This window comes from Trachypithecus francoisi, unplaced genomic scaffold, assembly GCF_009764315.1.
Source record: "Trachypithecus francoisi isolate TF-2019V2 unplaced genomic scaffold, Tfra_2.0 Lachesis_group18, whole genome shotgun sequence".
NCBI lineage: Eukaryota > Metazoa > Chordata > Mammalia > Primates > Cercopithecidae > Trachypithecus > Trachypithecus francoisi.
This window is the reverse complement of record NW_022681463.1, coordinates 34,138,281-34,282,459: the sequence shown is the minus strand read 5'-3', so window position 1 is coordinate 34,282,459 and position 144,179 is coordinate 34,138,281.

Below are 144,179 nucleotides of genomic sequence, written 5' to 3'. Positions count from 1 at the left end.
TATATGGGAGTTACTCTTTCTTGCCTTGTAGAATCTTGTGGACATAGAGTAATATTGAGATGATGATTCCTAAGTAGGGAAACCACTAATTTCAGAATTCTATCCTAAACAGTTAACTTGTTTGAGTTTGTTAAACGTTAAATATATATTCCTTTGCTTTTGAAATTCTTTTCTCATATAAATAAATATTTGTTCTTCAATAAGGTGGGCAGAGAGATGCCATAGATAGAAAAAAGAGAAAAAAATCATATGTATTAAAGTTACAAAAATAAGGATCATAAATCCTATAAATAAGTAGGGAAGGAAGGAAGGAAAGAAGGAAGGAAGGAAAGGAGGGAGGAAAGGAGGGAGGGAGGGAGGTAAGGAAAAGGAGTTTAATTCCAGGTATGTTTTAAGAGTGGTTTTAACAGCAAAATGCTAAATTTCCTAGGTATTTTGGGAAATTCAAGAAAATCAGATTATGAAGTGTAGGAGGCTGATAAAGTGTAGGCCCTGCAGATCTGTTCTCTCAGGATAAGCCATCACAAAACCGAACAAACTTTCACAAAAACGAATTCAGATATATATAGAAGGCAGTAAATAAAACAGAGGCAGCTGCTTGTTTATATCCTGATGTACTTTCACACTCTGGTGCCACTGACACACAGAGGTGCTGACAAAGATCAGAAGGACAGTGAACAAATACAACACCAAAACAAACTCTGCTGTGCCCTTTCTTGACAGCGGGGCCCAGAGCAGAGTCCCTCCAGTTTCCTCAAGTGCCTCTGGTTCCTGAGAAATGTAGCTATGAGAACTCTCTTCTCATAACTTAGACATAAACATCTAAGGTGAAAAAAATATCAAAGCTGTGTTCTTCCTTAGAAAGTAGGCATGTTCAAATCACATCATGTCATTATTTCTCAACTTACAGACTGATTTTTTTTAAAGTCCAGACCAAACAGTTAATAAGTGGTTAAATAGGACAGAGAAATTTATACCCTCTGAAGGTGTTATATTAAGTAATAAAACTCAAGGATGTCATGCAAACAATTGGGCTTTCAAATATTATTCTTGATTACCAAGAAAAATAAGGACAGATCTCCAAATAACAACAAAACATCACTGTCAACCATATTCCAAATAAACAAATCACACAATCACAGGAAAAAACAAATAAAACTCTAGCAATAAACGTGAGCATGGATAGGCATTCTTCAGATGTGAGGACTACACATAAGAGACTTGGTTAAATGCTGAGCTGGATCTTGTATTCACAAACTTCCTGAAATGTTATATTATGATGTTACATTTAGTAAGCCTTATACAATATCATTTTGATAAATGATTTTAAAGAGGTTTAGGATATAACACTCCGATACATACCATCCTGGCATTTTGATTATTTTGAATAAAAACAAATTGCAAATCAACAAACATAGAAATAGTTCTTCATCTTCCACTCAACTGCCTAAAATAAACAATAAAGTTCCCTTTTGTAAAGAAGATTTATATCCATACAGGATTTTAAAATTTTTATTATTTTTTTTTTAGTAAAGATATCTGTAACAGGAAGCGAGCTGCGCCCAGACAACTTTTATTACCTAAGAGAGTTTTGTCTGCATAACCAGGCAACCTTTGTTCACCATACATTTTTTCTCCTTACTCTCCCATAATTTGACTCTATCACCTCTCAGGAGCCTCAAGCCCCTATTTCTTTCTATAGCTCAGGATGTTATATAGACTTCCTTCATCTAGCCCTTCTTTGACTCTACTATTTTTGTGAGACTCCTGTGCACAGAACCATACACACTTACAAAAAGGAATTCAGGGCTATATAGCAGGCAGTAAAGAAAATAGAGGCAGCTGCTTCTTTTTATCTTGGAGTACTTTCACAGTTTGGAGCCACTGACACACAAAGGTGCTGGCAAAAATCAGCATGGTGAACAAAACAACAAACACTGAAGCAAACCCTGCCATTTTCCTTTTTTAGTGGCTAATCTTGCCTGGTTATTTGATGAGATGTCTGGGTTGGTGGGGCGGCTGGGTGTGTGTGTGTGGGTGCATCTTAAGGCAATTGTATTTCTTCTTAATAAGTTTCCTTAGTCCAATAAGGACATTCCAGATGTTGCAGAATTTTGCTCCTTAGTTCTACTAAAACTGGGTGCTTGTCACATGACCAGGAAACATTAGGCACGCATACACTTTGAATGGAATTTATTGGGTAGGAAAAAAAAGAAAAAAAAAGAACTCTCAACAAAGCAAGGAGGTTCCTGCTAACAGGTCCCCATCTCTCAGATCGATTCCTGGCCACATACATGAGCTGAACAGAGCAGGCTCCTCCCCTGCATAAGACGCGAGTTCTCCGTGGCTCCACCCACTTCCACCAGTGCGTGTGTCTGGCTCCAGGCCGCTGGGGGAATGCCCCGACCAGCCCTAGGCAGTTTCTCTAATCTGCACAAAAGCATCTGTTGTAAACACTTGTGGGGCAGGTTGGAGATTCTCTGGGGACCCCTTTTTATCTGCCTAGGCATGTGGTTGTTTCACAGAGACAGTCCCTCCCTATACTAGGAGGGCAGGAGAAAGAAGAGAAAAGTAGAAAGTTAGGCTGCTCTTTAGACCTTGCAATTTCTTTTAATTCAAAGTACTAAGTATGCCAAACTCCATACTTCGGAGTATCGTTCTCTGCACCCAACAGTTGCATAGCAATCTGGAAGGAAAACCTCAAGATTTGGCTTCATTCTCTGCGCTAGTAGTGAGAGACAAATAAATTTCTCTCTTTTGAGTCATTGCAATTTTGAGTATCTTTGTTTCAGGAACATAGACTATACCGTAACTAATACTAGTGGTATCATTCTTATGTATTCGTCCATTGCTTGCCTTTTAATTCTATATTACATTGTGAGATTCATCCATGTGTAAGCATCTACCTATAATTTATTCATTTTTCTTGCTTCATACCAGTATTATGTTGTACATTAAAAACACAAATGTAAAAAAAAGAAAATCTTGACTTCCAAGTAACTCATGAGTTAAAGATGGAGTCATGGTGAAATGTATGAAATATTTGTGTTAGAGTAGGCAGACAGCTAGGCATGAGGAGGAAGGGGAGCCCTGAGAAAAGGGAGGTCTGGAAAATCCCGCACTCCAGGGACCACCTGAAACCTGCATGTTAGATATGAGCAAGGAGCAGTGGAAATTTCTAAGCAGAAAGAACGCGCATTAAGATACCCAGTAATCATTCACTCTGCAGTTAACTTGTCAGAATGTAGCTAGACGCATGTTTTAAGGCGAAGAGGGCAAAGAAGAAATGCCTAAGAGATACACAGGCACAAGCACAAATTTAATCGTTGTACAACCTTCCTTAGGGGAAGGGGGCGGTAATGAGCAATGCAACCATTGAGTAAAATTTATATCCAACACCAGGCCCGTGCATGTGCACTAACTAATCGGAAACGAGGGTCCCACAAGCCTGGGATGGGAACTAAAGTGGGAAAGGAGAGGACTTAAAATAGGAGCGGGAAAACCAGACAAAGAAAAATGGTGGAGACTTAAGACTTCGATTGGTAGGAACTTCCAAGAAAAACTTCAGCTTCATAAAAACCCGACGCAGAGCTTTCAGACTGCTGCTGGCTCACTCCCTTACAGCAACCTGCTCTGCCTCATCTTTCAGAGTGTACTGTCTCTCTAAATAAACTCTCCGCTCTCTATTGTCCTTCAATAAATTCTCCCTCTATTAAGCTAAACTAGTTCGTTAGCAGCATTCTTTCTCCAAGTAAGACTAAGAACCTAGGATTACTGCACTGCCTAGTAACATTTATAACTGAAATCAACACAAATGTTAAAACTTTTGAGATGCAAAGCAAGTGCTATTTAGGAAATACCTATAACCTTAAAGTGCACATTTAAAAAATACCGAAAATGGCCGGGCGCGGTGGCTCATACCTGTAATCCCAGAACTTTGGGAGGCCGAGGCAGGCAGATCACGAGGTCAGGAGCTCGAGACCATCCTGGCTAACACGGTGAAACCCTGTCTCTACTAAAAATACAAAAAAAGTAGCCTGGTGTAGTGGCGGGCACCTTGTAGTTCCAGCTACTCGGGAGGCTGAGGCCTGTAATCCCAGCACTTTGGGAGGTCAAGGCGGTGGGATCACGAGGTCAGGAGCTCGAGACCAGCCCAACCGATATGGTAAAACACCGTCTTCACTAAAAATACACCCCAGAGAGTGGCGTGAACCCGGGAGGCGGAGCTTGCAGTGAGTTGAGACCGCACCACTGCACTCTAGCCTGGGTGACAGAGTCAGACTTCGTCTCAAAAAAAAAAAAAAAAAAAAAGGGCCGGGCGCGGTGGCTCACGCCTATAATCCCAGCACTTTGGAAGGCCGAGTTGGGCAGATCACGAGGTCAGGAGATAGAGACAATCCTGGCTAACACGGTGAAAACTCATCTCTCCTAAAAATACAAAAAATTAGCCGCGTAGCCAGGCGTTGTGGCTGGTGTCTGTAGTCCCAGCTACTCAGGAGGCTGAGACAGGAAAATGGCGTGAACCCGGGAGGCGGAGCTTTCAGTGAGCCGAGATCGCGCCACTGCACTCCAGCCTGGGAGACAGAGCGAGACTCCGCCTCAAAAAAAAAAAAAAAAAAGAAAAGAAAAGAAAAAAAAAATACTGAAAATGAATGAAGCCTTCGTTTCAAGAAGCAAAGAAAAGCTAAATACATTTTAAAAATAAAACATTAAAGGTAATGAAAGAAGAAAAAAATCACCAATTACCCACAAAACCCTTAAAAGTATAAATTAATATTGTAGGAGCCTGGCGTGGTGGTTCAGGCCTGTAATCCCAACACTTTGGGAGGCCAAGGCGGTCAGATCACAAGGTCAGGAGTTGGAGACCAGCCCAACCAACATGGTAAAACCCCATCTTTACTAAAAATACAAAATTAGCTGGGCGTGGTAGCATATGCCTGTAATCCCAGTTACTCGAGAGACTGAGGCAGGAGAATCGCTCGAACCCGGGAGACAGAGGTTGCAGTGAGCCGAGATCGTGCCATTGCACTCCAGCCTGGTCAACTAGAGCAAAACTCTGTCTCAATAATAATAATAATAATAATATTGTGAGATGTGTAGTTGGGGAAACAAAGTATGCTTATGTGTGTGTGTAAGGAGAGAATGAGAATTTGATGTTTTATATAAAAACCCTCAAGAATACTAAAAGTATTGAAAAATAATTATACTGTTCTTCAAATTAATGTATACAACTAGACTAAGATAAAGTTTATTCAATGCCTATATTTTAAATTCATTAATTAACAATGTATAAGTAGTAATATTAGGATAAAAACATTTCCCTATGTTTTAATTAGTGTGATTTTTATATACTTATATAGACAGCCTACCATAAAGCAAGCGCTCAGTAAATTCACCTAGAATAAATAATTGAATGCAAGATGGTATAATAAATCTTCAAAGATTTTGAGTTAAATCTTGCACAAAAGTAACTGGGATTTTTTTATCATTGTTATTGGTATATTTTAATTCAGATAATATTATATTAAATGCATCCATATATTTTTAATGTTGTTCATCTCATTTTTTCTGTTCTATTTCTCACTCAGTGCCTCACTGTTCTATTTTAGCTGCTCTAATAATGAATAAAACACAGTGAAAGTTAGCCCTTGGGGGGTTGGCAACCTTAAAATATTAAATAAGCAATAAATATTAGGAAGCTGTAATTTTGAAATTTGCCCAGTAACATTTTTGTTTACAGAGGTAACAGACAAACCCATAGGCAGCTGAATTATTTTTTTCATCACTTTTCACTCATATGTATGTGAAGGAGCATTTTATTCTAAAAGTTGCCAATTTTTCAAAACACTCTTAACTCATGCATGTTTTTATTTCTAAACCTTGTTTTTCTTGTTTTTTTTTTTTTTTTGGTAATGTATATATATTTGACTACTTCATATTTATATCTTCTTCTTAAAAAAAGGTAAGGCTTATAAAACGAGCTATGGTGGGGGGAATGAGACCAGCTAATGCAAAGGTGAGGGAAGAAAAAAAGCCAAAGGAGATAACACTTAGGTGATCTAATAGAGCATACAGAATTTATTCAATTACAAGGCAATTCCTCTTAAATCTGGAGGAATTGGAGGAGAACATAGTTCAATTGTCTTCAAATCACCACAAAGTACATTTCAATATTAAAGGTTGATTCTTTTTGCTTTGCACCTTAATGTGTGCAAATCAGTCTAATTTCTATATTAATTTGCTCTAAAGGTAAAACTAAATTGCATGTCAGTAGGAGGATGTTTGTATTTCCTAATGGAGAGAATGAAGAGTCACAATAAATGGGAATTAAAATGTAAGTTCAAAGTAAGTTACAGAATCTGCTTTCAAAGGGTCACATTTCTGGCAAGTCAGTGGAAGAATTAGTTGTTTGCTATGACTGATAAAAATATGTATGTCTATTCTATAACTACTATCCAGCAGTTATTCATCATTACTGGAGTTTTTTTTCTGCATAAGTGTAGACATTCTAAAAGACAGAAGATAATACATCTACTTCAGAGCTAGTTTTGATGGTAATTTTTAAAAATATTTTTTCAATTTAAAAATGATAATGAAAAAAAAAAAGTAGCTGGAGCTTCAGGATCCATGCATGATTCTCAAGAATTCTGTGAAATCTTTGAAATTGCATGCACCTTTTTATGTGTATACATTTGATGCTGGAGCAATGCAGGCTTGAACTGCGCTGGTTTACTTATATGGCAAATCTTTTCAGTAAATACAATCCATACTTGTGGGTCCTGTATCCACCACCAATGGATGGCTGGAAAATACAGTATTCATGGGATGCTTATACTTTATGTGGAGCAAGAGTTGGGAAGAGGTGGGCAGACAAACTTGGAACGAATTCCCCATATACTGAGGGACAACTATACATGTCCTTGTGTATTTTGGGACAGATAATCTGATGCTACTTTTATATTTTCTGTAATCCAAAGTAGTTGACCAATCATAGAACCACTGTATTCCCTAAAAATGTAAATAGACAATAAAATATTTAGATTAAGCAAAATGAAGAGTCACAATGAATTTTCTTTAATGTAGTATGGTCACATATACCTTTTGCCACAGAAAATTATTGCTGGTGTGTTTCATGCATTCAAAAATATTCTATTGATCTATGATTTGTTTTATTATGTTGATGAAAACATAAAAGTGTAGGCATATTGTATGCATTGGCTGGTCATTTAGTAGCTAGATTTCAAATAAACAAAAGGAGTTCATTTCAAACAGATCAAATAACATGTATTCCTTCCTAGTATGCTAATAGAGAAGAGTCAATAAGAGAAACATCTTCAGTTACCACAGAATTGTCAATCTTAGTTTATTGGGTTTTTTTTCCTTTCAACAAGCCAACAATTGAACAATTGGAGATTTCTTTTGACCTTTAAAATATCAATCCATTTCACCGCAGGAGGCAAGAAGAAAGATACTAAGCAGCCTAAGAAGGTACACATATACACACACATGCTTTGTGTATACACATTACAGACATACACATGCTCCCCACACATGATTGTTCTAATCTAAAAGCAGTTTTTTTTTTCTATTAAAGTGCAATGTTCTTTTTCTTTCTTTTTTCTAGGACTGATTACAAGAAAAGAAATTAGCATTTAACAATGGGACAAGTGAAAAGGGAAAATAAATTTAGTTTTTTGCTCTTAGGCATAAATGCCTTTTCCCCAACTTATTTTGTATTGCTGACTCTTTCTTGCTTGCTTTAAGCTACAGAGACAGGCTATTTATTTTTAAATTGACCCATGATAAAATTTGGTAACTACTGTCAAACAAACTTGGTAAGGAAACACACTTAGTGGCTATTTTCATCATTCTGTCTCTCTGCTTCCATTTGCCCTGGAAAGGGAAAACAAGAAAGATGTTATCCATGCAAATAGCAAGAGCATATTAAGAAATCATTGATAAAAAGTTATAATCAGAATATTTAATTCTCAATCTTCAGAAAAATGTTTCTGCCCTGGCCTGAATTTCAAGAAGAAAAATAATGTGATTATTTATAGTTAATACTTTTGTATCAATAGTATTCTATTCTAATATTAAATACCTAATTTAAAAAAATTGTATTATCTACATGTATAATACTCTTTACTTTTGACTTACCTAATGAGTCAAATTAACTTTTTGAGAAAGATACATTCTTTCTTTTTTAAAAACTTAGGATAATTTTTTTCTAGAAGATAGAATGTGGATTATGAATGAGGTTCTTGTATGTCACATATGTTTTATTGAACGTTAATGAATTTAAAAACCAGCTTTTTCCAATATTACATGTATAAGAAAAAATGTATTAATCAGTTTACCAACAGTTGTAGTGATTCAAAATGACTGCTGACAATATTGGACTTTTTATCCCTGCAATAATTATGGTACATTAAAATAAGCCAACTGGTGTGATGCTGCTATTAAGCAGAATCTATATTCATAAAATTTGAAGTAGACATATAAATACAATTATATGTCCAGAGGCACTGAATGGTAATTCAAATTATACTTTTAAGTTTCAGACATAAACATTTAACACAAAGATAATTAATCTTGCCAAGTGTAGCAAAATTACTTTATTTTTCACTTGGAAAAGCACTCATTTATACCTCAAAACCATTTGTTCAAAATTTTTGCAGTAGGCTTTTAAGCAATTTCTTTTTTTATTTAAGCGTTCTATACAATGGTAAATATGTATCCAATACATTTTGGAAAAGCATAAAACAAAAGTTACCAGGTTTCCCTTTACTTTAAAAGGATTAATGTAACCATTTTCAAACAAGCATATTCATAATCTTAGCAATGAACAAGACAGCAAATCCAAAAGAGCTCTTTCGCTTAGCAATAGATGTACTGAAACTGGAATCAAATCTGTTCAATGTGTTAGAATAGAACTCCTAAGCACTTGTGGTAGATTATTGCTTGCTAGATGAAATTTAAGGACTCCATCTGTGGAGGTTTATTTGCAAATTTTATAACTCAAATTTTGGATGCAATAATGTGAAATATAATAGATGTAGCTGCAAATCATATTATTGCAAATGAAGACAGACTATGTGACATGTTTAAAATGTAAGATATTTTTATTTCGTAACAATATACTCTAAATAGTATGTTACTGCTTTTTGAAAGATACCATGCCTCATTCATTTTATACACTATAACAGAGCGGAGCACACATAGACACAAATAAATACTTCTGATGATGTAAAAAATATGTATAGAAATTAAGAAAATAGTTTTTCATTTGTTCAACACCATCACTATTTCCAGAAAAACTAGTAGAATAACACAGGTAATTGATTATAATGATGGTTTGGCAACTGTGTATCTATACATAAGAAAAGCAGAGATATATAGAAAGATTAATGTTTTCATCTGAATCATCTAGCTCCTTGTGTCCACAGCTCTTAGACAAGTAAGGTAATACATTTTACTGGTAGTTCAGAAGATGCCAAAACTCATAACAGTGATTAAAATAAGCATACTCAAAGCTCACACATTACAGTGATATATAATGGAACACATTGCAATATTATGCCACTTCTTTAGGGAGGACTTTTTGGTCTGATTACTTTTTTAGTACCCTCTCATAGACCCTTACAGATCCTTTTGCATGTCCTGCTTAATTCTTTAAACTACTTCATCAATATCAGCGTTTCCCACCTTTCCTTGGTTCTCACGATAATTAGGACAATATACTGCTCATCAGTTAATACTCTGATAATTACAATCATATCCTATACTTACACTAGAGCATCATGTAAATATAGACCAAGTGTAGTGGAGGCATATAATTAACACAGGAAACATGCTAAGATTTGAAGGATTAAAGTCAGTTGTGTACAGACTATTATGGACTAGTTTAAATAAATATTCAAAAAAGAGTAAAGACTGCATTTGCAGTTTTATTTTCTTGTCTTATGATATACTTTTTAATTTTTGCTGACTGATTGATAGACATGTTGCATCTTGTAATAGAATTTGAGGTATATAGGCTTAGAGTGTGAGAATTTATGGTAAGTTGAATAGGAGTTGGACTGTTTTGATGTTTGTTGTAGGTAGAGGTGCCAGAGCTTCCAATTTCTCTGCTTACTTTTGTCCCTCCTCCTGTCTTTGAATTTCCTATAAGCTGCTCCTCAGAAAGATTCTATGTCTTGACTTTAACATATAATCCAATGTTATTATACTGGTGGTAAGGTGTGGAAGAAGAACATTCTTTAACTTTCCAAGTAAATTTCAATCAGTTACTGTGGTTTTCCCAATCTATTTATTTGAACCTCAGTCCTCTGTTGAATGTGTTTTTAGCCCTTTGTGTGTGACAGGTATGCGGAAGAGAGTTCAGTGGGAAGGAATCCCCTTTCCTTTGTTGGTACAAGTTTTCTGAAAAGGTTCTTTAGCCTGGAAGGTAGGAATTTTCTATGGAGAAATTACTCTGCACCAGCCAGACCCATGAGGAGATTTTTCTTGAATTCTAACAGTGCAAAGTTTCTAGAGAGAAAGCCCTTAAACGTGTTGAGGGAGAAGACACTAAGTCTGTGCCACCTCACTAGTTTCTCATTCTCACACTTGTCCACACTTAGCTTCCAGCAATTCTAATGTTCCTAATAGTTTATAATTTCTAACGTTGTTGCTCCAGGTAATCAGATCTCAGCTGTGAATCTGAGTTTATCTGCTGTTCAGATTTGGGGCTGAAGGTTTGCCCTACAACCTCAGCTCTCTAATGGGCCAAGAAAAGGTCACAGAACTTTAGTTTGTCCACCTATTTCTTGTCGTAAGGACAGGAGTGATAATAAATTTCTGTGTCAGAGCTGCAACTAGTACTCTCTGTCAGTATATTTTAAATTACTTCTTCATTTTTTCCTTAGAGAAAAACATATTTTTATAAAGTTAGTGGATGTTCACTATAAGGTACAATCTTAATTGTCAAGGGAGGGATGAAATTCTACATTCTATTTTACCTCTACACCTGATACATACTTAAGTTAGAGAACAGGAACGCCTTTGTGGACAGCTATTCTCATTGCTCAAAAAGGATCCTGTTATGTATTGTGACTTTGACATATTAGAACAAATGTAATACCAAGATTGTAAAGAAAGGAAAAAGTGATAAAAATATATCTTTCTACATACCCCAATTATCTGTTATCCTGCTGAGACTAATTGCATTTTGCATTTCACATGACCATTATTTGGCCCAGAAGAGCTAGTTTTATGCTGTGAAACTTGTCTGGGTTATAGTGTTCTTAGGAAAAAATGGAAAGAGAGGAATTTTTTAATTCCATTCCCTCCAAGCAATTAAAATCAACATATATCTTTTTGGATAACTTGAGCCACTGCCTGTGTACTAGTACTGGAAGTGATAGGAAGGAGAGAGTTCTGTTTGAAAGGTTATTTAAATTAAGGTGTAGTCATACATTATATGATGTTTTCAATGATTTATATGTTGTTATTGCTCCTAGGAATAAAATATATTTTTTCTGTAGAAAAGTAAAACTTCTGATGAAAGTATAAAGCAAGCTTTCTTTAAATATTAAAGACCTTGAATTAAATTAAAAAGAGATTGTGTGGAAAAATCAGTCTGTATTCTATATCCAACACACATTGTGAATTTGTTAGTACATTTGGAATGATACGTGGTAAACATGGTTTTGAAATGGAATCTAGAAAGACCCCCCCACAAAAAATACTTACAGTATTTGTATACACATCCTCATATATAGTGTGTGTGTATACATGTGTGACTGTATGTGTGTTGTATCAGTAAAGCGAGATCCCAATATTTAAGTGTGGAAATCACAGATCATCACAAATAGAGGTAGCCTTTGTGATTATTGAAAGCTGCTGCTTGAAGTGATGTAGCATTGAATGGCCAGTAAATGTGGACAACGAGCAGCCCAGGGGCAAAATGTGCCATATGAACAATTAGTTTTTCAATGCTGTTAATTAGTTTTCCAAACATAAATATCAAAATATTTTAGATAAATAATTCAATGTCCATAATCTCCTGTGAAGTAGAAGTTCTGACAAAAGTACATGCAAATGATTAACTGGATCTGCTTTGTAACTAGCTTTAAAATGGGGAATGTATTCTCCAGGGCATTACCATTATTCCTGTTTTACACATCCATTGGCTTTTGCAGTGCCCTCTAAATCACCAAGTTGGTGTACTTTCATTTGGAGTGTACTCACACACGTTGAAACATCAAGAAGTTTGAACAGATTAAAAGAGCTACCATATTTTTGCTTCATAGGCACATAACTTATGTCACTATGTAATGACATAAATAGTTGAACATAGAAAATGATATACAATACATACAATTTTGAAGTGTTCTTTTACTACCTAGCATTTATAGTTGTAATGTCATTACATTATAGTATATTATATAATAGTATATTTTTGCTATTATGAGCCACATTATTCTTCCTTATTTTACTGTACTACAGCATTCATGACTTATATGCCACACCATATCAAAGTTGCCCTATATTTCTGACAAAATGAATGACTTGCTGCTCCTTCTCTGAATATACTATTCTTACCAACTGGACTACTGAAGCATTTGTCTTCTCCATAGCTATAAAAACACTACCCATCAATCAAGTGTCAACCCAAATGTTATATTTTTTGGAAGGTTCCACAGAAACACCTATTACACTAATTATATCATCTCAAGCTTATATTAATTGTATTTTATTTTGATTACTTGGATAATTAACAAAACAAATGATTGCTTTACATATTTAAAATGTATAAGTGATACAAAAGAAAGATCAGAGAAAGAGGAATTAAAACAGTGGGCCTGGTAGGGAAGGCTGTAATATCGAACAGTATTGTCAAGATTGAGAGAGTGAAATTTGAACAAGGACTTAAAAGTGTGCAGCAATTAGCTATGCAGATCTCTGGGAAAAGAGTATTCGGGGCAAAAAGAAGAGATAGAGCAAATGCACTAAAGTGGGCTTGTGCCTAGTGTATTCCAAATACACTAAATAATTGAGCTGAGTAATTGAGAAGAAAAGAAGATGAGGAAGCGGACTTTTCCTTGTGATTTGTCATGATATGCAGAACTTAACATTCTAAGCTCTCACTAAAATATTTACTTGATTAATGCTTTATGCAACAGTGGACAAGACTGGTGATATTGTGAACTGTAAAGATTTAATTTCAGACTTCCTGGATGAAAGCACAACAGTGTGGTTAGAGGTTCTACCATACCAGCACTCCTTAACTTGCTTTTGCAAATAAACTTTCAATTTTAATATTGCAAAGCAAATCCTAACATCAAAAAGTCATTATCAAATATTTCTACTAGTCTTAGCAAAGGAAATAGTCTCAAATAGAAAACATATGATAAAAAATTGAATTGTGGTTTGTGATACAGATACATTTACTGGTTGAAAAAAGTTAAATAGCAACATTGTTTAATTTGAGGGAAATAAACATTTCACTTTATGCAAGCATGCTTATTTCAAGCATCTATAGATTCACTTTTAAGAATATATCATATGCCAGTTATTAAACATCTTTTTATATTAAATCAGTATATTTAACTCTTAAAAGTGTAGATATTTCATTTATAGACATATTGGCTTATAAAAACCTAAATTTCAAAAAGATTTTCACCATTCGTATTAGTTATCTATTGCTGTGAAAAAGTTATTCCCAAACTCAGTAGCTTAAAATAACAAGCATTTATTAACTCACACTTCCTGTGGGTTTGCTATCTGGGCATGGCTTTGCTGGGCTTTCTGGCTCGTGTTCTCCCACAAGGTGTCAGTTGGGTAGCAGTCTCATTCTGAGGTTCAACTGGGATGGGATCCACTTCCAAGGTCACTCAACAGGTTGTTGGCATGATTCAGTTCCTCATGCGTTGTTGGCCTGGAGCCTCATTTCCTCACCTGCTCTTGGTTGAAAACCTCCCTCAATCTTTTGACACAAGCTTCACCAGAATGCAGTTCACAACATTGTATCTGCCTTCCCACAGAGTGAAAGTGAGACAGAGAGAAGATGAGTGTTCAAGACAAAAGTCACAGTCTTTTTGTAAGCATATATTGACAGTGACATGTCATCATTTGAGTTGTAAGTAACCAGGTTCAACCCACACCGAAGGGGAGGAGACTGAACCAAGGCATGAATAAATAGCAAGAGAGGTTTACTGGGGACCTTTCAGAGGCTGATTCTCACACTATACAAAGGAATCTTATGTTCATTCGATTTGAACTTACTTGCAAGTGTTCAAGCTTTACAATTGCAACACATTAACATGGTAAACTATATAAAAATATTGCATACAACACATGTGTACATCACATTTTCTGATGATCCATAAGCCCCTTGCAGTCTGATTTTTGGTCTTATCAATTAATTGATTGAAATCACTTCATTGCATATTACCAAAGCTACAGTAATGCCAAACATAATACTGTTTCCTTAGTAATCAATGCTTATTTACTGATTTATTTTCCTTTGTCATACCTTCTTTAAAAGTGTTTTACCTTTTATTCTAGATGTTTTATTCTCTTGTTTTCTCTGGAACCTCTGTAATATCATGGTCTTTGTAATATCACACACTGAACAATAAATAGAAAACATAAATCATTATAATTTCACAGAAATCAGCACCATGTGTATAATGTTTTCAATTTTGGTTAATTTTCCTTCCAATCATTCAGGCTTGAAACTCAATCATTCATAATTCTCTTTCTTACCCCTGTATATGATCTGGGCATAAATGTAATAATTTGTGTTCAATCATTTCCTACATATTTACATGATATACTACAATATTTACAAGATGTATTCTTTTTTTCCTCCTATACATTTCTCATACCAGTGACTTTTGTAAATTAAACTTCCAAAAAAACCCACCTCTGACTATGAAAAAACTACTAAAAATTTTTCTCATTGGTTCATAATTTCTACAGAATGAAGCCTACAATTCCAAGATGGCATTAACTATCTATGAGATCTAGCTCTGAGATACAGTTTTTTAAATTTTTCCCAACTCTACTGTATTATGTGTCCACATACCCATTTAATCAAGAGTTCTCAATGATTTTTAAACTAACAATCTTTATGTTTTAGACCAGTTTGGGTTCACAGCAAAATTTAGGGGAGATACAACGAGTTCCCATGTTTCCCTTGTCCTCACAGGCACGAAACTTCCCCTAATTCCACACCACAGCGGTACTTTTGTTACAATCCATGCACCTACTTTGACACATCATTATTACTTACAGTCTGCAATTATGTTAAGGTTCATTCTTGGTGTTGTACATTCTAGGGTTTTGGCAAATGTGTTATGACATGTGTTTGCCATTGTAGAATCATACAGAATAGTTCCACTCCATTAAAAATCCTCTGCTCTACCTATTCATTCTTCCCTTCCACACCAAGCCCTTGCTACCACTCATCTTAGTACTGTCTCCATTGTTTTTCTTGTCTAGAATACAATATAGTTATTTAGGTTGGTGCAACAGTAATAGCTGGTTTGCCATTACATTTGCACCAACCTAATATAATCATCCATTATGAAGTCTTTCCACGAGGATTCTTTCACTTAATCACATTCATTTACATTTCCTCTGTGCCTTTTCATGGCTCGATAGCTCATTTCTTTTAAGTGCTGAATAATTTTCCTTTGTCTGGATATACCAGAGTTTATTTATTCATTTATTTACTGAAGGACATCAAAGTTGCTTCCAGTTTTGGAAGTTATGAAAAGCAGCTATAAACATTCTTGTGCAGGTTTTTATGTGGCCATAAGTTTTCAGTTTATTTGGGTAAGTACTAAGGAGCATGATTGCTGCATTGCATCATAAAAACATTTCCTTTTCTAAGAAACTACAGAATTGCCCTCCAGAATGGCTATACCATTTTGCATTTCCACCAGCAATAAATGACAGTACTTGTTGCTAAACATTCTTGAAATCATTCGGTGGTGTCAGTATTTTGGATTTGGGCCATTCTAATGGGTGTAGGTGATATTTCATTGTTGTTTTAATTTGCAATTCCTTACTGACATACGATGTTGAAAAACTTTTCAAAGGCCTACCATTGTACCTTCTTTAGTGAAGTTTGTGTTTAGTTAATTTACCCATTTTTAAATTGGATTATTCATCTTATGCTTGAGTTTCAAGAGTTCATTGTATATTTTGAATAACAATGTATATTGTTATTCAGATGTGTCTTTAGCAAATATTTTATCAGATGTGTTTTTTCTGTGGTTTGTCTTCTCATTCCTTTGATATTATCTTTATCAAAACAATTTTTAAAAAATTTAATGAAGTTCAGCTTAATAATTGTTTATTTTATGGATTGTGCCTTTTGATATTCTAAAAAGTCATCTCCAAACCCAAGGTCCTCTAGGATTTCTCTTATGATATCTTCTAGGAGTTTTATACCTTTGCATCGTACATTTAGATCTATCACCCACTTTGAGTCAGAATTTGTGAAGAATGTAGGGTTTATGTCTATGTTCATTTTTTGAACACTAATATCTAGTTGTGCCAGCACTGCTTGTGGGAATAACTTTTTCTCCATTGTATTGCCTTTTCTTTTGTCAAAATTCAGTTGTCTACATTTATGCAGGTCTAATTCTATTTTGTTCCATTGATTTGTCTATTATTATTATTTTTTACCCAAACCACACTGTCTTGATTACCTTAGCTTTATATTGTCTTCAAGTTGGTCAGTGCCAGTCTTCCAACTTTCTTCTCCTACAATATGAAATTGGTTATTCTGGGTCTTTTGCCTCTTTTTGTAAACTTTAAGAACAGTTGATCAACATCCACAAATTAACTTGCTAGGATTTTGAATTGGATTGAATTGGAACTACAGATCAAGTTGAGAAGAACTGATATATTGACAATATTGAATTATTCTATCCATAAATATGGAATATTTTTCAGTTTACTTAGTTCTTCAATATCTTTCATTGGTTTCAAGTTGTTTTCTATAGGTCTTGTATATATTTTGTCAGATTTTTACCTAAGGTTTCATTTGTTGGGTGCTAATATAAATAGTAATGTGTTTATAATTTTGACTTTCATTGTTGGGACAAAAGAAAGTGATTAGATTTTGTATATTAACTTTGTTTACTGAAATTTTGCTATAATTGCTTATTAGTTCCAGCAGATTTTTAATATATTTTTAGATTTTCTCCATAGATAATTATATCCTCTGTGAACAAAACAGTTGCATTTCTTCCTTCCCAATATGCATACCTTTCATTTTTATTTCTTATCTATTGCATTTACTAGGACTTCCACCACAGTCTTGAAATGCAGTAGTGAGAGGGCATCCTTGTCTTCTTACTGATCTCAGCAAGAAAGCTTCAAATTTCTCACCATTAAGTAGAATGTTAGCTGTAGGATTTTTGGTAGATGTTCCTCATCAAGCTTAGGCAGTTCATCTCTATTCCAACTTTGCTGAGAATTTCTATCATAAATGGGTGTATTTTGTTAAGTGTTTTTACTGTGTCTGCTGATATGATTTTTTTTCTCTTCAGGTGCGTAATGTGATGTTTTATATTAATTCCTTTTCAAATGTTGAACCAGACTTTCATATTTGGGATAAATCACACTTGATTGTGGCTATAATTATTTTATACAGTGTTGGATCAAACTTGCCAATATTTTGTTGAGAATTGTTACATGTATATACATGAGATATATTTTGCTGGGTTTTTTCTTTCTGTAATCTGTTTGTCTGCTTTTGGTATTAGGGTGATGCTGGCTTCATAGAGTGAATTAGGAAGTACTTCCTCTGCTTCTATCTTGTGAAATAAATTGTAGAGAATTGGTATGATTTCTTTTGTAAAATATTTGGTAGAATTTACCAGTGAACTCTTCTGGGGCTGGTGCTTTGTGTTTTGGAAGGTTATTTTTTGTCAACTTCTTTAATAGATATAGGCCTATGAGGTGGTTTATTTCTTTTTGTATGAGTTTTGCAGATTGTGTCTTCCAAGGAATTGTTTTATCTAGGTTATTAAATTTGTGAGCATAGTTGTTCATAGTACTCTTTAATTATCTTTTAGTGTCCTTGGACTTTGTGATAATGTTTATTCTTTTGTTAATGATGTTAATAATTTGCACTTCTCTCTTTTCTGATCCTGACTAAAAGCTTATTGATTTCATTGATCTTTTCAAAGAACTAGCTTTTGGTTTTCCTTATTTTCTTCATTAATTTCCAGTTTCTGATTTCATTGATTTCTCCTCTAATTTTTATTGTTTTATCATAAATGAGTGCATTTTGTCAAATGCTTTTACTTTATCTATTGATATGATTTTTCTTCCTTCCTATTTCTCCTCCCCCTCCTCCTCCTCCTTCTCCTTTTCCTTCTCCTTCTCCTTCTTCTTTCTCCTTCTCCTCTTCCTTCTCCTGTTCCTTCTCCTCCTCCTCCTCTTCCTCCTCTTCCTCCTCCTCCTCCTCCTCCTCTTCCTCCTTATGTTTGGTTGGATTTGATTTGCTCTTCTTTTGCTATTTCCCTAAAGTGAAAGTTAGAATTAATTTTAGACTTTTCTGGCAGGGCACGGTGGCTCACACCTATAATTCCAGTGCTTTGGGAGGCTGAGGTTGGTGGATCACCTGAGGTCAGGAGTTCGAGACCAGCCTGACCAATATGGTGAAACCATGTTTCTACTAAAAATACAAAAATCAGCCAGGCATGGTGGTGGGCACCGGTAGTCTCAGGTACTCAGGAGGCTGAGGCAGGAGAATTGCTTGAATCGGGAAAGCGGAGGTTGCAGTGAGTGGAGATTATGACACTGTACTCCAGTCTGGGCAATAGACTGAGACTCTGTCTCAATAAATACATTAAAAAAAAAATCTAGATCTTTCTTTTTTCTAATATACTCATTAAATGCTATAAATTACCTTCTAAGCATTGCTTTTGCTGTATTCCATAAATTTTAGTAAGTTGTATTTTCATTTAAAATATTTTAAAATTTCTTCTTTGACCTGTGTGTTACTTAGAAAGCACTGTTTATTCTCCAGGTATTTGGGAATTTCCCAGCTGTCTCTTGGTTATTGATTTCTATTTTAATTTCATTGTGGTTTGAGAGCAGACACATATGTTTTCCATTAAATTAAATTTGTTAAGGTATGTTTCATGGCCCCGAATGTGGTTTATCTTGCTGAATATTCCATGTGAGCTTGAGAAAAATATGAAACGTGCTTTTTTTTTTTTTTTTTTTTTTTGAGACGGAGTCTCGCCGTTGTCGCCCAGGCTGGAGTGCAGTGGCGCGATCTCGGCTCACTGCAAGCTCCGCCTCCCGGGTTCCCGCCATTCTCCCGCCTCAGCCTCCGAGTAGCTGGGACTACAGGCGCCCGCCACCGCGCCCGGCTAATTTTTTGTATTTTTAGTAGAGACGGGGTTTCACCGTGTTAGCCAGGAGGGTCTCGATCAACTGACCTCGTGATCCGCCCGCCTCGGCCTCCCAAAGTGCTGGGATTACAGGCTTGAGCCACCGCGCCCGGCCGAAACGTGCTGTTTTTAATGAAGTATTCTGAATATACATTACAGTCAATCATGTCCTTAGTGATATTTTTGACTGCTTGAATCTGTCTACTTCTGATATAATAATCATCAAGTGTATGTTTGGCTTTATAGGTACAATGGGTATGTTGTAAACAACATGTAATTTTATCTTACTTTTTTTTATCTACTCGGACATTCTCTTTTAATTGATGAATTCAGACCATTAACATTTGAAGTGATTATTGATATACCTGGGGTAATATCTATAATATTTGCTAAGGTTTTCTATTTGTCGACATTGTTTTTTTGTCCTTATTTTAATCTCTAGACTTTTTTTTTTTTGCAATTTGTGGTTTTAATTATCATTTTATACAATTCAACTGTTTTCCTTTCTTAGGATACCATCAACATTTTTCTTTACTTTGTTCAGTAGTTGCCCTTTGAGTTTGCAATGTAGATTTACTAATTCAAGTCCACTTTCAAATAACAAATAATATACTACTTCACAGGTAGTGCAAGTATTTTATGATAAAATATTCCTTTGGAGGGGGGATGATGTCAACAAGATGGTAGAACAGAAAACCCCACATTCTACTTATCCCATTGAAACACCAATTCCACAGCAATACACTGACCGTACCTTTGTGAGTAATCCAAAAACCAGTTTAGAGGCTCTCACATCCCAGGCATGCACAAATCCAGCCATGTCAAAGGCTGCAGGAAATTCTGTGGTCCTCACTCACCAGATTCCTTCCCCCTGGTATACCACAGCAAAATGGATGGAAACTCCCAAACCTTAGCTTTTCTCTAGGAGGAAAAGGAGAGGTTACAACATACGACTAATCTTCAGACTTTTCAGGGGCTACTAAGAAACTTGTTTCTGTTTTGTCTGAATCTAAGTGCTGACTGGAAGAGCATCAGGTTGGGGGCTGCTGAGAGCAAAGGCAATAGTTGGAACTAGCACACAGCCAGTCACAGGAGAACGAATACTGTGATTCCACTAATAAAAGTTATATAAATTAGTCATTTCATAGGAGCAGAAAGTAGAATGTTGATTGCCATGGAATAAAAGATAAAGGAGATAATGAGGAAGTTCAGTGCATTGAATATTGAAATTCAGTCCTAGAAGATGGAAAAGTTCTAGAGATCTGCTGTATGAATAGCACTTTAAGTCACTTTTAATAACAATTTTCAGAATTATTTTTCAATAATTGTACCTTGATTATGTTTATGAGATAATCAAGTATGTCAAGCCAAATATCAAGTACAATTTTTGTCCCCCATAGTCTCAACAATTTGCCTTCTGTTCAATGTTTATGCAATTAAAAATAAGTTTATTCACAAATGAATAAAGGAAAAACAATGAGTGAGCTATATTGTAACATTATTTGAAATTATATTTTACAATCTATAGAATAAAGCACTGTAGCTAAATTTATACTTGTGGAAAACGTATTATCAGCTTTAAAAATTATTTAGAAACAGTTTTTGCCATTCATTATTTCATATGTGTGATATGAATCAGATAATTGTTTAAAATTCTGTTTTTTGATAAATCTATGTTTAAACATAATCTGTTACATACAAACCAATAACTAAATGTGACACTATTGGTGTAAACAATTTTTATGGTCAATGAGAGTAAAATAGGCCAAAACTTGTAAAGCTTATTGAACAGGACAATAGTTACACTGAATGATATTAATGAGAAATACTCTTTTAGATACTAAAGAGAAATACTATTTTCATTTTGCTTCAATGAATAGTATACATTGATATTTTCATTTGTAGAATATTGTTGCTCATTACATTTTCTGCTTTTTTTTAGATGGAGTCTCACTCTATTGCCCAGGCTGGAGTGCGGTGGCGCCATCTCGGCTCACTGCAAGTTCTGCCTTCCGAGTTTACGCCATTCTCCTGCCTCAGCCTCCCAAGTAGCAGGGACTACAGGCACCCACCACCACGTCTGGCTAATTTTTTTGTATTTTTAGTAGAGATGGGGTTTCACTGTGTCAGTCAGGATGGTCTCGATCTCCTGACCTCGTGATCTGCCCGCCTCGGCCTCCCAAGTGCTGAGATTACAGGCTTGAGCCACCGCACCCGGCCTGCTCATTACATTTTCATATATAAATCAGCTTATGAGTAATTAGTCCTAAACTTCACATTTTAGTATTCTTGTAGATTGGATGTAGCAAGCGTATCAGAGTTCATTTAGTCAAATTACAACATGGTAGAATGTTATTACATCTCAGGAGAATTGATGGAAATTAGATGAACTTAACGTTCCAAGGGAAACACAAATTGTGATGGTATTTGCCAAGGTCTTAGGAAGAGGGAGAAACAAAAAAATCGCTGTTCAATGGGTATAGAGTTTCAGTAGTGCAAGATAGAAAAGTTGTAGATATTGGCTGTATAACATTGTGTTTATAGTTAATAAAACCATGCTATATGCTTAAAAAATTTTAACAGGGTAGATCTCATGTTTTCTTTTCCGCAATTAAAAAAAATAATAATATGGAACTGATTTCTAAGAAATATAAAAGTGCCACAGATTTGGGTTGTGGCTTTCCATTTTTTTTTTTTTTTGTAGTTAATGAATAGACGATGTCTAGGAAAATAACAGAAGCCTTTAATCGCTTTCTGTAAGAAAATATAAATATTTATTTGTAGTTATAAGACTAAAGAATAACTTTCATTTTGTCCCATAGACAGATAATTTACTAATAGTTAATACTTACTGAAGATTGCTATATGATAGAACCTGATCTAAATACTTTACATATATTAATTTATACACATCATTAGTAATATTATTTACAATTTAACAAAGTAAAAACCCATGCTCAGAGAGGTGAAAAATCTCACTGAAGCTCACACTAGTTACAAGTGGTTGAAGTCTACTTCTGGAAAATACACTTTTAGACATTTCACTATCCTGCCTTTTGTAGTTCTCAAAATCTCTTATTTGTAAACAATTTATACTAGATGGATGAAAAAATCATATTAATCTGATCAAAACATACCATGGGAACGCACTGTTGTACTACTTCACCAGAGTTGACAGAAATTAAATGATATATTAGAGTGCTAAAGATGGCACTCTGAAAATACTACTACACTCCTAGCATTCTGTAATACAATGAAAGGAGAATTAAGGAATTTTAGGAAATTATGCTACGCGATATTTGCAAATAAATATATGTATAGTCTCTCTCTAGGGTTGTCTTTCTTATTTAAAAATGACTTTATTGATATAACTCACATATAGCATAATTAATTTATTTAAAGTGTAAAATTTAATCTGCTGTGTGCAGTGGGTCACACCTATAATTCCAGCTACTCAGGAGGCTGACGTGGGAGGACTGTGTGAGGCCAGGAGTTTGAGACCAGCCTGGGCAACAAAGCAAGACTCTTCTCTAAAATACAAAATAAAATAATGTGTCCAACTTAACGGTTTTTAGCATATTTGCAGATATATGCAACCATCCCAATTTTGGAACATTTTCATTACCTCTTAAAGCAACTCTATATAATTAAGGTATCAGCCTCCTCTTTTCCCAGCCTGTCACCATTAATCTACTTTTTGTGTCTATAGATTTTTCTATTCTTGACTTTTATATAAAATACTCTTCAGTTTTCATATTATATAAACTTTTATGAGTGACTTTTCACTTAGCATAACATTTCTGCGGCTCATCATAATCATGGCATGTATCAGTGCTCTGTTTCTTTTCAAGGTTGAATAATATGACATTGTATGAATATGCCAGATTTTGTTTATCTATTCATCCTTTGATGGATATTTGGATTGTCTCTATATTTTGGCAATTATGAATAATAGTACAAACATTCTTCTGTAAGTTTTTTTCTGTGACATTTATTTTTATTTATCTTGAGTATACAATTAATAGTCAAATTGCTAGATCATATAGTTACTCTATGTTTTATTGTTTGAGGACAAGCCTAACTGTTTTCCAAAGTGGTTGCACCATTTCACATTCCCAACAGCAGTGCATGACAATTTCAACGTTTTCACGCCCTCATCAAACCTTGTTATTATCTGCCTTTTCAATTCTAGCCATCCTAGTGGGTATGGAATGGCATCTCATTGTGTTATTTTTATTTACTTGATAATTAATGATGTTGAGCATCTTTGCATGTGCTTATTGGCCATTTGTTTATCTTCTTTGGTGAAACATTTATTCAGATTCTTTGTCTTTAAAAAAATGGATTGTCTTTTCATTGTTATACATATTCTTTATGCGTTCTAAATATAAAACGTCATCAGATACGTGATTTGAAAATATTTTCTCCCATCTGTGATTTTGCCTTTCACTTTCTGTACATTGTCCTTAGAACACAAAGTTCAATTATTTTGTGAAGTATTAATGTACCTATTTTTGATTTTCTTTTGTTGCTCATGTTTTTGGCATAATAACTAAGAATCTTTTGCCAATTCAAGGCCATAGATATTTCCTTATATTTTCTTTTAGGAATTTTGTAGTTTCATTTCTAACTTTCAGTTCTTTTATTTCAAGTTAAATTTTGTATATGATTAGGTACCAGTTCACCTTCATTCTTTTGTACGTGGCTATCCAGATGTCCTAGCAACACTTACTGTAAAGACTATTCTCTCCCCAGTTGAACAGTCTTCACACTCTTGTAGAAAATCAGTTAATATTAAAAAAAATCAGTTGATAATATATGTGGTGGCTTTTTCTGTACTCTCAATTTCATTGATCTATACTTATATACTGTTCCAGTATCACACTTTCATATTTCCTCTTTTAACATAATATCACAAGATAGAGAAGAGAAAGCTTTCTGATAGAACATAAATTTTGACCTATGTGCCACTAATTTAAATGTAACTTTTATCACATATATTAGCTGAAAATTATTGAAATTAACTGGATTGATAAAAGCAAAAAAAGTGCAAAATTAATTGATTTTCCATAATTGTATTTTACAATGGTCTTTGTTTCTTCAATTTAATGTCTTACATGTCAAATAACATGTAAATTTATATTTTAATCATGAAAATAACTACTTAATATTTAATGATTCCATACTAGCTCTAGACGAGTTACTATTCAGATTAAGTTCTAAAATCCTTAATTTTACAGGACATTATCTTCTTCAATATTTACCATTGACATTTTTCTAGCATTTTAAATACCTTGTGTTTTTCTTTCTTCTACAGAAAAAAAAGATTTCTTAAAGATTTATTCTTTCAAATGCCCTTTATATTTTTAATGTATTATTTCAGTTATCCTTGATTTTAACAATTTTTATATTTTGCTCCAATCATCCTACAAAATATAAAATCACAAATAGAAAATAAATATGTAGCTAAAACCTACCTTTATACATACTTTTATAATCCTAACACTTCAATCTAATCTAAGAGCATATTACTTGTTGTCTGCATTGTTTAGGGAGAATAAGGAACTAGAGGTACATGATTTGTACTGGCCCTTTTACATGAGATTATTTGCTTCACATCTTGTAGCAAGAGGGTCCAGAGTTTGTTTTGATACATAATTTTTTCCCCTCTATTGCATCAGACTTTGTATCAAAGACATGTACCCCAGGAAAATACCCAAACAACTTAGTCTTTGCCAGTTTATTTAGATAATTCAAAATGCATTTTAAGATTTATGGAAGAAGAACTTCCTTTTTTCAGCCCCAATGAAATTCTGTTCGCATTATAGAGACTAAATAATTTTCCTGTTCTGTAAAAAGGTATGTATCTTAAATAGGAGCAAACAATTATTGAGAGCCTCAGTGTTTAGTAATCGATGTAAATAGCCAATATGTAGAACTGAGGAAGGTACTACTCTTAATTTTACAGATGAGGAAATTGAAGCATGGAGCATTTGAAGAAATTCTTCAATAGCACCCACCTCAGAAATGGAGGAAGGAAGATTACTGTCCAAGCTGTGTGGCTGTTTCAGCTTTATATATGTTTTTTTTTGCTGTATTCTCAAATTATTATAAGGAGATATGCTAGAGCATAATAGTTCTTATTTCACAACTCTGTGTGAACATAACTGCAAATCAAAAGGCAGATAAACAGATAAAAAAATTAAAGAGTGGTATGAGGAAGAAATTATAATAGATTTTTGTCAATTATTTATTTAAACCTTAAAATAATTATAATAACATAATAATACCAGGACCTTATTCATGAAATCCTGACTGTAGCAGACACTCTGAAAGTAATTCTGTATATACAAAAAACGTATTCAATCTCTGCGTTAATCTACATAAGCAATAATTCATAAATGAAGATCACTTGGACTACATGAATGCCCCAGGGATTCTTTCTTTATAGGAAATACAGTTTCTAAATAATTAGAGTTGACAATAACTCATTAATAAATAAGGGGAAAGAGTACACTAAACTGTAGAAAACCATACTGTTGAGGATTATGGTTGGTCTGCATATCCTTTTTTATGGAATTTCATATGTAATTTGTTATATTAACATTTCAAAAACCTCAGCATAAAATAGCAAACAACAACTATAGCAACACATTTATCTCAACTGGTAAACACATTAAATTCCAATCAATTTAAGTTTTAATTGCACATTTCTTATTTCAACTTACAAATCTTAATGTACATGTGAGTTTGAAAGTTTTAGAAGCTCAAATAAACTGAGTAATGATTATATAACTGATAATCTTTATTTCTTGCAATTATTTATCCTATCAAAAATAAATTACGTAAGAAATGTTATAATACCCCAGAGTTATAATACCAATTTGTTGCACTGAAGTTTTTAATTGACAAGACTTTTCAATGCACAGTGATAATTAAGAAAGTTTATGTTTATAGCACAAAATATATAACATGACATAAAATACATCTAAAACACATTATTATATACATAGAATTATTTATACTGACATTGATGATACACCACACATGATTATTATAATTCATAGTTTTATACATATACTTAGCCACTTTGAGCACATTTTTCCATACAAAATAAACATATCCATATAAAATTTCTTACAATTAAAGAATTGCCATTATCTTACTTGTTGGATTAGGAACATACTTTTAGATTTGAAGAAGAGGGTCTCTTCAATTAACTGAATGGTATGTTTCCCCAAAATTTTTATAGGAATTGCATTGAATCTGTACATGGCTTTGCACAGTATGGTTATTTTCATGATGCTGATTCTTCCAATCTATGGGGATGAGATGTATTTCCATTTTTTGTGTGTCATCCATACATTCTTTCAGCAGCAGTGTTTTGTACTTCTTGTAGAGATCTTGTATATTCCTAGGCATATTATTTTATTTATTTATTGTAGCTGTTGTAAACGGAATTAAGGTTCTTGATTTGATTCTCAGCTTGGTGGTGGTGGTTGTATTGCAGTGTTAATGGATTTGTGTACAGTCATTTTGTAACCTGTAACTTTACTAAATTCATCTGTCAGATCTAGGAGTCTTTTGGAGGTGTCTTTAGGGTTTTCTAAATATACAGTTATATTATTGGCAAACAGAAATAGTTTGATTTTCTCTTTACTCATTTGTATATTTTTTATTTCTTTGTCTTGTCTGATTGCTCTAGCTAAGACTTCCAGTACTATGTTGGATAGAAGTGGTGAAAGTGGGCATTCTTGTCTTATCCCAGCTCTCAGAGGGAATGCTTTTAACTTTCCCCTTTCAGTACTGAAAGAGTTTTCCCCTTTCAGTGGGGTGTGGGTTTGTCATACATGGTTTTTATTATTTTGAGGTATGTTTTGTCTATGCCTAGTTTGTTGAGGATTTTTTATCATAAAAGGATGCTGAGTTTTATCAAATGCCTTTTCTGCATCTATTGAGACGATCATACGGTTTTTAATTCCATTTATGTGATGAATCACATTTATTGATGTGCATATGTTGAAATTTCCTTGCATCTCTGGAATGAAACTGGCACGATCATGGTGAATTATTTTTTTGATGGGTTGTTGAATTTCGTTTCCTAGTATTTTGTTTAGGATTTCTGCATCTAACATTCATCAGTAATATTGGTCTGTAGTTTTGGAGTGATACTGGCTTTGTAGTATGAGCTAGGGAGCACTCTCAATCTGTTGGAATAGTTTCAATAGAATTTGTATCAGTTCTCTGAATGTCTGATAGAATTTGGCTGTTTGTTGGGAGATTTTTTTTTTATTACTAATTCAATATTTCTGCTTGTTTTGGTCTGTTCAGGATTTCTATTTATTCCTGATTCAAGCTAGGGTGATTGTATATTTCCAGAAATGTATTCATTTCCTCTAGATTTTCTAGTTGATGTGCATAGATGTATTTATATTAGTCTCAAATGATCTTTTATATTTCTGTGGTGTCAGTTGTGCTGTCCCCATTTTCATTCCTAATAAGCTTATATGAATCCTCTCTCTTCTTCATTAATCTATCTAGTGCTCGATCAATTCCACTTATCTTTTCAAATAATCAACTTTTTGTTTCATTGATCTCTTCTTTTTTTCTGTTTCAATTTCATTCAGTTTTGCTCTGATCTTTGTTGTTTCTTTTCTTCTGCTAGTTTGTTTGTTCTTGTTTCTCAAGTACCTTGAGGTGTGACATTAGATTACTAATTTGTAATCTTTCAGACTTTTTGATATAGGTGTTTAGTGCTGTAAGCTTTCCACCTATCACTACTTTTGCTGTATCTCAGAGGTTTTGATAACTTGTGCTGTAGTTATCATTCATTTCAAAATTATTTTTAGTTTCCATCTTGATTTCACTGTTAACCCAAAAATATCAGTCAGGTGAGGATTGCTTAATTTCCATGTATTTGTGTAGTTTTGAGGGTTGCTTTTGAAATTGATTTTTAGTTTTATAACACTGAAGTGTGCAAAGATACTTGATATAATTTCAATTTTTAAAAAATTATTGAGATTTGTTTTGTGGCCTATTATGGTCTACCTTGGTGAATTTTTCATGCTGATGAGAAGGATGCATATTCTCCCATTCTTAGCTAGAATGTCTTATAAATATTAGGTCCATTTGTTCTAGACCTCAGTTATAGTTCAGTGTTTCTTTGTAAACTTTCTCTCTCAATTATCTGTTTAGTGTTGTCAGTGGAGTGCCAAAGTCCCTTAAGGTTATTGTTGTGTTATCTCTCTCTCTTTTCTTAGGTTTAGTGGTAATTGTTTTATGAATCTGGGAGCTCCAGAGTTAGGTACGTATATATATTTAGAGTTTTTATATCTTCTCGGTGAATTGATTCTTTTATCATTATATATGACTTTCTTTGTCTTTTTTAACCATTGTTGCTATAAAGTATGTTTTCTCTGATATAAGAATAGATATTCCTGCTCAATTTTGGTTTCCACTTGCATGAAATATCTTCTTCCACCCCTTTACCTTGAGTCTATAAGAATGCTTATGTATTAGGTGTGTCTTCTGAAGACAACAAATATTTGGTATCTAATTTTTTAAAAATCCATTTTGTCAATATGTGTCTTTTAAGTGCAGCATTCAGCCATTTCCATTCAATGTTAATACTGAGATATGAGGTACTGTTCCAGTCATCATGTTGATTGTTACCTAGTGATTTTGTTTTCTTCACTGTGTTATTGTTTTATAAGCACTGTTAATTCTATGCTTATAAGAGTTTCTATTCTGGTACATATCCACCTTTTGTTCCAAGATTTGTAACTTCTTTTAACATTTCTTGTAGAGCTTATCTAGTATTGATAAATTCTCTCAGCATTTGCTCATCTGTGAAAGACTTTAATTTTCCTTCATTTATGAAGCTCAGTTTTGCTGGATACAGAATTTTTGGCTGACAGTTTTCTGATTAATAAGACTAAAGATAGGATCCCAATACCTCTGCCTTCTAAGGTTTCTGCTGAGAAGTCTGCTGTTAGTCTGATAGGTTTTATCTTATATGTTACCTGATGCTTTTGTCACACCGCTCTTACAATTCTTCCTACACATTGACTTTAGATAGCCTTTTGACTCTCTCGTGATATCCTTCTTGCAATAAATTTTCCAGGGGTTCTTTGTGCTCTGGTATTTTGATGTCTAAATCTATAGCAAGGCCAGGGAAGTTTTCCTCAATTATTCCCTCAAGTATGTTTTCCACACTTTTTACTTTTTCTTCTTATTCAGGAACACCTCTGATTCTTAGCTTTGGAAGTTTTACATAATCCCATATTTCTTGAAGACTTTGTTTATTTCTTTTAGTTTTTTTTTTTCATTATTTTTGTCTTATTGGGTTAATCTGAAAGCCTCATCTTAGAATGCTAAAATTCTTTCTTCTACTTTGTTTAGTCTATTGTTTAAATTTCCCACTGCATTTTTAGTTCCCTAAATGTGACTTTCATCTCCAGAAGTTATTATTGGTTTTTCTTTAAAATATATTTCTCTTTATAAAATTTTTCATTCATATTCCAAGTTGTTTTAAACTTTCTTTGTGTTGGTTTTCACCTGTCTCATGTATCTCTTTGATTAAATTAATCAACCTTTTGAATTCTTTATCTGATATTTTAAAGATTTCTTCTTGGTTTGGATCCACTACTGGAGAGTTACTGTAATATTTTGGGGGTTTTATAGAATCCTGTTTTTTTCATACTGCCTGAATTATTTTTCTGGTTTCTTCTTATTTGGGTAGACTATATTTTTCTATTTGTTTTTGAATTTATTTTTTATTTGACTTGGGTTTTTTTTTTTTGTTTATTTGCTTGTTTGATTTTTTCTTTTTTTCTCCTGAGGGTGTGACTTTCATGTTTGTAGTTTATTGTTACCTAGCTCTGGCTCTTGGTCCTTTCAGCTGCAAAGACTCTGTATGAGTTTTCTAGTTATAGAGAATATTTGCATGATGGCTTTCTCAGACCCTGGTTGTAATAGCAATGTGCTGGATGTGTGAGTAAGTTCACAGTCTCTTGTGGGGAGTTTTCCTCATGCTTCACAGTTTAGGCTACTGCTTCTTTTAAAGGGTCTGTGATTTATTTCAGTTTTTCTGTTTAGTTGCCATGTTGCTTCTTGGAAAAAGGTTTACAGCATGAAGCTCTACATACTATTTTATCTTTACAAGTAAAAGAGGCATACTATAATGCATCCAACCCACCATCTTGGAAAAAAATATTTAGTATTTAAAAATACATATCAAAATCTCATTACTTTCTACTTATTTTACTATATTTTAATATTACACAAACTCTTGAGGTTGTTCACAGCTGTTGTGCCTGTGTGCGGAAAACAGGCTGGTATTCCTCAACATCTCCCTTCACAAGTCAGCAATCAGTGATGTCCAATTAGCAGCTTAAAATCAAATATGATGAAAGTATGTACATCAGAGAAATCAGAAAACTCTGATAATCAGGGCTTACTGTTTTTTATTGTCTGGGCTTAATACAGTGGTAGATAAAATAATGAAAATTTAAGATGTGTGGAGTCTATGAATACTACTTTTTAATAGCTAAAAAGCAGAAAAGTTTTCTAGTATTCAAAAAGTATTATAAAATGTAGCAAATACATCACTTGTGTCATTGGAGAATAATTAACATTATGAAATATTCTTCATTGTTTTACTTTTGTCTTTCTTATTATTGTAAATAAAAATAGCAATTAACTTCATGTTTGAACTACACTATTTCATCTATTCATTCATCTATTGGCTACAGATGAAAGAGTTAGGCAAAATGAATACAGGCAGTTTATGAGGATTGCTGAGCTATATGGCATTTATAATAAACAACATTGTATATTTATTATTTAAAAATGGTATATTCCATATACCATACCATATATCCTGTATGTCAGTAGAGTTTATAATAAATTTACATGCTTATATACAACTAGCTTATTTTATTCCGGAGGACTAGTCTTTAAACATTATCAGTATATTAGTAGATATAGCTCTGTACATATTCTGGCCGATGATTGATTCCTCCCAAAACTCCTAGGAATCCGATTTATCTGTACTAAGACCCACAGACTAAGAAAACCAGTTAAGAAATGCCAGGTCTCCGTGAATGTTATCATCTGGTTCACTGGAAATATGCATGGATAGTTTACATCAACAAATGTCGAGAGTGCAAATATATTTTGTGGTTGTATGTCAGCACATTTACCTTTACTGTTATCATTAAAGCAGTTAAGCTGCATGTCTCTTATGCTTTAAGTTATATAAGGTAGGAATCAGAAACTAGCCATTTCTGTCCCTGATGGAAAATGAGTCACATATTATATATCCCAAGTATCCTCCAGAAAGTCTCTCTCACTAAATTGAGACCAATATAAAACATCATATTATCTATATTTCAAATAATTCAACCCAAACCGAAATGAGGTATAAAGTATTTTTCCCTAGCAGAATAAACTTCCAGTGTGATTACTGGCAATAGATTGTTTTGTCACTAAGAAAAAGTTATGCTACATGAAACAGGTGCTATAGATAAAGATGGGAATAGCATAGTATTAAGTTCCTAGAAGTATTTGGTGCATTAAAAAGTTGTTTGTAGATGACATATCATTGAACTTTGATTTTTAATGAAACTACAATCTCCAGTTACTAAAATGTCCTGGACATTTACTATCTCCCACATGTTATACATATTATCACACTGCACATACTACATGCATGCTACACTAAGCAATGTATTAACTCTATATGAAAAAAATCACTTCTATATAGATACATAAGAATACATATGTTAACAAATATATACATACATATATAAAATACACACAGTTTCAAGATCACATACTTAGTAAGAATGCGAATTAGGATTTGAACCAAATTTTTGTAAACAATAAGGTTAATTTTTGAAAGAGTATTTCATGAAAGTAACTAATAATTTCTTCAATGAATTTCACATCCAGGGGAGGAGATATGTAGATACACCCAGACATACAATAAATTGAAAAAGATTTTGAAGAGTTAAAAACAGATTTTGAAGAGCTAAGAATAACTTTGGAGCTTATTAAATTACATCCTTCATTTTACAGATTGATAAGTAAAGAACAAAAAGTCAGAATTTGGCATAGTTCTAAGTAGCAGAAACAGAACTCTGGTTTTCAGTGTATTTTCACAAGCTTAACTTGAAATATGATATTAATGTCATATTTTTACATCAACTCAATATAATTTAGTTACATATGAGCAGAAAAATTATATGATTTTTCTTTATAACTTCTCTTATTGAAGTATGTTTGTATTTAATTTTAATATATATAGAATTTGATCTTATTCAAAAGGATAATAAATACTGACTCTTTTCAAAAATTGCATTGTTCATAATCTCAGTAAAACTATTATGAATATGAACTGTGGTATTTTATTTAAAATTATTGTCCTCAAAGAGTGTTAGAGGACAAATTTACAGATTACACCAACTCCTTTGTATCCAAATTCAAGCTAATGACTAGACTTTAGATAAAAAAATGTGGAATTATACATTTGAGTTGGAAATGGCCTCTTAGGCTTTTTAGCCTGTCTCCCTAAAAGTAGGAGAACCAATTTAATCAAACAGTGTGAAGAGAGCGACAGATGAAAACCACATCAATCCCAGCAGGTCTGGCATGACTTGAAAGACAAAATCTATCACAATGAATTAAAAGCATAATGTAAAAGAAAAACAGACAGAAAGACTTGATTTATATGCCTGCTCTATCAGAGCAAGGATAAAGATTGCAGAAGCCATCTACTGGAAGCACACCCTAGCTGCAGAAGAAGAGTGGCAGACCAGCACAGCCCCCAACTGACACGGCAACAGAAACTCTACATCTAACTTAGCCATTAGTTGAATCATTTAGACTTCAGAACAACTTACAAAACATTTAACATAATGAAAAGTTTAGGCACTGCACTTCAAAGTTGTTGAGATTTTTGCATGTTCTGGGTAACTTAAAATTCCATTAGAAAACACTTGGAAAACAAATCAATGGAGTGTACAAATTTGAGAAAGGACATACTAAATATTGACATGTCTGAGAATTAACTCACTGGCTTTACTTTGAATCTTTGTAATATTGGTAAGGGACATTTATCACCAGAAATTACATCTAAGTTTTAAGTAATCATCTACACAAAACATTGAGGAAATAATGCAGATCAATTATTTACATTTTCCCATAAAGTCTTTATCAACTCCATCTCCCTTTGTGGAGTGTGTCTATTCCTGTTCTGCTCTTTCAGTTTTGACTCTGTGTTTTTCTGTTTTTTGTTTTGTTTTCTTTTTTTTTTTTTTGCCTATTCCTCCCTGACTCCACATTTCTACTTCCTCCTTCTAAATTACATAGCCTTAGAGTTAGTTATTTTAATGCAGGGTTGATTACGGATCTTTATATCCTCTGCTCAAAGGACAGAAATGAAGAAAAAGAAAATATTCCAACTGATATTCAGACTAGAACATCTGAAATAAAAAACAATTTTCTATTAATACTGCAGTTGATAAATCTGTGATTAAATTTTCTAGTTACCATTTTAAAACACTTATCTATTTTTTAGTAATTCTTAAGGTTTTTCTCAATTATTCTAATTTGGTAGGGTAAATAACTTCAATGGAGGTGTTTGACCTTGAAATGTTGATGGGATGGGTGGGAAATAGAGCTTTCTGTTCTACTAGCAATGTGATAACTCATTGTGGAAGATCTCACATATTCATTTTTTGTATTTCTTGAATAATTATAAATTTAAATACATTCACATTCATCTTTTGATAATTGGGTGAGGAAAGAAGTGAGAGTGTCTTTTGTAAAATCTACATATGGTTATGGTTGTTTGACTATCTTTGCATTTTATTGTTATAATAAATAAAATACATTAAATAATAGATATTTGCAAACTAATTTTATATTATTTAACTTATTGCTATGACTTGAATGTGTCTCTTAAAGTTCATGTATTGAAAAGTTAATCCCCAGTGCCGCATGTTGAAAGGTAGAAACTTTAAGACATTGATTAGGTCATGAGGCCTGTCCTCTTGTGACTGGATTAATACTGTTATCACAGGAGTGGACTAGTTATTGTGAGTGGGTCCTTCATTTAAAAAAATGAGTTTGGTTCCCTCTTCCCCTCCATTCTCTTCACCTGCTTTATGTCTGCTCCCTTGACCTTCTGCCTTTTACTGCAGGATAACAGCAAAAACATCCTCACCAGATGCAGACTCCTTGACCTTGGACTTCCTAGCCTTCAGAACTGTAAGATATAAATTTCTCTTCCTTATAAATTAGCCAGACTCATGTATTCTGTTATAGAGGCACAAAAACAGACTAATATGCAGATAAAGAATAATAAACAGGGCCAGGCATGGTGGTTCATACCCGTAATTCTAGCACTTTGGGAGGCCAAGGATTGCTTGAGGCCAGGAGTTTGAGACCAACCTGGTCAACATAGTAATAGCCTGTATCTACAAATAATTTTAAAAAGCTAGGTGTGGTGGTGCACACCTGTAGTCCCAGCTATTCGAGTGGCTGAAGTGGAAGGATAGCTTGAGCCTGGGAAGTTAAGGCTGCAGTGAGCCATGATTGTGTCACTCCACTCCAGCCTAAGGGACAGAGTAAGATCCCATCTCAAAAATTAAAAAAAAAAAAGAATAATAAACAATAAAAGTTTTTAGATGTTCGTTTGACTTTCAACATTGTTATTTATTCCCTACAAAGCAAATGATGCAGGGTTGAGTTTCCCTAAAAATAGGATGAGGAGTCAACATGTAATACTTAACTATTGAAAAAGGATTAAGGTTAGATTAGTTTTCTTTAAAAACAAAACCTTACATTTGAAAAGCAGATCATGAAACTATAAAATATTGACTAGACTCTCTGACTTCATGGGAAGAGGATATTAGAGAAAATCGTTAGAAAAGAATACTTCAAAACAAGTGTTGGGAAAAATGTTCTCAATGCCTAACATATGCAGACATAGCTGAAAAGTGAAATATTAAAAGAAAGATGTTCAGCATGTTTTCCGCTTTATAACTTTTGAATCTTTGCAATATTTATACTTGAAACTTAACTTCAATAAAACAGCATTATTCTTCCACCTTATATGTTTGGGAGAATTGTCATAGTTTATATTTCTTTTAGTCTCTACAGATATTGTACGAGAAGAATTTGTGATAAAGAAAGGGATCCAATAACACAGAAAATGTTTAAAAGAATAAAATATTTTGTATTTAATGAAAGTATATTGAGTACTTTTGCCATATCATGTATTAAAAACTAACATATGAATTTTTAAGAGCAAATTTACTGTTTTTTCTTTTTTTGATAATTGATATAGTTTGTGATATGACCAACCAACATTGGATCTAAAAATAATGTAATCAATTCGTTCAATTACTTTGCTGCCTATTAAATGGTGTGATATCTGTTCTTTATAAGTCAGTGTAAATCTTTAAGGAAAATCAGATTCAGTATCTACCATTTTCTCTCATATTCAAATGGTATTTACCATGGTCAACACTGTGTGATTATATAAATAGACAACCTTTCAAAAGTAAGTTGACATCCAAGGGGTTTTATAAGTAAAGTTTTTTTGGATCTTGGAAAACTGTGCTAGAAAAATTTTAAGTATAAATTGAAATTTTTGGATTATATAAACATAGAATGAGAACTATTATTTTACGTAAATATAAAAATACAAGCATATTTTCTGAGCAGAACTCAAGATTTCAGTACCAAAAGTAGTTAGTACTCTGTCTAGTTTGGTCTTTAAACTTTGTATGAGACACTGTCTTTGTAAAACTGAAACTAAGTTCTTATGGCTAGATATAAACAATTTTATTCATTACTTAAATGCTGGCTAAAGAATTTCTGTAAGTTGATCTTCAAAAAAACTGCATAGAAGTTTCCCAGGATCACGTACTTAAGATGAACCCCAAATATGTGAAAAGAGTCACTGCCAATTTTAAATTAAAAAAAAAAATCTAGGTAGTGAACATAACTAAGTAGAAGCAAAGTCACGAAGATATCAAATTGTTTAGAATTTAATTTATTTAATTTTCATTATTTGTTGTGCCTTATTGTGGTATTTAATAATTGCAACACTTCTCCATAAAAGCATTTTTTTCCTGCATTCAGCTTCTACCCATTTCTACTCTGTTTTCAAAAGCCTTGTTAAAAACTTACATCCTATATTCAACTCATTTCCACATACACATATTACTCCATGGATTACTTGCTAGATACAGACATTATATAGACTTTTAAAGTCAGAATTTACAGCGTTTACCTAGTTTATTTTATATAGAATTTATATTACACTTTTATCTGAATAGACACTCAAAGATTGTAGGCCACAGAGAGGCAAGAAGTAAAAAAGAAAACCACTTAGCTCTGTTGAGCTACCAAGAGACTAAGAACTTAAAAGCATCATCTTCAGGATAGGATGCCAGTGGAAATTATTTATAAAAATTTATTCATAGGCACAGGTGTTACCATTCCTCAGTTTCCAGACAGAAAATGTCAGGAAAGAGAGCATCTGATTGGATATTAGAGACTTATATTCCGAAACATTTTTTCCCCCAGGAGAGACAAGGAAATCTGGAATACAACAGGAGACTGTATGGGGTAAGAAGTGAAGCAAAAAAATAAGAGAATGGGTTGGAAATCTGCATGTGAGACAACTAGAGCACTGATCTTGTTTCCCTATCCAATGTGCAGACTGAGAACAGGGATTTTAATATCTATAGATAAAATCAGTGGGGGTCTGTTAGTCTCATCCATAAAAAAATGAAAGTCCTCAGAAAAAAATAGCATTATTATTACAGGTTGCTTTCACATTCAAATCTACTTGCTTAATGAAATATGTTTGGATAACTGTGACAAGTAGATCTTAATGGCACAGGGATTTCCCTGGGAAGCTGAATCTTACATGGAGATTGAGGTGAATGGAGTGTATTGAGGAGTGCTCTCAGGATCAATACCTGGGGATGAGAAAGAAGCAGAGGTGAGCAGAGAAAATGTTGAACTGAAGTTCAGGTTCAACGAAGACCTGAGCTAATTCTCTGGTGATTCTCGATCTTAATCTTTTACAGTTGGACTTTATGCCAACCTATTAAGTAGTGTTCAGGAGGGAGATGTCCTAGGAAGAGATGGGTGACTTTCTTGAGGTCACTGTTTAGCTGAGGTCATGGAGAGGAATTAACTGAGAGCTGTTAGCTAGCAGTATTCTCTATTAGGTGGAAAACTGACGACTTGGGTTCTGCAGGCCAACTACAGGCAACTTATGACATAGTCCACTATAGTGCACCTTTATTCCATACAAGTTTTCATGCATGCAAATCTCTGAGTCTATTTCTGTGAAAACCAACTTATAATATTCACCCTCAGTGACCCAATGAATACATACTTTCAGAAACTTGCAATTTTTGTGCTCTAGGCTTATAAATTTTAGTTCCTAGAAGGAAAATTATTCTACCAAGTGGCTTTGCAAGAGTTTCACTAATCCTCAGGTTAAGACTGCTCCCTGCCCATTCGTTTTAAGCTACTTGTCCCAAAAGACCAGCATTCAGTAGAGAAGTCACTATCCAGTCAGGAAGAATTCTGATTATTAGGATACGGTAGGCTTTTTGTGACCCAATGGGATAAAGGAGTATGTATAGCATCCGAAAGATCCATATAGTGTGTCTTGTGCTCTTCATTTTAATTTTGTTGGTAAATTGACAAGTGCGGTAGCAAGGCTTGACATGGGAATGGTGTGGGGAGGATAACACCATTCAGCTATGAGGATCTGAGTGACTCCATCAAGTAAATCACCTATGCCAGCAGAGGAACCAGCTGAGGCTGAGCGGACTCAGGATGGTAGACGAAGAATATGGTAAATATAAGTTGTGGTCTTCAGACCAGATGGATTAGAAAGGCGATAATGTGTTTCTGTAATCGTTATCTTTGAAATTTCCTCTAGAAAAGGGGATTACAAAAGTAGTTTTAAGGAGCTCTAGTTAATGAATTAGGACTTGAGACATACTGCAACCAATAAAAACAAGGGCAATAAGAGATCAATACAGAAAAGATCAATAAGAGAAAAACAATACATTTTTGGAGTTAAAAATAACAATAAAATAATTAAAAAACATTATTTAAGGTAAAATTGAGAAATACTTTATGAAAATAAACAAAATAGTAAGAAGTGACATAAATGAAATACAGGCATACTTTGTTTTACTGTGGTTTGCTTTACTGTGCTTTGCAGATACTGTGTATTTTACAGATTGAAGGATTGCGACAACCCTGGGTTGAGCAAGTTTAGCCTAGTGTCATTTTTTCTCAATAGCATGTGCTGACTTTGTGTCTGTCACATATTGGTAATTCTTGCAATATTTCAAACTTTTTTTATTATTATTGTATCTGTTATAGTGATCTGTGATCAACAATCTTTGATATTACACTGTAATTGTTTTAGGGCGCCACAAACTGTGCCAATATAAGACAGCGAACCTAATGAATAAATATGTTTGCTCGGACTACTCCATTGATTGGCTCTGCTCCCATTTCTCTTCCTTTCCTCAGGCCTCACTATTCTCTAAGACACACAGTATTAAGATTAGGCCAATTAATAACCTTATAACGGCTTCTAAGTGTTCAAGTAGAGTCACAAGTCTCCCATATTGAATCAAAAATTAAAAATGATTAAGCTCAGCAAGGAAGGCATGTTGAAAGCCAAGAAAGGGTGAAAACTAGGCCTCTTGTGCCATACAATAAGCCAAGTTGTGAATGCAAAGAAAAAGTTCCTGAAGAAAATTAAAAGTGCTACTCCAGGGAACATGAGAATAAGAAAACAAAATAACATTATTGCTGATATGGAGAACATTAGGATAGTCTGGATGGAAGATCAAATCAGTTGCAACATTCCTCTAAGTCAAAGGCTAACCCGGAGCAAAGCCCTTACTCTCTTTTATTTCATGAAGGCTGATAGAGGTGAGGAAGCTGCAGAAGGAAAGTTTGAAGATAGTAGAGGCTGTTTCTGGAGGACTAAGAAAAGAAGCCATCTCTACAACATAAAAATGTGAAGTGCTGATGCAGAAGCTGCAGCAATTTATCTGGATGATAGACCTAAGATAATTGATGAAGGTGGTTACAGTTAACAATGGATTTTTGATGTAGACAAAACAGCCTTCTCTTAGAAGAAGACGCCATGTAAGATTTCATAGCTATAGAGGAAAAATCAATGCCTGGCTCCAAAACTTCAAAGGACAGGTTAACTCTTCTGTTGGGGCTAATGCAGCTGGTGACTTTAAGTTGAAGCCAGTGTTCATTTACATTCTGAAAGTACTAGGGCCTTTAAGAATTATGCTAAATGTGTTCTGTCTGTGCTCTATAAATGGATCGGCAAAGCTTGGAAAACAGAACATCTCTTTACAACATAGCTTACTAAATATTTTAAGCCTACAGTTGAGACCTACTGCTGAAAAAAAATAATTTATTTCAAACTATTACTGCTAATTGACAATACGCCTGGTCATTTAAGAGCTCTGATGGAGCTGTATCAAAAGATTATTGTTGTTTTTTTTATGCTTGCTAACACAACATCCGTTTGGCAACCCATTGATTAGGAGTGATTCTGACTTTCAAGTCTTATTAGTTAAGAAATATATTTAATAAGAAGATATATATGTGTGTGTGTATGTATATATGTATATGTATATAAAGAAATACATTTTGTAAGGCTATAGCTGCCACAGATTGTAATTTCTCTGAATAATCTGGGCAATGTAAATTAAAATCCTCTGGATAGAATTCACCATTCTAGATACCATTAAATACATTTGTGATTAATGGGAGAAGGTCAAAATATCCACCTATTTAACAGGAATTTGGAAGAAGCTGATCCCAACACTCATGGATGATTTTGAGACATTCAAGACTTTAATGGAGAAAAATTGCATATATGGTGGGAATAGCAAGAAAACTAGAATTTGAGGTACAGCCTAATGATGCAATGGAATTACTACAATGTCAACATACAATTTTAACAGATGAGGAGTTTCTTTTTATGGATGATCAAAGATACTGGGTTCCTGAGATGGAAAATATTCCTGGTGAAGATGTCATGAAAATTGTTGAAATGACAAAAAAAGATTGAGAATATTACGTAAACTTAGCTGATAAAGCAAGAGCAGGGTTTTGAGAGGATTGGTTCCAATTTTGAAAGAAGTTCTACTGTGGGTTAAATGCTATCAAACAGCATCACATACTACAGAGTAATCATGCGTGAAAGGAAGAACCAATCAATGAAGCAAACTTCATTGTTGTCTTACTTTAAGAAATTGCCACAGCCACCTCCACTTTCAGCAACTACTACCCTGATCAGTCAGCAGCCATCAACACAAAAGTACGACACTTCAACAGCAGAAAGATTACAACTCCTTGAAGACTTTGATAATCAGCAGGGTTTTTTTTTTTTAGCAATAAAGTATTTTAAATTGAAGTATGTACATTTTTAGACATAATGCTATTGCATACTTAATGACTACAATGTAGTATAAACATAACTTTCATACACACCATATAAGCAAAACATCTGTGTGACTAGATTTATTGCGATATGTTCTTAATTGTGGTGGTCTGGAACTGAATCTGCAATATATCCTAAGTATTCCTATAAATTTAAAATGAAAGATGTAGAGTATCTATTTATGAGAGAGTTAGTCCACTTTCACACTGCTATAAAGAACTACCTGAACCTGGGCAATTTATGAAGGAAAAGGGTTTAACTGACTCAGTTCCTCATGGCTAGGGAAGCCTCAGGAAACTTACAATCATGGTGAAAGGTGAAAGGGAAGCAAGGTACATCTTTACATGGTGGCAGGAGAGAGAGAGAAAGAGAGAGAGGTGGGGGGAATGCCACACCTTTACACCATCAGATCTTGTGAGAACTCACTATTATGAGAAGAGTATGGGGGAAACTGCCCCCATGACCCAATCACCTCCCAGCAGTTTCTTCCCTAACATGTGGGGATTACAATTCAAGATGATACTTGGTGAAGGACACAGAGCCCCACCATATCAATGAGGTAAAATATCTTTTGAAAATGTTTAGAGAAAATGAAAGAAAAAAATGCAAGAAAAATTCCAGTAACTGAAGGCCTCAAGTTTTCAAATTGAAAATTTTTTTGTAATGAAAATTGTAATAAATATTTTTAATGAATCTGTTTTCATCATCAGAAAACAGAACAGTGAAGACGAAAGGAGAATCTTAAAATTACTAGTAGAAAAATTTGAAAAAAACCAAAAAAATACATTTTGGTCACAAACAAATTAGTGAAGATAAAAACAGCATTTCTCAGAAGCATCAGTAGATTTTTAGAAAAAAATTATGACTTTGAAATTTTCTGAGAAAAAAACATTATTTATTAAGTTTGAGAACATGATAAATATATTTTTGGATTTGTAATGATTTAGAAAACACATCTCTCATCCCCAAATTCTCAGGATGTTTTGGAAAGATATGCTCCAGAATATAGTACAATATACCTTAAAATAAAAACTGTTAGGATCTTGAAAATATATCTGACTCAATTAAACAGCAAATAAATAAATACGATTTTGCAATGAGACTGATGTCTTGACAAGCTACAAATTATTAAACATTACTAATTCCCTTTCAAGATCTTAATTGATACGACAGAACATCAAGAAGTAAGTAAATCAGACTTGCAAATACAGAAATCCCAAGGAGAAGACCTTGATCATAAGACTGTTGGAAAAATACCAGCCTACATGAGAAGGAAAGTGGTTACAATACATGGGATTTAAAATAGAGAAGATATGATTAAATGTGCTTCTTTCTTGGAAAATGGAGCTCTAAGTCAGTGCTTTAAAGCAGAAGAAAAAAATGGTAAGAAGTTTGGCTGAATTACATCAGATGGCTCCAGCATCCTACAGGAAAAGCTAATGTTTTCATTACATAATAAGGAATATTGATGAACTAATTTCTTCTTTCCCTTAACATCCCCCCTTTATACAGAGGACTAGATTTTTAGAGATGAAATAGATAGTTCTTCAACACCTTGTTTTACATCAAATGTAAGACTATAATGTCAAATTATCTTTCTCATGGCCCTCTCTTCATACCATCTGGACACATTAAATTTCATGCATGGTAGTGTAATATCTCTCCTTAAGATAAATCTCAAGATAAGATGGTTAGTAACTCCAGGAGAATATTGTACCCATGGGGAAATTCAGTGAGTGCAATATTCCCCTGGCTAAATTATGGCTGCATGAGAAACTCAACCATAATTACAAACAACAACAGACTTCTTGTTTCTAGTACAACATGTCAAGAGCTTGGAAGTTGTCACTTCAGTCCTTATAACAAGAAAAAAAGCAGTACAAACTGAAAATCAGCAATTCTCCCTAGATCTGTCAGAGAATGAGCCCAAACTGCTGCACCAAAAACTAGAAATATAGGCAAAAACAGAGAATCACAGCTACCTGGAAACAGAGGATATTGCCCAAAAGTCAGAAACTGATAGGAATAATTAAAGGATAATTGGTCAATTGCTGAGGACTAAGCATGGGCTACATTGAGATGTAAAAAATTGTTCAACCCCGCCTTAAAGGGTGCACCTAAACCTTTATTATTTTTACCCACAGGAGCCCCACCAGGTTTTCAGAGTGATATTGGAAAAAATCTTCTCCTGCTTATCATAGGGGAAGGGTAAATTAACCATTTAAAAATATTGTTCCAGCCTGCTCTTCCCTTAGCAAAAGTATACACCCAAGAAAAACTATCTTATTAGTGCCTAACAAATTTAAGTTTTACCAGAGCCTGAAAACCTGGGGGAAGGGAAATATCTAATTCCAGTTTTTTTCATATTAAGAAGTGTCACTGATAGTGAAGCTGAGAAGCACTCATAAAGGTCACAGCCCGTGGTCACTGACTCACTAAAGACTGAAACCTAATTATGAGGTTATAGAACACTTGGCTCCCCCTGCACCATCCTGCCATTTAAATCAGGATTAGATTTAATAACATAAATTACAGCTGAAAGAGCTGAATGTTTCAGACACTGTTTAAGAAGGAGTTTCTAGGGAAACACAAGACAAAGAAAGAAAAAAAAAGAAGACAAAAATAGAACTGAATACAAAATTGCAGGCTCTGACATATACAGCTACAGCAAACAGCAAACAGCCTAACTTCCAGCCCAGCTCATTCTACGAACCAAACATTATTACAACACCGAAGCCAGAAAAACATAAGAAAGAAAAATTACAGACCAAAACACATAGACACAAAAATTCTCATAAAAATTTAGAATAATTATACACCATGTCCATGCCACATTTATTCCAGGTATACAAGGTTGTTTCAAATTTTTGTTATTGCAATTTTCATTTCCTGGCATTTAAAAAATTCATTCTTTTTAAAAGACATTTCCTACCTTACATTACTTATCTGTTCTTGCATATTGTCTGCTTATTACGTTAGATTTGTTAGAAAAATCAATTTTAGTGGTTGTAAATTCATACTCTGATGTTTTTCAAATCTTTTCCATATCCAAGTGTGGTTCTGAAGCTTGAGCTCTCTCTTCAAACTGCTTTTTGTTTGTTTGTTTGTTTTGCTTTTAGTATGCCTTGTAATTTTGTGTGGAAAAGTGGACACAGGAAACAGTAACTAAGATAAATCGGCTTTTTTTGGAAGATTTTATCTTATCTGGCTAAAAGTTAGGCTGCGTTTACTGTTCAGTGTAATTATAGGTGACAGAGGCTAAATTTTTCTCTAAGGTTCTTGATTTGTTTGACTGTCCTGTTGGCTTCAGTTTTCCCTAGAGACTTCTTAAAGTGTGAGACATGTTGTTCTTTCAATTTTATTCTCCTGTTATTACACAGGAGCCCTACAAATGTGGCAGCAAGGTCTGGAAGAAGAGAGGACATGTTACATAGTCTTTTAGTTAGGTCTCAACTCCTTCACTAAGCCTGTGTTTTGGGCTGTGTGTGACCATTACAAATGTTTCCCTGTATTTTTGTTTGTTTGGTTGGTTGGTATTTACTCCTTTAAGTACACTGGAAGGCTTAAGGGGTCTGAGGCTGGGTATTTTCTCTTTTCACACATGGAAAGTCTAGAGGGACTAATTTTAGCTATATCTCTTCCCTTGGGTCTCCTATACTGTATTGCAGTCACAGTCTGTTGAGGTCTGGTAAAATAGCTTCCCTTGAGAACAGGGCCTCTAAGCAAGAACAGAATGCTTTCTTGGTGTATTTGAAATGGTTGCTTTTTTTTTCTCTGCCTGCCGGAAGAAGTAAATTTCTCTTCAGTCTTTACCATTGAACTACTTTACCAGTAGTTCTCTTAGAGGTAAAACACTTGAAAGTGTGGGGAGCTCTCTAAGACTCAACTCACCACTGGAATTTTTAACTTTCAGGATTATCCAAATACAGAACATCTAGCAATTTGTCCATTATAGTTTTAAGTTTTCCTGCCTGTCTCTTCAGTTGTCTAGGCAGCAGGTTTTCCTTTGACATCAATTATTTAATGGATCTAAAAATATTTATTGATGTTCAGTTTGTTCTGCTATTTGTTGTTGTTGTTGTTGTTGTGTGGACAGGACTGAGGACTTCACATCCTGACATGTCAGACCAAAAACTATAAGCCTGATCACATCTTTTTCTATTGGAGGCTCAGAGGAAAAAAATGTAAATATAGTTATATTTAGATTAATAATAGAGAATGTTCTTTTTTAGTATATGAAATACTTTATTTTGGAACATTCCATGGAGTGACAGACAAAACAACTTCGTACAACCACGCAATCTCCCTAGACAAAATCCTTTATCCAAATTAAATGCAGTTTAACAACATTGACAAAGATCAGCTCAATAAAAATGCACAAACTTTCAAAGAAACACAAATTATATCAATGTCACTGTTTTTTTCAGGAGCAATTCTAAATGCAGGAATATAGTGAAGACATAATGGAAAAGTGTTGAGGACAATAACTTAGAACATCTAATTTTAATGCCAGGGAAAATATCATTTAAATGCCAGGAAAAATAAATGTACTCTTGGGCAACCACAGGTAGTATATCACAGGAGAAGTCTGGAAACACTTTCAGAGAAGTACTATATCAATATGAGAAAGAATTCATGAAAACTTAATACAATATGAGAATTGCATTTAAGTAACAGTAAAGCTGTCTGCTGTCCAAATAAACACGTTTCAAAAACAAGACACAATGTGAAACTATATCTTTCGTAGAGCTGTTTTGAATTATCAGCCCTGCATAAAAGGGTTTACATAGTCACAATGATGTATATTCAATTAAATATAATAATATAAAAGTATTAGAGAAAGGTTAGATCATGAATAGAGTGTATTGAGATGTATATTTGCATTATTATAAGAATGCACTATACATTATCTAAATTAGATAACCAAATAGATAAAAATATAAATATATTATGTGAAACTATGAAGTTAATTATCAAACTGGAAAACAGCTTAAAGAAGTTAAAGCTTATAGGGTGACTACAGTAAAAAATAATTTCATTGTATACTTTAAAATAACTAAAAGAGTAAAGTACTTGAGGGGATGGATACCTATTTACCATGATGTGATTATTACGAATTACATGCATGTAACAAAATATCTTATGTAACCCATAAACATATACACCTACTGTGTATCTATAAACATAAAAAAATAATAATTTGTAAGATTAACAAACTTTAGGTTCTACTGTGATCAAGAATATTTGGAGTTGGGAAAAAAATTAAAGTTTATGGTGGAGAATACTGTCTAGTCAACAAATCCACTATCCTCTCTTCTCATAGTAATGGTACATCACTTCCCAGTGAGTATCCATCTCTCAGCTTTCCTTGAAGTAACAGGAAGATAAACACCTGTCAGTAGAAAGTGAGTAGAAATGAAGTGTGTCACTTCTTTGTCTGGGTTTTAAGTCACTAAGTGTCCTTCCTCCAAATATTTTTTTCCTTACCTTCCTTGGCCAGAGGTTTCTGGCACATTATTCCCTGCAGAGTGATTGAGTAATGTTTTCGGCTTCATGGATTTTAGAGCTGGTTTTCTATCTCCCTTAGAGATGCTTTGACCTACCTTTAATAGTGTTACAAGTTTGCTTAAACTGGCTGTTGCAGATTTTGCTGTTTTCAACTAAGAAAACTTATCAATTAAGTATATTTTTTATGCTTTTTATTAAACTATGCATAGAAATTATTTTTCTAGACATAAAACTGAAAATATAGATGTTAATTTCTGAAGCTACAACTCTGAACAAAGAAGATGGAAACATAAAGAGCCACTCCCTAGCAACGAAACATTCCTTTACTACAAGATGGTTTGGGTTCTCACTTGTCCTCTATCAACTTCCCTGGAAATGTATAAAAGGCAGAGTGGCAGGAAATTGAGAGTGTTGCCATTGGAGTACTGCCACATGTCTGAGTCTTATGCACAGCACTGTGAGATGATGAGAATATAAGGAACTACATGCGTTCCTCCGATCCCCTGCCTGTAGGATTCCTGAGTAAATTTGTCTCATGCCTATACCACGTGTCATTAACATTTTCATCCATGTCTTTGGACTAGATCAACACAGTTAGCTTATATATTTCATACAAACATGAAAATGTTTCAGAAACAGCAGCATAATTCCTAATTATCTTTAATTATTGTTTCAAATAATAGGAATTAGTACTGATTTCCCTTTTTTTTTCAGTAAATACCTAGGAGCGGGAGTGCTGGATCATACAGTAGCTCTATTTTTAATTTTTTGAGGAACCTCGAAACTGTTCTGCATAGTAGTTGCCCTAATTTACACTCCCACCAACCACATACAAGATATCTGTGCTCCCATGTTTATTGCAGCACCATTCACTATAGCCAACATTTGGAAGCAACCTTTCATCCACAGATGAAAAGAAAAAGAAAATATGGTACATATACACAATGGAGTATTATTCAGCCATAAAAAGAATGAGATCCAGTCATTTGCAACAACATGGATGGAACTGGAGATCCTTACATTGAGTGAAATAAGCCAGGCACATTAGTACCATATGTTCTCACTTATCTGTGGGAGCTAAAAATTAAAACAATTTGCCTCATGGAGATAGAGCGTAGAAGGATGGTTACCAGAGACTGGCAAGGGTAGTGGGGAGGAGTGGGGAAATTGGGGATGGTTAATGGGTTCAAAAAATATTTAGAAAGAATGAATAAGACCTAGCAGTTTCTAGCACAACAAGGTAACAATAGTTAAAAAAATAGTTTAATTGTACAGTTTATAATAACTAAAATAATATAATTGGATTGTCTATAATAAAAGGATAAATGCTTGAGGTAATGAATACCCCCCAAAAATAGGAATTAATAAAAACAATTAAAATCAAATGATCAAAGAAAATGAAAATTCCAGATGCTATTTGTGTATTTGTGACTTAAAATACTATAAAATAGTCATTAAAATTTAAATGTTATCCTTTAGTCACAGATGCACAATATTTGATCAAAAGTGAAAAGAACTATACATTATAGCCTAGAGATCCTGGGGTGACCATTTTGTTATCAATAAAATGAAAGTGTCTAAAAATATCCTAACTGAAAATAATTTTTCAATAAGTGATTAATTTTTAGACTGGATTAATAGACATAAGTGCTAAATAAATATTGTTTTCACTTGTTTTTTTCCCAGGTGGGAACAATAAAAGGAAATGTGCTAAATAAATACTATTTTCACTTGTTTTTTTCCGAGGTGGGAACAACAAAAGGAAATGTCAGTCAAAATGTTATTTTAGTTTTATAAAATGTTAATATAATGCTCGAGAGTCTCAAATATGTCATAAATTTTAAAATTACAAAATAAGATTTGACAAAACATCAAGAATCCAAAAAATATATTTTACTGCAAAGGGAAAAATAGTTTGATAATTGTACCTGCAAATTTCTATGTCAGTAGAGAGGCAGTAAAACAGTGGGATTACAATAAAGTATTCTAGAGCAAAGTATACTTATATTTTAATCCAGTTTATACTTCTTTACTAACCATTTAAGTTTGGCCATTTTCCTTCAAATATGAGTCTTCTTCAAGAACCATGTAATAAAGGTAACAAAAATATGTGAGTGTATACTACATCTCAAAATGGCCATTTCAAGCAGGTACAATTATATTCATCCCCATTTCACACTTAAGAAATTTGAGAAACCAAATAATTAAAATTTTGTTCATGATTAGCTAGGTTTTAAATAGTAAAGCTAGGTCTCAGCCTTAGTCTGATTCCAAAGTCCATGCTTTATACCACAACTATACTGCCTTTAATAAGGTGCTGTATGATTAGTGGAATAATTATATAAGATAGTGCATTTAAATTGTGTACAGTTATTGCTCAATAAATATTTGCTTCTATTTTTGTTCTTAAACATTACAACTCTGAATTATTTTAACTAATATTCATATTATGTTGTTTTAATGGTGTGTACATTGAAATGCTATGTCTCCAGCCCTGCATATCTTAGATAAAATACTTGACATTTACATTGTAAAAACTGCTTAACAAACTTGTTCCTATTGATAGGACTTGATTCTGCCCTTTGTATATTACTGTGGATTCTTTTAGAGAAAGGTGTCAAATAGGATTTTGCCAAGGTTGAACTCAGAAAGGGAAGAGAGTAGAGATTGAGAGAGAAGGGTAAAGTTGGGAGTGAAGAGGTGGATGAATAGGGCCAGAGATGGATTGACTATGGTTATAAACAAGGGAGGACAGAGGAGTTAGAGATTTGCAGGACCTCCAGGATGAATATCAGGTTTCTGGCTTGAGCAACTGAGTTACTGGGTTACTGGCATACACAACTAAGAATAATAATAATAAATAAATAAGGAGTTAAATTTCAGACATGTTGAATGTGTTATTCCTATTGAATGTATAAAAGGAAATAATTTGGCAGCTGCAAGCCTTAAATTTTGAAAACTCTAGAAGAAAAAGTAATTTTAAGGATAGCCAACAGGATGTTTTAATTGGACCAAGACTTACCACTCTATATCTCCAAGCCAGACAAAGATTCTCTTTATCACATAATATGTAAGGAAAAGTGATGATCCTGATTTATGTCCTCAGGAGCTAGAGAAGAGATGGAAGTGCAATTTTTACCTTGTCCAACATACATCTATACAGTAGGATTCTGGCAGGGTGACAGAATCAAGTTAAGAAGAGAGACAAACCAATCAATGTAAGTGAGAAAGAATAATAAGTGGCATAGACCTAGATGAATGGCTAGGAGGTAAGTAGAAGATACCAATTTTTAAAAGACCACATAGAGTAAACTATAGAATAGGAAAAGGGACTTATAAGGCATCTTTTAAGATTCTGCAAGTTTTATTATTTTATTCATGCATTTTTTTAATGGGCTGTCAATATCCTTTCCTAATTAGCAGTGAAACTCTTAAAAATAATTGCAGGGAGACTTACTGCCTCATTAGAAGGGTAAAGGAGCCAAGTTTAAGAAATTGTTCTCCAAAGATGATTTTGAAGTGAGATAATCTTAAAGGATAAAGCAAATATAAAATATTTATATCTTAAAAGGTAGTTTCTCTGTTTTTGTTCCCTTAGACCTTAGAATGAAATAAGGATCACAATGTATAAAATGAACATATATGCTCTTCTTTCCACTATCTGCCTTTACACCTATTGTTCTTTGCTGTGGGATTATTTTTATTCCTCGAATATAGAACTGATTAGGTGTGAATTCCAGGCTGATCGCTGTGTATTCACCTTTCATAAAGGTCTCTATGTGGCAATAGAAAGTATTTGTTTTGACCTAAGGGCTTTCTAAGTATTATGAAGGCTTAAGGAAACAGGTTTCCACAAGTCTGAGATTTTTTTTTATTGGTTTCTTCTGTCAATTTGTGTCTGAACAGGCTTTTAAAATACCACCAGAGTTGTTTTGTAAGGTTTCCCTGACCCCATTGATGCAAGAGAAAGAACAGAAGAGAGCGAAGGACAAAGAGAAAAAGAAAAAAAGAAAGCTTTAGACAATATCAACATTTTATTTCTATTTCGAAATACATATACATAGACTACACTTTAAAATGGAGGTATATGTTTATGTGCAGCTAGGAACTGATGCTTTAGGGTTTTTTATTACTGTGCAATAAATTTAAAAAATAAAATCTACATCAAAAGACAACACACATTTACTATTCCACATTGTCTGTGGGTCAGATCCAGGCACTGTCTACCTCGATCCTTTGCTGAAGGTCTCAGAAGACTATAATTAAGGTATCGGCTGGACTGCATTCTCATCTGGAGGCGGGATGAACCCTCTTTCAAGCTTTTTCAGTGGTTGGCAGACTTCATTTCTTGTAGGTGTATGACAAGGGCCCCAGCATTTGTTAGATGTTAGCAAGGAACTGCCGGCAGGTCCTAGAGGCTGTTGGCAGTTCCCAGAGGCTTCCCACAGTTCCTGGCCTCTTGGGCTTTTCCAATATAACTGCTTATATCATCAACTCAGCAAGATTTTTCTGAGCTCAGCTGGAGCCCAGGCCCTCTTTTAAGCACTTGCACCTGATGAAGTCAGTCCCAGGCAGAACCATCTCTGTTTTGATTAACTCAAGCCTTACTGATTTGGGACCTTCATTACATGTGAAATGTCCCTTGACCTTTCCTTTATTCTTCTACCTATCTGATTCTGAATATTTAAAGCTGCCTACCACCACATAACTTGAATCATCCATCCATGTTGAATTTGAACTGTATTTATTAATGTAAACGTGCTTTAACATCATATATGCACATATGTATGTGTGCCTATACATAATATTTGAAAGGTGATAGGTTAGAAATAAGTTAAACAAACCAGCTCTTGTACACTTTCAACTGGGATTCCCCTAGAAATCTTGAAATCAGCATGTCAGTGATATTTTACCTTATTTTGACAGTGAATCCTCTATTTGATATATTTTATATTGGTAAATTACACTAATATTCAATAGGAAACTGAAAGGTGTTCTATATTAAACAGACCAGTGTGCAGTTCTTTAACTTCCTTCTAATTAATTAATTAGAAAATTAGAAGAAGGTTAAGAAAAAAGTAGTGAGTTTTAACAAGTGAGGGTTTGTTAAACAGAGATTGTTGGGCCTCACCTCAAGAGTTTCTGATCTCATAGGTCTGGAGTAGGACTTAAGATTTCCATTTCCACCAAAGCCTCAAGAGATGCTGAAGCTGATGGTCCCAGCACCAATACTGGGGATCCCTCTCGATTGCCCTGCTCCAAGAAAAACCTTCAAATTAAGTTGTGCCAGTGATGGAGAACACCTGGCCAAAATGAGGTACGTTCATGAATTCTCAATTGTCAGGTGCCAGATGTTTTAAAGCAAGATATAGGGGTTAAGGGAACCAATGAGATTCTCTGTTGGATAATTTAAATGTTAGCAGTAACAAGTGGTCCCCAGTTGTGTTGAGAGCATGGGCTGGCAGACAGGAAAACAGCGGGCTAAGGAATCTATGGGCTTCAGAATTATCAATAGGAGAATCTCTGAAAAATCAGAAGTCAAGTTTGCACAGATATAGAAAATCTCGTGAGCAGTAGCAGTAGTAAGAAAATCAGAGAGGAATGACCTAGCAGAATGTGGATTAGTGTTTAAGGGAATATTTTCTCAATACGAGTTAGAGTGATGGAGAAGGGTGAGTAAAATGAGCTCCTAGAGCTGTGAAATCTTTTGAGTTACTTCTGGCCTTCATGAGACCCAGCTTTTGTGTGTTCCCTATATTTTCCATAAAAGCTTACCTTAAGCCTTTTTTCCAGGTTCCCCAGAAATCTACTTTATCAAGATTCCTGTGTTGTTACAGTAATGATATCCATTTTAGATCACAAGCTCAAATCACAACAAACATGTCAAGATCTCAATAATGTACTCTCCTATTGTACTTCCTAATTGTCATATTAACATAAACGCCTGGATGAATTTTTGCTCATTGTAATACAAGGAATCTAACATATGCTCTCATCCTCCCTCACCTGGCCCCAATCAAATATCCAAACCATCCTGAGCTCACTCAGGCACATTCGTATTCTGTAGCAGCCTGCATGCACAGGCTGCTAGTAAATAGATGAGAGCCCAGCAGGACAGCAGGTGGGAGGAGGAGTGGTGTAATGCACCCTTCTTTAATACATATTCTCAATGCCTTACTAGTAATTAGAACAATATTAGTGATAGATAATTAAATAGCACAAAGGGGGTGAAATATGCTACAATCTAAAGCCAAGATCAAAGTTCTGGTGTAGGAATTTCTCAGGTAAAGAGAGCATCGCAGACAAATGTCCCGAGGCAAGAATATTTCACAGACTAGTGTAGCTGAAGAGTGAACAGCTGAGAATGGCAAGAAAGGGCACCAAAGAGAAATGTGTAAAATGGAAAAGAGGTAGTGTAGGACTCTGTGGGCCATCGTAAGAACTTTGGTTTTTACTCTGAATACTACAGGGAGTGACAATGGTGTTTTTAGCAGAGGAGTTGCATGGTTTGTCTTCTTTAAAAGATTGTTCAGAATGTAAAGAGAGAAAGGTTTTCTGTTTTTTTTTTTTTTTAATGTAAAGAGAACTGAGAATGCCTCTTTAATGAATGAGCTCATTATCTTTCTTTACAAGTAAAGGGAATGTTTAATAAGACGGTTGTTAGTTAGCATGTAGTCTAGACATTTAAAGTTACTATGATGATTCTGTTAGCCAGGATCATTAACTAATTATAACCTGATGCTTTCTTCTCTGTTACTGGAACTTAGCTGCCTGATAGATTAGAGTTGAGTTTATGAGTTGGAGCATAAACTCTGGAACTGCAGCACACTGCCAAAATTGCAGATGTTTAAGTGGTGTTCCTCCCTCCAATTATGCCCTTTTAAAATCAATGCTATACATTATCTGCATATTAAGATCTTGAACTTTAGGTCCCGTCTTATTCTTCAAGTTCTCACAGTTACTGACTTGCATTTTCATATCTCTGTTGCTTGTTTTTTAGTTAGTACTATGCTTAACCCCACCAATCTCCTAACACAGATTAAAATACTACTTCCTTTTTGAAGGTTTTAAAAAACTGCCCTAGTCTGGTTTAGAGGCTCCCTTCTTTGCCCATGGTATATACTTTACAAACCCCCAGTATAACTTTTATCACATTTACTCTCATTTGTTTGAAATAGCAATGAATTCCATGAGAGCTGGAATAATGTCTTATTCAAATGTAATAAATCTCCCAAGGCATGGAACATCACTTTCTGGCATATGCATAACATTGGAAGTTAATAAATATTTGTTCAACAGCTGAGGAATGAAGTATCCATTTGTTCTTTCCTGTTGGTTTGTTCAATGGCTTGTTATTCAGTACCTGGTACTTGTTCAATCTTGTGCCTTCCTCAAGTGAGATCTTATGTGTCACTGTAAATTACTAAAATCAGAGGGAGTTCTTATAAATTTTCATGTGTCTCTTCCCAATAATGTTCTTTGTACTCTAAATGTGGCTTGATTTACTTAGGTCAAAAGACTAATGATCTTTTTAAAATTTCAACTCATCTTTAGGAATATTTTTAGTGTTCCAGAAAACACTTCACAAAATGTAAAAAGCATTATACATTTGTAATTATTCTTGATTTTATTATTCAAAACAATTGCTTATAAAAACAATCAGAGAAAGAAGAGAGGACATTAATAGTAACCAACACATCACAACAAGAAGAGGAACAAAAATATACATACTACATGATTTTTCAACTGACAATATAGTATTTTGAGACCATCTGAGGCCAGCAAAAATCAGTGCTCATGTAATTTCTACCAATGATTAAGGCTCATCATGAAAATGTTAAATTGTATCAAAATATTCTGATTAATAAAAGAAGAAATAATGTTTAATCAGAAAGACTGCCAGCAAAATATAATTTCATTATAGAAATAATAAGGCTAGAGAAATGACATGCTTTAAAAAGGTACACAAGGTCGGGTGCGGTGGCTCATGCCTGTAATCCCATCACTTTGGGAGGTCCAGGCAGGTGGATCACCTGAGGTCAGGAGTTTAAGACCAGCCTGACCAACACGGTGAAACCCCTTCCCTACCAAAAATACAAAAACTAGCAGAGTTTGTGGCCAACACCTGTAATCTCAACTACTCAGGAGGCTGAAGCAAGAGAATCGCTTGAAAACCCAGGAGGTTGAAGTTGAAGTGAGCAGAGATCCACCATTGCACTTCAGCTGGGGCAACAGAGCAGGACTCCATCTCAAAAAAAAAAAAAAAAAAAAAAAGCAAAAACGAAAACAAAAAACCGGTACACATGTAGATCTGTCATGAAAGTTGTATTCTGGTTTTCATACTGTGTCCCAGAGAACCTAAACAAACTTTTCATAAGAACTGAAAGTAACTGTTGGTTTGTCATATCATAATGAATTAAGTAAAAATAATTATAATAACAGAAATAAAGCATAGAAACATTATTAATTACCATACATAAAAAGCTCAGAAAATCACTCCTTCAGACAAAATAAATACCTAGCACCTATTGCTGATATGACTGGCTCTTAATAGATGTTGTTTATGCCTTTTGTGTGGCACATATGCAGTATTTTTAAAAATGTGTGCTCTTTAAAGATGTGAAAATGCATTCATTTCTTTTTTGTCCTTTCTTCTTTTTTTAAGAAAATATTTCTTAACTCCACAAATGACTTCAAATTTGTGTATGTGTGTGTGTGTGTCTAGAGAAGAGAATGAGACTATTATTTTTAATAAATACTTCACCATTTCACTATTACATACACAGTAAGGAGCTCAGAAAAAAAGTGAAAATATATAAGCTATAATGAATATTTGTAAATATATCTGTTTTCTCTTATGGTAACTAGACAAAGTGGCAGATTAAGGATACTACACTGGCTTTGTTCTGCAACAGTTGAGACAAAAACATATTTTACCAAAACATAAAGGCTAAGACATGGGATTTCTTGCAAAACTGCTTCACAAAGCTACATATTTTATGTTTTGATTAAAATAGTTTTTGCCTTTGGCGTGTTTTTCTTTGTTACTCTATTTTTCTTTTTTCATAAAATTGTTCATGCAGCTGTTTTACTTTCAAAACACAGGCTACTCAATGCATTTTCCCATTGTTTGATAACTTGTTTCATATAACAAATTCAATCTAGGACTCATACTACCATTTTCTATTTTCCTCTTTATTTGGCATGTCATAACAATATTGATTCAAGAAAATACCTAAATTCAATTTGAATATAAAATATCAAAACTTAGAAGAAGAATGAGTCATATAGTGAAATTATTTAGACTACAGCAGATTAAATTAGCTTTTAAAGGAAAACTTTATATGATGCATTAATAATATAGTTGTTGACTGTCTCTGTAGACCTTAGCTTTGCTATTGCTATAAGTAAATAAGCACATACTAAATAGAGTCTTGAAGTCTGAAAATATTTTGAAATTTTTAATGCCCAATGTATATTTGAGAAAGTTATATTTTATATCATAAAACAGCATTAAAGGAAACAATTTTACACTAAGACAAATTTAAATAAATGTAAAAATACGCAACAACTAGAATATATGTCAATATACTATTATCTAAAATATGATGACTATAATTTCCTTTACCTATTGCTGCATAACTGTCTGTTCCAAAGCATAGTGCTTTAAAACAACAGTCTTATTATTTTCACAAATTTGTGGGTCAGAAATTTAGGCAGAGTTGTACTGAGCAGTTTCATTCCATACAGCTTTAGTAAGGGAATTATCTCAGTTTATTCGATGGTAGCTAAGCTGGTATGCAGTATCCAAGAAGGCTTCTGTTGTCTACCTGGTTTGTTCAAAGGAGCATTTACAAAGCTGGGCTCAGCTGAATCTTCCTGTCTCTTCAAGACATCTCAGGTCTTCTGTAAACACTCTTTCCATCAAGGTAGTCAGATTCACATAAAACTCAGAACTCCAAGAGGAAAAGAGCAAACAAGGCCATTTCTCTTAAAGGCTAGGCCAATAATGAGCATAGTGTCATTTTAACTGTACTCTATTAGTGACAGTCACAGGCCAGCCAAAATTCAAGAGGAATGGACATCACCTCCACTGCTCAATGGGACAAGAAGCAACAGATTTGCAGCCAGTTTTAAACTGCTCATGTCACATGTTAAGTTATTTCTCCCTGTCTTCTCTATGTACTGTTTTATTTGAAATGGAAAGACAACCCCAAATTAAATGTGCATTTGCATAGTGTATGATCTTTACATACTTTACAATTTTTATTAATTTTGTGAGATTCTCAATAATTATGATGAAAACCAGTACACCCTGAAACATATTTCAAAACAAAAATTAATTAGGATCTTAATTTTTCATAACATTTTCACATGTATGTCCCAGTCAAGAATACCAGAAGTAAAATAATGAAACAAGCATACCAAAAACAAAAAACAAAAAAATCTCTACCAGTAGAAGGGTAAATAAAGCTTCAAGAAAGGAACTGTGATGAAAATTCAGATGTAAAAAGGTGATATGTGCCGACATGCATGTGTGTGTTTGCATCCTGCTTTATATTTGAATGGAACATAAATAGATGAAGGGAAAGACAAAAATAAAAGACACAGAGAGTAAAAAGGTGCAATGAAGAAGAAACATAATTAAAAGCTCAATTATATATACTTATTATGATGGTTAATATTGAGCGTCAACTTGATTGGATTGAAGGATGTAAAGCATTGTTCCTGGGTATGTCTGTGAGGGTGTTGCTAAAGGAGATTAACATTTGAGTCAGTGGACCTGGAGAGGCAGACCCACCCTCAATCTGGGGGGGCACCATCTAATCAGCTGCCAGCATGGCTAGGATAAAAGCAGACAGAGGAATGTGGAAGGATTAGACTGGCTTCATCTTCCACCCTACATCTTTCTCCTGTGTTGGATGTTCCCTGCCCTTGAACATCAGACTCCAAGTTCTTCTGCTTTGTTACTCTTGGACCTTTGGCCACATATTGAAGGCTGCACTGTTGGCTTCCATATTTTTGAGGTTTTGGGGACTCAGACTGGCTCTCTAGCTCATCAGCTTGCAGACGGCCTATTGGGGGACCTCACCTTGTGATCACGTATATCAATACTCTTTAATAAACTCTCCTTTATATATACATCTATCCTATTAGTTCTGTCCCACTAGAGAACCCTAATATACTGATGTTTACAATTTTCTCTTTTTACTCCATGTTGACAACATGCAAAGAATATCTCACAGTCATAGTTAGTCCTCTGGGAGTTTGAGTTAGGAGGCCTGAACTTTTGGGCTTGGTGAGGTAGAAGAGATAACACTACTGAGCAAGTGGAGAGAGAGAGGCTGTGGGTAAATTGTTTCATGAGAGAATAGTTTACATAAAAGGAAAAAGAGGGGAATCAGACCTTACCCTTAACATGGCAGAAAAATAATGGTCAGTGAATTATTTTTTATTTTCAAGAACTAAATGAGCAGAACTTAAGAGTTGGCAGATGTCTGATCCTGTATTTTTGAGGAAGAAATAGCCAGCATTATTAATTGATAACAATACTTTTAAGTATCACAAAGCAGCATATATTAATTGCTAAATGAGTGGTATCTGAAAACCTTCCCCTGAGTTCGGAGGAAAGTGAAATTAATAATGACTACTGCATCATGCATGGACTCCCTGAGATATCATTATTTTAAAGTAGATTAAAGAGGACGCTTTGGTCATATAGAGCAATCTAGAAGGACATCCCAGCTGGAGAGAATAGCATTTACAGATTTTTTCTGCCTCTACTTTGACTGACTGTATAGATATTTTTCCATTATCTGTTTAGAAATTTTAAAAAATCAATGCTGGTTTGCACACCATTAAGTCAATTAGAAATTACTAGTTGCTATTCAATTATGTTATAAATATTGAAAATTGCCTATTGTATATTAACCATCATGATTAGATATGGATTGGTTTAAAAAATGAATAAGAAAAAGTCCCTCCCATTGAGAGGCTTATGGTATAATGGATATCATGAAAAATCAAACAAAAGATTGCATTATATTAAAAATGGTTATAATGAAGGGGTGTAATAAATAGTATTGCAGCAGAGAAACTGTTTACCAACAGATTTGGAGAAAGGCTAAAACAAGAGCTGAAGCCATCTCTGTAGTTTACTGCTAAAATGCAGGACCCTGCACAGTACTGGGCACCTAGTAGGAGCTCAGACCTAATTAACACACTGAATGAATAAATACATGAATAATTACTAAACAGAGGAGTTGAAGCTGAAAAAAAAAAAAAAAAAAAAAAAAACTTGATGTATTTGTCCCAGTACATAAGAGGCATAGGGTGAGAGTTTGTGAAAGAAGCTTTCTGTTAAGTGAATAAGGCATTCATATAAAAAAAAATGGAGAAACTTGATGTATACAGAGAATAGCATATTGGCAAAATGCTGCAGTGAGAGTACACATTTTTTAATTGAAAAGTGGAGGAAATTTAGCTAAGACATTATTAAATGCAGAGACAAGATCATCATGGGTCCTGTTAACTATGACTCACATTTGGATTTTTGCTTTTCTTGAAGGCTGAGAAGAACCAGTGAAAGAGTTTTAAGTGCTAAAGTGACATGATCATATTTTGAATTCTGAATGGTTCCTTTGACAGTAATGGGAGAGTCAATGGGAAGTTTTCAAACCTGGAAGTAAGGAGCTTGGAACAGTAAAAATGTCATAGACTAATAATGAAAGTTGAATAAATAATGATAAAGACCATATAAAAGAGGGAAGATGGGTTGAGTTCATTTTGTCATGAGGGTTGAGAAAGAGCTGTGATAATTATGGATTTGTGACTGGGGCCTGGGCAGAGGGTTTGTCTTTACTCAGAGGACAAAAACCGGGATTAAAATATTGGGGTGGAAGGTAGTTTTATTTTGAAGATAATTATTTACAGGTGGGACCTCACCTTGTGGTGCTTGTGGATATCCAAGTGACTGTGCAGTGCAATGTCAAAGTTATGTATTTGGAAGTCTACAGACAGACCATGGTGGAATTATATATGTACACTATCAGTGTATAGTGAAAGTATTGAGCAGGGATAGAATCTTCTGGGTTACTGTGTAACTGAGAAGAGTTACAAAAAACAGAATGCAGCAGAATGTAGTTTAAAAATATCAGCTTTTTAGGGTGAAGACAAATCCATAAAAAATATTGACAATAATTTGAGTATGATTATGGAAATCAAGATGAGAGATAATATGAAACTAAGAGATAAAGAGGACAACTGTGTTGAATGACACAAGCGTGTCAAGAAAAATAAGTTATGAAAATTATTAATTATATTTGCGTGTATTTTAAATTAGAGTTGGTGAAGTATTTTTTTAAAAATTCCTAAATGCAAAACAACAAGTTATGCTATCTAATGTAAGAAGCTTGTCCAAAAACGAAGAAAAGAAGAAAAAGGTAAGGAGAAAAAAGAATTAAATAAACAAGAGTATATTACTGGTAAACTGTTATGGTTTTATTTATGTTATAGTATAACCAAATACACACACACATAGACCTACATACACACATACGGTTTCAAAAAGGTGATAAACTGCATCTGGTATGTTTTCTTGTTGTGACTTTAAGTTTATGCTTAATCTTATTATTTCAAAATGTAAATCTGACATAGATTAGCTATTATAAACAGAAATGGCATTAAACCAAAAGGTAACATTTTCAATTTCTAATTGATAGAGTTGGCTAGAGTACACTAAATTTAATTTTAAGGCATTAACTAAACACACACAGACACACACACATATATATATACACACACAAACACTGCATAATAGAAGATTAACTATAATTGTTTTCCTGAAGAAAATATATATTGATAATAGAATTAAAGACTGCCAGGAGTAAAATACTGCTGCCAATATTAACAATAATAAATTGTAATAAATTCATCATTGAAGACTAGGTCTCTAAGGATCTAATCTGTTTTTATGCATATTCTAATCATGAAAAGTCTTCAATGATGAATTTATTGCAATTTATTATTGTTAATATTGGTAGCAGTATTTTACTCCTGGTGGTCTTTAATTCTAATATCAATATATATTTTCTTCAGGAAAGCAAATATAGTTAATCTATTATGCTGTGTGTGTGTATATATATATGTATGTCTGTGTGTATGCAGCACTATTCACAATAGCAAAGACTTGGAACCAACCCAAATGTCCATCAATGATAGACTGGATTAAGAAAATTGTGGTACATATACACCATGGAATACTATGCAGCCATAGAAAAGGATGAGTTCATGTCCTTTGTAGGGACATGGATGAAGCTGGAAACCGTCATTCTCAGCAAACTATCGCAAGGACAAAAAACGAAACACCGCATGTTCTCGCTCATAGATGGGACTAGAACAATGGGAACACTTGGACATAGTAGGGGGAACATCACACACTGGGGCCCGTCGTGGGGTGGGGGGAGGGGGGAGGGATAGCATTAGGAGACATACCTAATGTAAATGACGAGTTAATGGGTGCAGCCCACCAACATGGCACATGTATACATATGTAACAAACCTGCACATCGTGCACATGTACCCTAGAACTCAAAGTATAATTAAAAAAAAAGAGAGAGAAAAAAAAGAAAATAAAAAATGAATTAAATTAATAAAACAGATTAGGATATTTTTCAAGAAATAAGCATTAGGGATTAACATTAGTGATAAATATTACTTCTGTGTGATAGTTCGTATTTGATAAATACTGGATGATTGACATCTCAAAGATATATGTGCAAAACTTTGATATATATATAATGTCAAAAAAGTATTAAAGTATACTTTTTACTAATTTTGAATACTGAGTGTATTCAAAAATATTCTATCAAGTGTTTAAAAAGCCTAGCAAACATATTTTTACCATTTTTCCTCATTCTTTTGTTTCTTCCCCCCATACTTTACTAAGCCTTAGGTCAAGCTATTAGGACTCAATAACTTTGCGCTGCAGCTGAAACATTGTCTTTTGTACATAGTGAACTTAAAGTACCGCATTGTTTTTCAAGATGAAACTGATTAAAATTAAAAAGGAAATTCATACTTTGAATTTCTAGGCCTTTTGTAGATACTAAAAAGGACAAAATCAAGTTATGAGCAAATATGAGGTAAAAGAGAAAAGAATAATAACAAAACCTCAAAGCTCTGGAAGACATATATTCTGCTTTAAAATACTAAAAAGAATAAAGGTGGGCGCGGTGGCTCATGCCTGTAATCCCAGCACTTCGGGAGACCAAGGTGGGCAGGTCACAAGGTCAGGAGTTCAAGAACAGCCTGATCAACATGGTGAAACCCAGTCTCTACTAAAAATACAGAAATCAGCCAGGTGTGGTGGTGCACACCTGTAATCCCAGATACTCAGAAGGCTGAGGCAGGATAATTGCTTGAACCCGGGAGGCAGAGGTTGCAGTGAACCGAGACTGCACCACTGCACTCCAGCCTGGTCAACAGAGTGAGACTCCATCTCAGAAAAAAAAAAAAAAAAAAGAAGAAGAAGAAGGAAAAAAGAAATAAGTTAGTTGTAATACCTCCTACTTAGGATTAAGCTTATTTTTAGGTTGTACATTCTAATCACATAAAGTCTTCAAAGATGAATCCATCACTTCTTACCTTATTTTGTATTGGCAGACGTATTCAACTCCTAGGACTATTCCCTTCTCACATCAATTAAACTAAATCAATTAAGTCATCTGTACCTAACCTAATTAATGTGATAGAACAAGCAGAAAGCAAACTATTGCTTTTGAGTGTAGTTTTTAAAATGTCCTTCATAGTGAATCACATTATTAATGGAAATGGAAGAACATATTTAAAATAACAAATCAAAACAAAATAAAACTCTAATTTTACAGATTAAACATGGAATGTATTTTCCTACTTAGTAGAAAACTGGTGGAATAAAACATTTCTCCTTCTTCATTTACAACATAATCCCTCTATTTTTAAGTTTAGTAAATCCTTTGCAAATGTGCAGAGTGAACACTTTCTCTGAATAGCCCATTCTGAAACATTAGTGTTCAGTCCAGATAGATGTGGAGATAGGAGTGCCCTAGACAGATGCTTTTAAGTGATCAGTGATTGTCTTCTCATGGTGGTATGTAGAATTTTATTGCTCGTTTCTGGTGTATTAAGGTCGTAACATTTATAGGCCTGAATAATATTAATTTTTTTTCCCAAAACACATTGTCAAGGTTTCAGATATGTATCTATACATCCATTCTTTGTACCATGGTATTATATGACCTTGAAATTAGAAAGGCCAAAATAACCAGAATACCTACTGATTCTTCCTGCCTCCAGAGATGTAAAAATACTCAGACGTCAACACAGCTGCACTTACCACAATTCATGGTTTTCTCAAGGTAAACGATCACAATCTTTGTAGATTCTTTAGTGGTGGATTGTCCTATTTCACTCAATCTGTGGATTCAAACTCTGACGAGAGTGCTTCCTCGACACTGCTCAGTTGTTCCTAGTATAACAATGCAAAACAGGTTGGGCGCAGTGACTCACGCCTGTAATCCCAGCACTTTGGGAGGCCGAGGCGGATGGGTCACCATGGGTCAGGAGTTTGAGACCATCCTAGCCAACATGATGAAACCCCATCTCTACTAAAAATACTGAAAAAAATTAGCTGGGCGTGGTGGTGGGCGCCTGTAATCTCAGCTACTTGGGAGGCTGAGCCAGAGGAATCGCTAGAACCCGGGAGGTGTAGGTTGCAGTGATCTGAGATCACACCATTGCACTCCAGCCTGGGTGACAAGAGCGAAACTCCATCTCAAAAAAAAGGAAAAAAGAAAAACAAAGGTTTATTGGATAGCTGGACTAGTGTCTGGGAAAAACAAAAAGATGGAAGTGCACTTTCTCCCCTTACCAAATTATGATTCCGGAGGAGAAAAGGCAAGTAAACGAGAGAATGAATGGACAGCATTGACTGGATGCCTGAAATCAGAAGGCTTTCTGACAAGGACAACATCTGAGCATGGATTTGAAGAGTCATTTGGCATGTACCAAGCAAGGGATGGAGTGAAAGGGCATTGTGGGGGTTGCTGGAAACACGTGCAGAGCATAGAAATTTGAACAAGGATGGCTTGAGAAATCCCAAATACAACTCCAGTATCTCCTATCTTATAATCCTTATCTCAATCTTAAAAAATCTAAAATTAAAGTTTTTATTATACCACCCACAGTTCTTCTCACACTTTCCCATATTAGATAATGGACCCATCATCACCTTTCAAGCAAAAAAAATGAGGAGTCAGTTTCAATTTTTCCTTTTCTCTCATCCCTCAGGATCAATGCATCACCAACTTCATATGTTTCTGCCTCCAAAATATATCTAGTATCTGTCCTCATTTTTCTGTCTCCCAGCTATCCATCTAAGCCAGGACATGTTAATTATTTAATTTAATAACTGCTATTACCTTCTCTCTGGTCTCCATGCTTCTACTTTTATTCGCCTACAAATTATATTCTACATGGTGGCAAGATTAATTTCCTAAAAACATATATTTGACAAGGTCACACTCTGTGTAAAACACTTAAATGACCATATATTACAGCACAGTTAAAATATAAACTCTTTACATTAATATACAACTTCTTAACTTCAAATCATTCATGCCACTCCCTAATTTATTATTTTTCAGCTATATTATAGTTGGTTTTTCTCTATTAGTCCACCAAGCCTTAGAATTTTGCACTTGTCACTCCACCCTGAGTCACACACAGTGCTTACATTGGTGATGATGTTGTCCTTCTTTGATATATTGTTAAAAGTTTCTTCTACAGATCCACATAACTATTTTATACGTGTATTTGGTATGTATCTAACGTTAAATGCATCCTACTTGAGGGCTAGTCAAAGTCAGTCTACATTAACACTATATCCCTAGTACCTGCCATCATACTGCCAACTTAACACGTATTTGTTAAATGAATGAAAATTAAACGTCCTAAAATCATTATTCCATGTCCATTTCTCCCTTAAAAACTATATGATAGTGCTGGTAAACTCACTGGTTGGCTAGTTTTGCTATAGGGAAGTCATAATTTGCATTAAGAAAATCACTGTAGCAGCCCAGGAATGGCTTTCTGTTTCCACAGCAGAGAGATACCTGTCACCTCACTTGATATAAAGCCTGACATCAGGCAGACAAGGACTCAAAATTAACTAGTGGAAGAAGAGACAGCTGATGAAAGAGACTGATTTTAGGGATGGAAGTATGTATTCAGGTACCTTTATGGCTAATTACTTTTGTTTGCATGCCATAATAGACAGGAAAAGGTTTTCTTGCTCTTAATTTTTTTTTTTCCTGCTAATCTCTACAGTACACACTGAAACTTGTTCTATTGGTAGAGAGGAAGTGATCTGATATGGGAGAAAGATAATGCAAACAGTTACAGAGCTTATATCCTATATAAGTCTAGCTATAAGTCTAATGACTCATTTTTGTTATTAATTAAAGATTAAAGACTAAGGTAAGGAACAATCTGATTTACAAGAAGAGACGCCAACATAAAATATTTAGGACTAGAGTCCCAGCTAGTAAGAGAACTGTATATTGAACCACCATATCCATCATGTGTACATATATGTATAACCTCAAACTCTCTGTAAGTCTTCATGGCCATAGTCAAAATCAATTCTTTTTTTTTTTTTTTTTTACATTTTTTCCCTTATAACACAGGTTTGAAGATTTTTTTATTGATATAATAAACACCACTAGAAATAAGAAAATGTTAAGAAACTCCTCGATATTCAGAAAAGCACCCAATTTGGAACAGTCTTAGGTATAGAACACTTTGCTAAAAATGATGATTTGAAAAGACACTAGTTTGAAAATATTCTAACTTGAAGAATTTGACCTTTAACTAATGGGTAGCACAATCATTGTACATGAGAACACATCTTTGACACAAATGTGGCTGACTATATGCAACTGAGGCAATGCTGCTGTGTTGCTAAATATTTCACCATGAAAACATCTTATTATAGGTTGATCTGAAAAGATTTCCTGAGAAGGTTTATTTGTTTTCTGATTTGTATTGTTTTTGTTTTTGTTGGCAGGGTGGGTGACTGTTAATGACTCGTGAAGGAAGACAGGAAATTAAAATATAGAAAATGGCAAGGTATTGGAGGGTATGGCCAAAGAAAAAAAATAATGGAAAATCTTGGAAAGGGCAAAAAGAAAATCATGAACTGTGAGAGGAAAAGAAATTAGGCTTTCAGAATGAATATGTTATAGTTAGGCATTTATGCCAGAGGCTGCCTTAGATGATGTTTCAAATTTGTGTCATTTCAGTGCTTTTGGTTGCAGAGAATTTTGCTATGTAGACTTACCCACAGCTTTAGTAGGACACATTGATTTGTAGTTATTACGATTTGTATTCGAAGCAGGTTTTCAACGCAATCCTCATAACTGCAATAAAGGTTGCTAGGTCAGAATGTTTCATCTTAATGAATAATTTATGTAACACTAAGTCACATGTTAAACTGTAAGAAGTACTATTGTCAGTGAACACTTTGGAATGTGAATCTAGTTTTAAATTTCTACTTGCTTCAACTGAAGAGAAAAAAATATGAGTTTGGTTTATTTTCAAAGAAATCAGAAAGCTCTAGCAAAAGATAAAGCGACTCCCATGACAAGTGCAAAGGATTCCATTTTACAGTTTCACATGTAAAAGAAACAAAATACTAACTGATAAACAAAAATTTAAAACCTGCATTAAATCTAAAAATTACATAAAATATCTGCAGAGCACAGAGGGCTATTTAAAACTAGGCCAGACTAATAAAATGTCATTTGAGGATAAATTAGATTTTCCGGGTTCCCTTTGGTCTCAAATCAGAATATTGCAATCTACTCAAACAAATCTGTTGAACAGCCAAGGGTCTTGCTATTAGTAGGCTTTTCAGCAGAAATGGAAGCTCTCTATTTATCAGTGTCCACTTCCCTATTAGAGTAAAGCACTATATTTTCTTCTTCCATCCATTGTTCAAATATTTCAGTCACCTCAAGGTTTTATAGAAATAAAATGCAACCACATCTGTCAGCAGTATTAGGAATATCTGGTATACACAGTTAACTTTCACTGCTGGCACAGTAAGTGCACAATAAATATTTACCAAAAGGCATGTATATATTTAGACATATACACAATAAATATAGCATTCCTCTCAATGCAGAGGTAATTAGAAAAATAATTTAAAAAGCTAACATATGTGGGGTGCTTACTAGTAACTTCAATGGTGAAATTATTTTATTCCCATAACCCAATGTGAGCTGTACAACAATATACTGAAAAGTATGTATGACAACATGACAAATTATAACACTATGACTTACTAATATTAGGTAACATGACTCAGGCTATGCTGCTTGTAAATATCAGAGCAGGAATATCACCAATGTCTAATCAAGAGTCTATGGTTCTAACCATTTCCCTGTGTGTTGTCAATCCTAAAAAGAAATGGAAGAAGCAAAGAAAAACGTCTGATTTTTCTTATTCGGCTCCACTGTAGCAGTTATTTTATGATCTATATAAGGCCACTATGTGTCATTGATAATTTAGTATGACTAAATTATTTCAAACAAATGTGTAGGCAGTAAACAATTATAATAATTTGTGTTTCACCATTGGCAGAATAGTAATATCAAGGATCTAACACAGTAAATATACGTAGTGAAATATGCATGGTTCCAGGGATCTTATGTGAGGGAAGTGAAGATGTAGGCTTGGAGAATAAATATATCTGTAATTGGAAACAGATTTAATTAGTTACTATCTGTTTGATTTTGCACAAGTCTCGTCGTCTAAGTCCCAGTTTTCCAAACTGTAAAATTGGTAATAATATTGGTGCCCAATGAAGGTCATCACGTGATGAAATGAAAGAATGCATGCCAAGATTTCCATATTGCCCTGTCCCAGAAAACTCAAAAGATGTAAGCCCTGATTGTGAAGTCACTGGATGTTCTTGATGTCATGCCTAATGAAATTAAAATAGATAATTTAAAAAACAGTCCATTGGAGAATGACTGGAAAATGATATCTATCTTTCACTGTTTCAGAATTTATCATGTGTTGTTTTGTTGGTTTATTTTGTTTCATTTTTTTCCCCAATACTGTTTGGTTGAATACAGAGCATTTTTATAAGCTGGGAAGCCATTTTTCTATATTTAAATGTATTTTCTATCTGGCTCTTTTACCAAAATCTTTCTTTAAAGTTCAGGTGAATATTGCCCAAAATTAAAAACTTGAAGAATGTTTTAAAATGATAAAGTTCAAAATTGCCAATTCTTACAATATCTATATTGTGTAATCCAAAGCTATATGAAAAAAATATGGAGAATTGCTTTACTAGTTATACATAACTCTAAGAGAATCACTGCCCTGCAAGATAATCGCACAAACACCATTTCCTTGGAATTTTTTTGATGTATAGGTCGTTTTGCTATCAGCTTCTACAGTATTAGAGTATAAAATGTGTATGAATCACTTGCATAATTATAGTCCATAATTTCTATACTCATTTAGAAATATTAGCAGACCTTAAATATTAGCAGAGCTACAGTCTCAGGACATTTCAGCCTTATGGCCAATTATATGACAAGCCAAATTTCTTACTTGTATAGAGAGGGGCAGGTTGGAGTGACCTTGATTGTGAACAAGAATGTTAAAATGTAATTGTAGGAAGCTCCGTTTCAGAGTCACGTGTTTGTTGCCGGTGTTCAAGATGTTGGGCAAAACAATGCTGTGGGTCAAAGTAGAGTGCAAACAGGGTCAGAATAAATAATATCCAAACAGATTAGGGAGAATCATATGGCTAGGGGCTTGAAGAAGTATAAACTATAGCAAACAGCTGCAGGTATTGTTTTGTTTTTATTTTAAGTCTGTCAGTTTTGCAGCAGCAGGCTACATAAACAAGAATGGCCCACACTTGTTTTCATGGGATCACAGGCTGTTCCTCTGGGAGATGCTAGGAGAGTGAAATACGGGCTACCATGATTTTATTGATGTGTCCTACTATTTGATTCTATGTAGAAGGAAAGTAAATGACAGTTGAAGGAGGATTATTCAGATTCCAAATCTCCCTACTTACAAAAAGAAGAATGGATTTTAAAAAGAATTTTAATGACATTGTAGGATTCTAATCTTTAATTTGCATAAACCTGATAACCTGCTGACGATTGCAATTATTTCTTGTTTAGTTTTAGCCTAATTTAACAGATGCAAAACTTATCCAAGAAAACATGGTTGGAAGAAACAGTCTTCACCAATCTAGTATATTAAGAGTAACATTATTATGTTTTATGTTTTAGTTTGAAAACAACAATCTTAATTTTTAAATCAAGTAGAAATCCAGATACACACACACACACACACACACACACACACAGTTGAACTATTTAGAATGCTTCAGTAAAATAGAAATTTCTTTATAGGCAGAATGTACTTTCATATAAAAAATAGGCTCTGTATGTATTGTTTTATGATAAATGTGTAGGGGATTTGAGGACAGAATTCTGAAATGTTATATTGGTTAAATGAGACTGTAGCATTATGTTCCTAATCCCTGGATCCCCATAAACTTGAAATGGTGTTATTTTGTATCAAAACAAAAGAGAAATTATATAAGCAAATGGTTTGCTTTGTGGCTGCAAAGCTTAAAGTGATGAAATTGCTAAGAGGAAATGCACAAAAATAGTGCACAGGGAGTCAAATAATTGTATTTTTTACCTGTATTGTGGTTTGAGTGACTAGCCTATGAAAAATGTAAGGTTGCACTGCTTTGTATAGTTCTCTACAAACACTTTATCTTTCCAAACATCCATAAAATGTTTGACAAGGAACAGTTCTCATTCTTGCTTTACATTCTACTTAAAGAGTAGTCCCTCTAAATAATTTTATGTTTATGTTTGATGGTGAACAACCACTAGTACGGTAAACAAGTGTTCATTTGACATAGAATTGAAACTGAAGAATGAAAACATTCTCATATAGGCTGAAACATTTTTATTTGTGAAGTCTTTATCTACATTATATAATGATACAAACATTTCTAAATAAGTGGATTTTTAATATTATTAGGATTCAGAATTAAATACTAACTACATTGTTCTCTCTTTGTATTTGGATGAATGTATATAGTACATTTTCACCTATTTTCTTTCTATAAAAGTGCTCATCACATCTGATATAATTGAATAAAATTGTTAACTATCAAAATGAGTACTTTCAAATGCAACAAGAAATTGGAAAAAAAGATGTACTATGGCTCCTTTTATAATATGTTCTATGTGTTTGAAATTTGTTTGATATTACTTGGAAGAAAATTATTTGGCTTCAGGCTTACTCAGTAAGTTCAGGAGTATCCTACAGAAAAAGAAAAAAAAATACCAAAGCACTATTAAAATGTCCAGCATAACTGCTTATTTAAAACAACCCAGCAGCTTAGTTTTCTACACGTTATGAAATTTCCTGCTTCAAGAAACACTATAAATATGTACATAGTTTTCCAATTCAGAGAATTAATTTAAAAACTAAATGTGTTTTTCATTTTGGCATATAGCATTCGTAGGACTAACTTCTTTTAACTGAAAAAAAATAGAAAATCTCACTTTACACTATTGTTTTCCTCTGAATTGCTGATTAATTGACTGACTACTTTTATTTTATTAAATGGTCAATTTAAAATACAGAAAAAGTGTGGAGCAAAATGGCAGAATAAAAGCTTATATTCTTTGTGTTCCTCCCCCCAACACCCACTGGAATACTGCATTTTCACAACTATCTGTAGACAGAAAAGCATTGCCAGCAATAATAAAAAAATCAAGTGAGCACAGTACCCAGTTTTAACTTTATATCACTGAAAGAGGCATTCAGGAGGGCAGGAGAAACTGGTTTGAATCACCGATGCCACCCCTCCACCATCCCCCAGCAACTGCCACGCAGTGCAGAAACAATCTGTGCATTTTGGGGATGGAGAGCACAGCGACTGGGAGATTTTATGTCGAACTCAGAGTTACACTGTCTCAGGGGAGAATAAAGCCCTGCTGGGCTCAGCCAGCACCCTTGTACGAAGGAAGCATTTAGACCAGCCTTAGCCAGAGGGGAATTGCCCATCCCAGCAGTCAATTGAGTTTCTCAGCAAACCTTGCCACCACTGGCTGAAGGGCTCTGTGGTCCTAGGTAAACTTGAAAGGCAGGCTAGCACACAAGGATTGCAATTCCTAGGCAACTCCTACTGCTACACTGGGCTTAGAGACAGTGAACTAGGGTGACATGTGACCTAGGGAGACACCAGCTGTCATGACCAAGGAAGTGCTTGAGCCATCCCTCTCCCAACCCCAGGCAGTACAGCTCGCAGCAACAAAAGTACTTCCTTCCTTCTACTTAAGGAGAGCAGAATGAAGAGTATAGAGGACTTTGTTTTTCATCTTGGATACCAACTTAGCCACAGTAGGATAGGGCACCAGACAGAGTTGTGAGGGCCCCATTCATGGCTCTGGCTCCCAGACATTTCTAGACAACTCCTGGGCCAAAAGGGAACCTGTTGTCTTGAAGTAAAAGGCCCAGTTCTGGCAGGATTTATCACCTGCTGACTAAAGAACCCTTAAGCCCTGAATAACTAGCAGTGATACCCAGGTAGTACAATGTGAGCCTTGGGCTCTGACACACACTAGCTTCAGGGGTGAACAAGCACATTCCCAGCTGTGATGACTATAGTGAAAGACTCCTCTTTGAGGGAAGCAGAGAAAAAGTAAAGGGGACTTTGGCTGAAACCTTAGGTAACAACTTGGCCACAGTGGGGTAGAGCAACAAGCAGGCTCTTTGGGTCCCTGAGATCAAGCCTAAGCTCTTAAACAGCCTTTCTGGACCTATCCTAGGCCAGAGGAGAGCCCACTTTCCTGAAGGGTGAGACCCAGGCCTGACAGAATTCGGCACAAACTGGCAGAAGAGCCCTTGGGTTTTAAGTAAACATTGGCAGTGGCCTGGAAGAACATCCCATGGACCAGTGGTGGTAGTTGCCACAGGGAGAGGTTCCTCTGCCTTTGGAAAGGGGAGGGAAGAGTGGGAAGCAATTTGTATTGTTGTTGAATTGCTAACTTAGTCACAGTAAAACATCAGGTAAACTGCTAAACTTTTTGTCTATGATCTCTGGCTCCCAGACAGCATATCTGGACATGCCTGGGACTTGGGGGAACTTGCTGTCCTGATGGAAAGGGCCTTGGGAAAGACCCAGTTCTGCGCTGGCTTCAGGTCTGACCCGGAGAAGTTCCAATGGTGGTGGCCACAGGAGTTTTTGCATCGCCACACCCCCAGTTCCACGTGGCTCAGGAGAGAGAGAAAAAACAACAACAAAGCTCTATTTTGGTGAAACTGGGAGGAAAGAACAACAGTCTCTGTCTGGTAATGCAGATAATTCTTCCAGCTCTTATTCAAGACCACCAAGACAGTACCCCTACAAGTCTGCAAAAATCACAGTGTTACTGTGCTTGAGGTTTAAGAACCTTCAAATACCTGAAAAGCCTTCCCAATAAGGACAGGCACAAATAAGCCCAGACTATGAAGGCTACAATAAATAACTAATTCTTCAATGCTCAGACACCAACAAACATCTACAAGCATCAACATCATCCAGGAAAACATGACCTCACCAAATGAAGTAAATAAGGTACCAGGAACCAGTACTGGAGAAACAGAGATATATGTCATTTCAGACAGAGAATTCAAAATAGCTCTTTTAAGGAAACTAAAAGAAATTCAAAATAACACAGATAAGGTATTCAAAATTCTATTAGATAAATTTAATACAGAGATTGAAATAATTAAAAAGAGTCAAGTAATAATTCTAGAGTTTAAAAATGCAATTTACATGCTGAGTAATACACCAGAGTCTGTTAATAACAGAATGGATCAAGTGAAATAAAGAATTGATGATCCTGAAGACCAGCTACTTGAAAATACATAATCAACAGAGACAAAACAAAAATAAACAAACAACAATAAAGCATGCCTACAAAATAGAAAAAAAGCTTCAAATGAGCAAATCTAAGTCTTTGGACTTAAAGAGGAGGTAGAGAAAGAAATAGGGGTAGAGAGTTTATTCAAAGGGATAATATCAGAGCACTTCCCAAACCTAGAGAAAGATATCAACATGCCAGTTTAAGAAGGTTATAAAACTCCAAGCAGATTTAACCCAAATAAGACTACCTCAAGGCATTTAATAATCTAACTCCCAAAACTCAAGGATAAAAACAAGAATATAATGGAGCGCCAATGTCTGGAGGCAGGCTTTTCAGTGGAAACCTTACAGGCCAGGAGAAAGTGGAATGACATATTTAAAATTGCTGAGGGGAAAAATCACCTTTTATCCTAGAATATTATATTTGGCAAAAATATCCTTCAAACATGAAGGAGAAATAAAAATCTTCCCAGACAAACAATACCTGGCAAATTCAACAAGAAATGCTAAAGGGAGTTTTTCGATCTAAAATAAAAGGATGTTAATGAGCAAGAAGAAATCATCTGAAAGTACAGAACTCACTGCTAATAGTAAGCATGTGGATAAACAGAATAGTATAACACAGTGATTGTGACGTGTAAATTACTCTTGTCATAAGTAGAAAGACTAAATGATGAACCAAGAAAAATAATAACTACAACAAATTTTCAAGACATAGACAGAACAATAAGACATAAAGAGAAGCAATAAAAGGCTAAAAAGCAGGGATACGAAGTTAAAGTGTAGACTGTTCATGAATTTTCTTTATGAAAGTTTGTTAACGCAATCAGGGTTAAGTTGTCATCAATTTAAAATAATGGGTTAGAAGACAGCATTTGAAAGCCTTAGAGTAACCTCAAAACAGAAAAACATAAATCAATCCACAAAAAATAAAAAGCAAGAAATTAAAGCATACCACCAGAGAAAATCACTTTCACTAAAAAGAAAACAGGGAGGAAGAAAAGGAGGAAGAGAAGACCACAGAAAACCCAGAGAGCAAATGACAAAATGGCAGGATACGATGAAAGCAGTACTAAGAGGGAAATTGACAGCTATACATGCCTATATTGTAAAAAAGAAAACTTTCAAATAAATATCCTAATGATACATCTTAAAGAACTAGAAAAGAACAAACCACACACCAAATTAATACAAGAAAATAATAAATATATGAGCAGAAATAAATGAATTTGAAATGATAAAAATAATACAAAACATAAATGAAGCAAAAAGTCATTTTTTTGAGAAGTTAAAAAAAATTCATAAACCTTAAGGCATACTAAATAGGAGAGGAAGAGAGGGACCCAAATAAATAAAATCGAAGATGAAAAGGGAGACATTACAGCTGATACTGCAGAGATTCAAAGGATAATGAATGGCTACTATAAACAACTATATGCCAACAAATTGGAAAATCAAGAAGAAATGGATACATTTCTAGACACCTACAACCTACCAAGAATGAACCATGAAGAAATCCAGAACCTAAACACACCAATAACAGGTAACAAGATCCCATAATAAAAAATCTCCCAGTAAAGAAAAGCCCAGGACCTTATGTCTTCACTGCTAAACTCTACCAAACATTTAAAAAAGAACAAAAATCCTACTTAAACTGTTCCAAAAAGTAGAGAAGGAATACTTTCAAACTCATTCTACAAAGCCAGTATTACCTTGATACCAAAACCAAAGACACATCAAAAAAACAAAATTACAGATCAATATCTCTGATGAATGTTAATGCAGAAATCCTCCACAAGATACTAGCAAACCAAATTCTACAATACATTAAAAAGATCATTCATCATGATGAAGTGAGATTTAACCCAGAATATGCAAATCAGTCAATATGATACATTATATCAACAGAATAAAAAGCAAACACTATATGATCATTTCAATTGATGCTGAAAAAGCATTTAATAAAATTCAATCTTCCTGCATGATAAAATCCCTCAAAAAACTGGGCATAGAAGGAACATATTTCAACATAATAAAAGCCATAGCCATATATGACAGACTCATAGTTAGTATCATTCTGAATGGTGAAAAACTGAAAGGCTTTCCTCTTAGATCTGGAACATGACAAGGATGTCCACTTTCACTACTGTTATTCAACAAAGTACTGGAAGCCCTAGCTAGAGCAGACAAGAGAAGGAAATAAAGGGCATATGAATTGGAAAGGAAGAAGTAACATTATCATTGTCTGAGGATGGTATGGTCTGATATATGTTTAAACCTAAAGACTCCACTAGAAAAACTATTAGGACTGATACAAAAATTTAGTAAAGTTGCAGGATGCAAGACCAACGTACAAAAATCAGTAGCATTTATATATCCCAACAGTGAACCATTTGAAATAGAAATTTTAATATGTAATCCTATTTGCAAGAGCCAAAAGTGAAATTAAATACCTAGGAATAAACTTAACCAAACAATTAAAAGATCTCTACAGTGAAAACTATAAACACTAATGAAAAAAAAAATTGAAGAACATCCCCAAAATGGAAAGATATTCCATGTTCATGGATTGGAAGAATCGATATTGTTAAAATGTTCCTATTACCCAAAGCAATCTATAGATTCAATGCAATTCTTATCAAACTACCAATCATATTTTTTCACAGAAATAGAAAAAAAAATCCCATCATTTATATGCAACCATAAAAGGCCCAGAATAGCCAAAGCTATCATAAGCGAAAGGAACAAAACTGGAGGAAATCCATTACCTGACTTCAAAATATACTACAGAGCTACAATAACCAAATCAACATGGTATTGGCATAAAAACACACACACAGACCAGTGGAATGGAGTAGAGAACTCAGGAACAAAGTCACACATGTACAGTGAACTCAATTTTGACAAAGGTGCCAAGAACATACATTGGGAAAAAGACAGTCTCTTCAATAAATGGTGCTGGGAAACTGATACCCATATGCAGAAGAATGAAATTAGACCCCTGCATCTTACAATATACAAAAATCAAATCAAAATACGTAAAGACTTAAATCTAAGGCCTCAAACTATGAAACTACTACAAGAAAGCATTTAGGAAACTTTCCAGGACACTGCGCTGGCAAAACTTTCTTGAGTGATGGTTAACAGAGACTGGCAAGGGTAATGGGGGTGTGGGTGGGAGGAGGGGATAATTAATGGGTACAAAAAATAGAAAGAATGGATAAAACCTAATATTTGATACCCCCAAAGCACAGGCAACCGAAGCAAAAATGAGTAAATTGACAAATGGCTTCATATCAAGTTAAGAAGCTTCTGCACACAAAGGGAATAAACAACAAAGTGAAGAGACAACCCATAGAATGGGAGAAAATGTTTGTGAACTACCCATCTGAAATGACTAATAACCAGAATATGTACGAAGGGCAAACACTATAGGGAAAAATTTAATAATCTGATTTAAACATGGGCAAAATATTTGAATAAACATTTCTCAAAATAAGACATACAAACGGAAAACAACAGGCATATGAAAAGGTGCTCAATATTACTGATGATCAGAAAAATGCAAATTAAAACTATAATGAGATATCATCTCACACCATTTAAAATGGCTTTAACCCAAAAGTGAGGCAATAATAAATGCTGGCAAGGATGTGGATTAAAGTGAATGCTTGTACACTGTTAGTGGGAATGTAAATTAGTACAACCACTGTGTAAAACAGTTTGGAGGTTACTAAAAATAGAACTACTATATGATCCAGCAATTCCATTGCTGGGTATATTCCCAAAAGAAAAGAAATCAGTATATCAAAGGTATTAAAACATTTCTAGGATACCTGCACTCCTATATTTGTTGCAGCACTGCTCACAATAGCCAAGATTTGGAAGCAAACGAAGTGCCCATCACCAGATGAATGGATAAAGAAAATGTAGTACTGATACACAATAGAGTACTATTCAGCCAGAAGAAAAGAAAGTGATTCTATCATTTGCAACAACATAGACGGAATGGGAGGACACTGAAATAAGCCAGACACAGAAAGAAAAACATTGTATGGTTTCACTTGTTTGTGACATCTAAAAATAGCAAAAATTAAACTAATGGAAATAGATATTAGAAGGATGGTTACCAGAGATTGGCAAAGGTAATGGTGGTGTGGGTGGGAGGAGGGGATGGTTAATGGGTACAAAAAATAGAAAGCATGGATAAAACCTAATATTTGATAGCACAACAGGGCTACTATAGTCAACAATAAGTTAAAATACATTTAAAAATAAATAAAATACTCTAATTGAATTGTTTGTAATTTACAAACAAAGAATAAATGCTTGAGGGGATGAATATCCAATTTTCCATGATGTGATTATTACGTATTGCATACCTGTACCAAAATATCTCATATATTCCATAAATATATACACCTATCATGTACCCACAAAAATTGGAAATTTAAAAATTAAAAATTAAAAAATATATAGATAAGAATTTACTTGAAACTAAAGACACAGAAACAAGAAGGCACATTTCATCAGCCCCAATAAAATCTTTCAAACACCTCTAGTATTTTGCCTCCTCCTTGCCTCCAATCCTTAACATATTTGACATAGCAGCTTCACTATTTGGTACACTTCCATTTATGTTCTTCTTCAGTTTCTTGCCTGCCCGTCTGCTACTCTTGTTTCCTTGCTAATTCCCCACTTGATAAAATACCCTGACACTAGTTATTGAACAACACCAGCATTTGATTTTTAAGAGTTAATATAAATAAAATCTTTGGATTATTAAATAAATATTTCTTGTATTAGTACAGCAATTGTTTACTGTATACTTCTGTAAGTGTGAAAGATAATGATTCTTCTCTTTCTTCTTTGTAAATGCTAGCCAATGGAATGACTCTGAATTTGAGATCCTTACCCATATCAAAGAAATCAAGATTGCTTGAAGAAATTATCTCAACCTATCTTAGGTTACAGAAAAGAAAAAAAGGCTTCTTCAGGGAGTATTTATAAGATATTCTTAAAACATTTCTAGGAAATGGAAAGGAGAGCAATGGTGCTCACACTTAGAAAACACCATTTCTTCCTGTTAGTATTTTTCAGTACTCACTCAAAAAAGGACAAATGCTCTGGCATTATCTGCCTTTCAATGTTATTTATGCAATAATTAACTCATTAATTAATTTAATACCTAGTGAGTACAATATCTACTGAGCTAGATAATATATGTACATTTTGGAAATATAACAATAAATAAAACAAATTGGGCTGTCATGTAGAGGGAGTAGTACATACAATATAAACACGTATCTAGTGATAAGTAGGAAAAAGCAATGTATGAAGCAAGGGAAAGGCGATACAGAGCAGAGGGTATGCTTATAGGGTGAGATGGCTTCACAATATGGCTATACTGAATTAAATGAAGGAATAAGCCAAGTACTCATACATGCCTGTATCCAGGTAGAGGGCTAAAATGCAGACAAAAGCATGCTTGATGTATTTCAGGAGGAACAATAATGTCATTGTGGCTTTAGCCAAGTAAGACGATCAGAAAATTTTTCTACCAAAGTAACTATTAAGCTGGGCAAAACTGAGAAACAACAACAAAATAACCCCACAAATATTTCAGTGTTCTCAAAATGGCCCAAAGGTGTATAATAATCAGAGAACCATGCATTCTTGAAAAACCGTCAAATGTGGAGTCAGAACACAAAGAATCTATGCCTTCCCCCACAGGCCTATTCCTATCACCACCTCCCTACCCCAGTTGGGTAGGCATGGAGCTTCTACCATGGTGAGACAGTCCATGAGGGATGGCAGCCTCCTTGCCATAGTCTAAGGAAGCTCACTCATTTTCAAGCATTGGGAGATGCAGCTTCATCCTTGATTGGAATGATGATCTCAGATAAGTAAGGAAGGCCAACAGCTTTACTAGCCTGAGATTTCTGTCTTGGTTGCAGCAAACATATTCTTCGTTGAGTTTGCTCTCCTGTTTAGGGAAGATAGAGAAGGTCTAAGTTAACCCCACACTCCTGGCAAACCCTGAAGCTGTGCTTTTGCACATTGAGGAAGGGCAAAAGGAGCCCACTGAAAAGTACACACCAGGGCAACCATGAAAACCCCGAATGCACTTATTACCCACAGAGATCCATTGTCAGCTGAGGGATTTCCTGCTGGATCAAAGCATTTGAGAATAACTTCTCTCCAATCACTGACCACTAAGCTCCACATACAGAGGAATGAACCCTACAATTCCCAGTTGAAAAATACTATCAAGAAAACCCCACAAACACTAAGAAGGAACCTCAGCTGCCCCATAATGCAGGGAGACATATTTCACAGAACTATGCTAGGTTCTAAATAAAGAAACAGCACACAAACCAAAAATCCAGAAGCAGCAGCAAATGTCACAGCAATATATCCAAAAGAAAGGAAATCAGTATGTTGGAGAGATATCTGCACTCCTGTGTTTATTGTATCACTATTCACAATAGCCAAGATATCAACAGAAGAATGGATAATGAAAATGTGGTACGTACGTACAAGGAAATAGTATTCATCCATAAAAAAGAATAAAATTATGTCACTTGGAATAATGTGGATGGAACTGGAGGACATTATGATAAGTGAAATAAGCCAGTCACAGAAGGACAAATATTGCATGTTCTTGCTCATATGTGGGAGCTCATGGATATAGAAAGGGTAATAATGTATACCAGAAGCTGGGAAGTGTAGTGTAGAGAAAGGGATACCGAGGAGTTGATTAAAATATAGTTAGATAATATGAATAAGATCCAGTGTTCGGTAGCTCAATAGGGTGACTACAGTTAACAATAATTTATTCTATATTTCAAAATAAATAGATGAGTAGATTTAGAATATTACCAACATAAATAATTGATAAATATTTGATTAATTACCTGATTTGATCATTACACATTGTATCATATATCAAATTATCACATGTACCCCATTAATATGTGGAAGTATTAAGTACCCATAAAAGTTTAAAGTCAACAGTAAAATCTTTGTAATTCAGAGATACCACGAAGAAAAGAAAAAGACTGGAAGAAAATATTAGAAAATCATATAACCAATCGATTATGATAAAAACAATAAATATGTGTGTAATAAATTTGTAAATACACCTGCACACAGTAGAATGGCTATAATAATACAGACACAATATCAAGTGCTGGTAAGAATGTGGAGAAACTGGAATTCTTATATATTACTGGTGAATGTAAATGGTAAAGTCACTTTGGAAAACATAAACTTACCTTATGACCCAGCAATCTGTCTCCTAGAAAACAATCGTAGATAAATGAAATACACAGAAATGCAAACATGTAAGTTTTATGGCATTTTTATTTATAATAACTTAACCTTGAAAAACCCTAAATGTATAATCAACCAAATGGGACACATGCAGACAATGGAATTTATTCAGCAATGAAAAAAAATGAACTGTGAATACATGCTACATCACAGGCGAGCCTCAAAAATATCATGCTGGGTGAATGAACCTAGACTCCAAAGACCACATATTATATAATTGTGTTCATATAAAATATATATAAAGGGCAAATGTATAGACACAGAAACCCGATTAGCAGTTGCCTAGGACGAGGGGTACAGGACTTGCATACATAATAACACAAAGTAATTCTGGAGGTAAAATAAATTTTTGGAAGCTGCATTGTGGTAATGATCACAGAACTCTATGGATTTACTAAAGCATTATATACTGACAGTGTTTGATTTTTGTCATACGTAAATTTATACCTAAATGAAGAAAGCTTTAAAAATAAAGAAGGAAAGAAAGCAAGCCATCTGGAGCAAAGTAAGCAAGTGCAGAAGGGCAATGTATTAATTTACAATAAACAATATAATTGATGCTTTGGGAAAAATATATGTATTGGCATGATGAACATATTATTTCCCTATAAAGTTACCTGTAAAATCAAATAAAATCAGATCATCAATTTATTAATTTTTAATGAAAAATGTTTTAAGAAATGTTGGTATAATTGAGTATGCACAGATAGACCATTCTATCCTGATAGACACAACTGAACTATGGGAAGATAAATAAAAGGTGAGGATTGTTTAGTGGCATGGTTTAAAGCAAGAGTAGTCATGTTTAAATAGGTAATGACATCATGCTAGGACAAGTTTATAAATTTATCTCACAACAACAATAATTCCAGAAATGTGATTAGCATACTGCAAGTTGATTAGCTACAATTTAGTATATCATTACCACAATAATATCTAAATACTTGAAACCTATTGTCTAAATTAGTATTATGCAATAGAAGTATCTGTGATGACAGAAATGTTCTCTGTTCTGTCTAGTAACCACTAAGGACTGGTGGTTGTTGAGCATTCAGAATCTGGGTAGTGTAGCTAATTAAATTTTTAATTTAAGTGAATTTGAATTAACTTAAAATTAAATTTTAATAGGAACATATGATTAGTTTCTACAGTATTGAAATACAAAGCTCTCTTTTTTGGACAGGGTCTTTATGCAACACACAAAAAATGGATAGTTTATCCTTTAATGGTAATCATACTGTTCGTTATTGATGAATTATTTCTTAGAAATATTGCACATACATTTATTAAAGGTACAATCAAATGTTACCAGCTTAAAAGTTCATTTTGTAGGTGTCTGTTATAACCAATCAGATGTTGTAGTTGTAGTTTAATACTCAGAGGCCACTTTTCTTTGATTCCCAGATCTTGGTGGACAGAATATATTTAATTCTCAAATATTGACAATTCTGACATTTGTTTTCACAACAATGTAACCTTATTATGAAAAGTCTTATTTTCTGCATTGCTTTTTTTCATTTGTCACAATTTTTCTTCCCAAATCAGAAAAAAAAAGATTGAAGAGTTGTTGAGATAAATGCACAGGTTTGAGAAAAAGTTAAATAAATAAATAGAAGTACCACATTCTAACTTTTTGCACTGTGTAATAACAGTATTAATGACACTCAATCAATATCCTACAGATGCCTATGATAGTCATTACTGTTGTATCCATTGCTTCATAACAGATTCCCAGAGTAAAGCAAAAGTACACATAGGAAGGAAGCTGTCCAAGCCCTCCATTGCCCTTTGAGCTCATTATGTGATTATAGGAAAGGGGAAATGGAATGATTTCCTCAGAAAAATATACTGATCACCACACAGTCTTTTGGGAAGCTAAACAAGTATCCAGAAAAACATGTAATACATATAATACATCTACAAATCCTCTTTTCCAGTAATGCTTATGTCCTGTCATCTGAGATATAAAATTCTTTCTGGGTTACTAATTTCTTAATTTGGCCAATTTATTTAAGATGCTCTTCAAAGTTTTAATTTAATTGACTAAAATTCCCACCATGAATCTGCATATGGAATGACCATACTTTCTAGACTCTTTGTACATGCACTTCAAGGACAGAGGAGTAAAGAAAACTGTTTCACAAAACACAAACACATGCATATGAACATGGAGAAAATTTTACAAACATCTTCTTGAAAGCATAAGTAAAATTATAAGAAAGTAAACAAAATCATAAAAGTTTTTTGAAATCAAAAAGAATTAAAATATAGAGCTAGTATTTTTCAGTTTTCAGCATCAGAAAACATTGCTCCATCTCTGTCACCCCAAAAAGCAGCTTATTATTACATTATTCTTGTTAAAATGACTACTAAAGGATTAATGAATTAACTTGAATTAAATGACATGATTAAAAGTGTGAATCAAGAAATAAATAGGTAAATAAATATATATTTAAATACAAACAATAAAAATACAATAATATTAAGCTGAAGTGTAAAAACAAGTTGGTATTACAATGCTAAACAAGAAAATATAAAATGAGAAAGATACGTTCAGAATCTTATCATGTATTGTCTGAGATAAGCAATGATAAACGCAAAGTCAAGCATGTCTGTTAAAATTTTAAAGATACAATCAAAAGATATATCTGAAAAGGGCAGATAAATATAATATAGAAAGAGAAATAGGAGAGTAAAGGAAATTCAATCATTCCAATAGAAGTGCTCAACGCAAAAAAAAAAAAAAGAAAAAAAAAAAAAAAGAAAAAATAAAGGTGCCTAAGACTAGAAAGTAAAGTTGAAATAACAAAATAAGATTGTAGAAATACAGATATTTGAATTATCAGGAAAATGTTGACTCAACTTGCCAATTAGCAAGTGCATTAAATAGAATGTATATGTAAGTAAATTTTAATTTATTTAACATAGCCACTGTGCTAAGCAGCTAGAGATACAGTAGAAAACAAAACAAATAAATAACTTGCTTTATGAAACTCTTTTACAAGCTAGTGGAGAAAAAAATAAAAGAAAATTAAGTCAGACATGCATTTTTTGTTCAGTGGAAAGTGCAATGTGAAAAAGTAAATCAGGATGAAGGAAGAAAAAAAAAAAACTGATGTAAAGACTGAAAAAACGGTTCTAGTAATGCACTCCCAGAAAAGTCATAGCTACATTCTGTGTTGTAAGAATAGTTTCAAAGTAGAAAGATGCATAAAGATCTACGTGACAAATGCGAACAAAGAGAAAGCTGCTGGACTCATTCATGTTATACAATACTCTAATTTTCATCCACTCCCCCACTCGTTACAAATACAAATTTTGAATTTTTGTACACTAGTTAGAATAGCTTTAAAAAATTCATTCTATAAAATTATATAATAATGAGACACTGACAAAAACACAATAAAATAAGAGCTTAGTTTAATTTTGGCAGTCACTTATAGAGCATGAAAAAATGTAAAAATGAGGTTATAAGAACCCCTTATATCAGAAATCTTCTGGTCACAAAGTCAACAGTAGCTCGTCCAAATACATAATAAAGCAAGAGTGGCTGATCTTTGTATACAACAAGAAGAATAAGATAAATAAGTAAAATATATTCTATCTAAATTTCAATAGTCTTTAGAACAATTATTCTTAAAATAAAGATTAAAATTCATTCCCATTTTTATTAAGATTCCAACTTTAAACAAGCAAAATAATCTCTATTCATTTTTTTTTTCATGTTGATGCTTCCAGCCTAATCCTCTAACACAAATTCTCTAAAGTTAACCTCAAAACTGTAAAAAATCACCCTTCAAATGCTCTACAGGGACTGTTAACATTAAGCCCATAAAGACATAGTCCTTTCCAGATGACAATGGCTTGTATGTGTATATATGTGTGTGTGTTTGTATGTACATATATTCTCATATATGTGGTTTTCTCTCTCCTTACATCCCAGTTCCAAGTATCATCATTTATATACTACTAATTATTAAAATCCTGAAATCATATCTCACTCCTTTCTCACCCTAGCTCCCAACTCCAATTAGATTGATTTTGTTTGCAAGTCTGTATTGCCTGTGTTTCCTATTGTGAATTTGCCATGATAGGACACTAGAACTAAAACCCATCATACATCAACAGAATGCTGTACTTCTTCCTCTTGTTCTCCTCACTTATGCTCTGTTCCACCAATACATCCCTTCCAATGAATGCAAGGTGTGTATTCTTAGGGAAGACAGAGAAGGCCTAAGTTAATCCCACACTCCTGTGAACACAAACCCTGGTTAAAATATTCTCTCTTCCAAGCTACCATATTTCTCTAACAACTTTTTATGACACTTATGCTCTATAATGCATCAGTGTGTGTATATGAGCTCAACATACACATAAATACATCCTGTGCTCAACTGTGAGAATACTAACCCTCTGAGTTCAAAAGGAGAATTTCACATAGAGATGCCACTCAACTTATGATGGGGCTACGTTGTGACAAACCCACAGTAAGGTAAAAAAAATCATTAAGTAAAGAATGCATTTAATACATTGAATCAACTGAACTTTATAGCTTAGTCTAACCTACTTTAAATATGCTCAGAATACTAACCTCTAATCATCTAACGTAAAGCCTATTTTAAAATAAAATGCTGTGAATATTTTATGTAACTTTATTAAATGCTTACATCAGTGTTGCAATGATTTTGAACAATTATAGAGTCAAAAAATTATCAGTCAAATTGTTGAAACTCAATGGCCATCTGTATTACTTATCCTATCTCTATTTGCACATATTGAATAAAACTCACTCAAAAAATAACAGTGCTATTGTTTAGTCTTTGTAGATAGCTAGAGTCTGAATGTGTAATTAGATAAGCATGAATAAGCATGAATCTATGCATTATAGATCCAGCTGATAATTCAACAAGTCAGTTGTGAAAGTTTGCTTTAATTATGAAAGTAGAGGTATACATTTCAATATCGTATTATCTTTGTTATCAAATTTCTATATCTCTGGTGTCAACTATATTGAAAGAAAAACGGGTTAAAAAATTCTACTGTATTCACACATAAAGCACATTAAGAAAGTAACTTTATGGACACAGAGAATGCCAAAACCTTGCACTTTATTCTCAGAGCTTACACATCAGCACTGCTAAACAATTGCTGTGAGCTGGAAAACATTCTGGATATTGATATTCACTATTTTTAACCTTTTGTCAGTAGGTGATGAATTAACTCAGCTCCAAGGCTGTTACAGTTGACAGTGAGAGCTGATTTAACTCATTTCTCACTGCAGGGAGAAGAATTTAATCCAGGGAGAACAGCCAATAGAAAAAAGAAAATGAATTAAAAATAAAATTAGTACGCTAGTACTTTAGCACTGTTAGGCATTCTAGAAACTCAGGGATAATTAACATTCTTAATATAAAATATTGATGTTATGCAGTATTAATGTCATATCACAGTAAGAATTGACAGTGTTTAATGTTTCATAGCAGTCTTCTAGCTGAGCTAGAACTTCTTTTCACAAGCAAAGGAATTTAATTTTAGATTCAAAAAATATTAAACCCCTTTGAATGGAAAGCAATTAAACTCTTACTTTCTATCTTTATTGTCTTACCTTATTCCTATACAATGAGACAACCTGATTTTAAATTGCTAATAGTTTGTAAAGTTGGGTTTGACCTTTGGAGAAACAAGTATTGTAATTCACATGACTGTCTAAATCAGTACTTTAGACAAATTGCGGCTTTTTAATTTCTTCAATCTTTTCACATTTATTAGTTGAAATTATTCTGTTTTTGCCACCCTCTACTTCATTTAGTAGGGTTTGGAAAGCCTAAAATGTAGACCATATAGAAAGTAGAGAATAAATTCTTAATTTTTCTCATTTAACTATCAATTTTCACCATAATGAGTTGATATCCTGGTAAATTCCAGTATTCTCTACAGAGTGTTGTATTATTTCTACAGGACTGATTGCACACACACACACACACACACACACACTTCACTTTTATATACTTGGGGTTTTCAATCCACTGTAGTCATCATTCTTTTGGAAGCACAAATGGTTTTAATGTAGAACAGTGACAGCATCTTCATACTGGTTCTTGTACCTTCTGAATGGACTTAATAATCTAATCTGTTTGTAACCTCTTGTCTTAGTCTGTGTAGGCTACTATAACAAATGACCATAAACTGGATGATCTCAAGAACGAATATTTATTTTTTACAATTCTGGAGATTGGGAAGTCCAAAATCATGGTGGTAGTATTTTCAGTTCTAGTAATGGCCTATTTCTTTGTTTGCAGATAACCTTCTCCTTTCAGCATCCTCATGTGGCCAAGAGATAAATTATCTCTCTTGTGATTATTTTTAGTATTTAATTTTTTTACTGATATATAACATGCATACAGAAATACATGCACAAATAATTAATGCTGGTGAAGTTGTGGAGAAAGGGGGAACTCTCATATATTGTTGGTGGGAATGTTAATTAGTACAGCAACAATGGAGAATAGTATGGAGATGCCTTAAAAAACTGAAAATAAAGCAACCATATGATCTAACAATCTGACTACAAAGTATATACACAAAAGAAAGTAAATTACCATATTGAAGAGATATCTGCACTCCCATGTTTACTACAGCACTACTAACAATAGCCAAGATTTGCAATCAACTTAAGTGTCCATCAACAGACAAATGGATAAAGAAAATGTGGTATATGTACATAAAGGAGTACTACTCAGTCATAAAAAAGAATGAAATCTTGTCATTTGCAACAACATGGATGAAACCAGAGGACACAGATTAAGTGAAATAAGCCAGGCACAGAAAGACAAACTACACATGTTCTCACTCATTTGTAGGAACTAAAAATTAAAACAGCTGAACTCACAGAGATAGAAAGTAGAATGATGTTTTACCAGAAGTTGGGAAAGGCAGTGGCAAGGTGGTGATGGGGAATGGTGATGGCTAATGGGTGCAAAAATACAGACACAAATAATAAGATCTAGTATTTGATAGCACAACAGAGTGACTATAGTCAGTAATGATTTCTTGTAAAATAACCAAAGGAGTACAAATGGAATGTTCATAACACAAAGAAATGATAAATGCTTGAGGTAATGAATACCCATTTGCCCTCATGTGATTATTACATTTTGTATGCCTGTATTAAAATATCACATGTACCTCATAAATATATACCCACTATGTAACCATAAAAAATTTAATTTAAAAATAGAAATACTTATACAAAGCATTCATGTAATTCTCAATGATTATTACAAAGCAAATACACTTTTGTAATGAAGAAATAAAACCAGCCTTACACATGCCCTCGATAATCACTTTCTCCCTCTTTCCTCCCCAAAGGTAACTGTGATCTTAAGAACTAACATAGTACATTAATTTTGTCTTTTTCTTCAAGCGTTTTATTACAGGAAAGTTTGAACATATACAAAACAAATAAAATAGTACAATAGACCTGTCATCCACCCTCAACCACTACCAATCATTCTTGAGTGCTCCACACTCATGACCTAATTACCTACCAAAGGCTCTGCATCCTAATACCATCACATTGAGGTGTAGGCGTTCACCCTGTGAATTTATGGGGGATACAAACACTCAGTCCATAACACTACCATCCTTTATATTTAATAATATGCCCCAAACATCTCACAAATTTTCTGTCCAAGACCTAAAAGATCTATTTTTTCTAAAGAAGCAATGACTTTGTTCTCATTGGTTTCAAATAACATCTTTACTTCTGCCTTCATTTCGTTATGTACCCACTAGTCATTCAGCAGCAGGTTGTTCAGTTTCCATGTAGTTGAGCGGTTTTGATTGAGTTTCTTAGTCCTGAGTTCTAGTTTGATTGCAGTGTGGTCTGAGAGACAGTTTGTTATAATTTCTGTTCTTGTACATTTGCTGAGGAGTGCTTTGCTTCCAACTATGTGGTCAATTTTGGAATAAGTGCAATGTGGTGTTGAGAAGAATGTATATGCTGTTGATTTGGGGTGGAGAGTTCTGTGGATGTCTATTAGGTCTGCTTGGTGCAGAGTTGAGTTCAATTCCTGGATATCCCTGTTAACTTTCTGTCTCATTGATCTGTCTAATGTTGACAGTGGGGTGTTAAAGTCTCCCATTATTATTGTGTGGGAGTCTAAGTCTCTTTGTCAGTCTCTAAGGACTTGCTTAATGAATCTGGCTGCTCTTGTATTGGGTGCATATATATTTAGGATAGTTAGCTCTTCTTGTTGAATCGATCTCTTTACCATTATATAATGGCCTTCTTTGTCTCTTTTGATCTTTGCTGGTTTAAAGTCTGTTTTATCAGAGACTAGGATTGCAACCCCTGCCTTTTTTTGTTTTCCATTTGCTTGGTAGATCTTCCTCTATCCCTTTATTTTGAGCCTATGTGTGTCTCTGCATGTGAGATGAGTCTCCTGAATATAGTAAACTGATGGGTCTTGACTCTATCCAATTTGCCATTCTGTGTCTTTTAATTGGAGCATTTAGCCTATTTACATTTAAGGTTAATATCGTTATGTGTGAACTTGATCCTGTCATTATGATGTTAGCTGGTTATTTTGCCCATTAGTTGATGCAGTTTCTTCCTAGCATTGATGGTCTTTACATTTTGGCATGTTTTTAATCTCTAGGACACATTTAAAGCAGTGTGTAGAGGGAAATTTTTAGCACTAAATGCCCACAAGAGAAAGTCGAAAAGATCTAAAATTGACACCCTAACATCACAATTAAAAGAGCTAGAGAAGCAAGAGCAAACACATTCAAAAGCTAGCAGAAGGCAAGAGATAACTAAGATCAGAACAGAAATGAAGGAGATAGAGACACAAAAAACCCTTGAAAAAAATCAATGAACCCAGGAGCTGGTTTTTTGAAAAGATCAACAAAATTGACAGACTGCTAGCAAGACTAAAAAAGAAGAAAAGAGAGGAGAATCAAATAGATGCAATAAAAAATGATAAAGGGGATATCACCACCGACCCCAGAGAAATACAAACTGCCATCAGAGAATACTATAGAATACTATAAACACCTCTATGCAAATAAACTAGAAAACCTAGAAGAAATGGATAAATTCCTGGACACATACACTCTCCCAAGACTAAACCAGGAAGAAGTTGAATCCCTGAATAGACCAATAACAGGCTCTGAAATTGAGGTAATAATTAATAGCCTACCAGCCAAAAAAAGTCCAGGACCAGACGGATTCAAAGCCGAATTCTACCAGAGGTACAAGGAGGAGCTGGTACCATTCCTTCTGAAACTATTTCAATCAATAGAAAAAGAGGGAATCCTCCCTAACTCATTTTATGAGGCCAACATCATCCTGATACCAAAGCCTGGAAGAGACACAACAAAAAAAGAGAATTTAAGACCAATATCCCTGATGAACATCGATGCAAAAATCCTCAATAAAATACTGGCAAACCAAATTCAGCAGCATATCAAAAAGCTTATCCACCATGATCAAGTGGGCTTCATCCCTGGGATGCACGGCTGGTTCAGCATATGCAAATCAATAAACGTAATCCAGCATATAAACAGAACCAAAAACAAAAAACACATGATTATCTCAATATGCTGAAAAGGCCTTTGACACAATTCAACAGCCCTTCATGCTAAAAACTCTCAATAAATGCGGTATTAATGGAACATATCTCAAAATAGTAAGAGCTATTTATGACAAACAGACAGCCAGTATCATACTAAATGGGCAAAAACTGGAAGCATTCCCCTTGAAAACTGGCACAAGACAGGGATGCCCTCTCTCACCACTCCTATTCAAAACAGTGTTGGAAGTTCTGGCCAGGGCAATCAGGCAAGAGAAAGAAATAAAGGGTATTTAATCAGGAAAAGAGGAAGTCAAATTATCCCTGTTTGCAGGTGACATGATTGTGTATTTAGAAAACCCCATCGTCTCAGCCCGAAATCTCCTTAAACTGATAAGCAACTTCAGCAAAGTTTCAGGATACAAAATCAACGTACAAAAATCACAAGCATTCTTATCACTAATAACAGACAGAGAGCGAAATCGTGAGCAAACTCCCATTCACAATTGTTTCAAAGAGAATAAAATACCTAGGAATCCCACTTATAAGGGATGTGAAGGACCTCTTCAAGGAGAACTACAAACCACTGCTCAATGAAATAAAAGAGGACACAAACAAATGGAAGAACATTCCATGCTCATGGATAGGAAGAATCAATATCGTGAAAATGGCCATACTGCCCAAGGTCATTTATAGATTCAATGCCATCCCCATTAAGCTACCAATGATGTTCTTCACAGAATTGGAAAAAACTACTTTAAATTTCATATGGTACCAAAAAAAAGCCTGCATTGCCAAGACAATCCTAAGCCAACAGAACAAAGCTGGAGGCATCATGCTACCTGACTTCAAACTATACTACAAGGCTGCAGTAACCAAAACAGCAATGTACTGGTACAAAACAGAGATATAGATCAATGGAACAGAACAGAGCCCTCAGACATAATACCACACATCTACAACCATCTGATCTTTGACAAACCTGACAAAAACAAGAAATGGGGAAAGGATTCCCTATTTAATAAATGGTGCTGGGAAAACTGGCTAGCCATAAGTAGAAAGCTGAAACTGGATCCCTTCCTTACAACTTATACAAAAATTAATTCAAGATGGATTAGAGACTTAAATGTTAGACCTAAAACCATAAAAATCCTAGAAGGAAACCTAGGCAATACCATTCAGGACATAGGCATGGGCAAGGACTTCATGTCTAAAACACCAAAAGCAATGGCAACAAAAGCCAAAATTGACAAATGGGATCTAATTAAACTAAAGAGCTTCTGCACAGCAAAAGAAACTACCATCAGAGTGAACACGCAACCTACAGAATGGGAGAAAATTTTTGCAATCTACTCATCTGACAAAGGGCTAATATCCAGAACCTACAAAGGACTCAAACAAATTTACAAGAAAAAAACAAACAACCCCATCAAAAAGTGGGCAAAGGATATGAACAGACATTTCTCAAAAGAAGACATTTATGCAGTCAACAGACACATGAAAAAATGCTCATCATCACTGGCCATCAGAGAAATGCAAATCAAAACCACAATGAGATACCATCTCACACCAGTTACAATGGCGATCATTAAAAAGTCAGGAAACAACAGGTTCTGGAGAGGATGTGGAAAAATAGGAACACTTTTACACTGTTGGTGGGACTGTAGACTAGTTCAACCATTGTGGAAGACAGTGTGGCGATTCCTCAAGGATCTCGAACTAGAAATACCATTTGACCCAGCCATCCCATTACTGGTTATATACCCAAAGGATTATAAATCATGCTACCATAAAGACACATGCACACGTATGTTTATTGCGGCACTATTCACAATCGCAAAGACTTGGAACCAACTGAAATGTCCATCAATAATAGATTGGATTAAGAAAATGTGTCACAGATACACCATGGAATACTATGCAGCCATAAAAAGGGATGAGTTCATGTCTTTTGTAGGGACATGGTTGCAGCTGGAAACCATCATTCTCAGCAAACTATCCCAAGAACAGAAAACCAAACAGTGCATGTTCTCACTCATAGATGGGAATTGAACAATGAGAACACTTGGACACAGGAATGGTAATATCACACACCGGGGCCTGTTGTCGGGTTGGGGGAGGGAGGGAGGGGATAGCATTAGGAGCTATACCTAATATAGATGACGAGTTAATGGGTGCAGCACACCAACATGGCACATGTATACATATGTAACAAACCTGCACATTGTGCATATGTACTCTAGAACATAAAGTATAATTAAAAAAAAAAGCAATGACTGTTTAATAAGCAAAATGTGCTAGAAGTCTTTATTGATACTGAGTTGCTATTGTTCTTAAATCCTTTTAATGGATGATGTTAAAACATACATTAGAATATAAAAATATAAAAACAAATTGCAGTGCTGTATTCAATTCACATATAAGATTTCTATTCTCTCATGAAGAGCTTATTTCCTACACAAAATTAGCATGAATACTTATATTCTTTATCCTACAACATGGAAAATTATAATGGAAGTATCTTCAAGGTAAGAGTAATACAACTGGATAAAGTTAATATTTCTTTGCCTATATTTTGTCCTTAGATTAGATATGTGGCTTGACTATATATAAACAATGAGACTCTTTATTTTCTTCTGTGAGGTTATGTCACCAAAATGGCATGTAATTAGCTATATTTGTTTTATTTTAAGCTTGTTTTACTATTTTGCATTCTGATTATATAAAAATTTACATAACTCAAATACCAAAATTTTATTACATGTATATTAACATGAATTCCTTTCACCCGTTCTTTCCATCTTGTGCCTCCCTGTCCTTTAAGTATTAAACATTTTTAGTAGTTTTTGCTGGTTTTTCATTAGCTTTTTGCAGATATAATTGTGGTTTATGTGTTTGCTTTCTTCACTTTTTAAATCAACAGGCAGCATATGTTCTGCTTTATGTGTTGCTTTTTTCACTTAAAAATACATTTTGTGGATCGCTTCGTATCATTGGATAAAACCCTTGCTCACATAGTTTTACAATAGCCTAGCACTCTTTTTTGTGACTATAGATTATTGGGTTTATTTATTATTATTTTTTCATTCAGTCTTTTATGGATGACCATTTTGATTGTGGGTAACATTGTTATTACAAATAGTGCCAGAACAAACAACTCATATGCCATTTTGGAAGTGTGTCATGAAGACAGATTTCTAGAAGTGTCATTGCTGTGCTAAAAAACAGATGCCTATGTTGATTTCCCCAGATGTTACTATGTTGCCCTCCAGGGGGCCTGAGCCATTTTGCATTTTCATCAATGATGTATGAGACGTGTTGCCACACTTGAGATTTCTGCCACTCAGAGAAATTATACTTTTAGTTTGATTTTTTCTCCTAACATGTAGAGTTGAATGTCTTTTTATTTGTAAAGAGTCGTTTGTGTTTATCTGTCTGTGACTATTTTGTCAATCTTTTTCCCCATTTTCTCTGTTTTTGGTCTTTATCCTTTAAATATCTGAAAGCCTTTGTTTTATGCTGGGAATATATTTTACTATGAATTGTCTTTTGACTTTGCTTATGGTTGTGTTTTGTCTTGTTCTTGCCATGAATTATTCTTTATAAAATAGTATAACTATAATTACCCTATTAGTTATCTGTTATTTATTCTCTTACAGGATACAGTTGTAAAGCCCTATACCAGAAGATGAGAGTAAACATAATGACTATTATTATTGTCCAAAAGACTTTATCTCCCCAAATTCATATGTTAAAATTCTAACCCCCAAGGTGATGGTAATATGAGGTGGGGCCTTTTCAAAGGTGATTAGGTAATGACTGCAGAATTCTCATGAATGGAACTGATGCCTTCATTAAAGGGGATCAGAGAGCTGCCTTGCCCCTTCTATCATGTGAAGCCACATCTAGAAGGTGCCATCTATGAACCAGGACTTTACCAGACACTAAATCTGCCCACACTTTGATCCTGGACTTCCCAGAACTGTAAGAAACAAATTTATGTTGTTTGTAAGTTACTCAGTTTATGATATTTTGCTAGAGCATTCTAAATGGACTAGGACAAATATTATAGAAGAGACAGGCACTAAAGTGATAAATTTAAACATAGACTGAAAAAGTCTATAAATGGATATGTGTGAGGAATACACAAACATATCAAGCCTTATTTAATACATTATCAGAGGTGTTATGTCATTTTTAATCCTGCACTAAAGTTTCCATTTTTGTCACAATAATTAAATGTCTGATTAATATCTGCAGGAATTAGCTTGCTTATATTGAATTACTATTTTTTCACTTCTAGAAAAAATATGTGAAATGATGGAGGATGTGATGGAGGAACTGGTACTGTAGTTACTTTTTGCCAAATATAACTATAAAAGTAGAAATATATATATACATGTGTATGTGTGTGTGTTTTCAGAATAAAAGAAAGAGGCATGCAGGTTAAGGACTGTTGAGAAAAGAATAACCAGGTAAATTTTTATTACTGTATCAGTTTTCTGCCTGCAACAAATATCCATGCTTCAATGCAGCATCTCACTGACTAGAGAAGGTAGATTTCAGAGTATAGGGTGGCCGGGGAAGCTAGAATTTGCAGAGCATAACATTTCAGAGGAAAGAATTACAATTAGATGCTCATCCTATTTAATTTTTAAACAAAGTAGTTTTGTTTTCACATGTGATCCCACTATCACTTTAAATAGAAATAATTTGCAGTGATGCTAGGAAACTTTACACACATCTTCATGTTTCCAAATTTTTTTCTATTCCAATTTTAGAATAGAATTTTAAAACACAGTAGATACATAATCTGCACATGTTGATTTGAATATTAAACAGTTCTAATTATTTTATGTGAAAAAAATCTGTATTGTTCTTAGGCGATAATTTTAATAGCACAGAAATTTTCTGTTGTGGATGTAATTTCTATTTCTAAAAATTAAAAAAAGTGAGAAAAAAGGATGAAAAATAAAGAAAAAGATGAGAATATTAAGGTACAGAAACAGGATATTTTAGCCTTCTAAAATGCTGAGGTTTTCTCTTTTTCCCTGATGTTTCTTTTTGTTCTTGCTGTAAATTCTATTCCTGGTTTAATTTTCACTCTTTTTCATTTTGTATTTTTTTAATTTTTGGAAAGTTTTGAAACTAAGAAAGTAAAAGGAAAGACCAACTGTTCTTCTTTCTCTATATTTTACTCTCAACACTCTCACTACTACTTCCATTATCCTCTGACACCAAATGTGTGAGGGGTTTTTCCAACCAAGAAATTCAATTCTCCAGTTCTCAACAGACATCTACAGGGTATTCCCTAGTTAAACTCAATCCCGACACTATGTATCTAAAAATTGTGTCAGATCCCACAAGTTAAGGCTTTAGTTCTACAAGATGGCTCTACTTTAGATGCCAAATGCAAGTCCAGGCCACCTCCTGTGCTTATGACCAGCCGGTTATAAACTGTAATTTCTACCATCCCCTCTTTGGATCCAATTTCTTTCAAGACTAGCTCAGAGACCTCAGAAAAACAGTTTACTCGCTTAGTTGCCAGTTTACTATAACAGGGTACAACTCAGGAACAGCCAGATGGAAAGTTATGGAGGCTTTATCACAGAGACATGATCAATTATCACCTCAATTTTCAGCCCTTCTCCCCTTCATGGAGAACGGGGGATAGAAGTGAAAGCTCCAAGGTTTTTTTAATCATGTCTTGGTCTTTCTGGTGACCAGTCCCCATTCAGGAGCCCACCAAGAATTGTCTCATTAAAACAAAGCCACTCTTATCACCCAGGAAATTCTAAGGGATTTAGAAGCTCTGTATTAGGTACTTGAATCAAAGATCAAATATTAGAACAAAAGCTGTTCCTAGCACACGTATCATAGGAAAGTTCAAGGATTTCAGGAGCTGTGCATCAAGAAACTGGTGTGTGTGTGTGTGTGTGTATATATGTATGTATACACATTTATCTACCTATGTGAGTAAACAAAAGATTTATGAAAGAGAATCATACACGGTTCTCAGTTACATTATTTTCTGTGATGTAATATCTATTGATATAAATTCCATATACTTATATAAAATTTATATGTAACATATTATTTATATATAATAATATAGATGTTATTTTATAGAAACAAAATAACTGAGAGTGTTTGTTTGCTCACATAGCACTATAACAGTAAACAGAAACCTTCCCCCCTCGAAGGTATTTTGATTGTATAATGTAGTGCAATTATATCAGCTGAACACTTCCTTGTATTTAGACAGAATGTACACATTCAAATCCAATGCTGTCAAATGTCACCACAAGGCACCCAAGTCTTACTGATAGGGAAATTCCTTCTTTAAAAAATTATAGGGTACACTTTCTCCCCAAAAGTGTTATGTTTAGTACAGGAATGATGACAGAGCACATTTCTGAGCTTAAGCAGTTGAAAGCAAGTAGAGAAAAAGAAACATCACAGACTCAGATTTCTAGTCCAAGCCTTGTCTTTTTTATTTTTAAATTGAGCACACTTCTTTATTTGTAATTCTGAGCTGTGGACAGATTTGATCATTTTGTCTGTTGTTCTTTCATAGCTTTAATGTTCTGTCTCTTTACATATTTACTTATAATAAATACGCAGTGTTATGCAGATGGGGAAACACATATGCATTTGGAAATCAGTACTCTGCTGACCTTCTTTATTTAAGAGGCAGAGATTCCAGATGGCATAAATTTTCTGGTATAAGGAGAGACTGTGTTGAAATCTGAGTTAGAACCATCAAGTATATAATTGTTGCAATGCCTCTCTCTACTTCATTGTATCACATTCTCTTGTTTGCTTCTCTCCTAATAGGTATTTGTCACCAAAAAATCCAGCCCCTTTACTGCTAAGCAGACGTTTTAAACAGGGAGAAGGTTGGCTTCTGATCTTAAACCCGGGGTGGAAGGGTGGGATTACTGAGGTAGTAAACATGATAATGCTTGTTTTACCTTTTTCCTTCCTTGCCATCCACTGCTATTATCACTGGTATCATTTGCTGTGTGTGTTTTTGTGTGTGTATTACCAATTATTCTTAAATGCCTCTCTGCATTAAGCTCTTCTATACCTTGAGGCTGATTTTCCCATGAAATATATGTTTCTTCAGATTTTATGTGTCCAAAAAGTAATGATTAGAATATAAGTAAATTTGGCTTTATCTAAGTGAAAATAAAAACAGAAAAATGTGATATAAAAGAAAGCATTATTTTTCCTCTTTTAGTTTCTCTTTCCTTAATAATAGCTGTATTAGGACATTTCAAAAAAGGCATACATTAACTCCTGTAAAAGGAAAAGATACAGTTAATCAGACTAAATTGAGCTCTGTAGAGAACCTGGTTCATAGCAGCATCCACGGCATTGAAAAGGAAAGTAGATGAAAGCACCAATGAGGAGACAGAAGGAAAGAAAAGGTTGATTGGGGACCATCTGTAAATTTACACTGCTAGAACCTGGCATTTACATTCCTGAGACCTCAAATTTTAGGTGAGCTTATCTAAACTTTCACTTCATTTGACCCACCCCTGTCTTCAGTTCCTAACAGCTGTTCAGGATATTCAGCCTCTTCAATACTATTCCTAATATTCTCAGGATGGCAGGTAAGGGAATTAAGAAAAGGTCAGAGCTGCAATCAAGGTGGAATTTCTGGAACAAGAATCAAATTTATCACTAGGATTAGGAGCATGAATTTCAAGGTAAATTGGCTCAGGCATTCATTTAATGCGTCAAAGAGCCTCTTGGGTGTATCTATACTGACCAGAAATCCTAGCCCACCATTCTCCAATTTGGTAGCTTCTGGCAACTTGAGGCTATTTAAATCTATGCTTACATTAAATAAAATTTAATAAAATTATAAATTGAGTTTCTCAGTTGCCCTAGTTACATTTTAACTGGGGTTGGTAACCACCATATTGAAGAGTGCAGATTATAGAACATTTCCATCGTTGTAGAAAGTTTTCTTGGACAGTGCAACTCCAGCCCCATGATTTAAAAGTAGAAATAACAAAATGGCTTATAGGAATGGCAATGCATGTTACCTTTCAGGTTTTCAAATGATAACTCAGAATGGGTTTCTTCTCCTAATGTGTCCGGAATTGGTGGGTTCTCGGTCTCCCTGACTTCAAGAATGAAGTCGTGGACCCTCACCGTGTTACAGTTCTTAAAGATGGTATGTCCAGACTTTGTTACTTCAGAAGTTCAGATGTGTCTGGAGCTGCTTCCTTCTGGTGGGTTCCTGGTCTGGCTGTCAGTGGCGAGTGTTACAGCTCTTAGAGGGAGCATGTCTGGAATTGGTCATTCTTCCCAGTGGGTTCGTGGACTGGCTGTCAGGAGTGAAGCCGCAGACCTTACAGAGAGCTGATTGGTCCACTTTACAGAGTTGATTGGACCGTTTTGGCAGGGTGCTGATTGGTGCATTTACAATCCTCTATCTAGCTAGACGTAAAAGTTCTCCAAGTCGGCACTAGGTTAGCTAGATACAGAGTACTGATTGGTGTATCTACAATCACTCAGCCAGACATAAAAATTCTCCAAGTTCCCACCAGACTTAGGAGTCCGGCCGACTTCACCCAGTAGATCCCGCACCGGGGCCACGGGGGGAGCTTCCCGCCAGTTCCGCGCCATGCACACCCACTCCTCAGCCCCTGGACGGTCGATGGGACCGAGCGCTCTGGAGCAGGGGGCGGCGCCCGTCAGAGAGGTTCGGGCCGCGCGGGAGCTCACCGCGGGGTGGGTAGGTTCGGGCATGGCGGGCTGCAGGTCGCGAGCCCTGCCCCGCCGGGAGGCATCTGAGGCCCAGCGAGAATTTGAGCGCAGTGACGGCAGTGCTGGGGGACCCAGCGCAACCTCCGCAGTTGCTGGCCCAGGTGCTAAGCCCCTCACTGCCCTGGGCCGGCGGGCCGGCCGCTCCGTGTCGGGGGGGCAGCCGAGGCCGCGCCTGCCAGAACTCACACAGGCTCGCGAGAGCCGCGCGCAGCCTGGGTTCCCGCCCGCGCTTCTCTGTCCACACCTCCCTGCAAGGAAAGGGAGTCGGCTCTGGCCTCAGCCTGCCCAGAGAGGGGCTCCCACGGTGCCAAGGCGGCTTGAAGGGCTCCTCAAGCGCCGCCAGAGTGGACGCCGAGCCCAAGGAGGCGCTGAGAGTGAGGGCTGCTAGCACATTGTCACCTCTCACTAAGGTACTCCTAATGAAAGAGTCCATCATAATTATGTAAAGCTCCAGCATGGGGCTAGACTACATAGTAACAATCTTGACTTTCACTATTTAGTGACAGACTGTGTTTTGGCAAAGTTAACTTATTTTGCTGTATCTCAGTTTTCTCACTGAAAAGACTGAAATACTAAGAGCAGCTACAGTATAGGGCTGTTTAAGTTCTTTAAAAAAAAATACCGGATTGAGCTATGATTGACATGTAAATAACTATACATGTTTAATATATACAATAGGATGAGTTTGGAGATAAGTATGTACCTGTGAAACTATTGCCACCATCTATGCCATAACCCTATCCATCACCTTCAAAAGTTTTCTCCTGCCCTGGGTATTTATACACTTATTTATTTACATCATACATGTGTGACAAAAACACAACATATAATATACCTCTTAGCAATATTTTAAGTACAGAGTACAGTATTATGAACTTCAGGTTCAATCTATGCTTTATAGTATATCTCCTCTAGGACTTGGTCATCTGGCATAGCTGAAACTTAGTATCCTTTGACTGATAACTTGCTCTTCCCCCTCACTGCAGTCCCTTATAACCATTCTGTTCTTTACATCTATGAATCGATTTTAGATTTTCACGTAAGTGGTACCGTTTTGTATTTGTTTTTCTGTATCTGGCTTATTTGCTTAGCATAATGTCATCCAGGTTCTTCCATATTGTCACAAATAACAAGATTTCTATTTTTAAAGGCTGAATAATCCATTATATAGACATACCACATTTTATTTATTTATCTGTTGAGGAACATTTAGGTTGCTTCCATGTCTTGGCTATTGTGAATAGTACTGCAATGAACATGGGGGTGGAGATATCTCTTCAACATAGTTATTTCATTTCCTTTGAATGTATACCCAGTAGTGAGACTGTTGGATCAGGTGGTAGTTCTATTTTTAATTTTTTTTTGTGGAACCTCTATACTGTTCTCCGTAGTGGCTGTACTAATTTATATTTTCTGCAATAATGTGTAAGGTTCTCTTTCCTCCACATTTTCACCAATACTTAAGTTTTTCTTTCTCCCTTACCTTCTCTCCCCTCCCCTCTCCTCTCCTCCCCTCCCCTCCCCTTCCTCCTTCTTTCTTTCTTTTTTTAAATAATAGCTATCCTAACAAATTTGAAGTGATATCTACCTATCTCATTTAATTTCATTTTTCCAAATAGTTATGTTGAGAAACTTTTCATATGCCTGTGTTGGCCATTTGTATGTCTTCTCTGGAAAAAAAATGTTTATTCATGTCCTTTGCTCCTTTGCTCTTTTCTTTTCTTTTCTTTTCTTTTTTAAGACAGAGTCTTGCTTTGTTGCCCAGGCTGGAGTGTAGTGGCACGATCTCGGCTCACTGCAAGTTCCGCCTCCTGGGTTCATGCCATTCTCCTGCCTCAGCCTCCCAAGTAGCTGGGACTACAGGCGCCCACCACCATGCCTGGCTAATTTTTTTATTTTTTAAATTTTTTTTCGTAGAGATGGGGTTTCACCATGTTAGCCAGGATGGTCTCGATCTCCTGACCTCATGATCCGCCCACCTTGGCTTCCCAAAGTGCTGGGATTACAGGCTTGAGCCACCATACCCGGCCCTTTGCTCATTTTTAATCAGGTTATTTATTTAATAACAGGTTATTTATTTAATAATTGTCTTAGTTGTTTTTGTTTTTGCTATTGAATGGTAGGAGTGCCTTAAATATTTTAACTATAAACCATGTATTAAATATATAGTAAACAAATATTTTCTCCCATCTGTATGTTGCCTTTTCATTTTGTTGATTGTTTCCTTTGCTGGGCGGAATTTTTAGTTTGATATAATACCACTTGTGTATTTTTGTTTTTGTTTTCTGTAGTTTTGGTGTTATATCCAAGAAATCATTGTCAGAGAAAATATCAGGAAACTTTCTGTCTATGTTTTTTGTAGAATTTATTTTAGTTTCAGGTCTTATATTTAAGTCTTTAATTCATTTTGAGTTGGTTTTTGTGTATAGTATATCATAAAGGTCTAATATCATTATTTTGGATGTGAATATTCTGTTTTCCCAACACTGTTTTCTCCAAATATTCAAGAGACTATCTTTTCCCCATTGTGTTGGTGGCACCCTTTTCAAGGATCAGTAGGCCATATAAGCATAGGCTTATTTCTGGGCATTCTATTCTATTTCATTGGCCTTTATGGCTATTTAAGCTTAAAAAAATGTATAATACTACTTGCAGTCTAGCAATCATTCCAAAAAACTGTTCACTATAATTATTTCCGTTATTCTATAGCTACCATACATGTTAAATGAGAATAATGACAATAATTCCCATTGATCAAGCCAAGGGTTTTTCTAGTACAAACTATCTACCTAAACCCTGAATATAGCATTATTTTTAAGGAAAAAACAAAACAAAACAAAACAAAAAAAAAAAACAAGAGTAAATTTTACCAAATAGATTTAGGGAACAGTGTGCACATCACACATGTGCTCCTACATAGAAACTTGAAAGATTGTAATAGATTTAAAAGTATATACTATAATTACTGTACTCAATTTTATTTATATATTTATATGTGAAAAATAGTCAAGAAATATATTTCAAGGACTTACTATAAACATTAATCCTCTTAGTCTTTGAAGTATTTCAGAAGGCTATTGAAAGTATACAACTGAAGCACTAAGTTGTTCTCATGTCTCTTAGCTGTTCATTAGTTTGATATATTTCCTTCAAACACCATTAATGCCAAGCTGCTGATCGATTACAGCACATAGCTTGGCATCATTATTAGATGGCTCTAATTATTTTGGGTAGATATTAAGAATTTTATTTTCAGAAAGCAAATGCTAGAAAGAATTTAATCTCTAAATTGTATTTTGAGTACTAAATATAATTGTATCTATATTGATGTCATTTCTCAGTATTTAAAGTCATAGTTGGAAAGTCATTTTTATATACATACATTTCTAAAATGTATCCTGCAGATTGTCCTTAAAGAAAGAAAATAAGGTATCTGTTAAATGTATTTTATTCTTCTTTGTTATAAAGAATAATAAAACTTATTTAATTGTGTTCAAAATAAGATTCATAACTCTGGTTAATGATCAAAAAGGACCAAAAGAATATAAAGTATGATTTATCAGTTTTGATATAAAATTTTTGTTTTCTATACACCCATGTAGTTCTCTCCATAGCAACATTATTAACAAAGAAAAGTCATCTTTTTATTTCCTTTTGGTTCCTCAGAGGGAAACACAATGCCTGAACATTAGTGTTTCTATGTGGAATGGTTAATGAATAGTGAGAACACACTGTGGTCAGGTCAAAGCTCTCATTTACTCATTCGAAAAGCTACATATGTATCGTGGGGTCACATCATTTTCTAGAGTACTAGAGTACTGTATGCCAGTAAATGCAATTTAGCATGTTGTCTTAGATTAATGCTTCCCAGCTGTTATGTATGTGGCAAGTGAGTCAACAGATTGGGGGAAAATAAAGAAACATTGCTGCCGTGTTAGTATGAATACTACCCTTATTAATGAATAAAGGAATTTTAAAAAATATCTCTTACACATTATTAACTCTAAAAATATTTCTGCACAGTTTTTAATATGCCAGTGAGATTCATATGGTTTAATTCCCCAGGATAGTGTAAAAAATATATCTGTATCCTTAGGGCAGGAAAAATATTAGAAAGATCCTCAGAAGGTTCATTTGCTAGTGTTCCAAAGGCTACAGTGGGGGCCATTACCTCTTTAAAACAGAGTGATGACCAATAAATTGTACTATGCTACTTTTGCATTTGTTAGGCTCACTTTACAGATGTAAGAATGAAACAAACAAAAATTAGTAATGGCTCAGTTTCTCACAGTTCGTGGATGTTGAAACAATTCTTTTTTTTTTTTTTTTTTTTTTTTTTTTTTTTTTTGAGACGGAGTCTCGCTCTGTCGCCCAGGCTGGAGCGCAGTGGCCGGATCTCAGCTCACTGCAAGCTCCGCCTCCCGGGTTTACGCCGTTCTCCTGCCTCAGCCTCCCGAGTAGCTGGGACTACAGGCGCCCGCCACCTCGCCCGGCTAGTTTTTGTATTTTTAGTAGAGACGGGGTTTCACCGTGTTAGCCAGGATGGTCTCGATCTCCTGACCTCGTGATCCGCCCGTCTCGGCCTCCCAAAGTGCTGGGATTACAGGCTTGAGCCACCGCGCCCGGCCCACTACAATATAGTGACTTTTTAGGAAACATGGATATCTGAGGGAAAACAAAGAGAATATAAACCCCATATTAATCTGCATAATTTATACAAAAAAAAAGAGAAGAAAAGGAGAAACCTTTAAGTAAAAGAAAATTTAAGAAAGTGGTTAGCAAAAAGTTACAACTCTGACAAAAATATTTTTTAAATATTCTAAATGGGATTTTTCAATTTAACAATTAAAAGACGTTGTAAAAATTTCACACAGAACAGAAAATCTGCTCCCAGTTGAGAAGCAGTTTCAGAATGAGGAGAAAGACAAAGGGGGTGAAATCATCATGCCCAGTTTAATTTTTCTAAACTCTCAGGAGAGAAATGATTGAAATGCTGATATGCATCCCTCTGCAATGAAGGAATCATCATGAGTGGGGCAAGAGTTTTTTCCTGTAAAAATGCTATTTTGCTACTCTAGCCTTCAATTCTTTGCCTAGTAAACCAGTTGACTAAATTAGATACTTTCTTCTTTTACAGTTTGAAATTTCTATGTCTTGGAGATCTTCCTCTACTACCTTATATGGTGGGGAAAAGCGTGAGTATGTTTCTCATCCTGACATATCCTGATGAATTTTGAAACCTAGATTGATTTTTTATGCCACTTATATATACCACCACCTACTGTTGATATGTTGTGTGTTAAAGGATTGTAAATTTATCTGTGCATTGAAACACATTCTGCATATTTTTTCTGTGTCCCACACAAATATCCCCTAAAGAGATCACTGCACTTGTCATGATCGGTATCGAAGCAGTCATAAGGCACATACAAACAGGTAAGGTAGACTGAAATGGGAATGAAGTCTGAGTTTTATATAGAGATAGAAATGCAAGCTAAGCTTTGAATCTGGAGATCAAGAAGCAAAGATATGATTACAAATTTTTTAAAAAAATTAATATACATAGATCAATGTTAGTTAAAAGTAAAAGTACAGACTGTAGGGACTTAAATTTAGACCATTTTGAGGTAAACTATGAAATTATGAATGTCCACTGGGGAGGGATGTGGTAGGCCATCAGTAAGATTTTGATTTAGTAAAATATAGAATAATCAGGCATTTAAGGCCAGTAAGAGATATTGGGAATTCTTCCTCTAAGACTGATGTTCAATCACTTTAAAATCTACCCATCATAGCTTTAGAGCAATCTAAAAACAGATACAGCAATAAAAATGACTTTCTGCTGAGACCAAGACCTATTATAGTAGAGATAATGGCATAGAACTTAATTAAAGTAATAATTGGACTAGGGTGAGGTGAAGCCAGCTATGATACAAATCAAATCGTTAAGCATCATTTTCCTTATAACCAACCCAAACTGTAGGGCATATTGAATAATATTCATATTTATATATGTTGAAATTTTAGAAATGGAAATCCTTAAAAGTATTACCAGGTCTTTTCATTTTACATATTTATTTATGCATTCAGTTTCTTTCATTTAGCAAATGGTTGAAGAGTTCTTACTAAAATTTAGGAACTATGCTAGATGCAAGAAACTTAGCTGAGAATAAAAAAGTCCACTTTATCGTTTTTAGGCTCTTCTCCCTAAAGGTCCCTAGTATTAAGTTTAATGCTGTTATTTCATTTGATGTCATTCAAGAGTAGTCCTTTCTCCAGTAATCTTTAGACTTTTACTCAAATTCTGCTTATCTTTTATTTCATTTCATTTTTATTTATATTTTTTTGAGACAGGGTCTCACTCCATTTCCCAGGCTGAAGTGCAGTGGTGCGATCTCAGCTCACTGCAAACTCTAGCTCCCGGGTTCAAGTGATTCCCCTCCCTCAGCCTCCACAGTAGCTAGGATTACAGGTGCCTACCACCACACCCGGCTGATTTTTTTATTTTTAGTAGAGACTGGGTTTCACCATGTTGGCCAGGTTGGTCTCAACTCCTGACCTCAAGTGATCCACCCACCTCAGCCTCCCAAAGTGCTGGGATTACAGGTGTGAGTCACTGTGCACGGCCTCTCTTTTAAGATTTTACTATAAATATCACTACTCTTGTCATAGTTCTTGGTGTTTTAATAACCGTATGCTGTCCATGATTTTTCGGTACCGATGCTACTTAGTACCTGGAACATACTTCCTACTATAAATCGGGTTTTCGTCTTACTTCAGCTCCTGATATACATGGTAACATCCTAGACTTTGAAATCATCAGTAGTTGGCACCTTTTCATAACCTAAATTACAAATATCCTAATCTCTAAGCATCACCTTCTATTTTTCTGTGTCAGCATCACAATGGACTTCAGTTCCTCTGGTATATGCTATCCATTGACCTTCCCAGCTTTGCTCAATTCTGATCCCTTAAGTTTTTAAAAATTCCTTTCTATGTATCTTAGATTCCATTGTCCTTACTATAGTCAATTTCCTGCAAACACCCTAAACTCACTTTCCTCTTTCTATGAAAATATTATAATTACAAAAATACAATATTCTATATACTCTGCACCTCCACCTAAATGACTGTATGTGGCTAGAGGAAAACATAAACCATAGCAATTAAGCTCCCTGTAGATTAATCATTTTTGATCTCAAAATGGCTCCCCAAACTCCCTGGTATCAGACCATGTTTTCCTGGTTTATTTTCCAATTCTCCTCAAAGGTTCTTTCATGCCTGTCCTTTCTCTATAAAACTCCAACACACTCAGTGCTCTTCACTGTCACTGCATAAATTTGTTTCTATTTTGTGAAGAACATATAAGCAATGAAAAAGTGTTCTGAGTGCTTTCACTGCCACATACCAATATATCTTCCTCTGTGGTTGTATTGTTCTCTCTCCTGCAATTAAGGAGATTGTGATTGTGTTTATGGCTAATGCTAAATCTTCTAACTCACTAGAACCCACAGTTACTTAATTTACTTCAAGGTATTGATCCAGATAGTGTTTTCGTGCTGTCCATAGGAGATTGCCTTCTCTACTAGATCATTGCCATTAGCATACAAACACACAGTAATATCTCATTATTTGTTGAAAACAATATCCTTCATTTAGCATGCCTTTCCCCCCTTCCGTTTCTTATAAAACAGTCAAAAAGGTTGTCTATAATGTTTTTTTCAACTTAAATTCTACAGCACTTGACATATAACATTATTTCTTCTTTCTTGAAAAACATTTCACCTGAAATATAAGACAGTATTCTATTATCTCCCTACCTCCCTGGCCAATCTTGCTCTATTTCATTTATTGGTTCTTTCTTATTTTCCCAACTTCTATGATTTATGAGTCCCGAGATATCAGGGTTTTCTATTCTTTAAACTCATGTTTTAGATAATCACATCCAGTGTTGTAAATTTAGATATGTGTTCCTAAAGTCTTTTTAAAGATTATTTTCCTCAAGAGAAAACTTAAGCTTATATTCTCACTAGTGAGAGAAATTAAATACTAAGAAATAAGCGTTTGTCAGATAGGTTTACACTATGGAGAATCAGAGATCATTGTAATATCAAACAGTTTTCCACTCGTTAAGAACCAATTTTTACATCTTTGAGGGCTGTACCACCCCTATTGAGAATGTATGCTTTAAATTTAAAACAGTAGAGAAACCTATTGAACACCACCTTAACCAAGTGACCAGGTTTATCATCAGTGTTGTGATGTGGATATCACATAATCTTTATATGATATGACAAGATGGTAATTTTACATATTTTTTTCAAAATAATAATAACAATAATATCTACAATCTAATTATGAGGAACACCTTAAATAAATCCAAGAAACAAAATACCTAACCAGGTATCCCTGAAACTGCCAAGATTATGAAAAATAAGGAAACACTGAAATCCTTTCATAGACAAGAAGAGACTAAAGAAACATGACAACTTAACACAATGTAGCTTTTAGTAGATTTGATTTACATTTCTTTGATGATTAGTGATGTTGAGTATTTCTTCCATACCTATTGGCCATTTGTGTATCTTCTTTTGAGAAATGTCTCTTCAATTATAATGAGCTATTGTTTTACCCTAGTTAAAATGGCTTGTATCCCAAAGACAGGCAGTAACAGATGCTGACAAGATGTGAAGAAAGAGAGGCATTTATACACTATTGATAGAAATCTAACAGTATTGCCACTATAGAGAATATGGAGGTCCCTCAAAAAATTAAAAATAGAATTACCATATGATCCAGTGATTCCACTGGCAATGAAATCAGTGCATTAAATCTGCACTCCCATGTTCACTGCAGTACTATTCACACTAGCCAAGGTATGGAATCTGAGTAAATGTTCATCAACAGGTGAATAAATAAAGAAAATGTGGTATATATACAAAATGGAATATCATTCAGCCCTCAAATGAAATTCTGTTATGGGCAACAAGATGGATAGAACTGAAGAACACTATTTTGAGTGAAATAAGCTGGGTAGACAAAGGAAAATATTGCATGTTTTCACTCATATGTGTGAGTAAAAAAAATCTTGATCTCATGGAAGTAGAGAATAGAATGATGGTTAACAGAATCTGGGAAGGATAGTGGGGAGGGAGGGATAAAGGAGAAATGGTTGATGGGTACAGATATACAGCCAGATAGAAGGAATAAGACCTACTGTTCAGCAGCATAGTGGAACAACTATAGTTAGCAATAATTTATTGTATATTTCAAAACAACTTAAAGAGCAGAACTGTAATGTTCCTAACACAAAGAAGGGATAAATATTTCAAGTGATGGATATCCCAGTGATTGTGATTTAGTCATTACACATTGTACATATGCATCAAGATATCACATGTACCCCATATTTTAGTATAACTAAAACTAAAAATGTAACAAATGCAATGTATACCCTGGATTGGTAACAAAAGCACAGAAATCATAGACAAACTGATGAAATTGAGTAGTCTTGGATGTTGTCAACTGCAATACATCAACACTGGTTTCTTAGTTTTGACAAATGCACTACTGTATAGTACATTGTAATGAAATTAAGGAGAACTGAAATTGGAAGAGGGGCATGTTGCAACTTGCAGTACTACCTTTTCAATCATTATGTAATTAATTCAAAATAAAAAGTTTATTAGAAACATAAAGCAAGGCAAAGCAATAGATTGTGATATGGTGGGAAATATTGTAGTATAAATGATATCAAGAAATATATCTGGTTTCATTTGACCAGAAACTGAATGAATGAAGTCAGGGATATATAATCCCTCAGCTCTCTAGGGTTAGAAGGCTGTAGCAAGACAAACGAGTGCAAAGATTCTGAGTTGAGCATCCGAATAATCTACAATTGTCATGAAAAATACATAAAGTGTCATTGGAAACAGCAAAAACTGAAAAATGGTTTCCCTGTTTTTGTAAACACATATCACTTGTTCTTTTATTTTTGGCTTACCATAGAGATTGAATCATTATATTAATTAATTAATTAATTAATTATTTTAGAGGAAGTCTCACTCTTGTCCCCCAGGCTGGAGTGCAGTGGCACCATCTCAGCTCACTGCAGCCTCTGCCTCTCGGGTTCAAGCAATTCTCCTGCCTCAGCCTCCTTAGTAGCTGGGATTACAGGCGCCTGCCACCATGTATTTTTAGTAGAAATGGGGTTTCACCATGTTGGCCAGGCTGGTCTCGAACTCCTAACATCAGGTGATCTGCCCTCCTTGGCCTCCCAAAGTGCTGGGATTACAGGCATGAACCACCGCGCCCAGTCTGAATCATTCTATTTTTAAATAAAGAACACAGACTTAGGTACAATAAACTATGCCAAGTTAATTATTAATTTCTATTTTAATATCTTTTTTATTTTTATTCTTATAACAAAGAGAAAGTTGTTATCATTTTTGGCAATATAAAATGCTACAATATAAGATTGTCTATTCTAAAATGTATTTCGTATATACTTACGTGACTTTAGCTTCTGTATTATTTCTTCAGAATTAAAACAAAGAAGTTTATGTTTTTAAAGGAAATCTCGTTAAAAGATACGCAGTTTGAAACCATTAAAAGCCATATGTGTCTCTTGTAAATGGTTAATAAAATTTTCTGTGTAACCTGACTACTCACAAGATGCAATTTAAGCTCTTTTGAAATCCGTGGGTATGCGACTACCCATAAATCCTGACAACTCAAATACAATTCCCAATGTTGCCTTACTTAAAACCTGAGGCATTTTAGCTATTCAGAAGGATTTGTTATTTAGTGCAACCTTATAAGATTCATATATAACCCTGTTGTTTATCAGTTAGGTTACAATCTGTCTTTTATAGAACAAACTAATACTCACGGAGGACAAAAATATCCCATGGATTTTGGATGGGCAAGCATGAAAAACAGAGAGGGTGTTTTCTGTGTTTGCTTAAATTGTATAACAGACTGAAAAATCTTGCTAAAATAGAAAAAATATAATTTTAAGAGCTACTTAAAGTAATATTGCTAACAGATTAAATTATTTATTGATGAGAGGAGATGACTCACATCTGAAATCCCAATGCTTTGGGAGGCTGAGCTTGGAGAATCACCTGAGGCCAGCAGTTTAAGACCAGTCTGGGCAATACAGCGAGACTCAGTCTCTACGAAAAAAAAAAAAAAATCAAATAAAAAATCAGTGGAGTGTGGTGGCATGCGCCTATAGTCTCAGCTATGGAGGCTAAGCTGAGTGGATCACTGGAGCCCATAACATTGAGGTTACAGTGACATAACAGCACGACTCCAGCTTCTTCTAGTTTCAGATAACCCTAAAATTATTACATTATGTTGTAGTAGTACATTTGTCAAAACTAAGAAACCAATGTTGGTATATCACCATTGAAAAAATACAAGACTATTCAACTTCCACCAGTATTTCCATTAATGTTCTTTTTGTGCTCTAGTTACCAGTCCAAGGTACTACATTGGATTTATTTCATTTTTATTTGTACCAGTTTATGAGTTATATGTGATATATTAATACATACATACAATGTATAATGATCAAATCAGGGAGTGAGGCCTTATCTTGAAAAATATATTAATTCTGGGACCAAAACCAGTTGAGTACAAATATAATGAATTGTATCATTGTTGCTATGTTCTTAAAATCTTCAAAATTTTATTTTAAAAATTACAGAAGAAAATTAATATATATTCTGAACTAGTGATGCTCATGGTAAATTAATTCATAATATTAATTAAATTTTATCCAATTATTTAGTAAATAGTTTTAACTATCACAGATCAAACTAATTACAGATGGTTTTGTTATATCTAGCTGTTGCTTTTCTTTCTTGCTTTTCTTTCTCCTTGGTAAAATAAGGCTATACAAATAAGACGTTTAAAAATGAGACCCAATAAAAGCTACTAAAACAATCAGAGCACAAAGATATTAGGAGAATTAATAGGAAAGTGAATGCTTCTAATTCCCTGGGGGTTTGATTATCTTTTGTGAATTAAAGTTCCATAAAATCCAATGAAGTAAAAGAAAAGGAGGAATAAACTTGGCTTTGTTCATAACTTTGTAAATATAATTGTTACTTTGTTTCTATCAGTAAAAGTCACCTACATCTAAAGGATGCCCAGAATGTCTTTACCATTATAAATACAGGACATTGGAAGTCACCATTCAGTAATGGGACACTGATATTTGACTTATTTTCAGAGGATAAAATTAACATTAACTGACTTCATCTATAAAATGTCTGCTCCTCAATGTGCTCCTTGAAAAAGAACTATATAGTTTTAATGCTAGCTTATTTTATCTCACAATGAAACACACAAATACATGTTTTTGACGTAAGTTTGCACTCCTAATGGTTGGAAGATTTTTTTTCTTTTCTTTTCTTTTCTTTTTTCTTTTTTTTTTTTTTTCTGAGATGGAGTTTTGATCTTGTTGCCCAGGCTGGAGTGCAATGGCTAGATCTCGGCTCACTGCAACCTCCAATTCCCAGGTTCAAGTGATTCTCCTGCCTCAGCCTCCCTAGTAGCTGAGATTACAGGTGCCCGCCACCATGCCCAGCTAACTTTTTGTATTAGAGACGAGGTTTCACTAGGTTTGGCCAGGATGGTCTCGAATCCCTGACCTGAGGCGATCCACTCACCTTGGCCTCCTAAAGTGCTGGGATTACAGGCGTGAGCCACTGCGCCTAGCTGGTTGGAAGATTTTTAGGAGATTCTAATAGACAAAATTATCTAGGCTAGTTTTATGTAGTTATTATCGAGTTTTTATTTCACAGAGAAAGGAATTGAGGATTTAAGAGTGAAATGCCTTTCCCAAGGTCATGTAATATTTCCTAGAAGTGTCAGGAGGTAGACACCCTTTACCTACCATAACAGTTTACTATCTTACATGATATCCTAGGACTTAATGTCTGCAGTACATTTTATTTATATCTTTATCTTCTCATGTGTTGAAGGAATTATGAAAGTTTGTAAAACTCTTTGTGCTTTCTATTCATATCAGAGACAGGCACTTCTGTGTGACTTGGTTCATTCAATTCTGTTATCCCAAAAAGTGAATTAACATAGCTAGTCACAAAAAGTTAGGTTTACCTAGTTTATGAAAAAATGACATATATTATGTCTATTAAAATATTAAAATTAAAAGTACTTAAACATGATTGAAAAACTTTCCTCATGAATCAAATATAATGGTTTTTCTTCAGCAAATGATTTTGTGTGAATATATATTTTATTTTTAATGAAAATATAAACTGTATAAAATTTTTATATAGTTCCACTTGATTATGAAGTTATGTTGGTATTACTGTAATGAAAATGAAGACTGTGGACCGCTAGCAGAATATTGTTAGTAATAATTAGCTACTAACTTTTTCAAAATAAGGAAATTTTTCACACATAACTTTTGGACAATGAAGAGGGCTGAGTAATGTTATATATATTTTATCTCTAATATTTGATCTGACATTAGGCAGTTTTATAAAAAACTGCTCACTGGGGCAGGCACAGTGGCTCATGCCTGTATTTCCAGAACTTTGGGAGGCCAAGGTGGGCGGATCACAAGGTCAGGAGATTGAGACCAGCTTGGCCAACATGATGAAACACTGTCTCTACTGAAAATACAAAAAAAAAAAAAAAAAAAATAGCCGGGTGTGGTGGCACATGTCTGTAGTCCCAGCTATTTGGGAGGCTGAGGCAGTAAAATTGTTTGAACCAGGAAGGTGTAGGTTGCAGTGAGCCAAGATCGCGCCACTGCACTCCAGCCTGGGCAACAGAGCGAGAGCCCATCTCAAAAAAAAAAAAAAAAAAAAAAAGAAAGAAAAAAAAGAAATAAGCAAAAAAACAAACTGGTCACAGGTTTTCAGTAAGCTAGTCATTTGACATACCGTATTTTCCAATTTAATCATGCATGTTCTAATAATGAGAATAGCAAATATGTTTTGAGACTTTCATATCTGTTTTGAGACTTTTGAACATTTTTTTTCACCATGCCATGAGATGTATAAAGTATAACTGTGTGAGACTGAGTAGGGGAGAGTCTGATTAGTGATCTAGCCATTGGGCAAAAGCCTTTAACTCTGACTTTTCACTGTTGTTAACATATCCATGGATGATTTTTTTGATTTTTTAAAAATATATACTTTCTTCATTTATCTCTTCTTTCGCATACAATCTCTTATAATAAACCATCTGTCTACATAAAACATAAAATCCTCACAATTATAAGCACCCAAATCACCCATTAATGCTTTTCTTTGCCTTGTTGTGCAGCCTGTAATTTTGTTCAAGAAGATAGGTAGTTCAAGATTTATGAGACACTTTTCTTCATCACTTTTCTATTGAATCACTGAGATTGCCTTGAAACAGTAACAACTGATTCCTTTCATCGCGTATTTCCTCTTTCGCATCTCCACTTTGTTTCATCTGGGGAAATACATATATACGTGTGTGTGCGTCTCCACTGCCTTACACATGCAAACTCAAAGACGAGTTTCTTTCAGGAGTAAATGCAAATCTACACACACACACACACACATCGAATTGCTTTGTTTTACATATAGCCACTGCTTTTCCTTCTCATAAAAAAAGATACACCAATAAGATATTTAAAAATCAAGCCGAATAAAAGCTCCTAAAACATTCGGAAGAAAAAGATTAGGCGAATTAATAGGCAAGTGAATTTCTCAAAAGAAAAATGTTCATGGGTTATTAAGGTACAATAACAATGTTTCAGCCACTAAATTTAACTAATGGGTAGCCTAAATTTCAAAGCATGGGCTTTTTTCTTTCATATATTTTTCCATTTAGTAAAAAAAATACATATGTGGTCATGTTTTGAATTTGTCTTTACTGGTTAAAATTCCTTTTAAGCTTCTAATTTTGCAAGACTTACTATAATGTGCCAGTAGTAATGACAGTATGGCATTGATTAAAGAATAGACAACATTCTTCATGGAATAGAATAAGGAGCTCAGAAATAGGTGCATGGAAATATTGTCAATGGATCTTTGACAAAGGAGCACAGGTAATTCCATGGAGAACAGAAGATCTTTTCAATTAATGGCTCTATAATCCTTAACTTTTGGCATTTGAGAATTGCTTGCTTTGTATTGATCATTTTTTGCAGTGAAGGACTCAAGATGTTATGCTGTAGATGGATGATGTAGTGATAAACCACTCTTCTGTATCTTTTGAGAAGGCTTCCTAGCATTATGTCGTAATATACACGTATATAGATTTACTGAAAAAGCTAGTATGAATAAAAGATTATTGGTTTTCAACTCTTAGTAATCATAAATAAAACAATAAGACAGAGTCTCTAGTCTTATATAATGTTAAAAATAAAAAAGAGAAAACTTTAGACAAAACAGATACAAGTAACTTTTACTTTACATTTATAATGTTTCAAAATACACATCTATGAAGTGGAAGGCTCAAATAAGTTTAACTTAGCTGAACATCTGCTTAATACATGTATAATAATCAACACAGCACAATAATGCTTAAATCATTAAAATCATAAATATTATGTACATAACATGACTCTTTATAAAGTCTTGACTTTTATAAAGGAAATAATAGCTACATTGCTGTTGTGTTAATATATGATTGTTTAACTTAAAATTTCTTTTCTCCCCTACATTACAAATACCTGATTCTAATTCTGCAGAATGTTGGAAACAACATATATAAGGTCCTTGGAAAAGACGGCACACACAGAAACGTACACATGCACACACACTTCATTTTCAAAGTGAAAACAACATTTTAAGCTGCTTTTCCTTGAGTAGCTAATACTTTTAAGAATTTAAAAATGAGTCTGGCTTATTTTTAATTATAAACACAATGTTATCCTTGTTATTTCAACATTCCTTAAATGTATGTTATAAAATCGCAAGATAACTTATTTTTTGTTACTAATTGTAATTACCAATACAAATGAAGGAAAACCTAACAATTTTCATTCATCACTTGGAATTTGAATATCCTGGCCAACATAGGCAGTGTTTAACATGTAAACTGCCACCTAAAATTCAGTCTGGCTCATAGTTTAGCAAGGCTTTTAAGGGGTTTGATATATCGTCAATTGTTCTTGTTTGATAAATAGGTTTGTGAAGCAACAGAATCTGTGTTTCCTGTGTCTCAATAAAAGATACTGGAAATATGCCACTTTAGAAATAAGATACTTGCTTGAAATTGTTCTCCTGACCATCACAAACATTTCTATAGTTCCTTTCCTGATTCATTTATCAGTTCTAACCTTCTCTTTCACTGTACTTTCATATGATTCTCTGATCAACATGATTTTCTTCCTCCCTCCTTTCTTTCCTATCTTTCTTTCTTTCCTCCATCTACTCCCCATAGTAACACTTAACAAAGCACCGTGCTAAATGGTACAGAATACAGAAAGAGAAATCAAGGATTAGCCCTCTCTTCAGTGAGTTTAGGGTTAGGAGTTAAGATGCTGAATATCAGATAAAATGTTGAAACCTAGTAACTATATATACCATAATTAGAATTTTAAATAAAGTATATTTTTGCCCATGAACCAACTTCAAATGTATATTCTTCATTCAGGAGTCACCTCACACTTCATTTCCCAGTCTTCTAAGTTTGAAATATTTCTTCTTTGAAAAAAATCACTAAGCCGTTTTACTTTCTCATTCAAGCAGTTTCTGAAATCCCATCTATCCATGAAATTTTTAAAAGGCGTGACAAAGTAATAAATTATTTGGAAAAAATACTATTTCTGAAATCATGATAAAAACATTATGAAAAAGTAAAACCTAGTCTATCACCCTCCATAGCCAAGAGTCATTTACAAAAGAGAAAACTAAGCATTCTCACTTATGTGTGTATATGTATATATTTTGAAACTAGAAAGATTAAAACTATATTTAAATTCGTAAAATACATTTATTATCCTCTTCTCACTTTATTTCGGGTACCTTTTCAGTTCTTCAACTTTGAATCCTTTTCTTCATTCAGAAAGGTCATTAATTTTGTGTTTTATTCCTGAACTGCTTAGAGCTTGTCTTGTGTGCTGCTCCAACATTTAACGAGGTTTTCTTAGCTTTTCAGGTTCAATGAATTTGTGAAAGTTGCAGTTATGCGCATTTCCAATCTTTTCCTTTGAAAACCAAGGGGAATTGAGATGGTTAGGGGCTGTAGGGCAGCAGTCAACTATTACAGTTTTAAAAATATAATATAGTGTTTGCTCTGCTAAGGAAAGTAGCAAGGGAATACAAAACTAGGTTTGCAGTTGAGTAGAAAAATATTGACTCCACAAAAGTAAATAGAAGACACAAAATACAGAACATTTCACAGAGCAATATTAGAGATTAGGTCAACCTTCAAGTCTTTTACTACAAGCCAACTAAATAACCAGAGGAGGACGATGCTACAGGGAAGGACTTCAAGATTTTATCCTCTAGATGGTCTAGTGAAAAACTCCTCTTTTTTGATCCTTTTGAGAATGCTGTCACAGTATCAGTTCATCTTGTTGATAATATATAGATTTATTGAGAAATGTAACATTAATAAAAGTTAATTGGTTATATGTTTTAGTAATTTTACTTAAAAAGTAAGCTACAATTTTTTTCTGTATTTAACTTTAAACATGTAAAACACTTTGGACAGAAGGATGTTCTTTCTATATATTTTAAAAATACAAATCTATGCAGATTTACAGTAAGAGGCTTAAATGAGTTGTACTTCTATTCAATACACTCTTTACAGACTTAAGCTATTAACAATTAGGTATCTTACCTATTGTGCATTCATAACAAAATACAGTTTTGACAAACTAAGGAGGCACGATATGCTTAATCTTTTTTTTTGTAAAAATATACTTTTTTAAAATTCTGACTTTTATGAGGCAAATGCAGTCATTCTATTGTTATGTTAATCTAATTGTATCCATGGATCAATTTCTTTTTGGAAATGGGTATTATTATATAAAATATTAGGAAGGAAGGCCAATAATAAAACAGTTTCAACCTGAAAAATGAGACTAGGAACAGTAGGAAATATAAAGGGAGTAATGAAACAGAGTTTGCTTCAGTATTTAGTACAGAACAACTATTTCAACAGAAGGAAAGGAATCATTAGGCTGGCCTTTTTGTGTGCATTTGATTATGTTGTCTGTTGCCTGAAACATAATAAGTATTCACTAACAACTTATTAATCTTTGAGAAGAAAACATAACTTATACTATTAGCTCTGGTACCCCTTAGCTTGTAACGCTGGACAATTTGTTTTCCCATTATGGGCCCTGATTTCTTTGTTACTGAAAAAAAATTGGCCTAAATAACCATTAATGTTCTTTCCAAATACTAAAAGTTATGTTTATATAAACATAAAAATATAAATATATTTTCTTAATTGTGTCTTAAATTACTGATAATTCATTTTGTTTTACTATTTTAAATAGAAGTAGTCTACTTTCTTAAGTAGCGTATATTGGATATCCATTAAACATTTCAGGAAGACTTAGATCCTAATCATAAACATTAATTAGCTGTCTTTACTGTCTGTTTCTTTGCTCTTAGCTGTTTATTTTACTTTCAACTTTAAGGGATGGCTATTTTATAATAAGTGAACTTGAGTAAGCTTTTAGGCCTACAGGAAGAGTGAAATGAGATGTTCTTTTCAACACAAAAAAGAGATAGCTTAATATTCTGAACACAAGTGGAAGAAAAAAACTTTGCAAGAGAGTTTTACATTATTTTATTGTCATTTTTAAAAATTGACACATAACAATTGTACATATTTACATTGTGATGTTTCTATACATGCATACATTGTGTAATGATTAAATTAGGGTAACTGGCATTATTCATCACTACAAACATTTATTATTTCTTTGTAGTCAGAACATTTAAATTCTCTTGTAGCTATTTTGAAATATACAATGTATTATTATCTATAGTCACCGTACTGTGCAATAGAACACCGTAAGTTACTCTTCCTATCTAATTGTGTCTTTGTACCTATTGACCACTATCTCCGCATTCTTGTCCCCCCAACCCTCCTAGGCTCTGGTAACCACTATACAATTGCTACTGAATTGAATTCTTTATGTATTACTAATATTAACTCCTTGTCAGATATGTAGCTTGCAAATATTTTCTGTCATTCTGCACAATGTGTTCACTCTGTTGTTTCCTTTGCTATGTAGAAGCTTTGTAGTTTGATATGATCACATTTTTCTATTTTTTTATTTTATTGCCTGTGCTTTTACAGTCATATGCAAAAATTCTTGCTCTGTACAATGTCATGAAGTATTTCCCTTAGGTTTTCTTTGGATACTTCTCTAGTTTTGAGTTTTATATTTAAGTCTCAATGAAGAACTTAGAAATAAATTCATGCATCTATTGGCTACAGATTTTTAACAAATATACCAAGAACACACATTGGGAAAAGAACAATCTCTTCAAAAGTGGTGCTTTTGAAGTGGATACTCCAAAATTGGCTATCTGCATGTAGAAGAATGAAACTGGACCCCTATCTTTCGCATATACAAAAATCAACTTGAAGTGGATTACAGTTTTAAAAAAAAAATTCAAAAGTATTTCAAAAGGATATGGCTTCAGAGTCCAAAAAGTTAACATGTAAGTGGGAAACAGCCATGCTTAAGACCATATGGAATGTTTAGAACTGTGGAAAGTGGGAGTGAGAGGGACCCTCCTCAGGGCTTTTTGATTCAAATCTTTTAAATACTGCTCTATTGGTCAAAGGTACTGAATTTGCATAATTTCTTTGATATTTTCTACTATTATACAAAATGCTACCAACAGTTGTTTATGCTCTGCCATCACTATTGTAAATAAATGACAGAAAATATTTGTAAGCTATATATCTGACAAGGAGTTAATGTCATTAATATATAAGGAACTCAACTCAGTAGCAATTGTATAGTGGTTACCAGAGCCTAGGAGGGTTGGGAGAGAGAACAATGGGGAGATATTGGTCAATAGGTACAAAGATACAATTAGATAGGAAGAATAACTTATAGTGTTCTATTGCACAGTAGCATGACTACAGATAATAATATATTGTATATTTCAAAATAGCTGCAATACAGAATTTAAGTGTTCTGACTACAAAGAAATAATAAATGTTTGCAGTGATGAATAATGCTAATTACCCTAACTTACTAATAATTCAAAAGTCCTTGCTTTCACTGAAGAAGTCTAAGATCCACAGAAGTAACTTCTGATTATGAAAAAAAAAAAAAAAAAAAAAAAAGGATGTTTTGTTTGTCTTTCACTCCAGGACAAGTTTTGGCTCTGAGTGCAGGATGCCTGGTCAATATAGGAGGAAACATTACTCCCACAGAGAAAGCCATTTCAATTATGGATCATTTTCCTCTCATACTGAATTCATTAATAACTTAGGTTATAATTTCCAGCTAGCCATGACCCTGTTAATGCATAAATTCCAGGTTTATTTACACAGAGAAAAGAAGGGCAGAACTCTATTAGAATTCTGTATCCCTTTACAACATACACAAAACTTGAGTGGAAAGACTTGCAAGTTGAAAGTTGAAGTTAGAAAGACAAATGTAGAGTTTTAAAAATGCTGCTCACACAGAAGGAATAGAGGAGTTATAGATGGTTTAATCTAAAAAACATGACTCATTTAGGACTCAAAGTGTCTCCCTGAGTATTGAGGTTGCAAGACTGCTTTGTTTTTTTTCATTATTATTTTTTTACTTTTACTGAAGAGAAAGTAAAATAAAATACAGTGACAGTTTAAAAATCACACTTGACTATAAGTACTGTGTCACACAAAATCATTTTTAAAGGGTGCTGTAAAAATCTCATTTTAGAAGTTGTAGTGTAAAATCAACCTCCAAATTTGTACCAGCCCCTCATCCCTGCCATACAAGGCTTTTGTAAAGTATACGCTCTAAGTGCTCAGAAATATTTGATGATTGATTGCATAATATTAAAATGATGTCAATTAGTACATTCAGAAACTTTAATGGACTGCAACTCTAGGTAAAACTTGTTTTTAAGTGGGACTTCTATAAACAAAGTTTTGAAATGAGTGTCTCTTTTTTTTGAGATGAAGGAAATGTGTTTTATGTTCGGATTGTGTTAAAGAGAAGTATATACTACTTAAGCCACTACATGTTATTCTTTATCTCCCATAGCTAGAAAATATGAGGGAAAAGATATGGTTGGTAGATTTGTTGCCATATCTCAGCTGTTGCAATAGTGCCTGGAAAATAGTAAATAAATAGTATGTGTGTGTGTATATATATATATATACACACATATATATATGTATATATATATAATTTTGATATTTTGTTAGTGTCAAATTTTGAATTTTGTGGAGTGAATGCATTACTGAATCATATGGAACAGTACTGGGGATTATTGAAAGGGTTTGTAACCAATTACTTGTGAGGTGTGTGGTAAAGAGTAAAGTTTTCCGAGGTTTCAAGTCTGGACAGCTGAGATGACTACTGGTGTCATTAACAATAACAACGACAACAAAAACAAAACAAAACAAAACAGAGGGAATAAACATAGAAAGTGGAATCATTTTAAAATAAAAAAATGAATTCAGAATTACCTCTGTTGTAGTCAACAAGACTGCAAATTAGAAAAATAAAATTTTCCAGTAGTCTGGGAAAATCTAGAATAAATTCAGAGCAAAGATTTTGGAGGTATTTGCCTTAAGTGTTGCATTTCTGAAAGTGGATGGGCTTGAAGGAATAAATAGAAAGATAATAGGTTATTGCTTTAAAAATGCACATATACACACACATACATATATATAAACAGTATACCTATTATATGTATATTTAGAGAGAGTGAGAAGATGAAAGTAAAATTGTACTAAAGCAATGGAAAGGACTAAAGAAAAATAAGAGCAACAACAGCAAAACAAACAGTGTCATACAAGCAGTGAAAAAAGAATTTTCACAAGGAGAAAGTAGTCAACTCCATCAAATGAACCGGAATTATATAAGGTCTGAAAATATGAACGGCAGCCTCCTCTCACCCTGAGTCCGAACCAGAAGCAGACAAATCAAATTGAATTGACTTTCTGGGTTCAGATATAATTTGGTACCTCTGTAGAAACTATTTGATTTGAGGAAAGTGTACCTGATTAAGTGTACCTTCTTTATTGTACTTAATCATTTTTACATGCTTACAAATTTCAAATCCCCTATTACACCACTTTGAAACTCATGACTTCCTAAGTAGAGGTTAGTAATACTCACATTAAAATCTTGCACATGCACCAGAAAGCAAAATATGCTCGTAAGTAGATTTCCTAAGTGTGCGTTTTAGTTGATATCAAGTTTATTGTATAAATGCAGCAAACCCTTAAGGAATATGTGGTAATGTTTTCTGCTCTACTGCTAGAGGAAAAGTAAGTTTGTTCTAAATAAATCCAACATTTCCTCTCCTCCTAGACCAACCAGTGTCTTCTATTGATGGTTCCTCCCCTCTTGTCTTTTATATGAGTTATTGTCAGTTTTCCCTGTCATCATACAGCTGCTACTGTTTGATTAATCTACAATCACTTTTCTCCCTTCTGTCCTGTTAGCTGTTGCTTTCCCTCTTCACTGCACCTTGACTTTTTCACCTCTCATTATCCTTTGCCTGTCAGTCTTGTTCAGCTTCTTTCTCCATTCTTAATTCCCATACCTGTAATCCTCTTATAGTTTTGGTCTGCTGATTTTGGATGCATCTACAGTGCATGTTTTTGTAGCATACTACTTTTTAAATATCGCATCAGGTCTGAAGTTTTACACCACAAAATATTATGTTAGTACTTTTTCTCATTCCATTTTACTACTGAACTTATTCCCTTTACATCATATCACCCTACATTTCCTGGCATTTTACTGCTGTGAGTCCTCAGTCTTTGTGCAGCGCCAATGAATCAACATCCTTTATTGTACTAAAGCAATTTACAGTGGCCACTAGTGAATTGCACTTTTTGGCTACTCCAGGGAAAGACTATCTATTCTTCTTTTTTTTTATTTCTTGTTCCCACTAAGGAAAAATCACTCCATGTAGAAAGTGATAAAAAAGTAGAACCCAGATTTATTACAAGTCAGGAATACTGATTTTTTTTTCCTTTTTTATTTTAGTTTTTTATATAATTTAGTTGGGAAAAACAAAGATTCAGAAAATAGCTACAACCTCTAATTTGTATTACTTACTGTGCAACTGAGGCTATGTCATCATAACATTAAAACATAAAAAGAGTAATTTCAGTTACCTATTTGAAGGCAGGCATCTTGGTAAATATAAACAAACTGTCATGATTAAGTCCAATTTTTATTACAGAATTGAGGCAAATCTATATGTGTCAGTGACTATAATTAAAACATAGATTTCTTATATTTTAGTATTAAATTTTAGTCTGTTTCACAATATGTTAAATGTATTAGTTAATAAGAGCTAATAAGGCAACTTAAGAACAGTTGTTTGCTTTTTTTCATTTTCTCCATATTACCAGCCATTGGTTTTCTCATCTATAAAACAAAAGCTTGAAAATGGAGTTTTCTATGGTAATTTTCTTCTACATCCATTTTTCTTTTACTGATTTTCAAAATAGCTTTCGGTTGTGTTTGTGAAAATAACAGCCAGGGGATTAAAAAAAAAAACGTATCTTCTGATCTTTTTTCTTGTCAGAAGATTTTGCAATCCTATAGATAAATATTTAATGCTATAGAAAGTTTATGAAAGAAAATTTTCATGAAAAGTACATTAATCTGAAAGGTTAACATTTACATTTATTTAGACACATCTTTGCTTTAAAATCAAAGCTCTTTATGAAACATAGCAATGTTTCTAATTGCCAAATTCAGCTATCCCTTTCTGAAACCTATTATACTTGACCCCGTTTTTTTGCGATGGCTTCACAACACATAACACTTCTCCATTCTTGTTATTTTTCCACTCTCCTCCTCCTCTCTTTGTGACAGGCTATTTTCAATGTCACCATCCAGCTCTACTAACATTTTATCTATGCAGTCATAATTTATATATTGGTATGTCTTATGTTATCTCTCTATTACAGGTAGTTAGGCATGAATGGGGCAGAAGAGGGCTCTCCCTCAACCCACTAGAAATATATGGTGATGGTTTGGCAGTTATCGCATTGCCTCTCTAAAAGTGATAATTAGGCAATGCCAGGGAGAGGCATTTCCCGATGGTCCACATCTGTTACCATCAAAATGTTAACGGAATGCAGGCTCCAGGGAAAAACAACTTTCTGGGAATGCATATTAAAATACAAAGATGGCAGAGTATAATCTTCAGGGTACACTCCACCAGAAAAAGGAAGAAAGCCCCAGGTTGGCATACCTATAGCTCCCTGAACACACCAGCATTCTTACTTTCAAGGGTCAGGAGCGTTCAGCCCATGCGGGCAAACCACGTTAAGGGGTGAATCACAGGAAAGAGGCAAGCTTAGAAATACCTTAAAATTAGGGTTAAACCAGGCATTTGACCTTCTCTCTTTAACTCTCATGTGCCTGATTGGGTCTTTTCCAAGCGCACCTTCCTTTCTTTCCTGTTCTAAGGCCTTTTAAAATAAACTTCCGGCCGGGCGCGGTGGCTCAAGCCTGTAATCCCAGCACTTTGGGAGGCCGAGACGGGCGGATCACGAGGTCAGGAGATCGAGACCATCCTGGCTAACACAGTGAAACCCCGTCTCTACTAAAAATACAAAAACTAGCCGGGCGAGGTGGCGGGCGCCTGTAGTCCCAGCTACTCGGGAGGCTGAGGCAGGAGAATGGCGTAAACCCGGGAGGCGGAGCTTGCAGTGAGCTGAGATCCGGCCACTGCACTCCAGTCCGGGCGACAGAGCGAGACTCCGCTTCAAAAAAAAAATAAAAAAAAATAAAAAAAAAAATAAACTTCCATTCCTGCTCTGAAATTTCCATAGGTCGCTTTTTCTCCTTTAGGCCCCTCAGTCAAATTCTTTCTTCTGAGGCGGCATGAACTGAAGTTGCTACGAACCCGTAAGGATAGGCCACCAGTAACTCAGGATAACTCTAATCTCCTCCACCGTTAATGTCTTCATCCATTTCTCATCTTGCTCTCAAGATACTTCTATCTAATGGCAAGTAAATCTACATTTCTCATAACATACTAAAAGTTAAACTTAATCTAACTAGATATCACTTCACTTTAAATTATTCCCCTCACTTTAAATCTGTTCCACATCCTAACTTTATCAATTGTACTGAGTTCCATCCAGTCACCTAACTCAGAGATCCAGAACTTTTCCCTTTCCCTCAGGCCCCCAAACTTGGCTTCACTATTTCAGTAGACACACAAACTCCAATTCCTGTCTCAACAGTTACCTTGCTGCTCTACAGTACTTGATGCTTTTAGTGTGCTCCTTTTACAAGTCTGTCCATTCATGGCCTTCTACTAATCCTCTGAGTTTTTCCCTGTGGCCTTGAAGATGAAGAATAGATACCCTTGGAAGGTAGATAAGACCTTACATGGCTGGGCGCGGTGGCTCACGCCTGTAATCCCAACAGTTTGGGAGGCCGAGACGGGTAGATCACGAGATCAGGAGATCGAGACCATCCTGGCCAACATGGTGAAACCCTGTCTGTACTGAAAATACAAAATTAGCCGAGCATAGTGGTGGGTGCCTGTAGTCCCAGCTACTCGGGAGGCTAAGGCGGGAGAATGGCATGAACCCGGGAGGCAGAACTTGCAGTGAGCTGAGATCGTGCCACTGCACTCCAGCCTAGGTGACAGAGTGAGACTCTGTCTCAAAAAAAAAAAAAAAAAAAACTTACATGATCTAAGCTTCACTAACTCTCCAGTTATCTACTGCTAATTCCATTTCTTGTTGTATCCTTTTGACAAAGGCCATATAATTTGTTTTATCTTGGCCTTCTGTTTTTATTCACAGTTTTCAATTCATCTTCAGTGTTGCTCCAAAAAAACAAAAATTCTTGTAGAAAGCTAATATAAGTATATATATTTATTTTTCTTATCCTCCCATAAGTGCTAAGGCACTTATTACCCCCTTTTTTCCTGTGTCTTGTATTCATCTCTAAGAAAGATTGTTCAGATGAAATATGTGTGTTTTAATCACCCAAATTAAAGGTCAAAGATCTGTATTCAAGTTGCCATGAGTTTTATTTATATTTATATTATTTTCTTCTAATATATATACTTAGACTTCTATAATTATCTATTTTATGAAAAGAGTCTTCATGTTATATTTGTAAATGCTGAAAAATATTTTCATGGGGATATTCAGTTTTCCGTGTGATGTGTCAAGATTGTGTAATTAGCATTTTATATCATATATTGCCATTATCCATTGGTGAGTACCTATATCATTCTAAGTTAAAAATTTCCAAATACCTGTTTCATGCAACAACTTACAAGCATTTTCCATTTTCAAATAAGCTTGGGAAATGCTAAGGTAAAAGTTGATAGATGTTTTTACTGTAGGGAATCTTTGAGCCATTAAATGCTGCCATGTACTTTAAATTTTCCAGAGCAAGATATATAATAATACAATGATTCACAAGCTTATTTAACCAAAGTTTTTTTTTTTTTTTTGGTTTTAAGGAGTGGAGAGAGTTTAATAGGCAAGAAGCAAGGGAGAAGACGGAAGGAAGAAGCTTCCTCATGTAAAGAAAGAGGGAGGAGGGCTCCAAAGCCGAGAGAGGAGGTACCTGCCTGCCAAGGATACCAGCCAGGTATATATGTAGAGGCTGGAGGAAGCGGTGTTTGATTTGAATAGGGCTCAGGGGATTGGCTTGACCAGCCATGTCTTTTATGTAGCCTGCAAAAAAGCTGGCCCTCCCTCCCTAGCCTTTTTTTTCTTTTTCTTTCTTTCTTTTTTTTTTTTTTTTTTTGAGATGGAGTTTCTCTCTGTTGCCCAGGCTGGTGTGCAGTGGTGCCACCTCAACTCAATGCAATATCAGCCTTCCAGGTTTAAGTGATTCTCCAGTCTTAGCCTCCTGAGTAGCTGGGATTACAGGTGCCCACCACCAGGCCTGGCTAATTTTTGTATTTTTTTAGTAGAGGCAGGATTTCGCCATGTTGGCCAGGCTGCTCTTGAACTCCTCACCTCAGGCGATCCACCCGCCTAGGCCTCCCAAAGTGTTGGGATTACAGGCATGAGCCACTGCACCCAGCCCACCCTAGCCTTTTAATATGCAAATGCAGGGCCTATGGATGTATTACACACGTGGGGATATGTGGAAGCAGCCATGTTGTCAGAACATATGGGGAAATGCCAAGAAGGCAGCAGAAATCGCCATGTTGGGTGGATCCAGGTTTTAATGGCTGGCATTTGAATATCAAAGGTTGCCGGCCTGGGTCTAAGAGCTGGGGCTTTAGAAGAAACTTTTCTGGAGATGCTTTAAAAAATGAAAAATTCTCAAGGACCCCACTGTCCTCTCTATTTGCCTAAAATAATTTCTTAATATCTCCTATAACATTCCCCCATGTGGAGATGCCACACTAACTGCTGTTAGTGGGTTTTGGATGATGATTCTTTCTGGCTATTTCCTGCTGAAAAGGAGTGTGGAATGGGGAACAGCAGCTAGGGTTCCTCCTGGGGTTGATCTAAGAGTCCTCAGAAGAATGGCACGTCCATGTGTGGTTCAGTTTGAAGCACCATATGGAGTTTGATTGCTTCTAGGTGAGAAGAGACAGTTTGAGTTATAGTATTGAGTATACAGAGTCCAAATGTTAATACAAGACATATAAGCAAGAGAAGGATTAATAAAGGGGCTAACCAACTTCATAAAGAAAACTGGAATTCATTAAAGAGGGATTGTAGCCACCCGGGGCTGAAGCTGGCATTTTTCCCTGAGCCTGCCAATAATTTTGATTTGATCTTCAAGTACCTCTAGATTTTCCTTTGCTATACTAGAGGTGTTAATCCAAAAGCAGCATGTTTCATTTAAAAGTGCATCACTAGACCTAATAAAAAGTCCCAGCAGACTCAGTGATAGTAAAACTTTCATGCTTCCTTTTGGTTAGTAACTATTATCCCTGCTGTAAGGTTAATAATTAAGCAAAATATCCCAGTGATAGAAACTTTCTGTTCAATATTTCAGTTAGAAGGTGCTACTGTGTATAATCCTGTTGCAAATAGTAGGACAGCAGTTCCCACATATGTGGTGTGGTAGGTAATTTCCATCTAAAATTTTACTTGCCAAGATGTAGAAGTCTCCTTTGAAGGTCTGTAAAGTTCCTTGGTTTTATTTCCCCAAACAAAGAAAGCTCTGCGTTATGGGCACCTTACTGACTTTCATTACCTGGCAGAATTTGCAAGATAATTGCCGAGGACTAGCATATTGATTCACATTTGTTCGTTACCCATCCTTTTTTTTTTTTTTTTTTTTTCTCCAAGCTGCAGAAGATCACTACTTGACTCACAGGAAAAATCAGGGTTAGTCTAAAATGTAGTCAAAAAGCTTAAAAATAGTTAATGAGACTAGGATTTAATGACAGATGTATGATAAGCTTTGGAGCAAAATTTTTCTCTCCTGTCCTCATTTTTGGCAAAAACTAATGAATAAACTTACTCTTATACTTGGCCTGATTATTTGCATAAAGTGCAGCAAGAATGTTTATTTTTACATAGGCCTTTTGGATTGCTTTGATAAAACGCTATTCCACAAGGAATTTCAGATAAGACTTTTAAAGCCGAGTCCAGCCATGACTTTGTATCCTCCGATACCTGTGAGTTGGGTGATCTCTCCTCTTGAGGTCCCAAGATAAACCCAGAGCTTCCAGACCTGTTAGAAAGTGACATTCTTTACTGACCACAGGGTAGGAGCCCTGTGCCTGTGTGGGGACAATGTAGACAAGGTATAAGGCCATTCTCCCCAAGGGGCTTTTACTGGATCCACATGTCAAACTTGATTTCTTAAAGGAAAACACACCCTTTCAGTCAAAGCCTTAGTAAAATAACCAGTTTTTCCAATTGTGTTCTGTTGACAAAGAAAAATGGATTCTTATTGTACTGATGCTAACAACTGTGTTGCCATGAGAGTACTCACAGATAGTCTTCAAATTTTAGAGGAACCAGGCAGAGAAAAATGAATATGTTGCAGATTTTGTTCACAGTAATATACCTTACTTAATTATTAAAGGCCATAAATAGTTTAAAATAAGTTTCCCTGACTCTGAAAAACAAAACAAGGATCAGCAATATTCCAAGCACAAGTTAAAAAGGTTGCTTAAACTTTCTGAGTACAGTTCACTTAACTTTTGTTTTGCTTGATATTTTATGAACATGTCAGTTCTTTAGGAGTCCCATACATTCTTTCTCTATTCCAATGTTATAATCTTCAAAGCTATTGAAAACTTGAATTTGAGAACACCTGTTAGAGTCCTTAATATAGTTTGATTATAAATTATCTTTTGAGAAGGAACAAAGCAAGACAACAATTGTCTGTGAATGGCAACACCTCCAGGATAGTTAGTTAAAAATATGACTGACAAAGAAATTCATTTATCTCCATGGTTTACAATAACTTTATCCTTAATTATGATTGATAGCATATACTTAGACATTAGAATTTTAGAAATCCCATACAATTTTGGAACGTATATTAGTGTTATTCACCAAAATATAACTTAGAGAAGATTGGACATCATTTTTGCAATCTCATGTGACTAAACATGTCAAATGATCCTGTTTACCTCTTTTCTGAATGTTTCAGGGGTGCTCTGAACCATCCAAAAGGTCAGGCATTAGTACGAACAATTCCCAGATTGCCATAAATTATTTTGCCAAAATGATGACTCAAAAGGCAAAAACTGTTTATTAGCCTTTATTATGACAATGAAAATCCTGTTTAAAGCAAAATTTTACCCTTGTATTAGTTTGTTAATGTTAACCCTAGTTTGTGTACATGAAACCTTACAGATCATTCCATCTAATCCTAACCAACTTGACCATGAGGTGAAATTTCTACAAACCTTTTATAACCCTTTTACTAAAGGGCAGATTAGTGTCTTAAGACCTCTTTGCTATGCTTTTATTTCAATGCTTAATTTATGAAAAGACCATATAGGTATTATGGGAGAAGACAGTGTAGTGCTTCTACCATGCATTTCATTGCAAGGCAACCCAAAGCCAATTGGCTTATTTTGTAATAAGTCTATCCCTTGACCAGGTGTGGTGGTTAATGCCTGTAATCCCAACACTTTGGGAGGCCAAGGCAGGTGGATCACCTGAGGTCCGGAGTTTGAGACCAGCCTGACCAACATGGAGAAACCCCGTCTCTACTAAAAATATAAAATTAGCTGGGTGTGGTGGCACATGCCTGTAATCCCAGCTACTTGGGAGGCTGAGGCAGGAGAATTGCTTGAACCCAGGAGCCGGAGGTTGCAGTGAGCCAAGATTGCGCCATTGCACTCCAGCCTGGGCAACAAGAGTGAAACTTTGTCTCAAAAAAAAAAAAATAAATAATATAAGTCCATCCCTGATGGGAGTCTCATCTCCCAGTGTGGGATGGGGATGTTTTCTTATTTTCCAGATGGCTAAGAGCATGCTTCTCTGATTTCTAACTACTATTAGCCATCCCTTACAGTGTATTTTCTACTTAGTTATTACACACCGAAGCGTTCTCATAATGCGAAGTAATTTTTGATACCCCCAGAACTTAAAACCATTAGATAACACAATGCAAAACAGAACGGAGCCTTTGATTTTTGAGGGGGAACTAGTGGCTTTTAATCCCTGGGGTTTCATGAGGAAAACAGAGGTTTTTTTCCCCCCCTCCTCTGTTTTTCCCAAGGAGTCCCATGCTACCAGAAGTTATCTTAGGGCCTCTTATGCATGCATTAAGAGTAATAGAACAAAAAAAAAAAAATGGAGAAAAATAATTCTGTCAACTGAGAAGAACCTTTTTCCAGAAAACAAGATCCAAGAAGAGAAAAACATAAAGACCTTTTAAATATACCTATAACTTGAATATTCACTCTTAATTAAGCTGAGCACTCTTTAAGAAAATCCTTTTAAGTTCCTTGTTATTTGACTTTAGCCATGCCAAGCACTTAAGATTTGCAGCTTTTAAACTTTACAAAAAGTAACCTCACAGGTGAAACCAACAAGCCTTCATTAGGGTATGACTTAATGGTGAGTGTACAAGAAATTTTCAGTGGAGTTATGGGCAGCTTTTGAAACTGTCATTGCAAAATTGTGACTGAGACAGTGAAAGAGACCTGACCCAAACAATGCCATTTTGTTTCCAGCCCCTAAGCTGTCCTTGCCCGTCCCTGGGCATAGGCTGAACCAACTTCGGGAGGAGCCTGGTTTACAGTTTATAGTTTAAAATAAAGACAGTATCAGCCGCTTCCCAAGACATACTTCCCTTTTGCCTGGAGACCAGAGCAAGAGAGTAGCCACAGGATTAGAAACCATGGCCCAGGAGCCATGCAGCTGGAGGCTACAAGATTTTGACCCTCCCTAAATTGCTCTCATGATCGGTGCTTAAGATATTTTGTAAACTCTGCCCTTGATGCATCAGCTGGCACCACCCAGATTGACAGACTGGCTTATCTGATTTAGCACAAGAACACAGCCACCATTGTAAAATGGCAGAGACTAAAACAAAGTATTGCCACGTGGTTACAGATTATATTCCCAAGGATATGAAACAACTGGTAAGAAATTTTTACTCTTTTGCCAGCATATCAGGCTTTTGGGTTCCCTTTCCCCTAGCTCAACTGTATGCCAAGCATTTTAAGGTTTGGAAAATTAACTTTTCCCAGGTTAGGAGAACATTATAAAAGAGAAAGAAGCCATTTTAAACCACAAAAGAAGAAAAAAACACCATACAAAGGAGTACCAATTAGGGTTGTTAAGAGGTAATACCTCTCTTCCTATTGGGAATGGTGTTTCCCCTATTTCTTTTCCTTCCCTATTTTCTCTTTTTCCTTCTGGCCTACTGTAGGAGACATATTGCTTATCTCCAGAATTTTCTTCTGCTTGCAGAGCTGCCTGTTTTAGCTGTAGTGAGGGTTGGACTTAGCAGCAACATAACATCCCTCCATGTGAGGTCAAATAACTGAATTAAATTTTGGAAAGCTTCTGTATACCTATCAGGGTGGTCAGAAAATCAGCCTCAGTTTCCTTTTACTTGTCTAAGGTAGTGGAATGAGAAAGGAACTGGAAGGGGCCCCAAATAAGGGGGACCTGAGATGACTTCCTTGAAAGTCACTTTTTTAATTTTGGGGAACTGTTTTCCCTGGGCCTGTCTGATATGGCTGCAAAAGAAAATAAGCCACTTTTTCTTCGAAGTTTCAAGGTTGAAGGAGTCCCAGTGCTTCAAAATACACTCCAGGGGAGTGCATGTTAAAGATTACGTTACCCATATAGAAAGAGAAGTGAGAATGAAAGCATCCTTTTAGTCTCCTTCCTTTTGGTATGTGATCTAGGATGGAGATGAAAACATAGAGGGTGTCCCCCCAACTATTTCCTCTCCATCACTCCTGGATTCCTGGCACCTGCTTAAATGTGCCACCCGTGACTGCAGGTATGACCCTCCAAGCCATTGCACCAGAGGAACTGACTTTTAGGCCTTAGTCACACTGTCCCCAAACAATCAGTCCTCTGCCTTTTCTTTCCCTTTGACCTCCTAGACTTGTGTGGCCTGTGTGCCTTCCAAAAAGGTAGATTTCAAAGAAATGCTATGTAATTGGGCAAGGCCTCTTTAAGGGAGGGGGTGTGCTAGATTGAACTCTATATCCTGCTATTATAGTCCATGCTAAAGCATTTACCCATAGAAAAATGGTTCTGGTTAACTTCCGGACTTAAAATCCCCTTACTAATTAAGTACGGTCTTATTAGGAGACAGAGTAGATGCCTTAAAAGAACATAGGAATGGAATGGCCATTTTCCTGCCGGTGAGACAATATCAAGACTAAAATTGAGTTATGGAAGATCTCTTACTCCTAACTGCTAAAGGCAGAAACTTTCCATTCCCAGAAGAGGCCTAGAGCCTTATGTCTACTAGGTGGCTTAGAAATACAATGTGCTCGTCAGAGAAAACAGCGAGAGAGACATTTATTGAGTTAGTGCCTGGCGTGATTCGTGATCTTTTCTAACAGACCTGTTTCCCTGAACTGTAAAGATTCTTGTGCATTAGACACACACAGAGAGGGTAAGAGACCGTGGATAAAAAGGGAGAGAAAGTTTGGCAATAGGGTAGCTGTAAGAGAACCTTGAGATTAAAGAACAGATTTAAAGTTGAAATCCACTCCCTACTCACCAGAGGATGATTGAATTTCCTTTCCCTGCCAATGCCCCAGAATGATACAACTCTGATGAGTGGAGGAACACCAGGGCTGTTGGTCCTCATGCGGGTTTAGATAAAACAACATAGATACACGTGGACTGGTTTTAAGGAGTTTAATAGGCAAGACTGAAGGGAGAAGACAGAAGGTAGACGCTCCCCCATACAGAGACAGAGGGAGGGGTGCTCCAAAACTGAAAGAGGAAGTCCCCTGACCAAGGTATTTTTTAATGGCAAATATTACCTTATAAGAAATGAATGCCTGAAAACTTTTTTTTTTTTTTTTTTTGACAGTCTTGCTCTGTCGTATAGCCTGGAGTGCAGTGGCATGATCTCGACTCACTGCAATCTCCACCTCTGGGTTCAAAGCAGTTCTCGTGCCTCAGCCTCCCGAGTAGCTGGGATTACAGGCACGCACCACCATGCCCAGCTCTGTTTTATGTTTTTAGCAGAGACAGGGTTTCATCATGTTGGCTAGGCTGGTCTTGGACTCCTGACCTCAGGTGATCTGACCTCCTCAGCCTGGCAACTATTATCATCTATCAAATCAATACCAGTTTTGAAAATGTTGATCTAATTTTCAACCTTGTTTCTAAACTGTCAGAAGGTATTTTCTAGGCTAATTCAGTTAATGAATACTATATGTCATGTAAAGCTATGCTTCCACAAAAAGATAAAATCAATAGAAAATAATGCCAAATATCAATCACCTTCATGTTTTGGAAGTGGTTAGAAGATTATCCCTCTTGCCATTCTTGATGATCTTATGATTCACCCTTGAACAACATAAATTTGAACTATGCTCCCCCACTTATAAGTGGATTTTATTCCACCTCTGCTACCACCCGAGGTAGAAAGATCAACCCCTCCTATTCCTCCTCTTTCTGTGCCTACTCAATGTGAAGATGGTGAGGATGCTTACTGTTGTGAGGATCCACATCTGTTTAATGAATAGTCAATATAGTTTCTCTTCCTTATAATTTTCTTTATACCATTTTATTTTTCTCTAGTTTACTTTATTGTAAGAATACAGTATGTACTACATATACAAATTTTGTATTAATTGACTGTCCATGCTGTCAGTAAGGCTTCTGGTCAACAGTAGGCTATCAGTAGTTAAATATTTGGGGAGTCAAAAATTGTACTTGGATTTCCAACTCTGCAGGTGGTCAGCACTCTGACACCTGCATTGTTCAAGGGCCAACTGTATTTATTAAGGGTTATGGGTTTTATGAGGAGGAAAAGAGCTGAAGAATAGGGACATCTGGTTAATGAAATGAAAGCTGTAATTTATCTAAGCCTCTGCATGCTTTGGTGTTCCTAGGTAAGAGTGTTCTATCAGTGGTGGCAATATCTGTTGATGATCAGGTAACTAATGGAAGATTCTGGTCTTTGGAAAGTGGTAGAAGTGATGTCTTTCAGAGTGGGTGATGAAATGGTGGTTTAGAATTGAAGAGACAACATTCAACAAAGTACAAATGGGTTGCTCCATTTGAACCTGGAGAATATGTTCAGCATCTGTGATATCCTGAGGACTCTAAAAATAGCCTAGAATATAAGAGAAGGGAAAAGTTCCAAAGTGAATAGAAAGGAACAAAAGTGAATGGACTTGGGGTTACTCCATTCAGTATATGCTGTTGGACCCCCTGATTGTGCCATCCATTGTTCTAGGCGGTAGCAATACAATAGTGTTTAAGATTTGACCCCGGGCCTTAGTAGCCCTGAGTTTGGAGCCTAATTTGTAGCAACAAATTGGAGACCATAAAAGGAAATAGTTATATGGAAATGGTTACAATTCATAGTTGTAATGAATTGTAAATAAAAGGTCTTAATATTGTAATAGAAAAAATAATGTATGTGTTTTAAAGTTAATTTCCAGATCATGTCTCTCCTTTGAATAAAATCAGTCTAATTTCTATTCTAGTTCCCACAAATGTGGTATTTCTCTCATAACACAATTGTCTTTCATACTAAAACTTTAGATTTTTTTTTTTTAATCTCAGATTTTTGTTGCGGGAAGTCAGGGACCCCAAATGGAGGGACCAGCTGGAGCCACGGCAGAGGAAACATAAATCATGAAGATTTCATGGACTTTTATTATCACTTCCCTGATAATACTCTTATAATTTCTTACACCTATCTTACTTTCATCTCTTTATCCTGTTATCTTCATAAGCTGAGGGTGTACGTCACATCAGGACCCTGTGATGATTATGTTAACTGTACAAATTAATTGTAAAACGTGTGTGTGAACAATATGAAATAAGTGCACCTTGAAAATGAACAGCATAACAGTGATTTTAGGGAACAAGCGAAAACAACCATAAGGTCTGACTGCCTGGGGGGTCGGGCAAAAAGAGCCATAGTTTTCTTCTTGCAAAGAGCCTATAAATGGACATGGAAGTAGGAGAGATATTGCTAAATTCTTTTCCTAGCAAGGAATATTAAGACCCTAGGAAAATAATTGTATTCCTGTGGGGAGGTCTGTAAATGGCTGCTCTGGGAGTGTCTGTCTTACGCGGTTGAGATAAGGACTGAAATACACCCTGGCCTCCTGCAGTACCCTCAGGCTTACTAGGATTGGGAACTCCACCCTGGTAAATTTTAGGTCAGACTGGTTCTCTGCTCTCAAACCCCGTTTTTCTGTTGTTTAAGATGTTTATCAAGACAATATGTGCACAGCTGAACATAGACCCTTATCAGGAGTTTTTGATTTTGCCCTTTGCCTTGTGATCTTGCTTTGCTCTTTGCCTTGTGATCTTTATTTGCCTCAGAAGTATGTGATCTTTTCTCCTTTTTGCCCTTTGAAGCATGTGATCTTTGTGACCTACTCCCTGTTCTTACACCCCCTCCCCTTTTGAAGTCCTCAATAAAAACTTGCTGGTTTTGTGGCTCAGGTGGGCATCACGGACCTACAGATATGTGATGTCACCCCCAGCAGCCCAGCTGTAAAACTCCTCTCTTTGTATTCTTTCTCTTTATTTCTCAGACCAGCCTACCCTTAGGGAAAATAGAAAGAACCTACATTGAACTATTGGGGGTGGGTTCCCCCAACAGATTTTAATGGTTATTCCATTTCTTACTGAATAACGTCTCAAGATCCAGGTAAAAAGACTATAAAAAAGGAGATTTTATTTTTTCAACATACAAAATTAAGTAGATTTCAATAGAAGGGCTATTTTGAGAATTGATTTAGTTTTGCTTTGTTTTATTTTAACCCAAAATTAATATCATAGTTATTATGTTTTTAAAATGCATGCCTTTCTTTATTAATAAAACCTACATATATGCAAATATAATTTACTTAGGCTGTCCATGTGATATTGTGACTTTTGACAATTTATAAGAACTCCTAAACTTCAAGTTGGTTATTTAAAGTCTTCAAGAATGTTTTCTGAAATAAACTGTCAGTATATATATTCATACACTTTGAAACCAGCAGAAATGAGAAGAGAGTTACACAGGAAATACAAATATTGAAAAACTAATCTATTTATTTAAGGTGTTCCATATAGTTAATATTTGGTGACTGTTTATAAATAGTAATAACTTATTACCTAAATACACTAAATTCTTACTTTGACACGTAAGACATTTCAATAAAAAAGATGTGTTTGGATCTTCATAGGGGGAAAAACTCCTGAAATATCCAGTGTTTTTGTTATAGGCGATATTGCTAATTATCATTAATAATTGGGATCTATGGCATGGACTCTAAAGCAAAATTTGATGGGCTTAATTCTGGGTACACGTACAATCAACCTCTTGAGTAATAATTTGCTGCAACTTTATAATGCATTTGAATTTGCTAAGCACTTTCTTTTGTATCTAATATTGCTACCACTATAGCTCAAAAGCAGTTTCATTCTTGTAAACAGGTAAAGGTATGCTTTACTTTTGTAAAACAATTGTATTGTTTTTCAATACAATTTTATTTAAATGACACACTGTCATATTTAAATAAATAATAATGTATTTGGCCTTTAGTAAGGAGCATGGCTTGAGTCTTAGTAAAATTAAGCAAAGTAATATGGATTTAAATGTATTTTTTTTAATGTCTGCATTTTTATTCTTTTAAATTGTATTCTTGGCCCTGCATGATACATTTACAACCCTGTAGCTATTAATATAATCTTCATGTTATATGGGGAATAAGGCAAAACACATTTGAAATGGTGAGTGTGTTTAAGAGCCTCATAGGGACATTGATATCTATCTTCTCAGAAATGAAAGTTTGTTTTATTTTATTTTTGTTTCAGCCTTTAGTTTGTAGCAACTCAGCATTCTGCAAAGACTCTGCTCTAGCTGGGCAAGTAATCTTGTTACTGTGTACACAGGTAAGTCAAATACACATTTTGCAAAGAGTGCCTTGTCACAGGCCTCACTATAAAAATCAATGAAGTGGCTTGATTTAGTTGAAATAATGTGTAACTTCTTTTATATAATTGAATTTAGTTTCCAGTCCTTGTATCTAACAGTAAAGCATATAAACATAAAAATTTATTATTTAATAATTTCTACATATTTTTGCTTATGTGAGAGTAGTACTAAGCAAAAAAACCTCAAATCCTCAAGTTCCACAGAGAATAGAGTAAGAGGCAGATGATGCTCAAATGTACCTCCTCACATTTACTTAGATGTTTTGGATACTATTGGGTGCTTCTTGGATTTTTCTTTCTTCTATTTTAATCTCAAAATTTGACTATAGCAGGAAATTTATTCTCTTGTTCTGATCATCCTTTAATCTCATGTTTGCTTCTTCCCATGGTCAAAACCCTTATATTGTTCTTATGAGTATTTTTGTATTGCTAGAAATCTTAAGCTGATTTTCTGGTCTTTAATATCTCTTCCTTCCAAAGAATCATTACCAGCAAGTAATTTTTATTAAAATATTGTTTTCATTAAATGCATTTCAATCCATATTGAACAGCAAATGAACCTTTACAAATATTATTAAATAAAATTATCTTTTACAAACATGTATCTGTGTATATATATAACACTTCTGTGTTTCTCCTAGGTCTTCAATAAGTACTAAGCAGACCAAAAATTAAAGAAAAGAAAGGGATCTGCAATAGTACATTGCAATAACATGTTATTAACAATAATACCTATTTCAGAAAGAAAAAAACTATGTTAGAACAAAATATGAAAATACCAAAAATAGCAGAAAAAAGTTAATAGAAGCAACCATCCGAGCATAGGACAGATGTCTTTCCTTATCATCTTGGTACCTATGGTAGATATCACCACTGTTTGCTAATGTCTTGTTCTCTTCTATTTCTGGGCATATTGGAACGTAACAGGTACCTTGATAAAGTATGACCAAGTGATGTGCTCTGCTCAATGAAACCTGAGTAGCAGTGATATATACCACTTTTAGGTAGATGCATTTAAGAGGCAGTTCCAATGATTCCAATGATTCCAATGACATGTGCATAGAGTGAGAAAAGAGTAGAACGTAATGTCTTGACAATATTGATGTTTTGGAGTTATTGCAACCTGATATAGCACCCTGAAGTCTACTTTTCAGCACTTTGGTAAGGGAAGAATATGTATTTTTTACTACTTTACCTATTTTTTGAACCTGGTATCGATGTATAAAATATAAAGGCAATGACATTAAATCAGTCAAATAATAAACTTGAGAGAGAGGAAATTGTATAGAAATTCCATAGAGTCTCTTATTTTTGAAGTGATAATATCTGATGTAAAAGCTATATGCAATAAACAATCTCAATCATTTCCACAAAGAAGCCAGCGCTGACCAAAGCAATTTATAACTGACGTCATATGTCACCATTTCACCTTCATTTGCTTACCTATTTATTACGTGAGAGAAACTTACTAAATTGTGGAAAATCATAAAATAGAATGACACATCTTAGACATCCTCTGTTAACTAGCAAGGTGAATCATAAATCTTGTTTACAGTTCACGAATCTTAGATTGAGTCAAATATTTAGGAAGCCTTTTCATCAGTAAGGTAAAATCAGAAACTATAGTTATTCATTTTTTATATACTCAAATTCCTTGAGGTTTTGTAACAGGGAAAGGCGTAAGCATAAAAGAGGCTAAAAACCAGAGAAAGTAAAGGAAAAGAAAAATGAGATAAAATGCTATATGTTGACTGAAATTTCCTTTTTTTATATAGATCAGTAAACATTTAAAAATGTAATTTGCAAAGTTATATTACCTCATCCATCAAGTAAAAATTACACACACATACACACACACACACACAGACTTAAAATGAAGATGTGTGTAAATCTATTCCAAAAATTTTAAGGAAAGTTAGCAATATGTGGCAAACTTATTAGGTCATTTAGTTTCAATACTAAAAAAATGAAATTACTATAAATGAGCTAAATAACTAACATGTAATGAAGTTAATATTTGATTTAAACGTATTTCCTTAAGCTGCAAGCATGCTTAGACAATATTCTAGTTTTTATGCTTGCAGGAAAGTGCTCTGGAGCTAGTTAGCCTGGTTAAAATGCTACAGCACTACTTGTCAGCTGTATGACCTGGAGAAGTATCCCTATTCCTGGTTTCCTTGTATGTTGAATGGGAATAATTACAGTACCCATTCCATATGGCTACTTTTAGGATTACGTTAACTGAGACAAGGTATAACCCTAGCACAGGGCAATTGTGAAACTTCTTTTGCCAAAATATTGTAACAGTGACAAAATAATGACAGTGAAAGAGATCTGAAGTACCCAACTCCATCTTGCCTTTATCCTCCAAGCTGCCTTTGTTCACTCCTGGGGAAAGGCTGAACTTTGGGAGGAATTTTTTACCGTTTAACTTTGAAACAAAGATGATAACAGCCCCTCCCAGGAACAAACTCTTTCCTTTCCTGGAGACCAGACTACCTTTGTAAAACTGACAAATTAGCCAGAAGATTAGAAATTATGGTTTAGGATTCATGCATCCAGAGACCACAAGATTCCTAACATCCGCAATTGCTCCTATGGGTAACATTACAATTGTAAAACCTAGCATTTGTGCTTTAGATATTTTTCAGACCCTGTATCCTGAAAAATTAGCTGGTACCACCCAAATCGGTAAAGTGGCTCATCTGGTCTTGTTTCTCCCTCCAGGAAGTGACTCAGCATAAGAGGACAGTTTGATTCTGTGATTTAATCCCTGGCCTAAGCAATCAGCATTCTCCATGCCCTAGACCCCTCCCTGCCCACCAAACCACCTTAAAAAAACTCTAGCCTCTGAATTTTCAGGGAAGCTGATTTGAGTAAATAATACAACTCTAGTCTCCCAGGTCGCTAGCTCTGAATATATTAAACTTTTTCTATCACAGTCCCCTGTCTTGATATATTCATTCTATCTCGGCAGTGGGCAAGATGAACCTGTTGGGCTGTTACAATTGTGCAGCAAATTTTAATTATTCATATTGGCATCTTCTTGAACAAGAAAAAACTGCAGTGAGTGTTTTAAAAGTAAGTAAGTTTAAGTGGAGTTTTAATTACTCAAAATTTTTCTTTTACATCATATTACAATGCTCTTCAATAAAAAAATGTTTTATTATAGAATACTCATATAGAACTGATGGTCACCTGCAGGATCTTATCCTGATGATCAATTTTTTCCAGTATTAAATTATCACTGATGTGAGTTTAATTTTCTAAATTTCTTTAAAGAAGAATAAAACCAAAAACCCTGGGATCAGCATTAAAATTACACTAAGAAAAACCTAAAGAACCAACTGAGTTTACCTTTATTTTAGATTCTGTTTTAATAGGGCTTCAAATATTCTTTTTCTTTCCCTTCTTCATTTTTCTGATTAGCATTTTGTAAATTAATGTGGTCAAATATTTTCTGAATATACATTCTGGGTAAAGTAATTTCTTTTTTTTTTTTTCTGGAAAGACAAAAGGTAAATTGGAAATAATTTTTGTCCTCAAGGAGCTTAGAGGTATAGTAGGAGGTGAGAAACATGTACATACATGTAAAATTTCAATACCCTGGACAATCATTAAATACAGGCATATAAAAGGAAAGAGGGCCATATTTCAAGAGTCCATTTGGTAAGGCTAGCAATTAGTAAGGCTAGATGCTTAAGAATATTCTGTTTTGATTGCTGTGGAAACACTTGATTGGATAAAGGACAGATACCAAGAGAAAGGAATTATTTAAAGTCCTGAGTTCCAGGCATATGAAGCAAATTATGCCAAGGGAGGCAACAAGAAAGACTCCATTGTAAAAACTGCAAGAATTAGCAAGTGTTCGTGATAGGGGTGCAAATGGGAAAAGTCGTGAATGCAGATCATAAAAGGCCTTGCATCATCATTTAAAAACATTTAATGCTTATCTACTAAATTATGGAAAACCATTGAATGTCTCATGAAGCATAATGATGTAATCCTATTACAGAGATATTGAAGCAACAGTATTGAGAAACAATAATTAATTGAATCAGTTGGGCAACAGAGGAAGATTAGTTTTCAGAGGCTTGCAGATTTCTGGTTTGGAATAAGTAGTACTAGGTTATGCTAACCATAAAAAATAGTGTAGTAAAAACAAACAATAGGTCTGCATTTTTTTAAAAATACAATAAACAGCGTATTAATTATTGAACTATGTAATCTGGATTTGTTACGGGTTCTAACTGCTTTTATATCATTGCTCAGGAAAAACATTTGGTTTTGAAAGATTACCTGGTTAGCCATATATGTGGAAATAATGTTTATTTACAACAAAGCAGTCCTGTACTCCAAATACTTTACCATAGAGAAAAAACAAGAACACCAGTGTCAACATTATGCAGTACACACTAGACCCTTAATAAATGTATGTGACAATTATTGCTGTACTAAAAGAGAATGTGCTTTCGACTCTTAAGTTTCTAAGCAATATGACTTAGAGGTAATAGTCAGATTGAACACCATCATAGAAAGTCATACAAAATTACCGTTTCAATTTCAGGGGCACATGGAATGAACTTAGAATAGGTAAAGAATAGGAGTGACTTGTCAAAGGCTAGGTCTCATATTTTCTTTTGGAGGAGCTCATGTAAGTTATGGCGCCTCCAAAGTTATTCTCAGTGTAACTTTGACAAAGTTATTTTCAGCATAGTTATGCAAAAAGACACAGAGACTATCTCAGGTTGGTAAAATTTCATTTAGCGCAGTATAGCATATACAGCAACTTAGTAATATAAGGGAGTTATCACCATCTCTTGCACACTATCACAGAGGAATTTGGTCCTTAAAGAGTGTGCTGTTTATTTAACTCAGCATAAAACAAGTAACTCCCTCTTTTTCCCACTCTAGTAATTTTCTCTAAGTTTGAAAGTGCTTCAAAATTTAAAATAAGCAAACCAGTAGCTCTGAAAAAAAACTAAACAAAGTTGCCCTGTTAATTTTTTTGTAATTTTAAAAAGATAGGAGTAGAAAAAGGTGAGTTAATTTAAATTCTTCCTACTTTTACATGTGTTTGAGATTTTTATTATATACATTTTTAATGTAGGAACATATTTTATGTTTTCTAAGTTTTTTCTACATTACCTAAATGATCAAAATTTCAAATGAAGATTATAGAAAATATAGCAATTCAGAATGATTATTTTCCAAATCATTGAAATTTTTTGTATTTATATACCCATTATATTGTTTAAATGCATTCATATTCTCAGACAACATATTCAATGAAAACTTGCAAAAATAACACAAGGAATCTATACATCCATCATATAGAGAACCTCTAACTGATTTCATAGTGTATTCTTTTTTTTAACAGCAAAAATATCCAAACTAGGATCATATATCGCACTCACTTATTTTGACTTTCTTTTATATCTTTCTAGTTTCCTTCAATCCAGAATAATTTATCAGCCTTTATTGGCTTACATGACTATGAAATTTTTATTACAAAGCAATAGTTTTGTAGAATATTTTTTCATGCGTGTGTATAGGATATTTCTTCATGAGTAGATTCAGGTGATGCATTGTTTAGCTAAATTATTAATTAAATAATAAATTATTTATTAATTATAATTTCAGTTAAATTATAATTAAAAATAATTTAATTTATAATTAGATTATAAATTAGCTAATATTAGCTACATTATTAAATAATACTGCTATTTCATTACATTCTATCAAGTGACACCCAATGTGTACTGGACTCATTACTTGCAGTGTTAAATTGGGCTACTCAAGATGGATCAGCCAGATTTTGCCATCATAAAGCGATGTTTCCCCATCCCATTCCCATTACAATTAATGAGTCCTTTATGACAAGATATTTTGAAACCATATACATCTCAAATTTTCATGCCTCTTTCCACATGAGTTTTAGCATCCATTGATATTTCTCAGGTAAATTAATGAATTATTAATATGATGGGTGTCAAATGTGATTTTCTAATTTAATATTTTATTCTACCTTTATAGTTGGTGTTCTATGGTAAGGAAGGTATTTGACTTCTATTTATTCTCTATTAGTATCTGTGTTGATCCATATATTTCTGTTTTAATTAGAACAATCTAATATTAGTAGTATTTTAATGCTCAAATTGCCCTAGATTTAATTGAAAAAGCTCCTTGAAGCTGGCTTCTGGGTTCTTTTAATATGTCCCTATAATTTGATAAGAAATTTTTTACTTTTCTCACACACAAAAAATTATTTCAGGGTCAGATTACTCTTTCTTTTCCTTTGTCCTAGAATTGAACATTTTTCTAAGGTATTTAAAAATCAAGGTCAGAGTTCTTAGTGTCCTTATTATTGCCCCCAAGTATGCTCAGAGGACAGAAGGCTGGAAGGAAGGGATGAAGGGAGAAAAAACAAGAGAGGAAAAAGAGGTCTTTAATTTATGGATGTATATTAAAGCATGTCAAAGATATCAGGCGATTTCATCCCTTTATATACTTCAGCATATATCTCCAAATGGTAAGAATATATGACTAATTTCATAATAAAAATAATGGCATTTTTAACCAAAATTTAAAATAATACATTGATTTTATATAGCACCCAGTTAATAACAAAATACACTAATTTCCTCTAATCCTCTGAGGATACATTCCATGATCCTCAGTGGATGCAGGAAATTAAGGATAGTACCCATTTACATATTTTATGTTTTCCCCTACACAAACATTTGTATTATAAAGTTTAAAGTACAGATTTCGGATAGCAAGATATTAGCAACAATATCGGATAAAAACTAGAACAATTACAGTAATATAACTGTCATAAAACAGATGATTCATACCCCAGGTGGGATAGAGTTGGGACAGCGCAAGATTTTATTATGTATTCAGAACACATGCACTTTAAAACTTATCAATTGTTCATTTCTGGAATTTTTCACTTAATATTTTTGAAATGCAGATGACTAATGGTAATTGAAGCCATGGAAAGTGAATACACAGATAAGGGTGACTATTGTACCACTGATTGACTAAAAAATGTATATTTCAACAAAACTAGGGGCATCAAACTATCTAATTTTGAAATGTGTTTTACAAAGCTATAGTCCTTAAAAGAGCATGGCAGTGGCATAAAAAGTAGACACAACAACCAACAGAAAAGAATAGTGAACCCAGAAATGAACTTATGCATTTACAGTCAGTTGTTTTCTGACAAAAGTTCTAAGAACACAAAATGAGAAAAGGACAGTTTTTTAAAAAATATATGAATGACATTGGACATCCATGTGCAGAAGAATAAGATTGGACCCTCATCTTACACCATCTACAAAAATCAACTCAAAATGGATTGAAGACTTAAATGTAAGACCTGAAATTGTAAAACCAGTAAACAAAAACATAAGGGGAAACCTCCACAACATTGGACTGGGCAATACATTTTTGGATTTGACCCCCAAAACACAGAGAATAAAAGCAAAAATAGATGAATAGCATTTCATCAAACTAAACAGTTTCTGCGCAGTAAAGGGAACAATTAACAGAGTAAAGAGAAAATCTAGGAGTAACAGAAAATACTTGCAAATCATAAAACTGATAAGGGATTAATATCCAAAATGTATAAGGAAATCAAACAACTCAATAACAAGAAAAAAAAATAACTCAATTTACAATAAAAATGGGCAAAGTAGGTAGGGGCGGGCCTAGGTTCTAACTGCCCTGGGTCCTGGCAGTTCTCAGGCTTCTTGAGAGTCCAGGCAGGAAGCTCCCGTTTTTCGGATTAACTCTAAGTACTCCACTACTACATGCTTCTGTAACTGGAGTAGGCACAACCTTAAGTCTCTGCAGGGATGATGCATGAGAGGAGAATATCTGTGGTACGTATTTCTGTAGCATCAGTTTTACTCCAAGGTTTTGAAGAAACAGATTTAATTAGTTTATAAGATTCCAGACTTCCAAGATCTTGACCAGAACACCCAACCAGAGAAACACATTTGCGGAAACAGTAATGAGAGGAGGCTTCTCCAAGACCAAGGAACAGACTAGAATCAAAACCAGTTGAGTGAACTTACCTTTTACCACAGTCAAACTCCCAAGGGCATAAAAAAATGCAAGGGACAGCAACTTCAAAGATTTAAGAAACATCAGCCCACACAGATGAGAAAGAACCAGCATAAGAACTCTGGCAATTAAAAAACCCAGAATATCTTCTTACTGCCAAACAACTGCACTAGTTCCTAAGCGCTGGTTTTTAACCAGGCTGAAATGTGAGAAATGTCAGAAATGGAATTCAGAATATATAGGAATGAAGATCATCAACATTC